The sequence below is a fragment of the Rhamphochromis sp. 'chilingali' genome, assembly GCF_963969265.1.
Source record: "Rhamphochromis sp. 'chilingali' genome assembly, chromosome: 5".
Classification (NCBI taxonomy): Eukaryota; Metazoa; Chordata; class Actinopteri; order Cichliformes; family Cichlidae; genus Rhamphochromis; species Rhamphochromis sp. 'chilingali'.
In genome coordinates, this window is record NC_137932.1 from 18,388,439 (window position 1) to 18,510,334 (window position 121,896).

General features: G+C 40.0%; 1 protein-coding gene across 1 annotated transcript; it reads left to right on the top strand.

Moving 5' to 3' along the window:
* The first annotated feature begins 34,470 nt into the window (after window positions 1–34,470).
* On the top strand, window positions 34,471–120,964 carry map3k5 (mitogen-activated protein kinase kinase kinase 5). Its single transcript, XM_080883737.1, has 30 exons — window positions 34,471–35,437; window positions 55,662–55,801; window positions 59,499–59,522; window positions 65,396–65,589; window positions 69,397–69,565; window positions 71,661–71,767; window positions 81,161–81,331; window positions 83,750–83,862; window positions 85,273–85,432; window positions 86,634–86,787; window positions 86,920–87,027; window positions 87,629–87,681; window positions 90,842–90,937; window positions 94,375–94,456; window positions 95,812–95,945; window positions 98,114–98,241; window positions 98,537–98,673; window positions 101,255–101,360; window positions 104,465–104,622; window positions 107,399–107,576; window positions 108,755–108,772; window positions 109,148–109,325; window positions 110,156–110,324; window positions 110,667–110,852; window positions 111,791–111,896; window positions 116,684–116,927; window positions 117,025–117,137; window positions 118,284–118,405; window positions 118,511–118,587; window positions 119,775–120,964. The coding sequence occupies exons 1-30, from the start codon at window positions 35,011–35,013 to the stop codon at window positions 119,833–119,835; spliced, it is 4,113 nt and encodes a 1,370-aa protein (XP_080739863.1). The 5' UTR covers window positions 34,471–35,010; the 3' UTR covers window positions 119,836–120,964.
* Window positions 120,965–121,896: the final 932 nt, after the last annotated feature.

Here is a 121,896-nt window from a genome sequence, read left to right on the forward strand (position 1 = left end):
CCATAAACACATGTCACATGAAGACACAATTCACAAAACACAACCCTCTGTACTCATAAATCTAAACACATTTTTCCTTGCTAAAACACATGTTGCAAAACAACTCTGCTCATATCCTCAAATGAAAGCCCATGTGATGCAAAATGCTTGCCACAGTCACCAATCTTTGAACACAGGGAACACACCTGGCGTCATTCACTACACACAATGACTCAAAATTGAAGACACTTGTTGCTAATGCTGTACCCACATGTAAAAGCAAGTTCAGAGTGCACAGTATGCTGAAGGTTCCAAACAAACACAATGGATGAAGGCAGAGTCAGGGGAAGAGGAATTTGATGCAGAGGAGGGAGAAGAGCTGGCCCTGGAAGAAGAGGAGAAGGCCAATGAGGAAGAGGAGTTCAAATGAGAGGAGGAAGAGGAGCGACCAACGAGGAAGAGGAGAAGGCCAACATGGGAGAGGAGAAGGTCCAGGAGGGAGAGCAAGACAACCTCGCACCATCATTACGGACGAGATGCGAGCAACAGCTCAGCGACATGATGCCGCACAGTGATTGTGGTGTGTGTGTGGTGTGAATAACGTAAATAAAAAAACTTCACACCCTGTTCATGTTTTCAAGATTACTGTTGTGTGCAATAGATTCTGTTTTTGCATTGAGTTGTGTTACAGTAGTGTACGTACATGCAGGATTTTCTATAGATTTATACTACTCATATGAAACTCACAAATCTAAATGCCTAATCCTCTGCAGGGATCTACGACGATCCGTTACTGAAGATGCCATTGCTACAACGCTCCACACCACCATCTCTCACCTGGAAGTGCAGGGCCGTTACGCCAGGCTGCTCTTTGTTGACTTTAGCTCTGCTTTCAATACGATACTCCCGGACAGACTAATAGATAAACTGCTGGAAATTGGACTTCCTTCCACCACCTGCCGCTGGATCAGAGACTTCCTCTCAGACCGTGTACAGAGAGTTAGAGTGGGGCCTCATCTTTCCTCAGCCCTCAGCCTCAACACCGGCTCTCCACAAGGCTGTGTACTGAGTCCCCTACTGTACACTCTGTACACACATGACTGTGTTAGTTCCCACCCAGACAACACAGTCATCAAGTTTGCAGATGATACCACTGTGGTGGGGCTCATCTCAGGGGGAGATGAGACTGCATACAGAGCTGAAGTTCAGAGGCTGTCAGATTGGTGTGCAGACAACAACCTGGACCTCAATACCACCAAAACAAAAGAACTGGTAGTTGACTTCAGAAGGAGGAAGTCCGAGCTGCAGCCTGTCAGCATCAACGGGGAGTGCGTGGAAAGGGTCTCCAGTTTCAAGTTTCTGGGTGTGCACATAGACACAGACCTCCAATGGAGCTCTAACACCTCTGCGGTCTTAAAGAAGGCCCAACAGCGTCTCCACTTTCTGAGAATCCTCAGAAAAATGGACCTGAAGAAGGAGCTGCTGACCGTCTTCTACCGCTGCTCCATTGAAAGTGTGCTGACATATTGCATCGGTGTGTGGTTCTCCAGCTGCACCACAGCACACAGAAAGGCACTCCAGAGGGTCACCAACATGGCCCAAAAAATCATTGGACATCCTCTTCCCTCCCTGAAGGACCTGAACAGCACTCGCTGTCTCAAGAGGGCACGCAGCATCCTACGGGACTGCACACACCCAGGACACCGGGTGTTTAAGCTGCTGCCGTCTGGCAGGAGGTTCAGGCTGCTGAGGTCCCGAACAAATAGACTCAAGGACAGCTTTTACAACAGGGCAATAGCCCTGATCAATGTAAATAGCTGACCTGACTGGATACCTCCCTGGACTTTTTAGGGGGAGGTAACAATGTTTAAAACGATAACAATAATATTTATATTTATAACAAGGTGCAATAATAATTACAGTTTTTCTCAAATGCTAAAACACATTTCACAAACGTTACCACCAGGTCCCCCAATGTCCAAACACAACACCCTTCTCTAAAGCTACATAAACACAACCACACCTTCCCACTGCAAAACTCAAACTCCCACACCAAGAGAGCAGCTCGAAGCTGTCAAAACTGTAAACACTATACACAGCATTACACACTACAGCAAAACAATTGAAAACACAATGCTCAATTTGTGAGAAGGTTCTTTGTTTCATAACTGCCAATGCATATTTTAGAAACTATACAGTAACGGATCGTCGTAGATCCCTGCAGAGGATTAGGCATTTAGATTTGTGAGTTTCATATGAGTAGTATAAATCTATAGAAAATCCTGCATGTACGTACACTACTGTAACACAACTCAATGCAAAAACAGAATCTATTGCACACAACAGTAATCTTGAAAACATGAACAGGGTGTGAAGTTTTTTTATTTACGTTATTCACACCACACACACACCACAATCACTGTGCGGCATCATGTCGCTGAGCTGTTGCTCGCATCTCGTCCGTAATGATGGTGCGAGGTTGTCTTGCTCTCCCTCCTGGACCTTCTCCTCTCCCATGTTGGCCTTCTCCTCTTCCTCGTTGGTCGCTCCTCTTCCTCCTCTCATTTGAACTCCTCTTCCTCATTGGCCTGCTCCTCTTCTTCCAGGGCCAGCTCTTCTCCCTCCTCTGCATCAAATTCCTCTTCCCCTGACTCTGCCTTCATCCATTGTGTTTGTTTGGAACCTTCAGCATACTGTGCACTCTGAACTTGCTTTTACATGTGGGTACAGCATTAGCAACAAGTGTCTTCAATTTTGAGTCATTGTGTGTAGTGAATGACGCCAGGTGTGTTCCCTGTGTTCAAAGATTGGTGACTGTGGCAAGCATTTTGCATCACATGGGCTTTCATTTGAGGATATGAGCAGAGTTGTTTTGCAACATGTGTTTTAGCAAGGAAAAATGTGTTTAGATTTATGAGTACAGAGGGTTGTGTTTTGTGAATTGTGTCTTCATGTGACATGTGTTTATGGTACTGGAATATGGTGGCTACATTTAGTAAATGTGTTTAGACTACTGGTCATTTGGGTTACAGGATTGGCTTTTGTGTTTTAACATTTGAGAAAAACTGTAATGTGCAATAATAACAGTGTGCAATACACATACACTTATTCTTCTTTTTTATACTAAGTTAATATACTGTGTTGTGTTGTTTGTTACGTTGTGATGTGTCATATCGTGTCGTGTTGTGTTATATGTAGTGCCGACGTAGGACAGTTTTTCCAATTTCATTGTACTACTGTACTATGTATGACTGTGCAATGACAATAAAGAGTTATCTTATCTTATCTTATCTTATCTTATCTTACTGTATAGTTTCTAAAATATGCATTGGCAGTTATGAAACAAAGAACCTTCTCACAAATTGAGCATTGTGTTTTCAATTGTTTTGCTGTAGTGTGTAATGCTGTGTATAGTGTTTATAGTTTTGACAGCTTCGAGCTGCTCTCTTGGTGTGGGAGTTTGAGTTTTGCAGTGGGAAGGTGTGGTTGTGTTTATGTAGCTTTAGAGAAGGGTGTTGTGTTTGGACATTGGGGGACCTGGTGGTAACGTTTGTGACATGTGTTTTAGCATTTGAGAAAGACTGTAATTGCAACTTTTACAACACTTTGGAGCATCTGCAGATGATCAGCTGTGTTCCAACGGCTGCCAGCATGGAAACAAATTAGTGTTTGTCGGTGAGGGATGTTTGTGCATGCATGTGAAGGATTGTTGTTATGCTGGGGAGACGAGTCCTTGATTAGCCCACCATATCATTCCCAGACGTGCAGTGCATTGTGGGTGATAGAGAAACTACTGCCGGGGTCCACAGTGACACTTGCATACACATACAAACAAACATTTGCACACAAACTGTCTCACACACAGATTTATCTGCCCTGTGATATTGATGGTATTGAATAATTCAGTGATTTTATCAACTTCAACCACAACAAATGACTTAATTATGTTAATCTGAGCCACCACAAACTCACAGAGATGTGTGTGTGTGTGTGTGTGTGTGTGTGTGTGTGTGTGTGTGTGTGTGTGTGTGTGTGTGTGTGTGTGTGTGTGTGTGTGTGCATGTGTGTGTGTCAGCAGGAGTGACAGGAGCCTACAGGCCTTCAGCGCTGAAACGCTGATCTGGAATTTCACATCCTTATCCTGAAAGCCTTAGGACACACACGCATGCGCACGATTTCTTCACACACACACACACACACACACACAACACACAAAATCACAGCTCAAAGAGCCACCAGGCAATTAGCACTACCCTACCTCAAGTCTTTTGATTTGCATACCAAGTCAGACAGAATTCATGTCAGTGTGCAGAAAGTGTGACACACAGTAAACACAAGCAAATAAATAAAACACACACTTTACACACAGGAAGTGTGTAAAGTGAACACAGTTGTGAGTGGCTTCTCAGCGAGGTTATAATTGAGCGTGATGGACTGTCTGTGTCTGCAGTGTATCACCGTGGGGCAGCACACACACCTGTGGTCTCAGCACACTGACAACATGAGACAAACACCTGTCTGCTCCATGCTGACAAAAAGAAAACAAACTGTACATTTCTGGGTCTCAGCAGCACGACTTTATTCTTGGATAGTATGCAGAGGCAACATAAATTTAAACTTGTGGGCTTTCAAGGAACTGATAGAGAAGCAAATCAGATTCTTAAGAAAAAAAACTGTACATCTGCAATATCAAGATATTCTATAAAAAAATCAAAATCAATGTTAGTAACCAATGTATGCAAAAAATAAGGTCTTAACCAAGCAGCAACCTGAGAGGATTCCAAGTACACCACAAGCTCTCTATTAGGCTTCAGGTTTGGGCAACAAGTGCCAGGATGTAATGCAGTTTGAATCAAAGATCTTGCAGCACTGCAAAAGAATGCAAAGAAGTCTAATTTGTCATCCCCAATATTTCTCCCTCTACCTCTACTCTGTCCCCTTCGGTCTCCAGAGCTCAGAACTCAGTGGGATTACATTATTACTGATGACAGCATGTACTTTTAATTACTTATTATTCTTATTAATTCCAGCAAATGCAAATAATCAACAATACAATAAAGTATACACACACACACACACACACACACACACACACACACACACACACACACACACATATATATATAGTATGTAATATATATAATAGGAATAATATATTATATACTATATATTTTTTAATATTACATATTTCTGTCTTTCTTACAGACACATTTAGTTATGATATTTTTTTAATCTCAAAAAAATAAAACTCAAAATTAGTTATGAAATAAATTGTGTCCTATGTTCCTGTTTATATTGTTCTCGTGTTGAAAAATCCAGCATGCCTTCAGCTCAGCACATTGTATAAACCAATAGTCCAGCAGCACAGAAACGCTATATTTGATGGAGGCCATGAACGGTTTTATGGAAAACAGCTGTATTGAATCTGTTCCAGAGCTTTTTTTTTCCAGCTCATGAATGAAATTTCCCATGCTGCACTGCTCCAGGCTCTGGCACATCTAGGATGTAGAGCGCTCCCTCTTTCTCTCTTTGTCTCTTTTTCTTTAATGCCTTCATACACCTTGTAGCCGTTCGTCAATTACTGACACACATTTTGGCAACAAACACACCATTAATTGAAACATTTGATTAGCATTAAAATTAGCAGTAATTAACATCTTTTCTCCAGCGCTTTCTGAGCTGGGCTCAAATTCTATTAAGGCTTTAAGCAGCTTCAGCGTCTCCCTGCTTTGCACTGACTTTTTGTACCATCTACAGATGTGTGAGTGGGTGTGTGTTTATGTGTGTGTGCACTCAGGGCCCCAGGTAAGGAGCCTCCGTGAGGAGTCAAGCACCAAGGCCAGGCCTGCTGGGTGCCCAGGGGAGAAGAAGAAGAAAGGCGTTTGAGCGGGGAGGCGAAGACGAGGAGAAGAAAATAAGGGAGGAGGTCAAGAGGGAAGAGGAGGGAGTGCTTGAAAGCAAGAGGGAGGGAGAAATATGGTGGGAGGCAAAGGATAGATGTGAATGAGTGAGAGAGGAGAGAAGTAATGACAGAAGGATTAAAGGAGGAGGAGTGTGACTGAGGGGAGAAGATGTGGTGGGGGCGAAAAGACAGAATAAAGGAATAAGAGCGAGGCAGAGCAAGTGAAAATACAGGATTAATCATGTGTTTGTGGCAGTATGGTATACATACATGTTTGCACATACTTCTGTGTGTGTGTGTTCATGTGTGTGTGTGAGGCCTACTTGGAGCCAAAGCAGGGGCCTGGATTAGTTGCGTTTGCCAGGGCTGGGGGGCAGGATTAGCAGGCCGGGCTGCTGTCTGACGCCGCTCTGCCACCACTAATGGCATTATTAATAGGCAGCTAAAAAATTCATTAAAAAATCCATTAAAAATAAATGTGTTTTACATAAGACTTTGCCCCAGGTAGGAGGGATAGGGGGAGGCAGGGGTGAGAGATGGGTGCAGAAGGGAGAGACGAAATAGGCAACTGTTAGCTTTGAGGTCAGCTGAACATCACAGTTCAGAAAGAGGAGAGAAAATATACAAACACTCGCCTGACTGGAAATAATGTTGGATTTGGGATAATAAGGCTAAACCAAGAAATACTGACATTTCTGCTGCTCTGAGAAATTTGTGCAGAGCTGATGTCAAATATATGAGCATCGAGGTGCACGTTAAATACAGAGCTTTCAACTGCTTCTGTGTTCCTGTCAAACACAAACAAGAGGTTAAGCACAAAATACATATTGATTTCACATTTGTATACATGCATACTAACATAACACTTCTTCAAATTTTACAGAACTGAAAAAAGTATAAAATACTATGAAGATGCATTCAGTTCCTGATTGCTGCTGTTGTTCCAGTTTGGAGATTATTCCTCTCTTTTTTTTCATCTACATAAAAGCAGGATAAACCTAAGTACATAGAAACAAGAAAACTCTTGAGGAATTGTTAAAAAAACACCCCTGTAATTGGTGTTTTTTCAATTGCCCTGTAATTGTAGAACTAGATGTTCACATTTAGTTTTTTCTGAGAGTGTCTTTTCTAAATATACCAGAAAATTTTTAAAGTCCAACATTTAAATCGCAATCACCACTAAGGAAACTCCCTTAACAGATACCCCCTAACAGATATTAAATTGTGCTTAGAATGTCAAGTAGAAAAATCAACATTTGGGGTGTGCAGTGTACATAAATATGTTTCAGTCATGCACATACTTGCATGTTATGATTAAGCTTCATTTTGGCACATGTTGAACACAACTTCCTGAATTAATTTTAATGGGAATTTTTTTAACTACAGTGTTTAAAGAGAAAATAATCTTTCTGACATAAGAAGAAAAACACCCACTCCAAAATATTATCTACATCAAGGATTTTAAACTGATTAGCCTCTTCAAATTAATGAAACGGTTGGAGTTTATTAACTCTGTGAGAGAGAGCAAAGAAGGATGGGGAGAAGGAGGTTAAAGGTGAGGAGGTTCTGCTTTGTGTGTGCCTTGGGGACATTTAACTTAATCAGATTAACAACAATAGATGCATCTATCCACGCACACACACACTCACATACACATATATGGCAGTGGGCAGAGGGGCCTTACAACGTGCCCGGGGGGACCCTTGCTATAGCCTGAGGGAGTCATATATGCAGAAAGGGTCAAGAGGCGATTCAATTGTTTGAATTCTAACTCGCTTACATTTCTTAACACCTACACACACAGACACATGCAAACGCACACAGACATATGCATCGTGTGCAATAGAAGAATTTGAATGAACAGGCAAAAAGATGCTGTTTTCACAGCAATCACACAGATCCACTACCATCAGGTTGATCCGGCCCTCAGCCTGCAGCACAACAGACTCACAAAGGATAACACTCATCACCCCGCTGCTCTATCGCACTGTCAACACATGACAGCTGCCAGATGAGAAGTTATCGCTGCATTGTAAATTTTTCAGGAAATGTATAAAATTTTTATTTTGCTTAAATTTTACATGCATTGGTTAGCTACCATAAGAACAACAACAACAATAAAATTGATATGAAACTGCTGCGAGAAACTGGTGATGCAACAAAACTTGTGCCTTATAAGCTTTCTCCTCCCAACTGTACAACTTTCTGTAACCTGTAAATATTTAAACATTACTATGAGGCTGGTGTAATAGTTTACACCAACATAAACAGCCCAAAAATATGGATGTGTTGCATATTCTTTTCAGGGTAAAACATATATTCAATTTGATGTTTAAAAAATTCTGAAGTTCACAAATAACAAAATGCAACTCAAACTAATCAGTAAAATATGTTCTGCAGTAGAAGAAAAAGAAGAAGAAAAAGATTGGACATCTGATTGAATCACATTGAGACTCTAGATGGTCTATCCAGATATACTTATCATATATTTGGATATATGTTAACACATTTCATATAGGGGTATGCAGCATAACATGATAATGCTATATAAAACATGCAACAGATACCAACAACCACCATGACAAAGCTAAAATGTAAACTTTTAAGTTGCCTTATAATCCAAGAAACATTTAGTTTACTTTGTAGAGACTCTAAATGTCTTTTATGTTAGCCACTGAAGTGCATTCTGGCCTTCATTAATCTGCAGTAACTGTACGCTGCCAGTTTACTTTAGCTGGCATCCTCAGCCTCTGTTAGCCTCTGTTAGGTGCTGTTAGCCTCTGTTGGGTGCTGTTAGCTTCTGTTACCCACAGTTTGCTAGTGAATTAAACATTACCTTACATAGTAAATAAACTCTCGTACAACATGAGAATGTAATCAAGCTTTTTATAGGAGGGAAAGTGTGATTTTTAGGATATTAACTTTGGCAGCTTATAGCCAACTGTTGTTGTTGTTTAGCTAGCTCATTGTCATCTGTTCGAAGACAAGAAGGTTGCATATCTACACTGTAAAAAAGAATTGTAATATAAAAGTATTTTACTGTGTATTTTACAGTTTTGTACTGTTCTTCTAGAATATCATTAAATTCACATAAATAGACTTTGATTTTACATTTCAAATTTCCCATGTGTGGGACTAATAAAGGTTATCTTATCTTATCTTAAATTAACGTAAAATCACTGTAAATGTAATAAAACATAATTTTCTTGTTTTTTAAATGTATCTGTCTGTACATATGCATATTTAGATTGTTAAATACATTCACTAATGCATCATAATTTCACAAATATTTGTCCATTATTTGAAAGATTGAACTGTTAAATTCAAATGTAATGCTATGAAAAAATATATAAAATGATTTGTATAAACTTTTTTACATCAAATAATTATTATTATTGTTGTTATTTAGGGCGATCGTGGCTCAAGAGTTGGCAGTTCACCTTGTAATCAGAAGGTTGTTGATTCGAGCCCTGGCTCGGACACTCTCGGTCGTTGTGTCCTTGGGCAAGACACTTCACCTACCACCTACTGGTGATGGCAGAGGGGAATTGTAAAGTGGAATTGTAAAGCGCTTTGACGGTCTCATAAAGCACTATCCATTATTATTTAAACCAACTGTTAACTGTATATTTCTGTACATTTAAGTATTATTATTCATATTGCTGCATTCATTGACCTTGTTTATAGGTAATTTCATTGTTTCATCACATTAAATTGTTCCTAATTTAATGTTTAAAAGCACTTGAAAAGGCAAAATCCCATGTAAAATTAGGGCAACAAACTGTATTGTCATTACTGAAAATAACCGTATTTTCATGGGAAAGTTATTTTCTGTTATTTTATGGTATTATTTTGGCGCCCCAGCTGCCGGAATATTACTGTTTTTTAGGATATATTTTTTTACGGTGTAATCTGCTGACAATAAGTAACTGCAACAATTAGAGCCCTGACATCTGTTCAGGAGATATGGCTTGAGGTGAAGAGAAAGAAGATGTTTTATTCAGATACTGGTCATTTTGTCTCAATCCTGTGAGTTTTCTCTTTGGTGAAGGGGACCCCTTGTCAGATGATAAAACATAGGTATGATCCTTCTCGCCTTCAGTATGAAGGTGCAGACGTGAATAAAAATTTGACTCCACGGTACTCTTAATCAAAATTAATCTTATTACTTATTACTAGTTAGCTTATATGTATCTGTGTTCCACGTGTGCATTTTCTTGATCGAATTAGACATTGTTTTGCTCCAAAAAACATGACGGTCTCAAAACACCAGCTCTGAAATCATGGCAGCTTCATCCATCTTTTGTACTGTTTATGGGAAGGATTTGTTTTTTGGAGCCAGCCTATCAAGGCCTCTTCTGGAAGAACTGCATTATTTGACTCTTTGGTGTTTGCTTCATGTAGTTTCACATTATGTATCAACAACATGACTACTCATTTGCTTGGTGGATGTAGACAGTAGAAAGAAAATAGTTCCTACCATGAAAGCGCTTGCCACAAGGTCACGGCTAGTGGAAGAGGAATTGCTGCTAAGTTGATGTTTTAATGTTTTATGTTGTAAATATGTTTATTTATTGATTCATTTGCTCATGTTTTTATTTTTGGTACATACCGTGAGAAAGCAGACATTTCTACAGCCGAGAAATAATCCAACCTAAAAATCTTAACTGACTAATGGTAGGGGAAAATGACTGGCCCAAACACATCTGTGATGTTATTTTCTGAAGTTTCTGAAGCAGGATTTTACAGATCCACAATAGTAAGTTTCAAAGATTTTGAGCTACTTGGGGCTAGAATTGAACTTGGACTCCTCCTCCTGCATCATCAGCCTTCCTCCAGTGCTTGTTGGGTAGATATGAGGTGATTAAGAGTATGTCAGCAGAGGGAATCTGAATCTGAGCCGGAAAAAAGCAAAACGCAACTTACCAAATTTGGCCAAGGAAGAGCAGAAAGTAAAAGGCAGGAAAGAGCACCTCCCGCTGTGCAGAGAAAAAGACAGCAAAAAGTCAGCAACATTCACACTCAAAGCAAACATCAAACATCATCAAACACACAGAATGAGACACTTTGATCTCCCTGGCTCCACAGGAAGCCAGCATCTTTAGAAAATCCTCCAAATGTAAATTAATTTACTACAGAAAGAGATCCCGAGGCGCTGGTGTGCAACTGAACATCAGACATCAGAGGGTTAAACCCAAACTCTGCAGCTCAGCCCACAGAGACACTTCAGCACTGGTAAGTAAATTTTAACCCTGAGCGATGCACGAAGGTCCCCACCAACAGCCAAACTGACATGCATGACCGAGTTTTACATTACTCCTGAGTCGATTGCAGAGCATATTGGGAATCTGTTTGTGTTAGGATCTCAGCTCATCATTACTTGTATCATAAAAAAACAGTTTTCCTCAGCAGATCTTGTTTCCAACAGAGGCCTTTCGTTTGATTGCCGAATGCTGGGTGAGAATTTAGGATGTGTAAGCAAACAGAAGATTTTTCTGCAGGCACTTAGCAAACATTTCAGTCACACCCTGAGATCAAGTCCTCTTGAGTTGGATGATGCTGTATTTCACGCCAAGAGTGCATTAATGGTTTTGCTTGTGCAACATTTGTCAGTCTGCAGTTTTCAGCTGCAAATACTCCTACACGATACATGAAACAAGCAAACATTCGTGCCAGTATCACATATTGCCAGGCAATTACTCAACATCTCTTTCTGTTCTAATCTTAGACTGTATATAAAAGATGGACAAACAACATCTGTCTGAAAAGTGATTTCACTGACATGCCTGCATTCTTTTTCATGACCAGCAGAGAGCAGCTTCTATGATCGCAAAAAGAAATTTGACTGTGAAGTCTTTAATAACACCTCACCTCAGCACTATTGATCTATGACCTTAGCAAAAGCTTCCCTGGTGAGTTTCTGGTCCCATTTTCCTAGTTTTACCCTGTAGGAACATGCAGTGTCTCTAGGTTTCTCAGTCAGTCAGTCAGTCTCGTTGCTTGTCACATCCAGTCTCAAAATTCTACAATGGTCACAACAAAGCGGGGTCAGTTTGAAAGAGAAATTGATGTTTTCTGACAAATGGTCACGGCAGAGAGGCTATAACCTTGAAGGAGAAATGTAGATCAGTCTTTGATTGCTTTGGGCTGATTCCCAGAACATTTTGATTTGATTTCATATCACACATGTTGTGAAACCAGGGTATGCTGACTCTGAAAACACCAAGTGGCATGTTTCTTCAAAACGGTGTTAAATTTACAGCACACAATGGGTCAGGTATCATCGGTCTAACATATATAACCCACCAGAGTTTGTTCCACCGCTGTTTCTGCAGTTATTGCAACCCCCACGCTCCTTCCACAAATAATAGACAATATGAAACAACATCTCATTACAAAGCCTCCCCAAAGAGGCACCTTGTCATTCTCCTCAACTTGTCAAACTCTCAAAGCTTGAAGTCAGTTTAGGAAATTTAAGATAAGCAAAAGGAAGTAAATAAGAAAATTAAATCTGGTGAGGAAAACAAAGACTGGAGTAAATAATGACAATTCGACAGTAAATAACTGAATGCGTCTTCTAACTCCCATACTGTGTGTGTGTGGTGATATTGTTTGAGATATATGCATGCACAGACAAAATTTGCTGTCGTAAAAGTTTTAATATATGTGGAAGAACTTATGCAATTTAGTTCCATGGGTTTTGAGTAGAACAGATATTGGTAATACAGGCAGACCCTTGTTTGCGTGGGCTGATTGTGCCACAATCTGCTGCTACTGCTCGAGGCACTCGGTCCTGCATATAAAAGATCAATGTTGTTTCCAGGTCTGAAAAGTGCTTAATGCCTGCATTCCTTTTAACAACCAGCAGGAGGCGACTTATGTGGTTGCAAAATGAGCTTTTTTTGAAGAGTGTCTCGCTAACCGCTGATATGTAAGCAGACGCCGATTAATTGGCATCTTATTCTTTCTACATATTAATGCTGGCATTAAGTTACATAAAGTTTGTGTCTTTATGTTATCACTGTTAGAATCTAGTTTCAGAGGCACGAATGAGATGGTTTGTACATGTGCAGAGGAGGGATAATGGATCTACTGGGCAAGGCATGCTGAAAAGATATGGATGTCAGGCAAGAGGGAAAGAGGAAGACCACAGACAAGCTGAAAGAAGAGGAAGACTCTCAGAATCTAGTTAACAATCCAGCTAAAATTATTTTGCTGAAGTCAAAATACAGCTCACATTTTATACCTTCTAAATTCATAATTACACACCTGAAGCAGACTGTGTTCTGTTTTTAGAGTCATTACTGCTGTTTGCACAAATCAGTAAGATCATGACTCTAAAACAGCTGAAAAGGGTCACAGACAACAGCATCACCCTATATCACATCGCATCCAGCATGATTTCATTCTTGACGTGCTGTCTAAACATCTGTCCTTCAGGTGAGAGTCAGACATGAGCTTATCCTCTGCTGACTGGCATGCTTGTCTTTGCCCTGTCAGGGTAGAATAGCTGGTAAATGCGAGAGCAGGACTCTGTTTCTCTCTCCTATACCTCTCCTTCACACCGAAAGACACGCCGCGGCCCCTCTGCCCCTCCAACCTGCCTCGAGGTCCTATAATCTTTTTACAATGTGTTGAAACAGAGCAATAAATCTGTTAGCTTACAATCTAATTTCCCTGGCCTTTTCCAGAAATCCTCATAAACTTTTGGCGCCCCCATTAACGGCCCTATTGAATCAGAGCGCTTAATCTGCTTCCAGGTGAGGGGTCAGAAAATGAATGCTTTGAGATCCATCACGCTGACGGGAGCAGAGAAAACTGGGCGAGGGAGCACGCTGGGGAAAAGGGCAGCGTCTCTTCCTCATAGGTCAATAGCAGCCAAGAGAGTCAGTCATTCACTTTTTCCTTCAGCACCGCTCTCATTTTCCATTTAATATGGACATCCAATTAATGTGAGCATGTCTGAGGCTGCCTGGATCCCTATGAATTATGGCCCATCATCCCCCCAGTTATGGCTCGACAACCGAGAAGAGAGGAGACAAGAGCAGAGAAGAGGAAAGGAAAGGAAAGAAAAGGAAAATTAAAGGAGAAGAGAATTGTGAGAGGAATCAGGTGATCTTACACCCTGGCTCCAAAACAGCAACATATAGGAGACAATCAAGTATGCTTAAAAAGAAAAAGGTTATTTGATCTAAAATAAGAAATGAAGCAAACAAAGACGTAAAGTGTGATTATAGGCATCAATGCTGTTGTCCAGGCTTCCAAGTAGGAAGGAAATGTGGGAGGGGCTTGTTAGTTCTTCTTATCAGGTGCCTGGGGGTCACATGATCATGTTGAGGGAGGGGGTATTCCAGAGTACCTGTAGAAGTCAACAATAAGCAAAAATACGAGGTGGAAACATGAAAAGGAAAGGAAATAAAAGTAAAGGAAATGAATGTTTAAAGAGTGGAAAGGGGAAAGAAAATGAGGAGAAGGGAAGAGAAGAAGCAAGAAGCAAGGGAAACAAATTTTGAGAGAGAAAAGACGGAGGGCATTTAAAGGAATGATCCAAAGGGAAAGTAAACAAGGAGAGAGGAGAGGAGAGGAGAGCCTTACAAGAATTAGAGATAATTGATTGGTGGGACAGAAACAGCTGCTTCTGATTGGCTGCCAAGAGGAAGAACCAGATTAGTTTTAATAGTGGTGTAACAGACACCTGAGCTGTGTGTGTGTGTGTGTGTGTGTGTGTGTGTGTGTGTGTGTGTGTGTGTGTGTGTGTGTGTGTGTGTCCATCCAAACAGCATTACACCAGGGCCTGTGATATTAAACCCGGACAGCAGCACCTTATTGTCGCAGCAACAGGGATTTGTCATTGTACCTCATTATCCAATTAACACCATATGGGCCTGAGGCCAAACATACACACATACACAAGCATGCACACACACACACACACGCAATAGACTTTCACTGTATGTCTGTGTGTGTTAATGTGTGTGGGTTTCAACAAAGTTAAAATAGGAAATGTTGGAGGAAACTTTGAGCTCAGCTACTCGCTCCCAATACTTTGAGCATTCTTTCTCTTAGATTCATTACAGTGAAAGCAGACTGCTGATCATTAAGGCTGTTAGTTGTTTTAAAGATGGTTTGTTGAGGTCAAGTGTAATATAGAGTCTCTTAAAGAAAAACAAACTTGAGAGAGAAGTGGGGGAAATACCGAAACTTTATACCTCCAGTGCTCTGATGATGGCTCTGTGCTAAAAACATGTTACTTTTAAAGCTTTTTCTTCAGTTTACTTGAAAATTGGATCATATTCAAATACATCTACAGTACATATACTTCATACCTGGCATGCAGAGGGTGTAACCACAAATACAAGGTTGTTAGAAATAAAATAAAAAATACAAATTATACATTCAGACTTAACTTCAGATGTGAAAATACAGTAAACCCCTATGAGAAAATAAACCTGTCTGTCATGTTTGTGGCATTAATAGTGATAAACCTGTACTGGATTCCAGTAAATTACTGTTTGTAAAAAGATGGCATGCGTTAATGTGAGGATGACAATATTAGCGAGAAAACAAAAACATTTAGAGAAAATCACCTGATCTGGCCTTAACGGTAAGCTTTATCAAAACGGAAAGTTTTAAGTATAACAAATCTTAAAAGTAGAGAGGTTATCTGTCTCCCAACAGCCAATACAAAAGAGAAGGTACACAAATTAACAAAGCCCTGTGTATAGGCTCTGATAAAAAAAAACTGCAGGGATTTAGAGCATCACATGTCATAGACATTTATATTTAGTATGCATCTTTAGATGTTTCAGCATTATAAAATAGTAAATAGTTTTATAACAGCATTTGGGGGAAAAAAGTGTTTTCATTGGCCATGTTTGGCAAAACAGAGTATCTATGAGGTCATTATTATCATACGGAGTGTGTTTTTGCCCCATTTTGGTGATTTTAGTAACACTGAGCATTTACTCGTGTGCCACTTTAATCGATATGCCTATTCAAGTGTTCTTTAATGTGATCATCTAATCTCCATCTAATCACGAATATATGCCAATTATATTAGAGCAATGCACTGCATTTAGACATGTTAACATGGTCAAGATGACCTGCTAGAGTTGAATAGTGCATTGGAATGGGAGAAGAAAAGTTATTTAGATGACTTGAACGTGGTTGGTGCCAGATGGGCTTGGGTAATCTCCAGTGTACCTGTGTTCTTACACCTGCTCCTAGCAGGAAAATGCACCGTGGCAAAAAGCTCAGATCATCTCACACTGGTTTCTTAAGCATGACAGTGAGATAACTTTACTCATATGGTCTCTACAATCCCTTTATCTCAATCCAGTACAGCACCTTTGGGATATAGTGAAACAGGTGATTCACATCATGGATGTGCAGCTGGCAAATCTGCAGAAACTCAAGATGCAATGAAACAGTCCTGATCTATATGGATCTAAGCTAATTATGTACATTTAGGATGAAGGGAGAGCTTATGAAATGTGAAGGAAATTATTCACAGTGTAACTTTAACCTAAACGTTTCCACCGTGTTTATATGCATATTTGTCTCGCTTTTATAGATGCCTACATTGTGTAAAAGCAAATGTGAAGGATTATCGAAATGCCTACAGTTGGATCCAGCACTGATTGTAATAAAGCTTTAATAGTAAGCAGTGCACAGCGTATAAATACAGCTTCTCCTCACAGCAGCTTGGCACAAAGGACTCAAAGTGAACGAATTGAACCCTTGAATAGAGAAGAGAGAGAATGCATGAAAAGAAAACAAACTAATAACGAGCATATCAAAACATGGGTCATCCCAGTATTTCCCTAGATTTGGAAGCATTTCAAACTAAATGACAAAAATATGCATTTCATTAAATTCTAATATATGAGAGGAGCTCCAGACTCTCCCTGTCTCATTGTGTCTCTGCTCACAAAGAAATCTCTCTGTGATTTTGGAGCAAAATATGAGAGTTATTGCAAGGATATAGGAAGTATTCCAGTGCAGAACCCTCTAAATCCTTATGTCAGATGTTTTATTATTAAAACTCAGCCCACTCTTTGCGGTTCTCAGAGGCTCAAAGATCGAGCGGAAGAGAGAGACGGGACAGGCTGGAGTCGTTCATAATGCCAAATACAACAAACAGTCATCTTAACTGATTATCTAGAGGACAGAGTTATATGAAAATACAATCACTAAAAAATTTACATCAATGAAATACCTCGTTCTTCTTGAAGTATATTACATTTCAGAACAGTTTGGCCCTTTTTCTTCTTATTCCATCGAGCTCAGAAAGAGGCAGACAGGAAATGTGGGAAGAGCGCAGGGATGAGTTTCCTGACTTTATGGACATTCCTGAAACATTTCACCGCAAGACTACAAAATATCAAGCAGTAAAATTCCAGCAGGTTGGGTTTTATTATCTCAGTCGTAGCAAGAAGTCCCAGCTATACAAGTTAGCCCTGTAACAGAAATTTCAGATGCAATGCTACAGCTGGAAGTGTAGTCTATATATTCTTTATTATTATACAAATATCTTGTTTCCACCAGCACTGCTGTCCCCAAAGTTGGAAACAATAAAATGATTACAGGAGGGCCAACCACAAAACATTCACACATGAGTTTCAGATGGAGCCTGAAGATTGTGTTCGCCGTGATTTTCTGTTTTCTTGCAGTGGAAATAACTCCAGCTCTCATTATGTAACAGCTGGTTCTGAACCTGTCAAAATTGAGGCTGCTTCCCAGGAGAAATCAGCTGTGTCAATCGGGCACTGTGTCAGTGGAAATCAGGTCAAAGAGGTAAAGGAGGAGTTCATTCCATAGCATGAATTTTGATTTTGAGTCGATCCCACATACATTAAATGTATAGTAATCTGATCTAGTAATTGGCTGCCTCATGGTGTTAGGAAATTGCTCTTTTTATGTACTATAATTTCAACAACAATTAAAAAAATAAATCTTTCTTTACTTTATTCATGTATCATTCTTCATTATCTTTGAATGCATTATTAAATACATTTTGATATTCTGTGCAGAGTAATAAGTAATATAATAACAAAATAATTTTTATCACACATCTACTATGACAGTCTGCTGTCTCTGAGGGTCCACAGGTTTATTATTGCGTGAAGAAAAAGATGTAATGGCCAGAAACAGGAACCAAACACAGACCCTCTGATTAAGATGTTGAACAACTTTTTTATTTGTGTAGGTTTTTTTGTCCCGTCCATTTATCTTGGACATCTTCTCACTCAATGTTTTGTTGTTGATGTTGTTGTTGAAACTGAAAAAAAAAAAAAAAAACTAGATAAAAAAGCAAAAACTCTGTCGCTTCATTTACTTTGTGGTATTTTCCATCATGCTCGACAAAAACTCCAAAACTTGTGACTTTTTGGCATCAGATAGGTTTTAATAAAAAGACTTCCCTTTTCATACACTGGATAAACTCCAGACTTTAGAAAAGAGCATGTCATGCAGAACTAGTCAAAATGTAAGACGTTGTCTCAAGATGTGAGACTCGGGGACAAGGAACAAAGATGTAGTGCAGTCCCACATAAAGAGGGACATCTGGTCACCCTATGCGAGGGTGATGGTCTAAACCACTAGACTGTCAACTGAGAGACTGCAGTTTGGCTCCTGCGTGACAGTTTTGTGTTTTGCACTTTGTTTTAAATCACTGAAACCATTAACAAACATCCTCAACTCTGCACACTGAAAAATGGCACTAAAGGGTGCCAAGTACATTTAAATATGATATGAAGCATCCATATATGAATATACCACAACCAGTACCGTACATCAGGACACAAATGCCAAAGAGCACCTTTGGAGTAACCATGAGACACCAGAAGCTTTAACAAAGCAGCAGTATTTTACACCCTGTGAATGAAAACAGCCCCTAACTCCCTACAGACTTTGTGGCTCTATATTCACCTGGGACATTTGCTGAAAGTGCTACAGCTGTCATTCCTCTTAGGAGGACAGTCTCATCAAAGTTATTTCTCTTTACATCTGTTTGTGGTTTAGTTTTGGTGGTTGCAGCAGCCACAGCTAAGACGAAATGCCCACCTGCAGGTAGAGAAAATCTTAATGTGGTTTTAAAGCAATCAATTCTAAAGAAAAAAAAACCTCTTCTGATTCAAGTCTTACAATGAAGTTGTGTCACGTAGAGTGCATCCGAAGGTTGTAGTAAAAAGAAAAAACGGTCAGCAATGACCTGCAAGCAGTTAGGATGGTGTAACATCATTATTTTTATGCATTTTAAGTTCTGATTGTTTGTTTGGAAAAGGTGATTAAAACAAAAAAAACACACAAGGACTAAATTATTTATCTCAAAATCTGCACAGGAAGATTGCAGAAAGTGTTCTGACCTTGGAGGAATGGATAGGACTACAGTTGAGTATGTGTGTGTATGTCTGCGTGTGTTGTCAGTGTCTGCACTGCAACGTAGCTGTGTTTTTAAAGGCCTAATGTTTCCTGACATCCCACAGTTAAAGTATCATAGAGGCAGAATGATCGCCCCTGGCTAACGGGAAAAAGACTGCCTGGGGCCTTTCGCTCTGGGCAAGAGTGTGTGCATGTGTGAGTGTAAGTCAGTGTGTGTGTGTGTGTGTGTGTGTGTGTGTGTGTGTGTGTGTGTGTGTGTGTGTGTGTGTGTGTGTGTGTGTGGTGAAAAGGCCTTTCAACATGCAATATTCTCTGTGTCATCAGCTTAAACAGCTAAACAGGGTGTTCAAGGGAGAGAAGAGGAGGAAGACTGGAGGAGGGAGAGCAGAACAGGAAGGAAAGCTCTCACAGCCGACGCACAGCATTACAGTCCGGCTCTGCGTCGGACTCCTCATTTAATGAAGGAGGAAATGAAGACAAGGGATGAAGGGAGAAGAAGAAAGAGGTGGTAAAATCCTTGAGTTAAGTCGACTCTTATGATCTCATGATGCTTTCTTCTATATTTCCTCTCCACACTGCCTGCAAAGTACGCTGCAATCTCCATTAGCAGCGATGCCGAGAGAAAGAAAGAGAAACAGCTGTGTTCAACCCGTTTGTTGTCGCCATAATCAAGCAGATTTATAACTTTCAGTGGTAAATTATTCAAGTGTTTAAGGCTCAGAAGTTTGAGCAAATTGCTGCCCCCCTTCCTCCTTTCTTAAGTGCAGGAGGCAGAGTGTTAATGATGTGCACTGCCAGGCCTGAAACTACTGTGGGCCTGGACTTGAGGTTTGATCTTCTCTTTTTATCATTCTTATATTTTCCCCTTTAGTGTTTTTAAGTGCTGGGATCTTCTGCTAATGTAAAAAAAAAAAAAAAGCAATTAACATTGAATCCAGCTGGTGTTATGTAAGAGATTCTTACAATGCAATTAGTGCTAAAGAATCTGCCTTTTTAATGTTTTGTCAATGTAGGTAAAAGCTGCCAGCGTGTCTAATAGATACACAAAGCAATACCTAACAGATATGTTATTAGGACAATGCTGCGGCGGTTTTTGGCCTGTAGCTGCCAGCAGTGAGAGAGGAAGGGAGGGTCAGGATACAGTAGTGTATAATGGTGTCTAGTGTGAGTCCACACAACAGATGAAGTCATTTCACACTCGTCTGTGAATGAAATGAGAGCCCGGCGATACCATCTCCCCTCGCACTCGCTCTCTGCCAGCTAAGCTTTTGATCTTCCCAAGCGGCGCTGAAATGATCTTCTGTCCGAGTTTTTTACAGCGAATCAGTGCCGGACAATTCTCTCCCTCTGTCCCCATTTTCTGTCTCGTTCTGAAAAGCCGCCGAGCCACAAGTTCAAAGCTGGAGCCCAGATGAGATGAGCACCACTCGCAAGGAATTACATTAGTGCCTGCCTGTCCCATGTGCTGGCACGCAATACATCAGAAAGAGAAGAGAATATTTCATGACTTGAAGATGGCCTCATGGTTTTGTAAAGGGCTGACAGAGTGTTATTGCAAGACCTAAATTCCTGTGGCATTAACCTGCATCTGTGTCGATTGGAGTCTGAGTGCGAGAGAGAGCAAATAACGATTTGTGCAGATGATCGGAGGGAAACATATAGATGTGATCCAAATAACTCAAGCACTAAAGGTGCAAATGACACATTTTAATTGCCTATATTTTATTCATAAACTGTATATTAAAGATGGACGCAGCCACCATGCCATTACACATTAGTTAGTTCTGTCTTGACGCCTTGAGCTCAGCAGTTTGGCTGTCGTGTAACTGATGCTTTGAACCTGCAGATATCAGGGGAAGGGTGGTCTGCACTAAGAAATCAAGGGCCATCGTATCCTCATACATAAACACTTCCCAATCACAAGGTAGACTGGCTTGCCCTAAAGCAAATCCTCCTTTCTGCCTCTCAGGTGGACCATCATTTAAAAAATGAGCATAATGTTATATTAAAGAGGATCTCTTGTGCTCATTTACACGAGTTTCTTGTTAGACTCTACTGGAGTAGTTTTGCATTATTCACATTTTAAGTTCCTTGCTTTGATGAAGCCCCTCAATTCATCTTTTGTGTAAAACAAGCTGCCTGCTCCTCACCCTTAAAGCCAGCGTGACTCTGATTGGCTGCCCCTTCTAAACAAAAGGTTGGAACAGAAAGTGGGCGGGATATTTGTGCTCACATCCAGAGCTGTGTGACCATATTAAAAATGTGCTCTCTTTGAAATTATGCAAAACCAAGAAGTCTAACTTTGGCCATCATTAATATGAGGACCCACTATTTTAACACAGACAAAAATAGGGAATATATAACAGGATATATTAAATTAGTTTTCCCATATACTTCCAAGCAGTCGGACTTCTATATTTGAAACCAGAGAAGTCATCCCCTGCCGGGTATATAAAGGAATACAGTTTTAATACAGCACCAGAGTCCAGTGGAGTTTCATGATGTAAACTGCCTCAAAATTCAAACCTCTTCCTGCATGTGTCTTTGGTGAGAGCCAGCCAGACTGACTGTCTATTACACTAGCTTGAGATTTACTTACAGAGAAATGTAACGTTCAGTCTTATTCTCTGTATGAAAGTTTATAAACAGATTTTAGAACTGTCAAATTGTTTGGATAGTCTGAATCTTTTAAATCATCTTCATATACAATTGTGGTTCCACAAATGTGGCTTACGACAGAGTAAAGTGCTTTGACAGAAAAGAGCCAAACAGGAAGTCACAACAGACATGAGACCTCAATTGTGATGCGACAGAATTTAAAGTAGCCATTATATTCAAAATACTCTATTTAGGGTAAAAGCAAACCAAAGATGTTGATAATAGCACCTCTCTGCATTACAAAACCCTGTGTCAAACTGATGGATGTTTACAGTGGGCAGTTTGAGGTATAATTTTCTAAATTATAGTTTGGCCTTTATGGTTGCTTTTCACCGCTGTCGGATTCGTTATAAGCACTCCTGCCACCTCCTCAGATCGACGTCATAATGATGGACAAAAATGACTATGCACTGGATTGTGCCATTAAATGTAGAGGTTAGTGAATCCCTGTAAAAAAGTCCAAAAATACATACAAGCTGGTATGTGTCAACATGTCAAAGCAGACAAACACATTTACACCCTCATCTTTTCCTCTCACCCACACACGCATACACACACTTCCTGTATTCACATGGAGTGAAAGCAACATGCAGGGAGGGAGAGTTGAGCCATGAATCATGACTATTATCATTAGGTTAAGCACCAACCAACCCCAAAGGCAGTGAAAGCCTCTGTGGAGAAACGGCACTCTAAATGAGCCTGATTATTATTATTGTCCTCCAAATGAGAGTGATTAGTATTGATGTCTAAATGAGCACTGAGGTTATTATTGCCATGATTATTATTATCATTATTATTATTTTTATTATTATTATGGTGGTGCTGTTATGAGGAGCAGGCAGCCTCGCTCATCCTCACTTCATTCACTTTTAATTCCACAGGCTGCCTCTTTTACCGACAGCAGCAGCACCACATGGCGGCTGTGACACGCGCGCGCGTGCACACACGAAAAGAAGAAAAATCTCCTAAAAGCACGCTGAACAGTAATGCATATTTGTTTACATTCAATGCATATATGCAAACAAACTGCAGTCATAGGTAGACATGTAATATTGAGTCATGCTGACAGTCTGACATGCATATCTAAATGCAAATGCAGACCCTCAAAAGGCACACATGTGCACAAATACAGACTAAAATGAATCTGCACTAACCTGAAGGAAGGCCACGTGCGGCGATGCTTCAGTGTCTGATGGAACAGATGGTTGCAATTGCTTTTGTTCCCTGTAACAAAATAAATAAATTATCATTGCATGTGGACAGATTACAGATCGAAGGAGCCAGCTGAAAGGAGAGTCCCGTATGTTAATTCAGTTAACGTGATCGACGTGAGGGGCCCATCATCCCTACCATGTTGTTTTTGGAGCTAATCGTTGCTGCTATTCTGTAAGTAAATATGGCTGCTGTGGTCGGTTTCAGTACTTTCAATACACTGTTGTGCTGTACTGTTACTAAAACATTACAATGATCGGCACAGTCGTTCAGATTTAGATTTTTTCTTTCTCTTAAAGATCCAGAGGATGTTTGGTGTTGATAGCAGGCTTCAGGTTTAAAATTTGTCAATGTGTGTGTGTGTGTGTGTGTGTGTGTGTGTGTGTGTGTGTGTGTGTGTGTGTGTGTGTGTGTGTGTGTGTCAGGAAGGCTGTCAGATCACTTTGCTGATTGGCCAATGTGACAGGCATTAAAAAGAGCCGTGGGAAGGTAAAAGGAGGAGGCGGGCTGCTCAGCTGTCAATCACTGCCAGTCACCAGTACAGCTCAGCTTGCAAAGTGTCACCTGGGCCTACACACACAAATGCGTGCACAGACACACAACCTTTTAAAGCCCACATGTACTGACATAATCCATAAATCTCTGTGCATATATTCCCAAACACACAAAAGCACATTCACATGAGAAAAAAAACAACAACTTTGCACTGCTTTGCACACGTTTTGATTGGCTCTATCATGTACACACACACACGTGCACGTATAGTCGTCATTCTTAACACAGGCAGGCATTCAGTTTGACAGAGTAATTATGACGTCCCACTCTGGTGCAGCCCTGGGCTGAAAGGTGAGAGTTATCGATCCCACACAGGAGGAAATTTATCAATGTCCAACCGCTCAGGTCTGACAGGAACCCAATCCACTTAGAGCGCAACGTTCAAACTGTTCAGGTCTGCTCAAAAAACACACCTCTGCCCACCTCAGTGGAGGGGCAGCCAGCCAGGATGAAGGTCCCCTTATGGGTTAGAGGGTGACATCTGATCACTAAAGTGGGTTTTTTTTTCTCCCGCTGCTTAATCTTTTTCTTCTGGCAGTTAACAAATTGAAAATAATCCTGAATGACTTAGAAAATATTCCAAGTCAAACGTGATATTTTCCATTGAGATCTGGGAAATTTAAATAAAATTTGAGAAGAAATAGCATACAATCCTGTTTACTTTGGGTGGATTGAGTGCATGCTTCTGTTAGAAACTGCAGTGGAAAGTGTCAGAAATACTCCAAATATTTTGTTAAAGTGGCTTACAAAGACCTTATGGATATGCATTTAGCAGTTGTGTACTGTGTCTTCAAAATAAAAGTCTTTCTAGACCTTCTAACTTTCTTACACTGTTTGAAGGGTAGTCAGGTAGTCAGCTACGTGAAATTAAACAAGTAGTTTAACTACATTTAGCATTATCATGCAAGAGCTTCAGTTCCATTGGTATTTGTGTAGGAATTTAATTAGTTTAGTTACTCTTTTGTAGTTAATTGCTGAAACTACAAACAGCTTTCCACTATGAAAGGAAAAGGATGATTCCTACTTCTTCCTACTTCTACTTGTAGGGTAGTGAGATATATAGGCTATGGTATTTTGGGAGAGTTTTATAAAGTACTTCTAAAAGAGCTCTTTTCACAGTAACCTCAAATAAACCTTTTTTAAGTTGTGTGAGTCTACATTTTATTATTTCCATATCACATGTACATTTTCAGGTTTATCTTTCTTCCCAGGCTATTTTTCTTAAGTAATATTTGTTTGTCATCTAGGTCTTTTCCTGCGATTAGCATGTTGTAAGTGTCCCACCATACTGCAGCTTTTTGGCATTTTTTAGTATTTGCTAGGAGGCAAAATTCATGAAGACTCACCTTCCTGCAATACCAAGCCAATGAAGAGCCATGAATTGCTTTCCCCTCCAGTTGTGCACTGTCTTGAGAGTTAATTTTATTGCTTTAGATTTTGGGGGGCTATTCCTGCTGTATTATTTACCCATGTATCATCATCTTATTTTTTAGCTTAGTTTTCAGTGAGCACCTTACATTTAACTTGTAACATTCGTATCACAAGAAATGAATTGTTTTGAAATAAAGGTTAAGTGAAAGCTGCCTCGATCACATTGAGCGCCACTGTTTTAATTGAATGAATATGAGATCATTTGTTTCCTCTTACTATGCTGCCCGCAGTCTGAGCTCTGGGTCTGTTGTGTCTTGTGTTGCAATAAAAGCTTGTCTCAAAATATTTAGACTGCTTTCAGAAACTCCCTGAACTCTCATGTCGGTTGGAGTCAAGAACGTTTATCTTTGACTGACAGATGAAGGCATTAGACCCTGACTTGCAGCAGCTTGAGAAGATTTTTATCAAGATTGTAACTACATACTGGATTCCTCGCCACAGGAAGTCTCACTAATATTTTATTACTAAGACTGTAAAACATGGAACCACAGAACAAATGTAAGATGCAAGATCCAGGTTATTTAATGATGATGCCCCCAAAGGTTTTAAGACAACAACCCAATGCAAAAAAATAATTCAGCTTACTTTGTCCAAAACTAACAAATGACAAATGAACACATAAAAGAAAATATAATTACAAATCAAATAAAAGCATTATTAGGATTTTTTATTTTGCATTATTAAAACCACAATGGACAAGACCAGGGCACAGAAAAGAGAAACAGAAACAAAGGGAAGTTGGGGAGAAAGTTAACAGAAAGAGAGTTATGAGAGTAATGTTATGTTATGTTTCGAAAACATTTACACACCTGGTTTATCATATTCTTTCAGGCAGATTTCCCAGTTTGTGAAATGTCTTCAGGTATCTTCATATTGGTGTTTAAGTCTGGTCTTTGGCTCAGGAACAAACAGAAATGTAGCTGTTTGTGTTAGCGTCATGCCCATACATGCTAAAAAGCATCCCGTAACATGATGCTACCATCCTCATGCTTCACTATAGCAACCTTACAGTTTGGAGCAGATTGGTAACCTATCCAAAAAGTGCACTATATCTCTCACCATTTAACAGCCCTGTAATGCTCTATGGAAAATTGGGACTTTAACACATAATCCACTAGAAAACCTTGAAAATAATCACAGTTAATGTCTGTTTTTAGTAGTAATTACAAATCTATGATACACAGATACATCTGGCTTGGTTATTTTTGTTTTATGTGCAGTATACATGCAGATAAGACAAACTATATTTTCAAACCACATCAGAAAGGAATCAAGATGGGCTATTTATTTCCTTGAAACCATTTTAGCAATTTTCTGGATAATAAAGAAGCAGATTGTTCCCTCCATTTATAGTCGTTCGGTCAATATTTCTGTCAGAAGACTGCTTTCAAAATGAGATTGTCACGAGAAAGGCCCATTGACTAAAAAAATCGTAGTGAAAAGTATATCCATTAGAGAAATATGTGTGTGTAATTGTGTGTTTTAAAGTTTTGATCTTGCACACTACGATGAAAACTTGTGTGTGTATGTGTGTGTCCATGTGTGTTATTTGTCTTTTCACTCATTGACTCAACCGTCATAGCTGCAGAGAACCTGTGGACATCTGCCCGAAGCCTAAGGTGATGTCCAGGCCTTCATTTTTCTCAGACAATGAGTGGAATCATTTCCCCTCGCCCAGACCTCTCCATCATTATTGACATAGAATTATTGATCAAGACCTCAGCCGGTAAATTACAACCTATTAGTCAAACCCTTTTGCCCAGATCTGAAAAAAACAAAGAGCAAGCGGGTTGATTGAGTGAGATTATGGTTTGATGGTCTGCAAGCCAGTTTATACTGCTGACTGGTGTAATATATTCTGGATATTCCTGTTTAGGAGATTTATTTGTTGAATGCAGATTAACCAGCAGACAAATACAAACTGGCCGGGCCATTCCTCAAGGTGCTGCTGCCACTGAATCAAAATTAGTTCAAGGAAGCCGAGGTTCCAGGTGAAATCTACAACACTAAAGTTAGAGAGCACACCAGCCTCACTTAATTTTTTTCTTCTTCTTCTTCTTTTTTTTTTTTTGATGTTTTGCCTCAGGCCAATTCTACTAAAGAGAAGTAATTTGGCTTATCTTATCCCAGAGACCTAGCAGCTGCTTTTTATTCTTTTTTGTGAGGTCTTTTTTCTCATTTAGTCCAACAAAGATTGTCCTCATAGATTGACCTTCTCTGTGCCTGCAGGCCGTTGCCCTCATGCCAGTAACTAGATAACACACTCTATCAGAGATTTGAGAAAATCATTGGGAAAGCAGTGGGGCTGATAGTGGCATCAATCCTAACCTGACACCAGGCTGGGTCAACCATTTATCTCTCCACACCGCCTCTGGTCACAACAGCGGCCATCTTGCTCTGCTACATCCTTCTTTAATAACCTTGGCCATGTCTCTTTACAGACTGAGAGGATAAGGCGTAGCGGCACTCCTAGTGCCTTGTCTGATCGCCGCCGCTTTGTTTGCATTTAAAACCGCCGAAAATCACATTCAAACGAATTCACCGTGTACATTTCAGATCGACAAGATTCTCCAGTACAAGCGCTCCAACGAGTAGACAAGCAAACACGCGCGCGCACGCACAAGAAAGACGCATCTAACAAGAGGGCCAAAGCTCACAAACTCGTTAGCATAGCAGTTAATGGTGACTCCGCTGTCATTAATTCCCCACGGTGTTTGACTTAAATGCTTCTATATTGGTGAAGTGAGCGCTTCCCAGAGGCCTCCTAGAGCTGAGATCATTGTTTTTCACTTATTAACAATGAACTTATGATCAGAGCGCCACAAGGCTCCTAAAAATGCCCCATAGGATCATTACAGTCCCTGTGTGTGTACCTATGTGTGTGTGTGTTTGATACCAATGAGGCCGGCAGAGCAGCAGTGTGTCCGAGGCTCATCTCGGTGCTCTGTGGCGCAGCCAGGATGAGTGGGGAGGTTAAATGGGGCGTCATCAATCTCAATGAAGTGCAATTATTTTCTCACTTATTAATCATTGCCGGCTAATAGCTAGTGGCAAAGCGGAGCCAACCATTTGTCAAACTTAGCAGATTTCTGTAATTTTGTTTCCCCGTTTCCCTCTAATGTTTGTGTAGACTTTGGCAGATATCTATGGAGGGCTGCAATAAGTCTGTGCCTCCAAGTATCTATCTCCTACCTGCACTGCAGAACTAACCAAACTTCTCGCTGTTTCTCCATGTGAGTGATTCTCTCTATTTCAGAGCTGAGTGACTATTTCATGGTCTGTGGCAGAGCAGAATGAAAAGCTTTATTTGCAGGGCGCAGCGTGGACACCCTATTGATGGTTAACTACACTCTCATCCTTACAAACTTCACTCATTACGCCACACTGTATGTTGTTTGATTCTTGTTCCACTATAATATATGAACGTATTTACACTTAATTAGATGTTGCATGCATTCTGAAACATTTTCCATGCTGAGAAATAGCACAGCCCTATGGCAATCACAAATGTAACTTGACATTTATAAGAAAGGTCATTATGTGCATTTTTATCTGGCAACTCCTAATTTAAGAGTGACTTAATACTAGGTTGAAAACATTGTTTTACTGCACTCTCTGGTTGCACCTCTGACTATATCTACTGATGTCACAGCATACTGACACACCCCTAAAGTGCTTTTGCATCCCTGCACAGAATCAAGAAGCTGCTTTAATCATTGCATTATGATTGGTTATATAACCAGGACTTGCCCAACAAGTACTCCAACTCAAGTTTTTGAAACAACATTGAGTGCCACACGTTACCAAAGGTGCAGGCTCAAAACTGATTAGGTTTTTGACAAGATTTTGGTTTTATTGAATATATTTACAACCTTTTACATCCCTGTATCCTGAAACATGTTAAAGAGCCCCGAATACCTCATTTCCATCAACAGGAGCTGGTCCTTATGCTGATACTGGTGCTGGCCAGCTCTGTCTTTTAAGAATCAGCCAAAATTTTGAGAAGACGGATAGAAAATAATGAAAGCAAACAGAATCGAATGGGTTCCATTTGATTGATAGATAGATAGATAGATAGATAGATAGATAGATAGATAGATAGATAGATAGATAGATAGATAGATAGATAGATAGATAGATAGATAGATAGATAGATAGATAGATAGATAGATAGATAGATAGATAGATAGATAGATAGATAGATAGATAGATAGATAGATAGATAGATAGATAGATAGATAGATCTGCATCCACCCATAACTGAATTATTGCAATGTTTTTCCCATAACTACTGGATGGACACCAACACTGACGAAAAAAAAAGCACAAGTTTCCCAGGTTCCAGCTTTCACCCTTAATAATCACTGTATATTGTACATGTTATTATTTATATATTAGGAGCTTCCCATTTTCTGTGCGAAGGTGGTGTTGGACTGGCTCTCACCAAACAGCAGAAAGACGATGTCATCTTAGTGTAACATGTAAGAGCTTAAGAGAAACATATTTCACTCCAGAGCTCATAGAAGGCAAAATAAAGCCAAAAGCAAGAACATCTTCACAAGACAGCGTTATTCTGTTTGCTGATAAAGCCAAATGCTGTAAAGTGATAAGATGTTTGTGGGTCTTCAAGTAGCCATAAAATCCTTTTTAAAAGCTCTTAAAGGGAAACTTTCTCTTCAGCTTGACTCAAGTCAAATATATTATATAAAATATAGGCTATAAGTCAACTACTTCACTTCTCAGTAGTTAAAGGCCTTTAAAATCTAATCAATCAACTTCACTTTGCCTTAGATGAAAATACACTTTTGTAGGATTATTTCTGGTGAGAGCTTCGTGTATTTATATTTTTGGTCTGTCACTTCTCACAGATCTAAGGTGGGAATGGTTGTGTTGGAAACACGTGATGTCACATGTTTTCTTAAGCCAATCAGAATTTAACCGTATAGCAAAAAATGAAATTGGTATATGATGACAGCTGCAGGGCTTGTTGTATTGTGTTGCCAGGGAAACCCTACTGTCTGTCACAGCTGAGTGGATAACACAAATGTTTCTTTGAAGGACATATTGCAACTCTTAACTATTAACATTTACTAAGTTGTGTTTATTGATTCAAGAAATTACATTTTAAACAGATAACAAGACTTCAAACCAAATTTTATCAGATAAATTAAGCTAATTCAGAGGTACCTAGAATATCCATGTGATAAAAGGCATAATGTCAATTTACTCCCAGCAAATTCTAATTTTGGATAACTAAATAACTTGAGTACTTTGACTTTGATCTCTCTACATTTCAATGAATCTTCCTGGTTAAATAAAGGTAATAAAGGTGAGACAGGGTATAAAATCAGCTGTCTCAAATGTTGTTTAATGGTAAGTTACTCATCATCCTTTTTACAAACTATATAATACATGATTGAAGACTACAGGCAATATGGAAAAAGCAATTACCTTCACCAGTGTGAGCTAAAAATTCTTTATGAATGTGTAATAATTAGTTTTAATTCTTTCATATGATAGGAGACATTTAGCATAGTGGCACATTACATTAGCTCTATGTTGAAGATAGGTCCTACAGAAATTATTGCATTGTATGACTGCTGGGTATCAAGTCCTTTTCCAGAATGGACTTGCTAATTTCAGCTTAGTTGTCATTGTTTAGAAAAAAGCATACGTAGTTTTTCTTTTGCAGTGTTTTTTTGCTATTTTAGTCTATTTTTTTATTAATGAGATAAAGGCTGACATCTATCTGCAAGCGTTTGTTTTATGTTTTATTAGACAACATGTACTTAAAGTTATCAGTGAAGTATGTAGCTTTATGTGAATTCATCGGTAGGAGGGGGAAGAGGTATACAAACAAGAACTAATTCAATAAAAAATACATTTTCACTGCATTCAATTGTGTGTAATTTGCCTCAGTGATGTAACCTCGACATTCATTCCATTTGATTCCAGTGTGACTGAGAGACGCGGTGATGGATAAATGGCTGGTGTGATCTGTAATTCGCCCCCAGCTAAACGATGAAGAGCAGACAGATGTGTTTAAAGAAATCACACAGCCCCGTGGATGTGTTTGGTTTGGCAGCATTGTCACTAAAACCCTGCTGAGTGAAACTTCAACCACGGTCAATGTGAGACATCTAGTGGCAGAAAAGGAAAAGTACACTTTTTTGGTTTGTTTTTGTTTGTTTTTTTGTTTACCGTCATTTAAACAGACTCTTCCCTGAAGACTAACAATGTAATGTAACCTGTTTGCCCTGAGCAGCAGAGAGCTCGGTGCCTTTTCTGGCGGTATTTAATTAGTCACAGCAGCTCTAAAAGTTATAATAGCAGAATTTGTATTGTTTTAAATGCAGAAATGTTGCCGTCAATTGACAGTCAAAGTGTGTAATTGTAAAACTACAATTACTGTTCCTTTCTGGACTTTTTTTCCTGTCATTTATGGTGTGCTAAAGCTACAACAGCCTATAGGCAAAACAAGAGCACAATGGCAAAAAAAAAAAAAAAAAAAGGATTCACTGCGGCTCTTTCCCCTTATCTTCTTTTACTTTTCGTAACAGCACTGAATATTTCCACTGGGAGCCTTTTTCATGTCTGCCTTCACTCCTCTAATAATATCATTGTTATGGTGCTACATTTGCCCCTTCTTCAGTGATAAAATGTTAAAATAAAAATCATTAAAGCTCAGTGATTTAGGACTCGTCTCACCTTGAAATAGCCCTGCAGGAAATTCATGTGTTCAAATAAAGTGTAGACGAATTTCACCCAAGATAAGTATGCTCTTTCCTTTTTTAAAAGCAATGGCTATGTTTTGTGTATTTGTTAACCCTTTGTCACATACGTATAAATACTGTATGTTCATATTTATACCTCGTGTTCTGACAAACAAATTTTGTTTGGGGTCATCATTGATTTCAGCATCTTATTCAACTTCTTTCAGCTGCTGCCTTCAGGAGTTACCACAGTTATCATCTCCCTCCATTTCACTCTATCACTACCAACCCTTTCGTGTCACACCAACCCTCCATCCAAGGTATTTAAAATCATCCTCCTTCACCTTACCTTACATCTTGACTGCTACACTTGTCTCCCTCTCATTCACACACATGTAATCTGTCTTGCTTCTCCTGATTTTCATTCCTCTTCTCTTCAAAACATACCTCCAACTCTCTAGGATCTCTTCCACCTACTTCTTACAGGTTATAAGACATAATAGTCCACAGAGACTCCTGCTTACTTCATCTGTCAACATAACATAAGTCTTTCTTGACTAATTTAGTACTGAAAAAATAATGCACTTTCTCTTTCTAGAGGTCATAAATATCTGCTATATATTTGTTAATAAAGAATAAAAAATATTTTATGGCACAAGTATAAAATGCAGACTATTCATATGTATTCACATGTACTGTAATATCAAGTGCTTACCACAAGAGGGCCTCCTTGAAACATAAATGGATGACACTTCCACGTCTGAACAGCAGACCACCCACCCGGATAGTTTCATTGTAGACTAATTCAATCACTACTAATAATAGTCACTTCTAGCGTTTGTCCAGAGGAATTACAAAGTCACGTGGTCATGTGCTCAGACTTTTACCTGTTTCACAGCCACTTTCCTCTACTCCCTCTTCACCCACGACTGCAGACCTGCTGATGGTTCCAACACCATCATTAAGTTTGCAGATGACACCACGGTGATTGGCCTCATCAGTGACAACGATGAGGCCGCCTACAGGGAGGAGGTGGATCGTCTGGCTGAGTGGTGCGACAGAAACAACCTGCTGCTTAACACCGAGAAGACCAAGGAGCTCATCGTGGACTACAGGAGGAATGCTGACCCACATCCACCCATCCACATTAAGGGGACGGCTGTGGAGCGTGTGAGCAGCTTCAAGTTCCTGGGAGTCCACATCTCCGAGGATCTCACCTCTGCTCCAACTGCTCCAAGCTGGTCAAGAAGGCTCACCAGCGCCTCTTCTTCTTGAGGACTCTGAGGAAGAACCACCTGTCCTCAGACATCCTGGTGAACTTCTATCGCTGCACCATCGAGAGCATCCTGACCAACTGTATAACAGTCTGGTACGGGAACTGCTCTGCCTCGGACCGGAAGGCGTTGCAGAGGGTCGTGAAAACTGCCCAGCGCATCGCCGGAGCACCACTTCCTGCCATAAAAGACATCTACAGGAAGCGGTGTCTGAAAAGGGCTGGGAAAATCATCAAAGACCCCAGTCACCCATCACATGGACTCTTCACCCTCCTGCCCTCTGGGAGGCGCCACAGGAGCCTCCGGACTAAGACCACCAGGTACCAGAACAGCTTCTTCCCCACAGCTGTCAGACTCCTGAACTCTGCCTCCTGACATCTGACCCACGTTAAACTCATGGACTGAACATACACACACCCACAATGGACAACTGTACCCTCAAACACAATAATAACATGGACTGAACCACCACTCACAACCACTAGCACTTTATATAGCCTCTGTAGAAACTATCTACACCCTCACTTATCTTAACTGCACTACTGTATAGCTCTGTGTAAATAATCATTCTGTACATACGATCATTTTTAACCCTACAACTGTTTACAACTTGCATAGTTCCCATTTCTGTATAGCTGTATATCCCAGATTCTGTAAAGTTATTTATTTCATATTCTGCATAGTTTTTCATATTTATATCCTGTTCATATCCTGTACATAGCTTGTACTCACTACAGCCTGTACATACTTATAGTTATAGAATATTCACAACATACTTCATACCGTGTACATTATAACATTCCATAATAGACCCATTTCTGTAATATACTCACATATCTATATTATTGCTAATATATATTGTAATATATCTATATCACTAAAGCACTTCTGGATGGATGCAAACTGCATTTCGTTGCCCTGTACCTGTGCATGTGCAATGACAATAAAGTTGAATTCTATTCTATTCTATTCTAGTCTATTTTTCACCGTGGGGCCTAATCCATGTGGGTCAGAAGATTAATGTGCAAAACCGACGCAATTAGTTTGCAGGATTATGAAATACTTCCAACTCACAGCTCCGACAAAAACAATGTAGTCATTACGGAGATTGGTGTCCTAAATGGGTGTTTTTGTTCTAGATTGCGATCTCTAATTCCCCATGTTCATCATTTTCGGGAAAAGCTGATAAATTAATCACCTATTCATTTTTACCTTCGCTCCAGATGACTCACAGAGACGTTTGGGCGGTTTTGTTTGTTTTTTGTTTTTTGTTTTTCGAAGGGACTCCTCCCTTTCTGAAGTACACAACTCCACATATGGTCATCGTGTCCCCGCCCCACTAACCCAGGCTCCGAGTATCGTCTCTCCGCCCAGAGCGTGAGTCTGGCCTCGAAGATAACAGTGGAAACTTGACTGCGTGCGCGGTGTGCTTTCTCTTTTCAGCGCTGAGAAGACGTTGCGCTGATCGGAGGATTTAAAGTGAGCTTAAGTTGGACTCGGTGTGACATTTGTGGATCCCGTGGGCGTTGCTGCACTAACAGTGGCTGTGTTGCTCAACTTTGAGAAGTATGTGAATTTGTTGCGACGGCTGAGACGGAATGCGCGGATTTGGTGGCTTTTCCTCCTGTGTTTTCTCTTCGGATATCGTCGTGACTTCGGTCCACCTGCAGCCCCTATTCGCGTGTTTTGCAAGCGTGCAATCAATGGCAGTCATGCAGCATGATGTGAAGCTGCACCTCTGCTCCTAACAGACTGTTTACCTGTGTGGAAGGAGCAGAGTTGCACGTCGTGCCTTTGCAGAGGCTCCATGGGTAACCGCCGTGCGTAACGCTGGCTCTCCATGGAGGACTGGTGGAGAAGCCACTCATCGAAATCCCCACTTTAAAAAGACACTTGAAGAAAGATGAATCAAGACCAGGACGGGATCTCTTTAGCGGTACCTTCCTTTGGTGCTGGCCCCGGCAGAGAGAACCTCAGCGGGGAAAATACAAGCGTCAACAGCAGTGGTGGTGGTGGTGCCTGTGGAATCCCCGCAGCCGGGACTTTTTGGCATGATTCCGGGGCTGGAGGTGGGGGACTTAGCCCGATCTCCGGGAGCTGCCCTTTGGACACCGGAGGGTTGCTGTCCACCGGAAAGTCTTGCAAAAGCAGGCCGGTGACAGTGGCCTATGTGGTGAACGGAGAGGCCAGCCAACAGAATAATCATGAGAGCATGGCCCTGCAGTGTCTGAAGGACGCTTGCGAGTCTGTGGGCAGCAAGCTAGAGACAGTGAACTTTGGTAAACTGGATTTCGGGGAGACCGCCGTGCTGGACAGGTTCTACAACGCAGGTGAGTCAAGTGAAGAAAGGCTTATAAATCTTTCCACATCCACCCACAACAAGCTTCCCAAACCGCCCTCAGCAAGTGAGAAGACAAACATTTTATAAAAGTGATTATTACGTGATTATTAGATGAGGTCATTTTTAGCCTTAACGGCAGCCTGTTAGGATTTTAGATCAATCCTCTAAATTGATTTTTTCGGCTTAATCTTTGCTCTCCATTATAATGATTAAGCCACAGTGGACCTCACTAAAGCTCAGTGACCCAGGAATGGCATTTAATTCATGAAAGAGTAGCACAAGAACCTCTCCCCTAAATTCCTTTCAGGGGCTCTAAAATCACGTTTACTGCATCACCTCTGTTGTTGGAAACTGTGCCTGCAGGACAGGTTGCTCTGGACTCCCTAAATACATCCCATTGCTCTGCATGTCATGGCTTGATGTTGCTTCCTTTAGATCACAGTGGTATGTATACTTAAATGAACAAAGCTGGAACTCATTGAACAATAGTTGCTGAGAAGTTGTATCATTTGCTCCACTAATGTGGGGATTATTGCTAGAGTTCCCCCTCCTATGGCTAGTTTCCCCTCTTCCATTGTGGGGTTCGGCATTGTGCTTCAGTGTCACAGTTTGAGCCACAAGCCTGGTCTTTCCACTGGAATCTGCTAACTTGAATCCCTTGATAGAAAGCACTTTCCATCTCTAATTCATGTTGTATATGTAGCAGTTGGCTCTAAATACTACTGAAAAGGTTTGGTTAAGTCATGAAAAACAAAACTATAATGCACATGGCTGATCTCTCTGTTTGAGAGCCAGAAACAGCAGCCAGTGTTTGCATTTCATTAAGATTGTATCAGTACGTGTTCAGCAGATATTGTAAATATAAAACAGTGTGACACATCAAAGCCTTTCAAACAGTGGCATCTCTGCAAATGATGCTAATTTTGTTTTGGGTTTTTCTTTTTTTTTTCTTTTTGAGGGGGGTTACTGTCAAACTCTGGTAGCCTAAAGACACAATCATTGCTTGACTCGTTATTAATATAGTAAAAAGAGTTTACCTGACAGGAGCTATAAAAAGATCAACATATATAAAAGTCAATATGCAGTATGCAGGTTTTTTTCCTTATTATAAAAGACCTAGAAAATTCCTAAAAGAAAATATCTGTTTTATTAATGGTAATTGCATCAGTGTTAACAGTAACAAAACTAAGATTAAGTCACTGGGTAAAAAAACTATATTTTTTTAAAACAAAAGCATCAATTCTAAGGTCACAGTGGTTAGAAGTCACTAATTAAAGGTCCATCTATTTTCTTAACCACTCATCCAGCTAAGCTCACAGGGAGCTGGAGCCAATCCTGGCTGACATTTGGTGAGAGGCGGGTAACTGGCCAGGTCACAATTCCACTCCCATTTGTACTTAAATCCACACCTATGACCAGTTTAGACCCAACAAGTTCCCAACCAGTTCAACCCAACAATAATATGTTTGCACTGTAGAAGGACACGCCAAGCTAAGGGAGAGTGTGTTAAACGATGCACTACCCAGCCGCCTCACAAATCTTAGCAACAACTGTCAAAAAGTAATGAAAATCAGGACACAAGGTCAGCAACCCCACCAAGGTGCTTATGAACATATTATAATTGTGCAAAATTTAGAGTTAAAATGTAACAAATTCTTAATATTATGCAAAAAGTAGCATAGAAAAAGTATATTTAATAACATTTTTATCCAACTATAGCAATGTAGTGATTATAAACTGATATAGATAGAGCTGAATTAACCATATTTAGTTGCAGTAACAGCACTTATATTGCCAACATCAGAGCCTACTAGTGAAGGCAGACAGGTGTATTGTTTGTTCCATGCTCGACATGCTTCTTGCTTCTCATATTTTTGGCTGTACAAACACATCATGTTCCCAGTGTTTTGTTTGGTCTTTTTCCTCTGAGCTACCGTGGAATTTTCTCATAATACACAGGGGAGGGCTGTGGCATTTTCCCAGACACACATTGCTATATCTGTTCACTCACACACCACTTCTTCATTATCCTCCTGCAGATGAAAGACCGGAAACAAAAAACTTGAGTGAGCTTGTTGGTTTCTGTCATTTGTCTGCTTCTGATACAATGAAAAGCTGTTCCTGACTGTCCTTACATGTCCTCCCCGCATGATGCTGTGGACAAAGAGGGTATTTGGTTGAAAGATGGCAGAGTCTGATTGTGAAACCCTCAGGACATGAAACACAGGAAGTGTAGATGCAAAAGTTTGGCAACAGTGATAGCTAACCGTATCTTATCACTGGGAATTTTGGTCACTACAGCCCAGTTATTCATGGAGTCAGAATTCAGATTTGAAGTCAGATTTGTGTAGCTGTGCCTATCTTACTCACACCACTGATCACATGATATTAACCAACATAAGTGGGGGGAGGAAAAAAAAACATGAGTAAGATGTGAATAGATTACATATGTACCTATCAGTGTTTTCAAAATTCAGATACTTACTGTATGTGTGGAATTTGTCACGGAACTATACGAGATTATAGTGGTCCTTGTTCTGCTCTGCATCCGCAGTAAATTTCACAGCAGATCTCCAAAGCAGAGCAAGGCCATTTGCAGTGCAAGAGAGTGGAGTTGGAGTGCATCCAACTGTGTGACAGAAGCCTCTCTGGAGAAGCAACTAATTAATATTGAGTTCAACCTGGCCAGTGAGCCAGTCTGTAGGTAAAACACAGGAGGGAAGGGCCAAGGTTGGTTTGCCAGCAGTGATCGGACTTTTAAAATAATAGAGAGCACGTTGTCTGCTAGTAAACTGATCACAGATTACGTTGTTTTCTCAGTTGGTTACAAAAATAAACATAAAAAAAAATTCCAAATACACATGAAATCTTACAAACTAACATCTGTGTAGAAAACGCTGAATTACATTTTCAGTAAATCATTTGTATTATGTGTCATATTCCTTTATAAGATGTCAATTTTGAGCCAAGTGTGAAATTAAGCAGCAAATGTCATTTAATCTAAAATAAAAAAAATAAAAAAAAATACAGCATGTTAGCAGATAATTGGGCACAAGTAACTAATAATTACAGAAAGGACAAAATCAGAGAAGTAAAATGTGAAGCAAAAATTCATACTTCATCATCCTGCTGATTTTGATATACACACAACTTTTATTATTATTATAACTATCGCAAAAAAGAAGCAGGTATGCCCTCACTGCCATGTTTCTCATCCCACTGCCTCTCCTGAGTAGCTATGCTGTAGATGGGTGGATATGAGTTTTCACTTGAATGGTTTTAGAATTTAGACCATTAATTCTATCCAAACAAATGTGTACATTTCTGTCAGCTAATTGAGGCTGTTGAAAATTGAATAACTTATTTAAAACATCTTAAATTAAAAAAAAAACAAAAAAAAAACAGTCTTTATCTGTATCTTTTTTATGTTTTCTCAGTTCCCGGTTGTTGTTTTTAAATATATGCTTTCCCTTAGCCCATGAGATAATCTTCATCTGTCCTTTTGACAGGATGCGTATATCAGACTTCAGGGAATGTGTTTCCTTTATTTATTTATTTTTTGTGATTAGCCTGATTCTCAGCCCCCAGTCTGGAGTACCAGCCTCAGTGATGGCCCATCTTATACTTGAGACACAAAGTCATCAGGATTCAGTGCTTGAGTTGTTTCTCTCTTGATATCTTTGGCAGAGGCTGAAGTGAAAGAAGCTTTAGCTAAGGACTCTGAGGCTGCTCACCCTGAGACAAGAGTTTTCTGTTTCAGAAGGTAGTTCAACTTAAACTCTGAGTCAGTCAACTGGGTGACAAACTCTAAGAATGCCACTTGCTCGCTGGCAGGTTTTCTTCTGTTTCTCTCTGACTCTTCCTCCCCTCCCGTACCTGAACCATCTGCTGATACTCCGATTCATTTCTTCATACATAAAGTCGCTATCAAAGCTCAGAGTGAAGCAAATTATTTGACAGGAGTTTCCATTTTTACAAACACTGAAACGTCGGTTAGATGTTTCTTCACCATTCTATGTAAATTACACGACTGCTTTTATAATCAATAAGTACAGAGACAGCGATCATATTGCAGATTAATTATGAGAATCCTGTAGCACTTATAGTCTCCATGTTTCTGACTCATTTCTGTGTTGTAATCAGTCACACTGATGGAAAAATGACTGTCACAGTTGGACCTTGGCGGTGATGTGAATATCTGCGTAAAGTTGAGGCTGAAATGACTAAAGCAAAACTAAATGTATTTTAAAGTTACTTTTTAAATGCTGGCTTCAGACATTCTGACTGTGAGTAAAATAGTTTCAGATTCAGTCATTAAATTATGTCAAACAACAAATTCAAAATCTGAACTTGGACATGTTTTCTACTGAAAATTGCCTAAATCAGTCTCACAAACACATCAAACCAAAAATATATGTAAAAGATCAGCAAACATTCTTGATTTAAAATCTTTCAACCTTCTAAAACAATACTAAAATATCTTAAATTTATGAGACCAGAGTCTACAAAAGCTGAGACATTTCTTATAACATGTTTGTAAAGATTTATCGGTAAGTCATTCATTAAAAAAATGTGAATTTGTAATATTAGGCTGCCAGGAACTGAGTAAAACACCTCTGCTACATCTATAAGAGAGGCATTATCTATGAGTGATGGCTCATATTAGATCAAATTAGAAATGGTTAAATTGGGGAGCATTAAAGCAGAGGTTTTCTGTAAATCTCATTAAGCATTTTTATCCGGTAATGGCAGAAATAATGAAATTCTTTATGAGAAATCAGGTTTAAACTTCCCTGAATTACTGAGAAAATGCAGTGGCCGTAGACTGCTGCAAAAACAGTTTTTATTTAATAAAGACTGACTTGCGGGTGGATTGTCTATAGCAATCTGGGTAACAAATATCACATGTCCATCACTAAACTGTGTCTCTGTTTCTCCATATCTCCAGTCACATACCTTTTCTTTGTGTCAAATTACACCTGAATTATTAGATTTAATAATTAAATGACAAAATGAGGATTTCAGTTTCATCCAATAAAAAAAAAAAATCAAATTGAGTAAAGGACTATCACAGACAGTATAAATAAATTATATATTTTATATCAAATTCTTACTCATGTATAACGTTGGCAGAGTGGCCCAAGCTGATTAAAAGTCCCGTTTTTCAAATAAAAATCGCAGCCCATGCTGACACGTGTTCATATTCCTCGGTCCACTGGAATAAAATGAAGTCTCTGCTCTTTATTTATCTGTTGCCATGGTGATTCATAGTATCTGAGCTTCATGGATGATGGCTTTCTTTCTCTACTCACGCACATGCTAAACTCTGATCATCTGTTTTGGAATCAGAAACTCGTTTTATGTTTTTAACTCAGTTTGTTGAGCAGCGACTGCTTGGCAGCAGTGCGACAACTTGATGCGTCCTGTTTCGAAACACTTTTTACAGTGTTGAAAGTGCAGCAGTTAATACTGTAGTATTTGCCAGGGATCAAATGGCGCACCTGTTCGTGTGTTTGTGTGCTGGGTCATAGCTGTGGTATGTAGAGCTTTATCCCTCTTGTTGATCATTACACTAAACCACTGTGTCATTTATAGGGTGCACATTGAATTTGTGAACAATTCCTGAGCACTTTAAAAGCTGCTCTACCTGAACCTGAGTGTTTGCTTACCACTCCATTACACACACACACACACAGCACCACTCAGCCAACGCAGATCTAGCTCACAAATTGTTTTCATGCTGCCCAGTTTACAATGTAGTAGTATTGAGAAGAGGAGTATATAATGGAGCACCAAGGTGAATGAGGTTGAAAAAAAAAACAGAAAGTACCTTAGCATCTACAAATTATAGACTTTCTGTAAAAGGTAGAGATAACCACATTTGGATGAGAAGGTGGAATACTAAGTTATACAGTTAACATGAGGTAGTATTGTTAGCATTCATAAACTGTAAAACTGCTTCTTCCTTTTCTGTTGGCTGCTCCATTTAGGGGTCACCACAACAAATCGTCGGCCTCCATTTCACCCTGTCTGTCACACCAACTCTCTGCATGTCCTCCTTCAGTCCATCCATGAATATTCTCTGTGGTCTTCTTCTTTTCCTCTTGCCTGGCAGCTCCATTTCCAACATCCTTTGTCCAGTATATCCACTATCCCTCCTCTGCACATGTCCAACCGCTCTCTAACTTTGTCCCTCTGATGGACTCATTTCTAATCTTGTCCATCCTGGCCACTCCCAATGAAAATCCTAACATCTACTTGCAAATTAGTCCAAGTTAAAAAAAAAAAAAACATTCTGCCATAACATAAAGAAGACATCATTTGTCAGACATATCCATTACAACGCTCCAAAATGCATCAATGCCACAAACATGGCCAAATCAGACTTGCCCCTAATAATGCAAACTTTAAGTAAAATTCAGACAGTTGCATGCCAGCCAAGCAGCTACAGTGATGGCTGACAAGAAGCAGAAAACTGCAGTTGTGATAGATGTGGCAATCCCAGCAGAAGGAAACATCAGAAAGAAGGAGCATGATAAAACAGAGTGGAGGTAGCAGGAGCTGAAGGATCAGCTGGAGCAGATGTGGAAGGTGGTCCCGGTGGTAGTAGCAGCAGTAGGAGTAGGAGCTGTAACTCTGGAACAGTGGCTCCAGCAGATTCCAGGCACTAAAAACAGCGAAGTTACTGCACAGAACCCTCAAACCCCCGGGCCTCTGGTACACAAACACAAACCATTTCTTTCTTACAGTTATGTTATTGTAAGAACTGCAAACAGTTTTGTTGCTGATATTGTTTGTATTATTGTAAATGTCTCGTGGTGTCGAAACCAATCCTCCTCCTAGTCTCAAACCAGGAAGCTTTAACATAGCAGGCAAATGTAAACACCACTGCATAGCAAATCCTCAATCTTGATTTGTTCTGTTAAAAGTTAATGTTTATTAGAGTTATTGATTAATCGTTTAAATGTCAGTAATAAACATTAGCAGAAGTGAACAACAAGCAGCGAACAATGAGGTGACCTGGTCTTATGATAGTGTTGTTCAGCAGTGTAAAGTCACAAAATAGGAAATGCTTCTCACATGGCTATTTGGTGAACTACTGTAACTAGCAAAGCAAACTGTAAGCAAACTGTAGTCTGAAAAAGTGGACGGAAATGGAGCACAGATGCAATCCTTGCACAATGGGTGACGTCCAGCTTTGTCCAGTGTCAACACTGCCGGGCGCCAGCAGACACTGTCTCTTATCCAGCACAAGAATGTACACTCAAGATTCCTGACTGTGAATCCGCACTGCCCTGAAATCCCATCAGCTGGCCCTTTGCTAAGTTGTTTATCTTCCCTTCTGTTTACGCTAGTGGTTGGCTGCTTTTCAGAGGTTAGGCGGCACAAGGTTAGGAGGAATTAGCCTAGGGGCCATTTGCTGGCCTCTGGGGAGGACTGCCTTCACCTCTGTGGGAGATTCCAGGCAGAAGTGCAAATGCTTTTTAACAAGTTTTTTTCTTTTCTTTTCAAGGAAGGAAGGAAAGGCTAGTTCAGAATCAAAAGCAGCTTCTTCTTTACATGCATGACAATGACTATACCCCACATCCTTCTATGCAGTATTATCAGCTGGAATAAGTGTAAGTGCTGTATAAAATCCTGCTTATATCTCAGAAGTGATCACCAGAAATAGGACAGGAGGTGGAGTAGCCGAATATCAAAGCTCCCATTTGGATTCATCAGGGTTCATTTGAGGTGAAATGCAGCAGGAGTGGGTAGGGTTGTCTTTAGAAACCAATGGTGCGTGACAGGGAACTCTGTCTTATCAGTTTGAGTATCATGATAAGGCAGTGAACAGCCTAAGAGCTTGCAGTTGCTTTTCTCACATGCAGTATGCAGCTTTTGTCTGGTTTGTTTTGATTCTGCATACCCACCGCAAAGGTCACAGCATGTATGCAAAACTGCATGGGTGTTTTTGCGTAAAAGAAAATAGTTTTTGTTGGCAGTTTAAAAAAAAAACAAAAAAAATTGTGCGCATATATTAGAGTCAAGAGGTGTTTCTGTAAAGACAACGGTAAAGTTTTTTTTTAATTTCCATATTTAGTTTGAATTTCATATCTAGTCTAGCTCGAGGATGCCACCTACATCTTACAAGAAAAATTACTTGAAGTCTTTATATTTTAATATCATTTTCTTATTATTTTATATTATGCAGTGTAGGGCTGGGCCATATCATACCGTTCACGGTAATACCGGTATAATGTTGGGCAACGATAAGAAAATGAAATATGGCGATAGAATATGGGTAAAACACGCATGCGCAGTGCCTTTGTTTTCATTAGCACATGACGGCGATAGAGAATAAGAAGGGCAAAAGCGGATTGTTGAATGAAACAGATAAACCAGAACTGGTTTGTAAAAATACTGCAACTTCAGTGGTGTGGAACTTAGCTTTGGTCCGTCAGATACACAACAAAGCATTATTTCTGGTAGAGCATGCTAGCGGGCCGTCGTTATTACCGTGTTTTTTGGAAAATACCGCACACTTAAAATCAATCCTTTGATTTTTCTGAAAATCAACAGTGCCCCTTATAAATCCCGTGTGCCTTATGTATGAATTCTGGTTGTGTTTACTGACCTCGAAACGATTTTATGTCGTACACGGCGCTCGAAAATCTGTCAAATGTTTCAGTACGACTTTGCTAAGCTACGAACCCGCACCGCTTGATGGATTGTTGGAGCATTACGGCTATCGTAGGCAGGCGCCTCGCGGAGTGATACGTACTGTGCTTCAACATAATATTACCGTGTTGTGTGTGTATAACCTCTTTTTAAGTTTTGTGGATATTATACATGGTTATGCTGAGGATATGTCGGCCAATTTCCACTGGAAATGCCTTTTGGTTAAACTGTCAGCAAGGAATTTGCATTTGCACTGTTAAATTTTTATATAACTTTAATGCACATAAAAACAGCTGCTTGTTTAAGTGAAAATACATTGATGTTTTGGTTTTTTTACACTAATAAAGTCGTGGAGTCGTAAAGTACTTTGTCTAGTGTCAATTAAATCGTCAGTTATATCGTTATCGCAAATTTTCAACTGTATATCGTGATAAATATTTTTGGTCCTATCGCCCTGCTCTAATCAACCAACTGTTGATACAAAACAAGATGGATCTGTGCTTTTTTTGTTATTTACACCTGATTCTGACCCTAACATCTGAATGGTGTAGCAGAAATACTGACTCCTCAGATCAGATAATTTTTTTTCAATATTCTGTGCTCCAATTTTGTTGAATTCATGCAAATTGTAGCCTCGGTTTTCTGTGCTGTGCATTCAAAGATGCTCTTCTGCAGACTTTTGTCGTAACAAGTCGTTATATGAGTTCCTGTTGCCTTCCTATCAGCTTATAGAAGTCTGGCTGTTCTCCTCTGACCTCTGGCATCAACAAGGCATTTTTACTTTGAGAACTGACGCTCAGCCCGTTACCATTCAGCAGTCACTGCAAAGCCACAGCTGAACATGATTAATCACTACTGAAGGCTTAGTTGTGATGACCTGTAGCTGGCTAAACCTTAACACTGGTCTTGGGTAAACAAACACTGGAAACCACATTGCACATCCACGATTAATATCTAAACACAACTGAAACCAACACTAATGAATGTTACTACTTCCAATGAGTCTTAAGGGGTTTCCACACAGGCATCGATTAGCAGTGAAGTGACTACCAGACACCGTAGAAAGTAAATAACATTCAGCAACTTCATGTAACAACAGGCGAAGTGGGCAGCTGCTGGGTTAAATTTGTCTTTTTTCTTTTTTTTAATTGTATAAAGGCATTGTGCATGAATATTTGCATAAAATAATAGTGGCCCATGTGAAATTAGACAAAGTATCTCAGTATGCACCCAAAAGGTTTTAAAGTTTCCTTCCAGTCCTTCAAAACCAGTACATGTGATGTCATACCCCTGATATCTCCAGTTTAAAAAAGGAAAAAATGCAGGAACCCTTAACATTTTCAAGAATAGGTCTAAAAATACCAAGAAATCATGTCAGGAAATGTTTATCAGTCGTGCTGGTGTCTGATGTTTCTGCTGTTTCAGATGGAAAATTTCTTATCTAGTTCACTTTTCCAGGTCTTCAGGTGTATTTATACACTAATTTCTCCCTGGTGCCGTTTTATTTCCATGCAACACTCTGCAAACAACCACAACAGTTCCTCAGTCCTGTCACGCGAAGCAAGTGAGATAAAGTGGAATTGCTTACCAGACAATAACATGATTCTGTTTCACTGAACAACAGCAAGGAAGTACATCAGGTAGGCATGTCGGGACAGCTTGCACTGCAGCACAGGTCTCTCCCAGCGTGCTTGTCAGCGGTAGATGAATTCACATTCTGTTCTCAGCTGTTTTCCCTTCGGGGGCCATTGCACTGTGGTTTGTAAAATATCTCAGTGAGTGAAAAGGCAACAAAGTGGAGCAAAGGTAAAGAGGAGCTGACTGCCAGGAGAGTCGTGCGACTGGCAGGCGGGTCTCATTTCCTGCATCATGATCTTTTTTTCTGGGTTGTTTCTTTCAAGCACATGGGTCTAAAAATAAAGGGAACATTAATCTCTCGCTGCTAGGTGAGGTGTCAGATGACTGAATATCCATTCATATGTCCCATATTCTCCTGTGGGAGAAGAAATGTATTTGTAAACAGAAAAGCTTAGCAGAAAGACTTGAATGGTCTTTTTTCACCAGTATTAGGGGTTTATTTTGAGGAAAAAAGGCAGTTTTTCTGTATTCTCCTGCAAGAATAAACAAAAAAATAAAAATAAACTTGTAAAAATTTTATTCCATGTGAGTAATGGAGACACCCTAAGGAACTAACTTGCACTGCCTTGTTACTACCTGGAATTGTGCATCACTTTTAAAGCTGATTTTTTACACCTGCACTTCAACTCTGAAATCTCTCGATTACTCAGCAAAGATGCATGTAAGACCACTAACCAGCACAGTCAGATAGGAGCTGGTCGATAGCTTAGTTTTCTTCAGACTCTGTGTAATGTCTAATTACACCCATATGAGTGTAGTGCAAGTAATCACATGAATTCAGTGGGTGTGCTGAACCCTCCACCACACCCAACAGACTACTTACAATAGTGAGAATGATGGCTATCTGTTGTATATGAGAAACAAATTACTACAGGATTCAACAACTTGTGGAGTTCATTTGTGAAAACTTCATTTTCACATATAAACGCAGCTAATTTTTTAAAATTTTTATTTTAGTGCTTCATACAGGAAAACTAAAAAGCAATTAGTGTGGAGTTGTTTGTAAGTTCCTATAATGGATCCATTTCACTTATTTGAAGCTATGCTCTTATATGGAAATAGATCAGCTTTGCATCATTAACAATCCATTCATTTGTCATTCCTTGTGTCCACTGTCTCCCGTAAGTCCAGCCTCCTTTTAGGCCAACTGTCATCTGATTGGCTGCCTTAGTATGGTTATGTATGAGATAACCATACTAAGGTATCCAAACGAAAAAGGAGATCCTGGGTGTGTAATACGTAAAATAAGAAAATCATGAAAGGTTTCTTTTAATGTCAATATAAATTTTGATTATGAGATTCGTAAGCAACAAGGGTGGCCACAGTGCTTTACAAAACCATAGATCAGTAAAATAAATACAATAAAAAAAAAAACGGGAAAAACAAACAAATACGATAAATTGGACTTAAAACAAAAAGACACCAAAACAAGAAAACCTAATCAAACTTAAACTAAATTCAATAACTCATTATTTTTATCTGTTTCATCAACTCAAGCCAAGTTTTCAGTTTATAACACGCCATTGTGATCCCCTGTTTATTTGATCTGTAGCACAGAACACCCCTCTGGAGCTTTTTGTCTCTGTCAGCGTCAGTTATGTTTATATAGCGCATTTCATTGCATGTAAACTCAATGTGCTTAGCATAAAAGATAAAAATCTAAAACACACTGTGTAGCTCAATGGTGCCTTTAGGCAATAGACAGATCAAAATAAAAGTTTACAGAGAAACGCAGTACAAAAGTTCCTTTTTTTTATACTGCGTTTAGGTGTGGCAGCTCAGAACGGCTACAGTATAAACACTTGTGGTCTGAGAACACGGTTAACTGCAGTAATTCGTTGAGCAATACCTTTTGTATGACACCAAATAAACAAGTCTGAAGCTTTTAATCCTGTTTGTCTCTGCATCCTGACAGCTAAACAGCTAAACATCGTTTGAAACACCAGAGGTAAACATCACACTGGCCCAGCATGCAAGAGCACCACAAGCATCCTCTGCTGTTCCTGGAAAGTTGGCAGACTGTTTGGACTTTATGCTCTCGAAGGTTCCTTTTCAAGGGAGGGGGATATTTCCAGAGCAGCATGGAGATGGTATTTCTAAGCATCTGCCTGTCCTCTGTGTAGGATGGGCTTCAGGGTAAAACTCCAGCTGCACTTTGCTCCACTAATACGAGTCTGTTTACCTTGTTTTCCATTAGACATACAGGGGAAAAAACCTCAACTACTATGCACACTGATGGCTTCGGTTCACTAACATCACTCAAAGCAGTTTTCCTCACAGTCGCTATGGTTACAACTTCTTATATGTAGCTGTTATGTAATAGATGGTAACGAAGCGTTATTCACTGTGCCAGCGCTGTTACTATCTCTCTTGGTAGAGTCAAACTTGCCGTTGGTCCGTGAGTGACCGAGGCATAAACCGCTACAGTAATCGCATTTCTTCAATCATGACAAGTCAACGGCATTTTCATAAATATGGAATATTATCAGGTCAAAGTAAGGTCACATACCAACACATGCAAACACTGTATCCTCCTCTTTCCCGGCTAGATGACGTAGGACGCATGAAATGTAATGGAACAATTGTGGTGAACTGAAATCACTCTTGCATTGCAACTTACTAAAGTTTCCAATGTGCCAGTACAAGCTTATACAGCATCTTTGGGATTAGATAGATACCAATATTCACATTTATTCACCTTTAATTTGATTTATAGATCAATATCTTTAATGATTATTAACGATATCCTTCATTTTTGGGCAGATTTCTGGGCAGCAATTTTTTTTCTAATGATGTACACATTTTATGAAGTGGCTACAGAGGTTCAGTAGTTATCAGCAGTAAATATTTAAAGCTCTGAAACACAGTGGGAGGTTCAGATAATGATTCGGAAAGATTATTCAAGAAGAATGGGTCAGACTTTGCACACAGCTGTCCTGGGATCTGATGTAGTTCACCCTTCACCTTCTGACAACTGATGTGAACTGAAGCGTGATGCTGACTGCGTTAAGAAGTTCATTTTCAAATCTTCACTTCTAAGTTCAAATAAAGAGTCAAGTTTTGCAATTCAGCTTTAATATAAATTTAAAAAGTGTTGTAGTCCTTGTAAATCAGCACTTGAAATGTACATTTTTTCCTTCTAGAAAGCCACCAGTACTTGTTTGATGTATGTAGATTTAATGTTTTAGTTTTACATGTTGTATCTGTAGCTGCCTTGATAAATCATTAATTATTTAATCTATATATCTATACACAGAGCTCACTTTATTGAGTTTTGGCTTTGAGCACAGCAGCCCTATCCATCTGATGTTCACACCTTAAGTTTGTAAGGGGCAAATCTATCAGAAGAAAGTTAGCTTAGAGGGAGGGCTTGTTGTAGGGAATCATGCAAATCTGTTCCTGTAAGAGTCCAAAATAAAATTATGTAGCTGGGAGTGAGCAAAACAGGTCACCTTAATCTACAGCTGTAGGGATGTATAGCATAGCTGAAACACAATCTCTCAGTATTGTTTATAGCTTATGATTTTAGGCTGCTGGTAGCAATTGTTTATTTTTTTCCACAACCTGCTCTCATTAAAATAGATTTCTCTGTGTCCAATCATGTGCTCTCTAGTAGAGACAAGAGACTCTGCTTTGCTGAAATGATCCAGATCCATGTGAAAATGCTCCAGAGCTTTTTAGATCATAATATTTTAGATGGAGCTGATCCCCCAGCTCCTCTTCAGAAAGAGCATGTGGAGCTGATGGAGGATCTCTGGAGAGTGCTGGGAAGGATCCATAAAGAGAAGCCAACAGACACCAGAACAGTCTCCAGTAAATTCGAAGCCCTCCACTCCGAGCTGCTCACCTGAGGCCCGATGAACCTACAGCACCAGGCCGAGTGCTGCTGAGAGTCAAACACTGTGAGAGAGTATGTTCAGAGTATTGAATTATTTTCCCTCCTCTGCTTTGAGCAGTAGGCGAGGGAATCAATTTACTTTTGGTCCACACTGGCAGGTCCAACTGTAGGAGGTGTAGCAGGATTATCAGGGCATCAGTATGAATGTTTTACTCTTCATTTCTTTTTTACATTTTTTTCTGCATGTCTTATCTCTCACTGATGTAGACAGATTTCAGTTTACTGGTGATACCAGGTGATTGTAAAACACCAGATGCGGTGAAAAGATGCCACTGTATGCGAAAAGGGTGACGAGGAGTCTCAAGTAACTCCTCTGCAGGCTTCACGAAGCCTTCTGTCAACACTATGTTGGCAGGTCTGCTGCTGTATTGGCATGCATTTCACTCTGCTGTTGCATTGGTAAGCAATCATGGCATCTGAACACGCTTCACAAACATTCATAGCCTGTGCTATTGAAATGCAGTCGCTGTGTTTATCAGCCTTTTGAAATTTGGAATCATTGTCCTTAATGTGGTTTAAAAAGCCTACTATGAACCTGCGAGCTGAAACACTTCCAATGAATTGGAATCTGGAACTTCTTTTGTTTTTAATATTTTTAATATTTATAAGGATTATAAGTCCCTGCGCTGTTGTTGCAATGGGTCTGTGACTCTGAGCTATGGATTCTGTATAGTAGGCAGGGGCAACACTTTCCAGTACTGACTTTCCAACTTTCCTGTGAGGGCAGATTACCATTGTTCTCTGTTTCCTTGTGTAATGTCATCCACAATATCCACAATTACAAAATGTACCACACTAGCCAAAATGCTTTTAACATTGCAATTTAAAAGCTACTTGAAAGTATTTGTGCTGTCATTGCTTTTTAGTAATTGCATCATTAACTGTACTGGGAAACCAAGCCTTCCTTGGAACCAGCAAGAATTAAAAGAGGAAGTAAGCTAGCTGTTCATGAAAGGGAAGAGTTGCTCATTTCTATCATCCTTCCGCCAATCTTCTTCCGCTTCAGTTTCGCCGAAGGGGCGGGAACTGTGCTAGCTGTTAGGATGAGAGGCGGGATACATCCTAGACAGGTTGCCAGTCTGCCACAAGGCTGATAAAGACAACCATCACTCTTACTTTCACACCTATGGGCAATTTAGAATTGCTAATTAAGCCGACCCCAATGTATGTCTTGGGCTGGGAGACAGTCAGAGTATCCAGAGAGAACCCATGCAAACACAGGGAGAGTATGCAAACTTCAAAGGCTTTAGCTGGTGGATTTGAATCCTCTTGCTGTGATGTAACAATGCTAACCACTGCACCACCCTGCTGCCCTAACTTCTATTAAAAATATACATTCTGTCTTCCACCATAGCAAGAAGATTCTACCACAGTGAACAGACTGAAGGTTTATTTATTATTTATCGCTTTTCAAGAACAAAATTCACAAAGTGCTTTACAATACAGAATAAGATGCAATCAGATAGTTTTTTTCACTCAAGCTTTGTTTATGTAAGCCGTGCCATGCCTTTAAGACTAATGGGCTTTTTCTATACAAACTTTGCTTATATTAAGCTTTTTTAATTGTTGTCAAAGTTCAGAAGATTATTAGGATTTAAAGAGGTGACTGTGCTGTTAAAATGCATTCCTGTAAGACCAACAAATGTAGAGAGATATTGTGATAAAAAAGGAAAGTTAACGCTTACAGGCAGTTTAAACATGGGATATTGCAGCTGTTGCATGCTTTACTTTGCTGTTCTAGCTTGTTGTGCACTTCCCAGGTTTTATGACCTGTCACATGCAGCATGACCTGCAGGGCTGGAGATCTCAAGAAGTACCTCTGTGAAGCATCAAAGCTGCAGAGCAAGAATTACCAGATGGTACTGAGGGAGATTGCTTTAACAGTTTTTTAATTTTTTTTAAAGAAGCGAGTTCCCCAAGAAAACCTCTGCGATCCCTTTGTTTTATCTTTTACCTTCTTCTACTCTTCTTCAATCCAGTGAAGTGTTTTGTTTTTGGGGTCTGAGAAATGACATTTACTGTGTTGAAGAAGACGGCAGAGAGTGAGGTAGACCTCAAGTTCCAATATAAATGGTTATGGTGCTGCGTTGACATGACAGTGAGCAAGCAGTAATCAATGCCCCAACCATTTACAGGATAGTCAGCGATTGTGTGGTGTGCCTGTGGTGACTGTTACCACCCACTGTGTTCACCCCAGATCAAAATTTAGCCCAAGAATACTCCTGAACACATCCCTGCTGCGATGTTGCACGTTATCAGTATTGAATCGGTTACCAACTGAACACAAAAAATAATGTTTGCATGAGTAGACAGATTTAACCGCTCAAGCAGGACACAAACAAACAGTTGCTTTCATTTTTGGAATTTAAAATCAGAGGGTAGTTTGTAACCGCCATTATAAGCAGCTTCTAAGTAAAACCTAGAGTGCGTTCTCTATTATTAGACTAGACTGAACAACATCATATGCTGCTAGTCAAGTGTTATAAATACAAAACATTTACGAGAATTGATTGCTCTTCCTCACTCTGTGGGCACAACAAGACTCACTTTGGCCTGTTTTTTTTTTCCCATCATATGCGAACGCCATATGCTGTTATTCATCACTTTTTAGCCCTTCTGTGTAGCAAACAGCAAACATGTTTTTTGTTCAGACCCATTTCTGTGAAACAGGTGAAATTTCCAAGCAGCGCAAAGCAAAATTATCCCACCCAAGTCACTGCTGATTCATATTTCTGTGAGTTATATTATACTAATGCATTTTTATGGCCTGTTTGCATTAAGATCTCATTCAGATGTAATATTGATGGGAGCCTGCTGCAGGTGGAAAAACAAGACAAGCTTATGTTTTATTCAGCAGACAACCTGTGCCGTCTGGATGTTGACACTCAGCAGCACCTTGTATGCATAGTCGAGAGAAGAAGAATCTAAACAGCCGTTTATCATGTATATGCCCAGGATTGTTTGGGATTGTGTAAAAATCAGCCGTGGTGAGCAACCTATTTGTCTTGCTAACAATGAGTAAATCCAATAGACCAATATTTAATTATGTCTGAATGTTCTAAATGCTATGTGTGATAGTCGCATGAGTGCATCAGGGATGCAGAACTGACAACTGGCTGTTAATCTTAGCTAGGATTAAAGTGTACCTTCCCCGTCTGCCTCGCAAGTTAGAGAGCGAAACATGAGTTTCATTTAATCAGCGAGCAGCATCCCGATGTGAAGACGCTGCTCATCCAGAGAAGAAATCCCTCTTGAAATTCCACATCGTTGCACAGAAGCCATAGAGCTTAAAATGCTGTCCTACGGCTACGGTACTCTGATGGGATGAAAATATGAGGCTTTTTTTTCCCTGGTGTGAACGAAGGGTTTAATGATGAGAACCTTTGAGGCCAACAAGTACCTGCTTCCTGGTTGAATTTGCATGTTCTGATGATGAGTGCGAGGAGCTGCATGGCCCTGATGAAACCCCTTCAGTGCTGCAATTGGCCAATCTCTGATAGGCTTCTCTCCCAAGTGTCATGTTGGCTGCTTGATGTTTAACTGCACATTCAAATTATGAGCCTTCACTTGCTTGCTTTGAGTAATTTGCTTTGATAGATTGGGTTGTGTCAGTGGCTTTGATTGCACGCAATGCATTTGTAGAGCTGCTTCAGCTTAACAAGCTCCATTTTCTTGTGCCATTCAGAAAACATGATGGATTTGTGCTGCCCTTCTTGGCCCAGGACGCTATCACTGTATCTCAGGAGTTTTACTTCCTGGTGAAAATAACGCTTAAAGAGAAATCATGTTGCATTTAAAAATGTTAATGCAAGAAGCTGCGATAAGAGCTTAGTTAGCTGCCAGTTATAGGTGTTACATCTTAAAAGTTGCCACTTCGCTGCACATTAGCAACACTAGCTTTCATTCGGAGCCTTGTTTCTGATCACCTGCTGTGAATCACCGTTAGTTTGTAGATTGTACTCAGATTTCTGCACATCAACACATATCAACAGATTCTGGTGGAAAGACTTTTGGTATTTGAAACTTTCTGGTTTCTACTTGTAGACCACTCATAGTGTGAGCTGTATTAACCAATCCTTTTTTAATTGCATGTCTAAAATAAGGACTGGATTTGGTGAAAATCAATCAGGCGATGATTTGTAAACAATCACTGTCAGACAGAACAGGAAGTCTCAGTACGGGTGTCGGCTGGCTATACCAGCACCAAAATTGGCTGTTGCCTTTGTAATCGTTTAATTGTTCTCAGCTTTTTAACATAGTGGAGACAAAATCTTTCAAAGCATATGTATGATTTATTCTTTTTTAATTTATAGTAATGTCACCACGCTGAAAATATTTGCTTTTAATACTTAAAGAAAAGGTCAAGGCCGACTCATCATTTCTGTGATATCATTTCAGATTGTAGTCTATTCCTAAACTGTAGACTTAAAAGGAGAGCAGTCGTCTCTACAGTTGCATGGTACCTTGACTAACTGGTATCTTTCAAAAACCAGTGGAAGCATTAATAATAGCACTAATCTTTGATGTGTCATCCACTTGTCATGCTTCCTCTTCCACAACTGAGCCGCCCATAATCTGACAGCATCTTGAGCTGAATGACTGAATGTGTTTGTGATTTCCTCTAGTAGTGGTCCATTAGCTTGAGCACCAGTTTGAAAATCGAATTCAAGGTCGTGATGGTGGAGGGGGGGACTATCCAAGCTTTTGAACAGACCCATTAGAGGTAAAAGATTTGACCATCAGAGTCGCACAATATCTGCTCTTCAGCTCCGTGTAATGTTTTCATTGACACAAAAGAGTTGGAGAGTTGGAGTTGATGAAAAACCAGGGTGCAGCTTTATCTCCGTAGCTCTGAGCTCTTTTGTCATAACTGGAGCATAGCCATCGGGCTGATTTGCTTTTGTTGTTATCCGTTGCTCAGGGCGACCTTGGAAGCAACGTGTAGTACCACCCTACCTCGTGTGTGGGTCTGCAAAACACCATCATGTTTATTCCAAATCCTGATGAGCATGTTTAATGTTGCATGCCCACCATAACTGACAGCGTCATACAAAGATTTGTTCACTGCAGGGGCCGACCAGTGAGTGAGAGCTTTGGTGAAAGTCCAGTGCTTACAGTTGCATAACAGCACAGCCTGTTGCACAGGACATTAACCTTAGGAACTCTTTACTAGATGACCTGCTTGCTTGAGTGGAAATATTTGCTTGACCTGTTGACCCAGATAGTATTGCTGAGTCCTACTGCAGATGGTGCATTATTGATTATTGAGTGTACTGGACAAAAAAGGAGTAAAGCTACCTTCATCTCATGATATCTGTTTTTCAGCTTGCAGATAACTTCACACTGATATGCAAATCGGTAGCTGATAACAGCATGAATAACAGCCGTGCCGATCACTAATAACCACTGAGCTGTATCCATGTCTCTCCCAGAGCAACAGCAGACAAAGTTGGTGTTAAAGATCCCCAATGGGCAGTTTAGTTGTAGCCAAATAACATCTTAATGAGATTTATTCAGATAAGGGTCAATATTGGGGGTGGCGGGTGGATTTAGAACTGGTGGCTTGAATGGCTTTGATCAATTATCAGACAATGAGTTTTCAATCAGTTGATTTTTGAGTTGAAATTGTGACATTGGGCTACCAAACTGGTCGTGAGATTCTAATAAACATTGTTAAAATCTGTTACACAAAGAAAATTTAAAAAAGGTTGGGGTTAAGGCATTTCTAAAAAGGTAAAGGAATGGATGGATGGCACCACATATTTGTAGCCAGATTCCAAAATGTGGTCAAAAACAGAAGAGGGAGGCTGTTACAGCAGTGAATTAACATCCTTGGTTGGGTAATGGATGTAAAAGATATTTCTGCCTGTACTATGCAACTGCATTATTAGAGCTTATGATATTCTAAGAATGGTGTGTATTTACTTGTACTTGCAGAACCCAAAGAAAGCTAGTCGTGACTGTTGTGCTCCACTCCTGAACCACTATAACACGTACACCTCTCTTTTATCATCAGACATAGCTGTGGTGGAGATGACAGATGCCTTCCGCCAGCCTTCGCTCTTCTACCACCTGGGAGTGAGAGAAAGCTTCAGCATGGCCAACAACATCATCTTGTACTGCGACACTAACTCTGATGCTCTCCAGTCTCTGCAGGTAAGCCGCCATCATGAACAGAAGCCAATATATGCTGATATATTTGTGCCTCAGAGCAGCTCAGGCTTCTTTGTTAAAAATACTCTCAGCACAGGCAGCATCACAGCTGAAAATCTAAAAATTTTATACCCTAAAAGTCAATTTCGACAATCCTTCCAAAAACCCAGTTAGCGGCCTTCTTGTTCGGTTGTTTTGAGAAATGAGATTGTGCCCTCAAACACCGTGTTGGTCTGAGTGTAGGATTTTATTCAAGGGTAGAAAATTTTGGGTAACTTTTCCAATTTTATAATAAAAACCTTGCATTTTTTATTTATTTTTAAATAGATTACTTATTTAACATTGACATTGTTAATGCAGAAAGACAGTGAGAAAGACAGGGGCAACACAAGGTGCCCAACTATCCTGCAGAATGAAGCACAGGTCCAACCAAGACATGGCGCTCATGCCAGTGACCGTTAATAGGGTATAAACACTAATGTTGTTCCTACAGTTAGCTCTGCTGCTAATTACCTCCAACAAGGAGGTTATGTTTTCGGTAGCATTTGTGTGAGTGCATGCTTGTGAGCGTGCTCAAGAAGTTTGGAATTAATTCTATTAGAACTTTGTAGGGGTGTAGAGAGGGGTCACGTTAACAATCCATTAAAATTTGGCTTACATCCACCAAGGTCTTCGAGGTCAACCTAATGATTTATTGCTCTAAAATTAAAAAGACCTTATAACTTTGGAAACTATGATACTTACAAGTGTGGTGGGTATTGCGGACACAATGCACACTTTTACACACATCACAAATTGCTGAAGATGTAGATGTGTATTACTCTGGTCATCGTGCAAAAAAGTTCATACTGCTTAAAGTCCATTTACAAAGAAAAAAAAATGACTGTATACAATATACTGTACAATTTCCATACAAAATGCCCAAAGGACGAGCTGGCCTGGAGGAGGTTGAACTGCTTCTTGTTATAAACTTGAAGTAATGGAACCAAGTGTTGATTAAAATTGCTCAAAAAATGTTGTTTGTTTGTTTTTGTGGTCTTGTTTATGATTTTTAGAAAGCCACATTGCTGCTGAGGTTTAGAGATTTATTTTTTAATATTTTTATGAGCGCCACAAAGCAACAGCAAATTCCTCAGCAACAATTTAGATAATTAAATACACTGGAAGTTTTACACTGGAAAGTGCTTGCAGGTAACAATAAAGTGCATACTACTCAATCCCTACTAGCAATATGTATTGACCAAAGCTGTGTTTATTTACCATAAATGTCAGACTACTTCAGCATGTAACAATGGTGTGAGTCTTGTAGTTTCTGTACTGCAGACAAAGGCATGGTTCAAACCGTCTGAGGCCCACGCAGAACACATTTTAAAATCGCCTGCTGTAGGCAACTTGCAGCAGAAGAACACTGACGCTTTTCTTTTAGTTAGTCTAGTGGGAGGAGTATTGTGGTGACAAGGGTCATGAGCCAGAAAACAAACTGTAGAGTCGACCCATAATGCACAGCCTGCACAGTCAGGGGAGGCGTGTCTTAAAATAAACACAACATAAAAAGCTGACATTCACAGCTGTATTATGTCTGCTTTTTATGGCAAGAAAATTGTTTCAAATGACGTTCTTTCCTGCTCCTGGTGGTATCTGGGAGGGGTTTTTTGTTCTGTGGTCTGCCATGGTGCCCACCCGTCTAGCTGGCTGTGGGTTAACTTGTTCTCACCATGCTTTGAAAGAATTCACTTAGGCAGTTTCCTCAGATCTCTATCAGGCCACCAAATTGTTTTAAAGGCAGCTTTTTTTATACTCAGTTTTTTTCTTTAAACAATGGCGATCATGAAAAAAAAATCCTAAAAAAAATCTACAGGGAGTGCAGAATTATTAGGCAAGTTGTATCTTTGAGGAATAATTTTATTATTGAACAACAACCATGTTCTCAATGAACCCAAAAAACTCATTAAAATCAAAGCTGAATGTTTTTGGAAGTAGTTTTTAGTTTGTTTTTAGTTTGAGCTATTTTAGGGGGATATCTGTGTGTGCAGGTGACTATTACTGTGCATAATTATTAGGCAACTTAACAAAAAACAAATATATACCCATTTCAATTATTTATTTTTACCAGTGAAACCAATATAACATCTCCACATTCACAAATATACATTTCTGACATTCAAAAACAAAACAAAAACAAATCAGCGACCAATATAGCCACCTTTCTTTGCAAGGACACTCAAAAGCCTGCCATCCATGGATTCTGTCAGTGTTTTGATCTGTTCACCATCAACATTGCGTGCAGCAGCAACCACAGCCTCCAAGACACTGTTCAGAGAGGTGTACTGTTTTCCCTCCTTGTAAATCTCACATTTGATGATGGACCACAGGTTCTCAATGGGGTTCAGATCAGGTGAACAAGGAGGCCATGTCATTAGTTTTTCTTCTTTTATACCCTTTCTTGCCAGCCACGCTGTGGAGTACTTGGACGCGTGTGATGGAGCATTGTCCTGCATGAAAATCATGTTTTTCTTGAAGGATGCAGACTTCTTCCTGTGCCACTGCTTGAAGAAGGTGTCTTCCAGAAACTGGCAGTAGGACTGGGAGTTGAGCTTGACTCCATCCTCAACCCGAAAAGGCCCCACAAGCTCATCTTTGATGATACCAGCCCAAACCAGTACTCCACCTCCACCTTGCTGGCGTCTGAGTCGGACTGGAGCTCTCTGCCCTTTACCAATCCAGCCACGGGCCCATCCATCTGGCCCATCAAGACTCACTCTCATTTCATCAGTCCATAAAACCTTAGAAAAATCAGTCTTGAGATATTTCTTGGCCCAGTCTTGACGTTTCAGCTTGTGTGTCTTGTTCAGTGGTGGTCGTCTTTCAGCCTTTCTTACCTTGGCCATGTCTCTGAGTATTGCACACCTTGTGCTTTTGGGCACTCCAGTGATGTTGCAGCTCTGAAATATGGCCAAACTGGTGGCAAGTGGCATCTTGGCAGCTGCACGCTTGACTTTTCTCAGTTCATGGGCAGTTATTTTGCGCCTTGGTTTTTCCACACGCTTCTTGCGACCCTGTTGACTATTTTGAATGAAACGCTTGATTGTTCGATGATCACGCTTCAGAAGCTTTGCAATTTTGAGACTGCTGCATCCCTCTGCAAGATATCTCACTATTTTTGACTTTTCTGAGCCTGTCAAGTCCTTCTTTTGACCCATTTTGCCAAAGGAAAGGAAGTTGCCTAATAATTATGCACACCTGATATAGGGTGTTGATGTCATTAGACCACACCCCTTCTCATTACAGAGATGCACATCACCTAATATGCTTAATTGGTAGTAGGCTTTTGAGCCTATACAGCTTGGAGTAGGACAACATTTGCCTAATAATTCTGCACTCCCTGTATATATACTAAGTCTCAGTGTACACTTGTTGATTATGCTTCCTTTCACTGCCATATACTTCTCCATGTACAAACAAGTAATTGTTTCATCTAAAGTCATCCTATAGGTCATCACGGTTTACTAGAAATATTAATCAGCTGTTGGGAAATCAACAAATATCCACAAATACAAGTCGTCCTCACAAAGTGTTTGTAGCTCAGGTATGGTGTACTGAATTGAAGTGTCATTCAGTAACATCGTATCTAACTTAAATTGCCTCGGAGAAAATGCTAATGATGAATTTCTAAATGGATTTCTCTCTTTTCTTCTTTCAGGAGATAATTTGCCAGAAGAACACTGTAAGTACACGAGGCATTTCTTTCTTTTCCCGTTGCCTTTCACACATTACTCACTCATTGCTCACACATTACACACATTGTGTAGTGCAAAGAATATGCTTTTTACAGCGCGCAGGGAGCACAGTGTCCTGTTGCCTTATGTCTCTCTTTTCGCTATTGTAAAGGCTTTCTTTTGCACAGCCCACTTTTGTTTCGAAGCTGTGATAAATATTTGATTTCATGTAAAATGAAAACATCTTCCCTTCCACTTTCAAGATGTACGTCTCAGACAACAGCTGCTTTGAGAGTTACAGTGACTGCAGTGCCACAATCTGCATAAAAAGGCACAAGCATTTTGAGAATTTGACTTGCAAAAAGTGCAGTATTCAAATAAGGTGCTGCCTTAAAGCTAAGGAAATCCTGTCCTTTGCATATCATACTGTAGTTCCTAAAATTAGTAGATCAATATAGAGTCACCCACTGTACCATATGTTTTAAGTAAAGCCTTTTTAGCAGACATGCAAAGATTGTTGTTTTTGTTTTTGAAGTTTCTCTGCAGACCCATGAGCCTTGTTACAATGTATTAATATGTACAACTTTTCTTGTCTTATCAACCACTGAATGTGCTTTCGCAGCACAGATAAGCTGCAAAATCTCTTATTTCAGAGACCAAAGGTAAAGAATGTTTGTCATCTTAAAAATGATGAACTGATTCGGATTGACTTACATTTCTAAATTGCGCGCTAATTGTGTCAATAACACAGATGCGGTCGGTAGTCCATGTTCAGCAGTCAGATAAAAGGCTCTCCTAAGTGGCTTTCACAGTGAAAGGAGAGCTACATGAAATGTACTGTTCTCTGACACTGACTCGTACCAAGAGGAGAGCTGATTATCACTCACAGTATGAGAGTGTGAGCTTACTGATCTCCCTTATGTGTACTTACTGTCTTTGTTCTTTCTCTTTCCTGCTTGTATTAATGCACTTAAATGCAGTCTGCACCAGTGCACAGGCTCTTAACTAGCCATCTGTGCAGGTAAAAGTGCATTTAAATTGCAATACTGGACTTTTTGATCATTCTTTCCCTTCAATTTAATGTTATTACAGATGTTTTTTCCCCCTGCAAACACCATAATTAATCGCAATTTTATGTCTTCCTTATTCTCTTTCATTCCCAAAAAGTTCCAGACTTTCAGCCAAGACTTTGTTAACATATCCACATGGCATTTCTTTCTATGATATAAGGAATATAATGATCTAAGCAAACACTCAGCATTGCCACCTTGGAACTGCAGTGAACTAATGATTCAAACGCAAGTATTTAAATAACCAGGGCTGCATGTGAAACATAACAAACCATTCCTTTCAACTTGTTTATCCATTCTTTGTTTATCTGATGAACCGGGTTTATTCAACATGTTGCTAATAATAAGCTGTTTGTTAATCTAGTGAAACCGAAGGCTCACAAACGAACCGAGTGAGGTTCCATGTGCTGTACCTTCCTGATTCTTCTGTATGACAATCATGAACTTGTTAGCTACGGCTATCACAGCATCAGATTTTTGCTTCATTTTTTTATTTTTGAAAGAATTCAAAGAAAAAGAATAATTACACATCCATTCATCCATCTATTTTCCTCCACCAAACCAGTTTAGGGTCACATGGCCTGGAGCCTAATCTGGCTGTCAGGGGTGGACAGCTCACCAGTGTATTGCAGGGCTGATACTGAGAGACAGACAGCCATTCACACTCTGATTCACACATACAAGCAGTTTAGGATTAAGTCCAAAGCATGTCTTTGGACGGCGATAGAAAGCCAGAGTACCTAGAGAGAACCCCACAGACACAGAGAGAACATGCGTCACCGAGCTGCCCAGTGACCTCATTATAGAGCGCCGTTATCATTTACTTAAAGTCTTAGAAGCTATCTGATGAAACGCCAGTAGCCCCTCTGTTTTTAGTCTTCTCAATTGCCCGAGGGAAGTATCACGGTTTTTACCTGCTGTATTCGCCCCTTTGTTTATCTGCTACTCTTTAACCCAGTAGTTATCTGGTGTTGTGTACAGTGTAAAAAGAACTTTGACTGGAAACAGCTGCTTGTTAAGCCGAAAAACAATACAGTGGTGAGAGCGAATGGAAGCATTGTAACAGTAACACTCACCTGGAGTTAGCAGAAGCAGTTCAAACTTCCCTAAACCCAAGAAGATCTTTGGTTTAAGGTCCTGATTGCATATATTGTTATTGTTTAGGAAGCAGAAGGTTGATCTTCCCTCTGTAGTGCTGCAAATACATTTCTTTTTTTTTGTGACTGCTTTAAAATACACTCTGCAGCTGCAGATATGTCTGATTATTCTCATCAGAGAAAAGCATGTGCTCCTACTTGTCTGTAACTGTGTGTGTAGCTCACTACCATTATAACTGAAATCCAGGTAATTAGCTTCATTGTGTATGTTCAATTAAAATGGTAAATGGCCTGTATTTATATAGCGCTTTACTAGTCCCTAAGGACCCCAAAGCGCTTTACATATCCAGTCATCCACCCATTCACACACTGGTGATGGCAAGCTACATTGTAGCCACAGCCACCCTGGGGCGCACTGACAGAGGCGAGGCTGCCGGACACTGGCGCCACCGGCCACCACCAGTAGGCAATGGGTGAAGTGTCTTGCCCAAGGATACAATGACCGAGATTGTCGGAGCCGGGGCTCGAACCGGCAACCTTCCGATTACAAGACGAATGCCCAACTCTTGAGCCACGATCGCCCCATGACTGTAATTACATACACAAATGTCCCTCTGTGTCACTACACTTTCATTTACTTTCCCCACTTATTTCTATCTGCATTTGCTGCCCATAGGAGCATAGGCGTGTGTGTCGATTACCCTGTTTCGACTCAGTTTTTAACTGTATCTCTGGCTATTGGATCAGAGTGGGACAGCCCATTTACAACTTCGCCAGATATCTTAGCATCATCAAGATTTGGTTGAAAAGTGAAACGTGAAAAGATGTTCTGTCAGGTCACTGAAAGCTTACAAACGACCTGCAAACAGAAACTTCTTCTTATGAGGCAGCAGTGCTAACCACAGCACCACGGTGACCTGCCAGAATCTGGGAACAGTGGTTTCAACTTTCTGGAAGCTCACACAAACAAATGTTTGCATCATTGCAACCATTTCCCATCTAAATTAAATATCAATATAATTTTTAAAGACATTGATTTGAATTTTTGAAACAATTCTTACTTTTAATGTCTGCTTAACATTAAGACATTATTCAGACTGAAAGTGCATTGATTGTTGGTTAAATTAGGTAGTACTTGGTTCACATTGCAATGGGATTTGACTAGACTGACCAGATGGCTGGTTTTAACCCACAAAACAACATCCATGGAGACTGTTGACTGGAGTGAATGGTTGTTTACACATGTGTCTCCAAGATATTCTCCTATATTCATGTTCAGTTATTGATTATCATTTACAACAAAGGTTAAAAGCTAGGTCTGTTGCCAGCAAGGCTCCATATTTTTTAGCAAAATGCTTCATGAGCTGCAGGCAAGAATGGACACCGTGACATGTTATCTTTTGTCCTGCTTAGGAATAGTTCAGGACAAATTATGATTTACATTTAAAAGCATACAGAGACCAAATGTGCCCCGCAACACCTCAGGAGCAATGCAGGTTGTGTTTAGTGCTTTAGTCCACTTGTCCAAAACACATTTTAAAGGAGTGTAAACAGGCTCTGTGAAGGTGAGTGAGTAGGCTGCTCGAGAACATTGATGCTGAAAGTGAAGATGAGCAGATGGATCTTTGGCAAGACTGACTAAACAGATGACTCACTCTGTAAATACCTGGCTTATTCTTTGGATTCATCAGCCAGAGTTGTCACATGTGTATCAGCTCGGAAACCTGCTACCTGTAAAGAACTACTGGAGGTTAGCTTCAAATAACCCGCAGCTGCTGCCGCACTGAAATATGCATCAGCGTGTGAAAACAAATCTGTCATGTGAGCCCCATGACAGCATGAATCGCACAAAGAAGCTAAATATAGCATCAGCATTTTGCAACCTGTCTGGTTACACGTAAAAGAAATAGGGGTCACAGTCTTTTTTTTGTTTTGAAAGGCGCACACTGCCGCTGCAGTTACTGGTGATGTCATGAACCACAGTTGTACAGGAGGAAGTAGTTATCTTCGGTTGGCTTTCATTGCTTCAATGCCACATGTTCCTCTTACTTCCTTTTTTTTGGCACTGAAAGCAGCAGCAGCAGTGTATTTTCGAGGTTGCTGAAAAACCGAAAGCATGATAGATTATTAAAGTCATCAGGATGCAGCTGGGTTGCAGCCCAACCGCCTTCAGATGCTCGTGTTGTTTCACCACATATCTCACACTCTGAGAATAGCTCTTCTTGACAGGACTTGTGCTGTTTCTTGAGGATATTAATTGTGGATTTCCTGCCTCTTTCTCGCTCTTTCTCTCTCCTCTGTCTGTAGACACCGCACGCATGTGTTTCGTCTTTGTTTATTCAGCAGTGGTGGGCCGCCGCGACAGAAACATCAAGAATGCGGTGTAAATAATGTCAAGTTAAAAAAGCAAATACAGATACACAATAACGGCTGTCGAGTATTAAAGCTAAGTGAATAAAGAAAAAGGCCTTAAATGCTACTAGTGCAGCCAAACCTGAAACAGACTTGAAACACAATTACTCCATAATGGCACAGCTGGAGCAAAGAACAGTGTAGAGCTTTGCAGCAGGTGAGCAGGGAGACTTCAGCTGCTGCTGCTCGATTTTTCTTGTGCACTAGGCTGCTTGAGCGAGTGACATTTGAAAATGAGGTGCTGTAAGTGTTTGTGGTTATAAGACAGCACCTCCTAATGAAGCTGTTGCATATCTCACCTTCCTCTGCTGACTGTTTAGACTAGTTCACTGAAGACAGTGCTACATAAACACTATTGTGTGAATAGGGAGATCGGAGATTAAGGTTCATGTAATTACCCGAAACCATTTCAAATAGGGGAAATTACTGCAGACTTCCCCCCCAGGCAATCTGCTTCCTCCCTATACAATGTAATGTTTCATTGCACAGGTCACTGAAATCATCCGGAAGTTGAGTTTATTGAACAATTTCGATACGTTAGTTTTTAAATGAAGCTATATATTCAGATAGATAGTAAACCTCATTTACTATCTTTTTTGTACACTTTAGTAAAGCTAAGGTTTGAGACTTTAGCGCCCAGCTCCTATTTTGCATAAATGCGACAAAACGGATAGAAAGAACAAAGTTGAAGATGGTTTTATTGTTTATTATTTATTATTACAGTTTATGCAAAGATGTTATAATAAACATTAAAAATCTGATGCTGTATCTACACATAGTTTAGTATAAATTTAACATTATAGTCTGTAAATGTTACAAATATAGTTGCATACATATAGTTTCATATAATGGCAGCACAGTGGTTAGCATTGTTGCCTCACAGCAAGAAGGTTTTGGGTTGAATCCAGGGTCTACCCCTACCTCCTTCTCCATGGCATCTGGGATAAGCTCAAGCATCCCCCGTTCCCATGACCCTGAATTGGATAAGGAGAAGAAAATGGATTGATTTATAGTTTCATATATTGTCATAAAGCTACTAAGCCTAACTTATCGAAATAGATGTTTGTTTGCAGAAACTTTACCTTGAGTGCTCACATCAGTCTTTTAAATTGGTGAAAAGTAAATTAAAAGTAAATTATAGATATAATTTAAAAGACTACTGAGTATGGTTTATGATTAAAAAAAAAAAAAAACAATACACATATTTTGGGCAAATATTACAATTTCATACAAAAAGAAATTTCACAGATGTTTAAATGTGCTGATATCTGATATCCAGAACTTTGTTTCCTCTCTTAACAGACATGCTCAGCTAACTACACCTTCATCCCGTACATGGTGACACCTCAGAATAAGGTGTACTGCTGTGAGGGCAGCCTGATGAAGGGCCTGACCGAGCTGATGCAGCCCAGCTTCGAGATGCTGCTGGGTCCCATCTGCATGCCTCTGCTGGACCGCTTCATCCAGCTCCTCAAAGTGTCGCAAGCCAACTCCCAGTAAGTATATTTTGCTTATTTATATCCGCTTTATATCTGACAGCTGTAATAGAAATATAAACTGTATTAAGTGAAATTAAACTTCCTATTGAGGCAATCCAGATATTTCAGCAATAATAGCGTACAAGCGGGGATGCTAAACAATAGAAACACCCGGGTTATGACGTCAGTAATGCTCTACAAAGGACTAATGATAAAAGCTAGATTTTCCTGCACAGCAAACACAGAAATACTGTGATAGCTGTGTTAGGCCTAGTTAAGACATTGCTTATGACCTAAAAATGCAGCTTCTGAAAGTACTGCACTGGTGCCGACTGGGACAAGTTTGCTACTCCTTTGGTGCAAACTCAGGTGCAAACAAGCGTGCAATAGCCGATTTGTTTGCACCTGAGTTTGCAAAATCGACTGCCTGTCATTTTGAAATATTGTTGGGGGGTTTTTGTGTGTCAGTGCATGACTGTGGTGCAGCAGTGGTGTGGTAGGGGGCAATAACCTGTTTTGTTTTTTGTTTTTTCATTATTTATGAGCCGTAAAAACGAGCAACACAAAGATAAAACTCTTGTTCCAGAAAGGTTGCACCAGCCATGGTGGATTCTCATAAAATATATGTCCAAAAATATAACATGACATAAAATAGTATCAGTACTTTTACAAAGATTTGACACGCGTTTTGACTTTTGAACAGACTCTTTGGTCCATAGTTTTCTATGCATGCTTGCTTTAACCCTTAACGAATGAGTCTGTTTTCCATGGAATATAAATCTTCTGCTACATGTCCAGCCGCTGAGCTGTCCTTGGAGGATTACGTTTTAGCCAGTTTCTTGTTATGACCTTTTTACATGTACTGGTCAAAACTTTGAACACATATGTTCCCTCGCTTCGTATCATGCCACTGGGCATTTATACAGATTTTATTATGCTGAAATGGGTAACATATACTATATTAATTTACATATTTGGCACCGTCGGTTCTTCATGAAAAGATTCTCGATGTCTCTTCCAGGTCTCTCAACTACACCACATTTATGCAGTATAAACAATAATTACATCATTAAAACAACTTTTAGAGGAAAATGCAGGTGAAATTGCAGTGTCAGTACTAACAGCCTGCTTATTTGCACAATATGGCAGATATTGTGGCAGATTTTACACAGAATTGTTACAGAGTAATTTGTCTGTTGTTACAGTATACAGAAATTAATCTATAATTTGCAAATTGGACAGTAGTTTAATCTAAGATTAACAACAAGAGCTTTGCTAGAAGTGACATTAACAGCATGCTGTGTGGAATAACAATCTGAAGTTAGCTGTTAGGACATGTTTCATCAGAGTGTGCACAGTTTTTCAGCTAGGCTAAATGCAATACAGCAAATATAGTTTCTGCTTTAGCTTTAGCTATTTCTGTATTTACTTTGCTTCCTGTAACAATTTTCCTTTTTGTTTTTGTAAAAATTCAAAGTTTCTGTTTTGTAAACTCTACACATTGAAACAGAAGAGATTTGAACCTTAATGCATTTTGGCTTTGCTGAGACAAATAGTCTTAGTGAACGTATTGAGAGCTTTATATTTAGGTTGTCTAGTGTTACTAAATGAAGGACATACTGACAGTACAGCAATGGGTTTGAGAAAAAGGAAGCAAAAGAGAAAGAAAATCTATTTAAAGCTCCTGACAAGATGATCCTCTGAAAGCACTGTAAGATCACTATTGTTTATCACAGAGTCATAATATGCATGGGAAATGCCCACAATATGACTCTGTGATATGTTTTCATAATGGTAAGCAGTGCCCAAATGATTGCTTCATTACATAAATTACATTATACTGCATGCAACTTAAGGTGAACATTCACAAATAGGAAGGAGCTGTTGTAGCATTACCATTTTTAGCATTTTAACATTATGTTTATATTTGAGCAGCTCTGTTAGAAGTTTTTCAACACACCAGGCATTTATTTTATTATCCCACTCATCCTATTTTTACTTGTTCTAATTGTTTTTGTGCGTGGATCCTTCAGCCTTACTTACGTGGTAATTTACATTTTGAAACCAGAGAAGAAGAAAAAAACACATTTGTTTGGCTCAGTTGCTGGGGTAATATTTTAGGCCTTCTTGCCAATAGGCGATACAGCAGCCAGTCATTTCTAGTCCATCTCCAGGAATAGTGACTCAGGTTTTACAGGCAGAAAAGAAAATCATGTAGATTGATGAAGGCTGTGTCTCCTGGAGATAGGCATAAAGGAAAGTATGAAGATCCTACAGTTGTAATTCAGTGTTTGCACTATATTGTTTTTGGTGTATATTGAAGTCGAGACCATGTTTTGAAGTCTCAAGAAGACAGATAAGCTTACTGAATTACAAGAGCCGTCTCACATGAAGCAAATATATGTATTTATGTCTTTAAAATTGCTCCTTCCAGCAAGGACACACCCAACTGATCATCTGCAGCAGATCATAATATGCGAATACATGATTTGTTATTCATATTTTATGAAAAACAACCTAAACAGGAAAATATTAGCCGGCCTGTTCATATTAAACACATTTACTATTTAATAACAGAGCTTGTATTGGGTTATTATTTATGCTTTAATCACTCCCTGCAAGCAGGGTTGACCCCCAGGATTGGCTCGGGGTTATGGCAGCAAATCCTTGTCACTGCATGGGTCTTTTCAAAATTGTGTATAAGGCTTAATTATGTGAATAGAGAGTGTAGACTGTGTCATTATTTGGCATTTAGGTCTTAATATTATCATTTTAAGCTAGAGTACACTACGTTCAGCATACAAGAGGCTGGGGAGTGACAATAATCTGCATCAGTCTTTTGAGTTTTAATGCCAGTACACATGGTTTTTCCACAATCAAAATGAGACGATTATGAGAAGGTTATCCTTTGCAAACTGCTGATTAAACAGCCAAAGAAATTCAGCATTAAAAAAGACACAATTTGCAACTGGAAATACTAATTAACTGAATTTAGATGGTCCAAATTCACAGGATTTCTGAAGGTTTTCAGTTTTGCGGTTTTAAAGGTGAAAATCTAAAAGATCCCACAGACAGGCTTTTGCTAACCCATATGGAAAAGGTAAATATAAATCTTATAAAGTTTGTATCTGTCTTGTGTGAAACTTGTATGAAAAGCATACAAGAGTGAAAACATATATAAGATCCTTTGAAAAATTCTATAAATGAAACTTGTATGTTTTGGATACTTATTAAAACAATATATGAAAGTAATGAGAAAGTGGCCACTTTCATGAGTAAATCATTTAAGCCTTATATGATTCACTATATGAAGTAGGCCACATCTTATGCAAGTCTTTTATACGTTTTTACTATTTCGTTTCCATATGGGAAGCACCTGAACCGCCTCACGTATTTTAATATTCTTTTGCTCATCCCTTAGTGTTTTTTCAAGAACAACTAAGAGCTTAAGAATATGGTTGCTGGTAGTAATTCTGCTTTAAGCTAATTAACTGTCTTAATTGTCTGCTCTGCTTTTAAATCCATCAAACTAATATCTGAAGTTATCAGGTTTATTGGTCCCTTCATCTGTCAGTGAATAATTTATGACTTATATGAGATGAAAATAGCTCGTGTCTCACTGGGGAATGATCTGAAATTATGCAAAACAGTGTGAGAATGCAGGGAAAGAAGTAAGTCCAATTGTGTTAGAGTTGAAGGAGCAGATCCTAAAGTATGCAAAACATTTTTTTGCTAAATTTTTGTATTGCTATTTGTCGATCATATACATGCAAGCCAATCTTCTCCTTCTATAAATGCATGTTTGTTTGTATTCGTGTCTTCCAGCCAGTATTTCCGTGAGACGATTCTGAATGAGATCCGTAGAGCCCGGGAGCTTTACACTGGCTTGGAACTGGCTGCAGAGCTGAGCCGAATCCAGCAGCGGCTGGACAACGTGGAGTGCCTTTCAGTTGATGTCGTCATCAATTTGCTGCTTACGTACAGGGACATCCAGGTACATCTGTCGGGTGTGGACTTCCTGAACACCGACATATTGCTGTCATTTGTCAAATTATGTGTATTGCCTTTGGGTATTTCAACCAGAGGGGCTGTGGTTCAGTGGTCCTTGTTTATCATGTACTGGGTCTTGGTGCACCCCCCCTCCCTTTTTGTTCCATGTCTGAAATGAGTTATTTCAGCTTCTCCTCCTTTAGGCCACTTTTATTCTCATTGGCTGCCCCTCATAAACACACAGTGCAAGCCAAAGCTGTGTGCCTGAGATAAGGACTTCAGTTATCTTTAATCTGAACATCCATCTGTGCTACAACATCAAAAATCATAAAAAAAAAATATTCATGATAGGCCGATTTTGATAAGGCAGCAGTCTTAAAAATAAACTTTGGCTATGTATTTGTTTAGTTTCAGTTAAATGATTTATTATTCTATGTAACAATCTCAAAAATACTGAAAAATACCCGTCACATTTCCTGGACAGGTTCCTAGGAAAGTTGATGTCTTGTTTTCTTTGGAACAAACATTCAAAAGTACAAAATGTTCAGTTCAGCCAGAACCAGTATAGTCACGAGAAGGTTGTTATTTTCAATTTGCCGTAATCTTTGCTGGCATGGCTCTGTTTTGGGACTTCCCTTCATCGTGCATACTTGGAATGCAAAGGGCAAGGAGAGCAACAGCAAGACTTCAGAGCAGAGCAGGTGTCAGTGACAACAATCCCTAACACTGATTAGGCAGGAAACAGCATGAAATGAGAGGCTGTGGTGGAGATGGCTCACACTGCTGCTTGTCGAAACTGTAACTGTGGGCGGGCTAAACAGCTTAAATGGCACGCCCTATATGAGATTAGAGAATTGCATATTGCAAAATGTACAGCTGAACCATCAGCTGATTTTCCTTGGCAGCGTCTAAGCATGACCTCATGGCAGTGAATACTAAGCTAGATTTTTCAACTACAATAAACTGGAAAAAATGAGCAAATGCCTACAGATAACAATTAACTTCAATTTACTTTTTAATGTATTGATTTATTAATTGCTACTACATTTTCTGATAACCAATTTCCTAAAATTTGTGATTGTAATTATGTTATAAAATTACCAAAAATGGGAACAAATAGTTACTATTTAATACTAACAAAACAAAAACTCAACGTGGTAATTTCACCACGCCTTTACTTTGAAAAGGGCATGCCAAAAAGTTTCTCCATAAACGTTCGGGCATTTAGCTAATCACCCACAACCTTATCAAGTTTAAACCAGCTGTCAACTCCGATGCACTGAATGTGCGTGCTGATGTCCCTGACCTTGAAAAAGAAACTACTGTACACATCTGCTGTACAAATTTAAGCAAGGTTACTGAATCAGCTTCAATCTATCTCCACCATCCCTTTACCAGTGCCACTTTCTCAAAGCGGGGCCATTTGCAGACTGCCTGTAGAGTGCTCTAGGCGAAGCGTTTGGTCTGTTCGTCTTAAACGCTCTGCTCTTTCTCCTCTTTAGTCTCCGCATTGCCATGGCTTTCTCTGTCCAGATCGTCCCACTCACCATAGGCAGTGCACAGTCTAATGAATCATTAATTAGAACAATAAGCATTGAGGATGTGCTGAATTATTCAAAGTGCTTTGGCTTTGGTGACTACAAGAAACAAAAATCTGATGAAGAGGCAGCTCAATTATTGAAGTGCTTTTTGTGATACACAGACAGTTGAGTCTCAGAAATAATAAATAAAAGGACATCAGAAACTCTCCCTTGAGGATCAAAGCAGCAAGTAAATACACTGATGAGTCAGAGTGTGTGTTTGGAGGGCACTGGAACCGAGGTACATGGGCACTAGTCCCACAGTGCTCAGCAGTGACCGGTGGTGTTCCTACAAGATCGTATTTAACTTGCTCCTTACACTGACTTTGGTGCACTTAATGTTATCTTCTGTGACTTCTGAAAGCCTTTCTGCCAGGTAGCGCTGAAGGCAAATGTCTTCCTCCTTTCTTTTTCTTTTCCTTAACTTGCAAAGCTGTGACATCACAAGAGTGTCATTGATGTCAGATACACCAGTGACAGGAGGAACAGCTCAATAGCCGATCTTTTCTTACCTTCTAGGATTATGAGTCCATCGTGAAGCTGGTAGAGACTCTGGAGAAGCTTCCGACCTTTGACCCCATGGCTCATCCACATGTGAAGTTCCACTACGCGTTTGCTCTGAATCGGTAAGGCAACAAGCATACGTGTCATAGAGATCCACAGTGTAAACCTGTACCACCAACCTGCATAGAATAGAATAGAATAAAATTCAATTTTATTGTCATTGCACATGTCACAGGTACAAGGCAACGAAATGCAGATGCATCCATCCAGAAGTGCTTTAGCCATGATATAGATATATTACAAATATATATTAGCAATAATATAGATATGTGAGTATATTACAGAAATGGGTCTATTATGGTATGTTATAATGTACACGGTATGAAGGTACGTTATGAATATGCTATAACTATAAGTATGTACAGACTATGAACAGGATATAAATATGAAATAAAAAACTATACAGAAATATGAGATATGCAGGTTATAAACAGTTGTAGAATTAAAATTTATTGCATTGTACAGAATGATTATTTACACAGAACTATACAGTAGTGCAGTTAAGATAAGCGAGATATGTGGATAATTTCTACAGAGGCTATATAAAGTGTTAGTGGTTGTGGGTGGTTGTTCAGTCCATGTTATTATTGTGTGTATGAGGGTACAGTTGTCCAGTGTGTGTTTGTGTGTAGGTGGTTGTGGGTGTTTGTATCTCCAGTCCATGTGTCTAATGTGAGTCAGATGTCAGGAGGCAGAGTTCAGGAGTCTGACAGCTGTGGGGAAGAAGCTGTTCCAGTACCTGGTGGTCTTAGTCCGGAGGCTCCTGTAGCGCCTCCCAGAGGGCAGGAGGGTGAAGAGTCCATGTGATGGGTGACTGGGGTCTTTGGTGATTTTCCCAGCCCTTTTCAGACACCACTTCCTGTAGATGTCCTTTATGGCAGGAAGTGGTGCTCCGGCGATGTGTTGGGCAGTTTTCACAACCCTCTGCAACGCCTTCCGGTCCGAGGCAGAGCAGTTCCCGTACCAGACTGTTATACAGTTGGTCAGGATGCTCTCGATGGTGCAGCGATAGAAGTTCACCAGGATGTCTGAGGACAGGTGGTTCTTCCTCAGAGTCCTCAAGAAGAAGAGGCTCTGGTGAGCCTTCTTGACCAGCTTGGAGCAGTTGGTCGTCCAGATGAGATCCTCGGAGATGTGGACTCCCAGGAACTTGAAGCTGCTCACACGCTCCACAGCCGTCCCCTTAATGTGGATGGGTGGATGTGGGTCAGCATTCCTCCTGTAGTCCACGATGAGCTCCTTGGTCTTCTCGGTGTTAAGCAGCAGGTTGTTTGTGTCGCACCACTCAGCCAGACGATCCACCTCCTCCCTGTAGGCGGCCTCATCGTTGTCACTGATGAGGCCAATCACCGTGGTGTTGTTGTTGTTGTCCAGGTGTGAGAGGACAGAGTGCAGTGCGATGGAGACTGCATCCTCTGTGCTCCTGTTCTGACGGTATGCAAATTGGTGGGGGTCCAGGGTGGGGGGGAGACAGGATTTGAAGTGTGCTAGGACCAGTCGCTCTAAGCACTTTGTGACGATGGGGGTGAGGGCTACTGGGCGGTAGTCATTGAGGCAAGATGGGTTGGAGTTTTTGGGTATCGGAACGATGGAGGTGGATTTGAAGCAGGCCGGTACCACAGCGTGGGCCAAGGACAGGTTGAATATGTCTGTCAGCACTCCTGCAAGCTCCCCAGAACACGCTCTGAGAACACGCCCGGGGATGCCATCAGGACCTGCAGCCTTGTGGACATTGATCCTGCTCAGCACCGCTCCTACATCGGTGGGGGAGAGAGTCAGAGGTTGGTGGTCTGGCGTCATGTCTGCTTTGGTTGTAGTTGTTGGGTTCCCTCGCTCAAAATGAGCATAAAAGTTGTTGAGCTGGTTGAGGAAGGAGACATCAGAGGATACAGGGGAGGGTTTGGTGGTCCTGTAGTCTGTAATGGTCTGGAGTCCTTGCCACATGCGTCGGGGGTTGGAGTTGGAGAAGTGTTCTTTAGCCATAGTCGCAAGGCTAAAACAGGTTTTCTGAAAGTCCACTGAGCCAAAGCTGACCCCACAGAAACCTTTCCTGCAGAAACCCTGCAGCATGCACACATTTTCAGTTTGACAGATAAAAACTTTAATGAAAAATGTTACAGTAGGAGCTTTTTAGTGTGTGTTTTTGTTTTTTGCGACCCTTGACATTTGAGTAATGTGTCTTCTCCACAGTGTCGCTGGTATTGTGTTCACCTTTTAAATCTGTCACTGTGGGGAAAAGTAGTCCTGGGGACACTTACCGTAGCAGGAGCTAACACTGTATATTCAGCATATCCCTGTTTTCTGTACTCGTGTTGCTATGTTTGCCTGTTCTGTTGGATATAAACCTTAAAAGCTTTTCTGCCTGTCATCCCTCTCGCTCACTGCATCACATAATTTGGCAGTTTGATAGGGTCACAACTGTGTAAGATATGGACATGAAACTTTCGTTACGCAGTTCACATGAGAATGATGGTCAGGCTCCAACAGACTGTGGTGTGACCCACGAGTACTGAATAAGGGACATCAAATAGAGGGAAGGCGCTGGCCTTTATATATTTCAAGTTATTTATTTATCAGTCTTTGACTTTCTCCCACCTCATGAAATCTTTGGTGAGATGCTTCACACAGATGTTGTCATAGAGATGGGCAATTTTGCCATGCTGAAAGGCTTTCATTTAAATTACATAAAACTAGATGCTTTATTGATGCATGAAGAGTAAACTAAGATATCACTAAGTTATCAGAATGTGAAACTAAAGAATATTTAACCGTATCAAAAAGATTTTGTTAAATTTTGAAGAGAAGCAATGACATACACTTAAACACACCTGCTTTTTCTTTAAGTACCTTTCACAAAACACACCCAGGTTTCCTGGAATAAAAACTTTTAAACACAGTGAAGCAAATGCACTCTTTTCCTTTGTCCTAGTCTTTTCTCTAAGTATCATAAGGGCTGCCACAGAGTATTTTTCATGGTGTTCAGGGTTTTCTTTAAATATATTCTAGCGGTTTCATTTATCTTGCGTTAGCAGAGCAGTATTGAAATCCTAAATGTATGTCTCTAAGCAGCTGTGACATTATCGGTGCGCGTCTAGCTACAGTACTCGTCTCAGGAAGAGACAGATGTACAAAACAGGAGGTTTTGGCTGCTTGTTTCTCACCAGCTGCTTTTCTTGTAAACTTCCTGCGGTTTTCATGGTGTGACTGCCTCAAACAGCAATAAAGCATGCTGTTCTTTAATTTGGCAGCAAATGGAAAATGTTTCTGTAGGGTGCCAAGATGCCCGTGTGTTCGCTGTTAGTAGCTGCTCCATTCCCACTATATGATATTGCATTTGCGAGCTCGAGGCGGCATACCGAGACATTTTGTCAGACCAATTCACTGAATGAGCGGTAATGATGGAAAACTCTGTGTCTTTGGTGAGGTTGAGTTGTATCCTCCAGTGTTAGAGCAGGTCGACATGAGCAGAGGGTAGGAGGGCATTTATGTCAGTTCACCTATTCAGCAAGTAAACCATTGCATAAATACAATAGCTGTTCCAGGAGATTGTTATGCCACAGGTGGTGTAACTGTGTTGTTGTCTGATTTGTTCTTGTTGGTGGGAGGGAGAAATAGATTTTGAGTGCACTAAAGGTGGTAAATAGGTCATATCTTCTTTTTGAGACTTTTGGAGCCAGTAATTATATTTTTAACTTTACTGTACTTTATTTTACTGTATGCATTTAGTAGCAACTTTAAAGACAAATAAATAGAAAAAAACGAATAAATTACCATGTATTATTATAAAACTGACCTGCCAAACAGTATAAAAAGCACCACATATCCCCACATACAAGCTGCAACATGCAGCTTGTATGTTTATGCAATTGGAATCCAATGATATGATACGCATTATTTTAAAATGCACCAAGTTGCATAATGAGTATTTTTAATTTGGATACTTTAATATTCAAATTACTTTTTTTTTTTTGGGAGGGGGGGGGACCACTGAATAACTGCTAATAAAGTAATATCAAATGTGGTAATGACATAGGGATTCTGCTACACAGCTCACAGGTAAAATATAGGTAAGATACACTGTAAAAGAAAATACAAATATACCCAAAAAAGCAAAAAACAACAGGGACTCTAAATTCAAACAGGGAGGCAGGGAAAATGAGGGAAAGATTCACAAATACCATGACTAAAAAAAAAGGACGGGACTATTTATACACATCAGAGAAACAGAAACAGCAGAGTGGACAAGACACAGGTGTAGACAGTCATGACGACGAGATGGGGGAGGAAATGAAATTCACCTAACTATCAAAGTAAAACCAGGAATGACAAGAGAACCCAAGTGAACACAGAGATGCAAAAACCTGCACAAAAACATAGTAGAGAAGGGACTCAACGGTGGCGAGAACACTAAGCCCGAAACAAAAACACAAATATTAAACTGTTGATTACAGTAAGGGAAAACATGGAGGAAATTGCACACAAATACAAACTCCATAAAAACAAAACTAGAACTTTAATACAAGAACTAAAGCATCTGGAAACTAGAAAGCAGGAATCAGAATCATCCTAACTGTTGTGTAATTATTGTTCTCACGATACCAAAAGCTAAAACTAACACTAAAAATTCATAAAAACAAAACTAAAACTAAACATAAAAACACAAACACAGCATATCACATATCTGGAAGCACACACCTGCATTATTCTGTTTCATTGGTATCCCCTGTAAGATTTCTGGGAATAATTTTACACACCATAAAGGCTAGGCGTGATTTTTGCACCGTTGTGCTGAAGTGCCAAATATTTGATTTGCATGATCAGACAAAAGCAGATCTCTCCGTTTTAGAATTTATGTTTTCCACACAATCGTTAGCACTCATCCCTGAAGCCTCTGTGCATTTGAGCATGCCCATAGATGTTCTAGCTATTGCCTCTATTGCTAAAAAGAACACTAGCAGCTCTATGTTATGTATTTATAATCACGCAGAAGTAGAATTATATCCTTGGAAATGCAATCTCTTCTTTTAAGCCTGTTTCAAAGCTTTTATTCAAATTACTCATAAACTGCCTTCGGATAATAGTTTGTAGAAGGTGGCACCATAGAATAGTAAAGTCAAATAATCTACTCTGTTCTGAGTGTGAAACTGAATGAATTCCTTCACTGAGATGCAGTCGTATAAATCATTACCTTCAATGAGCTCTGAGTAAGCAGCATGCAGCCCACACCATGCCTTGAGATTATCAATATTTAGCCTTAATAGGCACTTAATCATTGATCTAAAGTAGGTGCTCTGCTTCTAAATGAATCTGGTGGGTTGAAGGGGCTTCCGCCTCAGGCTTCAGCTCGGCTTGGAGGCCTGCTGTGCAGGTCTTACTGCTAAGAGCCTGATGAGATCGAGGAAAAAAAATCCCCATTTCCAAATATCCATCAGCACTCTGAAGAAAAGAAAGAGGGAAGCGGAGAGATGCATTCGAAGAGCAGATCTTGTTTCCCTCGTTGCTCTTCCCCCTGGGCAGTCTCCATGGTAATAGCTGTCAGCTCATATGTTTTATTTAACCTTCACGCCCTGGAGAGAAGCCACGTTATGTTAATAAGGAGGGTTTTTTTCATGACTGTCACACATTTTGTCTGTGTGAAACTCTGCAGGATATCACCTCTCATTTCTTCTCGCAAGTCTGTGTTTTGGACACAATCTGTTATCTTTTCCGATTAATAAATACTGTTTGTCCTATCCATACTTTAGCTGTTATTTACATAAAATAAAATGTGTGCAACACCAATTGTAATCTCAAAATGTTGTTTTTTATAGACGCTCCAAACAATTTACTGACCTGAGGACAGCAGCATTTATCTCCTTCGTTCAAAACTGCTGAAAAGCTTTGCTAAAAAAGAAATCCCTTTTTTGATTTCACAATACTAAAGCAAAGGTTGGTCTAGGTGCAAGGGGGGTGCCTTGGGAAATCAGAAAAATTCAATCAGAAATAAATAAACCAACTGGGGATAGACCTCTGGGGATAGGCCACAATATGGTTTCACACTGACACACTGAAATCAGTAAATTACTTTACATGTGTGAAACGGTGTATCACTTTGTCTTTTGTTTGAATATCACATTAAAAAGTAAAGTAAAAACACTGCGAGGAAAGCTATACATTTTTAAACTTATTGTATTGTTTAGCATTCATAATTAGAACATTTTACATTTTCTGTGATGCATTCAGGAGGACAGGCCACCGCTCCTCCCACCTTCAGTCAAGCACCTAACCACAAGCTTCCTGGTCTCTATTTGTGATCCAACTTCTGTTGACCAATCGTGTTTGAACAGGCTTTATTTCCCTGCAGGTAAACAGTCTGTGTGGAAGGGGGGGAAAAAACATAATAAGGAATGCATTTGCAGAGAGAAGTCGTATGGAAACCATTATGTGATCACAGTTCAGTATTTTATTTTATTTATGTTTGCTTTTTTAAAATGTATTTAATTGCTTCTTTTAAAGTGGCTTCACAGTGTAATGGTGTAAACGTTCAACTAATATGCAAAAACTCCCTGGTTTCAGACCAGGAGTGGACACAAATCCTGAGAGGCACGTCTCAGAAAATCATCCATCAAGCCAGAGTCGTAGAATTAATGGAATGACTTACTCCAGGGCTGTAGTTTAAGCTAGCTTTGCTTTAACGACGAAAAATTTCGCACGACAGTATTATTTACCCATCTAGATTGAAATTACATGTAGCTGTACATACTTTGATGGCTTTCATCCTGGCAGCAGTTTAGGATGAGTCACTCTCTACAAGACTGATGTAGATGTCACTGAACTGGAGCTCTGTCGCCACTTTCAGGGATTTAAATAAAGGCAGAATATGAACCACAAGTCCCCAAAATTCAGATTTATCTTTGAATCTTCGTTTTTCCCTCCACGGATAGATGATCCAAATAGTCTTGGCCTGAGACAAGTGAAAAAAACAACACTTTTGTCCTGCAATACTCTCATTCTTTCCGGTCATAGTGGATTAATGTTTGCCTGCCAGGGAAGTGATTCAGTCACGTGACTGAAAACTATGGTTTGCAGTTCTTTACATTAAAAGAAACGACACTGTACAAGGTGTTCCTCTAGTAAATGACGAAGATGAATCTGGCGACCTTCTTCCATTGCTCTGTAGTCTAGGTCTGATGCTCACGTTGCCATTTTTGGTGCTTTCGGTGGTGGACGGCAGTCAACGCGGGTCCCGTGACTGATCTGCCGCTTTGCAGCCCTATACACAGCAAACTGCAATGCCCTGTGTATTCGGACAACTTTCTGTCAGAATCAGCTTTAAATTCGCTCAAATGCTTACGCTTACCCATTTTTTTCTGCTTCTAACACATCAGTTCTGCGGACAAAATGTTCACTTCCTTCCTAATGTATCCCACCCACTAACATGTGCATTGATGAAGAGATAATCAGTGTTATTAACGTACCTGTCAGTGGTCATAATATTATGTCTGGTAACTAAAGTAAGTTTGACATTTGTGGTTTAAATGTCGGTTTAGAAAAAGATAATGGATTTGAAAACTCAACATGTACCTGTAGCAACTGTTTCTATAGGAAACAGTTGGTATATTAAACATAATTCATGTAGCTAATAAATCAAGACAACTGAGATGACAGTCAGATTTATAATTCAGTCTATCTTCCTATTTGCATTCCTGTTACTATGAAGCAGCAGCGTTAAACATGTCTTCTGTTGACACCCGGTGAAAAAGTTAACATCCATGTAATGTAAGCAATTACCAACTGAAGAGGTTATCACTCGTTCTTTAATACTATAATAGATTCCTTTTTCTCTCTTTGTTATTTTCCAGTTCGACTGCTCGTTAGAGAGTCTCAAATTATTTCCTCGCAGGTCAGTTATAACTGATCATTTAGTCCCTCATTGAACACCTGTGGTGCAATTGGAACTTCACAGTGCTAAATAAAATTGGGCATTCTCTTAATGAACCCAGTCACCTCTGTAATTTAAGGTCCTGGTGGCGTCCTCTGTGCCTGGTATTAGTGTCCAATAACAATACCTTTGCAGCTGTTCCCTTGCTACTCACATGCAAAACACACATATTTATCTGCTCCACACACCTACACCGCATGCACATGCATGCTGCTGGTGATGCTCATTTTAATGCAATCTGTTCAAACCAGTTATTTATTTATACACTTGAGAATATACATGGTCATTTGGCCATTTCTTTGAGTCTCATTAGCTTTTAAGTATGCAGTAAAACTATAAGTCATTATTCATGTTCTAGAAATTGTATTTTAAATGCCATCATGTACCATTTTAATGTTTACCCTTTAGGCTTTGAAAATACATTAACTCTTGGTGTGATTATGTAAGACAGTTGTTCAACAATAGTGATTCAAAGGGGAGCGTACAGTACAAGTTAAATGCAGGTTTGTAATGGATTTAATGCATATATGAGATGTGATATGCATAGAAATAATCTCATCTTTGTAGCTCACGTCTGCTTGAAGCAAGGAAAAAGTAGCACAGCCTGCCGGTCTAAAGAGTTAAGCATGGGCAAAATTGCATTCTTTGTAATGCCCAGTAGGGGGTAACACCATCTGGTTGTAAATTGAAAACAGATTTAATAGAAGTCTGTAAGAAAATGATCCTGTTTCTCACTTGTTTTGTGACCTCAATGACCACAGTTTATGATCTCATCTGCTGGTTTTAAGTTTGCTCCAACACAGCACAACATTTATTTTGTTCGTTATTTTTTCCATTTGGAGTAAAATAAATATTAAATCAGGGTGTCTACCACATGCCTGATAAGTCAAATCTCCCTGGAACTGTAGCACGGCTGACCTGGATTGTGTGTAAAGCATGATACAAAAAATATTAACATTTATAAATGCAAAAATATGAAATATATTTTAACTAGCTGCATCAGTTCTGATTGTCTGGTTGCAGAAAGTCTGGTTGCAGTGGAGAATGTAATTTTCTATTACTGTCTGTGAGATGCAAAGGTGCTTTCAGGCTAAATGAGCAAATATAATCTCTCCAGAAACTTCTGGGTGTGATTGCAAATGGGTGTGCCCATAAAACCTTCAAGTGGAGGTGTACAGGAGCCACCCTTACCAGATACCATTGAGCCTAGACACCTTGCTGACGAAAAGAAGTACTTTCCCTTTCGGGCTTTGACCACAAGCAGAATTTAAACAAAAAGGAAGATACATTTTCACTCAGAACAAGTAATTAACTTCTGAGTGTTTTGAAAGTTTGGTAAGGGACTGGGATAAGGAGCTTACTGATATAGTGAATTTATGGACACTGGTATAAAAGTCCCCTTTAAGATTAATAAGTGTTAATAATAACAAACCTAAATCCACTGATATCTCTAGATATGCTCAAAGCTGTTTTGGGGGGTTAGTTATTAACTTGTTACATGCCTTTTTGTGTTTTTTCCTGTGTGTGGTTATAGAAGGAACCTTCCGGGCGACAGGCAGAAAGCCCTGGACATCATGCTGCCCCTGGTGGAAGGCGAGGAGCAGGTAGCGAGTGACATGTACTGCCTGGTGGGACGTATCTATAAGGACACGTTCCTGGAGTCAGACTTTACCAACACACAGAGCAGAGACAACGGCGCACTCTGGTAAGAGAGCAGGCAGGATGTCAGTGTGCATGTGACATTTCTGCTAAGCCAAACACATTCTGAGTCACCAAAAATTACCATTTCTAAGGGCAGGGTGCATGGGAAGTACAGTGACTCACTAGATCACACCATTAAGAGTTTATCATGAATGGTGTCAGTCAATGCAGGATTTCATAATGGCTCTCATCATGAAGGTAAAACCCTTTGCTGGTAATGAGTCTGTGAATAAACCACAGCCACGTAGTGTGCAAAATTCTTTGAGATTGCACAACAACACCTCATAGCAACATAAGAACAATACCATTAAAATCCAGACTACAGGGATCATGGATAACATACCAAGATGGCTGAAATGTAAAATTAGCAAACATTAGCAGTGACAATAGTTTGAGCTGCTAAATGTTTTGTGCATGTTAAGCTGAGCTGCCTTTTCTGCTGCTGGTAGCAACAGGAAGTGGTGAGCTAGCATTTATTTAAGAAAAAAAAACCCCATTGTGAATATAAATATTGGTACAGGTTAAGATTAATGGCATCATGATTCAGGAAAGTGTCCTAGTTGTCTAATATCTCTGTAGAACCACAAACCCTTGCTATTTGAAGACTCTGCATCACTTCCACACTGCCTAGTGTGACCAAAAATAGCTGAAACTTTTCAGTTCAATAAAGTTAAACTGGTTTGGGTAACATCAGACTGTTGTAGCTTCATATTAGAACAATAAAATCAGAAATAAAAGACATTAAGTTCAGCGGCATTGGCACAAAAACTGCTGCCACGCTGAATCTTTCTTGTGTCTCGTCTTTTATCCTTGGGAAACCACTTTAGGGATGATTTGCCATCTCTCAAGAAGTCTCATATTTTTAAACTGTGTTTCAATAAGTCAAGTATAATATAGTCTTGTATGTCCTATATTAATCCTAACTAGAAGCAGTATTTGTTTGAGTGAATTTTAGTGACAATTTATACTTGGCTAGTTTCCCCTTCATGGCTGTCTTCATTTTTACATCTGGACAACTTTGATTGCAGCTGCTGTTCAAAAGTTTCTCCGTACAATTTTTATCCTGGATTTCAAATATCAGGCTGACCTGATTTTAATAGCGAGGATCTATTATGGTCCAGTTAGCAGCTGTCATCAGTGTAAGGCAAGTGTATGGGCAGTGCATCAGGTCAGAGGATGTATGCGTACGTCTTATGAGATGTATGCACATCGTTTCTTCAAAATTCATGGCAGTCGTAAGTTTATCCTCCAGTGTCCAGCTGTCAGAGTAACTATGGAGGCATCCAACAGTGACCTTTCAGCACTCTTCATGTTGTTGTGTGCCATTCACTCCACACTGAGGAGGAGGTTTTGCCTCCCACCCAGCTCATCAAATTTACCCCTTGTAAAGTCGTCTTTCTCCCCAAAATGGAAACCGAGTTTCAGTATTAACACAGTGGAGGAGACCCAACGTGCATCAAAGATGGATCACAGCAAGTGGTAAGAACAGGGCTTCACTAAATGATCTGTCATCAACCTTCATCAGGACTTCCAGGGAGAAAAGAGGAGTTAAAATCAGCTTTTTGTGGGTGGAGTCAGAAATCCTTTTGGTTGCACTTTTACATTAAAGGTTTCTGTGTCTTCTTACAGTTTGGCATCTAATAAAGAGATTAGTGTGAGTAAATTAACATTCTGGTGTTTACGTTTTCTAATTAACATTTTTTGGAGCCTGACAACTTGCAGGGACCTTTTGGATATGATCGAGTTGGATATTTGCTACCCAAAAACTAGCTAAGTCAGCTTGACACTAATGAGTAAGCACAAAGAAAGATGCATTTGCAGGGTTTCCAGCAGCTTGTTGAAACTGAACTCTCAAATTTGCCATCTCCTATGAAAGTGCTGTGTGAGCTCTTTGATTCTCTGTAAGCCCTCGAATCACCACACTGCAGCTGCTTACCTGCAGGGGCTGAGAGGAATTACTTGTTCACTTTTTGCTGTGATGCGAGTGCACCAAGGCTAACATTAGCTGACGGAAGTCGGCTTATTGAGAACACAAGGCGGCTGATTGTCTTTATCTGGAAATTGCTTTTTAAGATTTCATATCTTTGTTGACTGCTTAGATAATCAAGCTCCCATCTGGCTGTTATTTCCAATTCCGTGTCACAACTTGGCACAGGCCTCTAATAACGCTCGCACCCCTCCCCTCCGCAGAACAGATTGCTCATTAAATAAATGAAATTTCTTGTTTTGTGGGGGTTCTCACAGTTGCTGTTTGATGTTCTGTGGCCCCCAACTCAATATGGCTGTAATTATTTTTTTCTATCTTGAAAAAGCCGGGGGAGTCCTGGGAAGCCATCCATTATCTCAGGGATGCTTGGGATTTGGAATGACGCATTTCTTGGAAGAAAACTGTTTATGTGAATCATTCTTCTTCTCTTTTCAGGTTTAAAAAGGGGTTTGAGTCAGAGCCAACACTACACTCTGGTATCAACTATGCTGTTCTTCTGCTGGCAGCTGGACACCAGTTTGACACGTCGTTCGAGCTCCGCAAAGTGGGTGAGTGGACCCTGGTTACTTTGGTCTGTGTCCTAAATATGCAGCTTTTCATTTTATTACACTAAGCCTGCTGACTAACCACTGAGTAATCAAACTCTAATCAGTCTAATCAGTCCTTTGTCTGTAATTTACACGATAATTGTTATCCTAACGTGGAAATAGGGGTCAGTTAAAGCTGCACAAATAAATAACTTATATGAATGGAAATGAAAATTGCGTCACCCACAGAGAAACAATTCCCCTCACAGCTAAAGTGCAGTTTAGCATCTTTCAGCTCATTGCGTTTGTTCTAACTTGGTGTCAAATGAACTACCTTTGCTATGGCAGCAGCTGTTTTTAATGGAAAACCTCTAATAAACTCACATATGCTTCTAACTCAACGCCAAACAACAACTGTACAAAGTCTAGAGGAACCGAGGGCAGCAAATCTTTGGAGTTAGCTGGAACCAGAACAAATGCAGAGGAAGTGAAAATTGGATTCATTTAATTCACCCAAGTGGCAAGAGACACGGCTCCAAATGAGAGATAATTTTGTTATGTGTTTGCTGAGTGTGTTAATAGTGTTTGCTAACACATTCAGCGTGTCAGCTGTTGACACAGTGGATGGTGATAATCTTTAACAGATTTTTTGACCACAAAAGTGGATGTAACTCCAAAATTCACTTTCCTGTTAGCTTCATTTTAGTTCAACAAGGCAAGAGGGAGATATATGCTGCTAATTGTTCCTTACACAGCCACTAACTGTGTATGCCTGTCATTTGGTGCAGAGTAGAGTGTGCCGAGTCATTTATTAGAGGGGTTTTTTGACAGAAAGTGACTTCCTGCAGGTGAATGCTATTAGGATAAGGTTGGAATGCCAAATATGAACCAGGGGAGTAAAGTTATGGGTTGGAAAACTTTGTTAAATAAAGTTATTTTTAAACCTTGTTATTATTATGCATATTTCAATAAAGCAAAATCAAATAATGTATAGTTGTTTCCTTTTTTAGTCAGGCAGGTGTGTAGCTGAGCTTTTGCCCACACTTTTTTTCCCTCTGAAGTCTGAGGCTCAGAGGAACTCCGGAATCTGGGAATTAGAGTTGGCTTTTCTGGGAATTGGCCCGCAGCTCTCTAAATTAACCCAACCCTCCATCCCTTTATGCATCCCTGGGGTTATCTCATAAGATCCCCACTGTCTCTCCAAATGGCAGATTTCTGCAGCAGGCTGTGCAAAACATGTAGCTGCTGCTTATCTTAGCAGTTCTAATAAAAATAATAATATAGCTAGGCTGCTGTAGTGCGAGTTGTGGCACACCCAAGTACAGCATGGTCTTTCTTTGGCTTTCTTGTTAACTGGCATGTCTGCCTATGGTCCACATGGAAATGGAACAAAATATTTCACCAGCATTAAATTGTTTGTCTTGTTTGCAGGAGTTAAGCTGAGTAGCCTGCTGGGTAAAAAAGGCAGCCTGGACAAGTTGCAGAGTTACTGGGATGTGGGCTTCTTCCTGGGTGCCAGCATCCTGGCCAGTGACAGCACCCTGGTCATCCAGGCTTCTGAGAAACTCTTCAAGCTTAAAGCCCCTATATGGTGAGAACACAATCCGTTCAAATTAGCATGCTAAAAAATGCATTTTAGACCACTTCCATCACCAACTGTGACTCTCTGTTTGTCATATGAAGTCTGCTCTGCTTCCCTTTGAAACTAAAGCAGCCATCTGTGGCCACTGGCAAACATTTGGTGTATTTGAAGAACAAAGAAAAAAGTCACCAAAAAAAGCCACTTTGCTCATTTGAACAGTATCTCTGTCTTTACATTTTAGATTTGAAGGATATAAAAGCCTGGTGTCGTAATTTTTTGTGAATTGTCAAAAGTGTGGTACAACGTTTCTCCAAAGATAAAACTGAGAACTGATATTTTTTTACACTTTTAATAGCGCATATTCGTCTTTAGGTCCCCAAGCTAGCCTGCAAGTCTAGATGTGTTTTAAAGAAAGATGCCACATGACAATATCCCGTTCACGCCATCGTAACATAATGCCTTCACGGTGGTGGAACATAGTTGTAATTGCCCGCAAGGCATGTGGTAATTTCAGACTTCACACAGATTTTATGATACTTTATGTACAACATGTGGAGGAAAATAATAAAAACGTTTCTTTTTTTTCTACAGTGCATGAAACCCAGCTGTTTTGTGTTTGTTTTAGTGCTCTGAAAACCATCACACCAAAATCAGGCTCCAGCATAGAAACGCAGTCATATCTTAAAGTGTTTATTTGTTAGCAATTTTCCTTAAACAACGCTAAAGTTATCTACCAGTAAGGTATTCTCTTTTCTCCGTCTTCATATCACATGTTTTTGTAATTCTACAGTCACACTGTGGAAAACATTGGTTGGAAACTGCGGCGTGAAATTAATGCAACCCTGTCCAATGAACTTGTAATCTTGTTACCTTTAAAAATGTTGCTTTGAAGACCAGGGGACTGCTGTCCGAGTCAGAATGGAACTTTAAAAATGTTGATAAAGCATTAATAAGATGAAGTCAGTCTACAGGAAATTACATTGCAACCATTTGGTAACCAACTTGAATCAAGTCCCCTATTACAAAGAGATGTTTCACAGACAAGTTGTGGCCGTCGGCACAGATTGACTCAGACTGAGTGCAATAAGCTGACAGTTTGTCAGCATTTATATATTAGATGGCAACTATTTGCAAAGCAGCCATAAAGACATATACCACAGCAGTAAAGTTGTTTATTCCTGTTATCTGGTAATACTTCTGTTGCTTCCAGGTATTTGCGGTCATTGGTGGAGACCATCTTGATCTTTCAGCACTTCAACAAGCCCAGCGTAGAGCAGCCCTCCTACAAACAGGAGCTGGTGGACTTTTGGATGGACTTCCTGGTGGAGGCGACCAAAAAAGATGTCTCCTCTGTTCGATTTCCTGTAAGAAACACAGATTAACATGAAATAATACATCTGAGTTTTTGTTAAAATGTGGAAACAAAAAAAAAAAATGCAATGCAAGCTCAGAAAATTAAAGGTTTAAAATGTGCAATGCATATATGTCTTGTCCAGGTGTTGATTTTGGAGCCAACTAAAGTGTACCAGCCTTCATATTTGTCCATAAACAAAGACGTGGATGACAACACAGTGTCAATCTGGCACGTTGCTCCTGATGACAAGGTGCGTGTCCCACTGCAGTAAAATTATTTAAAGAATATATTTGCTGCATAATACTGAGTATAGGTTTATGTACTGTATATATGTATTTTGCTTGCTTTTAATAGGAATATGGGTAACAGAAAGAAAAAACTCTCATTGCAACCATAGAAAAATAAAACAAAATCCTACGCTGGTGCACCTCAACAGTCTGTGCTGGTTTCATCACTCTGTTTTATGTTAGCAAACATACTGATGCTTCCACTGGTTACAGTAAATGATGAACTACAGATAATGTCAGATAAGGCGACAGATGTTAACGAAACAGGAAAGCTGAGATCGTGATCATGTCTCTTCTAGATCTGGGGAGATGCTGTGTTGTGATAATGGACTGTCGCTTCCTGTAATGAAGCTTTATGCCTCTGTCTTCTCGATTGTTTTCATATGTTATTGCTCATTATTCCCAGCTTACACGTCAATGTAAATGGTTGCTCGCCAGGGAAGTCGTGCTAGTAAACGAACTAAATAAGCGCCAATGATATAATCCAGTGGACTGATTCTTATGATAATGCTCGCAATAATGTTTAGTTAACGATTTATCCTGTTGATTTGACTTGTCCTGCAGAACAAGGGGATCCATGAGTGGAACTTCAGCGCCACATCTGTACGAGGTGTCAGGTCAGTGCCTGCAGTCTCTGCAAAGCCTTGTTAAAAGTGATCGCTTAGTGGACTTTAAGCTGACTGCAAGCAGAAACTACTATGAAAAGGCTAAAAGGATCATTAGAGAAAGTAACATTTGTTTCTAGTTCAAGTTTCAAGTTTTATTTGTCATATAGAGGTAACAATGTTACATCATTACAGGCTACGAAATTCTTAGGTTCAGAGCCCGCTCAATATTGCACGTAGGAAAAAAGCAAAATTACACATAAGGTGACACTAATTAAAAATAAACTATATAAATAAAGAAAATATATGTAATTTTTTTTTTAAAAGAGTAGGATAAATAAATACAGATTACTACAAATACTGCAGTGCCTGTAGTGCAGAGGTAATGGTATATACATGTACAGTGTATACAGTGATTACAAAGACTGGAGGTGGAAAAGGCTTCCAGCCCTCGTGTTGTTACCATGAATTTACCTGGCACTCAGCAGACTCTGGGGACTCACGACAATGTAATGAGCTCTAGGCAAGGAAGGACATTTCCTGAAATATCAAACTGCTCCTTTTAAACAAATGAACACTGAGTTCCTGCTTCCTGTGTGGCTAGAGAAAATTGCTTCATGCCATACCTCTATCTGTCTCCTGTCTCATTTCTGCTCTCAGCTGCTACATAAATAAAAGCATTAAATGTCCAAAAGTTGTAATTATGCAAAGTGAAAAGCTTTTGAAATCAAATAGAAATGCATAAACATGTATAATAACATTGAGTTGTGTACTAAACAAGATGATATTTCAGTGTTCAGAAATATATTTAAAATGCCCAAAAAGACACCTGAATAAACCAAAAATACTCCAATGTTAATTCGAATAAAAATGGTGTTTAAAGCCCAGTGCAACATAATAGAAGTCATAAAATTAAGAGTAAAACAAAATCATGCATTTCCTGTTTAACAAGTAGGTGTATCGAAACATACTCAAAAGCAAAAATAAGTAATATTGTAATAACTGCATGCAATCTGCAATTGTAAACACCAAAGCAGAGGTTTTAGGTATGCCCAGTCGCTGTGCTGTCTCTTCACCTCTTGCAGCTTCAGATGGTATCCGAGTGCGCCAGCATTACACAGACAGTTTTTATGATGTCCTTCTCTTTGCCAATTTTTTTTTCCACAGTCCTCAAAGGAATTCAGTGTCAGATCGGAGAGAAGCTGAGGGCTGTGCTCACATGTTGCTAGGGAACGACTCTTTCTCTATGCCCACTCAGCCTGCAGACAGTCAGCAGGACACAATGGCAGCCCTGCAGGCTACAATACAACCACACATGCAGGGACTCTGCTGTCTGGTTCAGCAGCTCTGGCCTTGGCATTCTTACTAAGGAATGGGCAATTGCCAATTCCACTGGATAAAAGTTTCCATTTAGTTGGTACAATTCTAGCTGTCCATCTTTTGTGCAGAAATTGAGCGTCATCTAACAGCTTATATGGCTGTTTCTGATGGTGACTTTTATAGGAAACAAACTACAACTGCTGTAGTCCATGCTCATAACATTAGATATTTATTGTATATATTAGCATGAAATACTTTTAGAGTGCAGTATCTGTGTGCACAGGCTGCATTTATGAATTTAATTTTTACATGTGGTTTTACATTTTTAAGTCATTCAGTCAGTGATTCACAATCAGGGTACAAGTACCCTAGGGGGCTACTTCTGCGGTAGAGTGGGGGTGGTGGAGAAGATTAGCTCTACTGGTACAATTAACAGAGACATTATTGTTTTTCTTGATTAACTATTATCTATAATGTGAAATAGAATGGCATTTATCCAGTTCTGCTGGAATAAGCTAGAAACAACTATGTGGGCAGCTGTTGTGTTGTTGGTGACGTTATAGTGTTAGTGTTATGTAACTCTGGGGGATAAATATTTTTAAACTTTTTATGAGGGAAAATAGAGAACTTTTGACCACTGACATTTGTCACATTTACAGTTTTATATGCTCTAATGATGATTTATATTTAAATCTTTAATAATTTAATAATTTAGTATACCACGGTATACATATCATGACGTGACCCTCTATGAGCAAGGACTTAGCAACAGTGCCAAGGAAAAATTCCTTTTACACCAGAAGAAACCTTTGGCAGAACCTTTTGGCTGACTTGTTTAAGCTGTAGCTCTCAGTTATTACTGACTGAGAGTATGCATTACATTACAACTTGAACATGTTAGCTAAAAGCGAAAATGTTTGCTAAATATAATAGTGAAAGAGCTTAGAAATAGTAATTGGCTAATAAATAAAGACAAAGTTATAAGTTGGATTACTAAAGCTTTAGCTAGCTTTTATTACTGCTGACTAATAGTGTGCATTAATAATAGCTAAAATGGAAATTTCTGAAAAAACAGTAACTAGCTGAATCAATTTACTTAGCTAGCTAGCTTTGAAACCATTGACTAATATGCATTAACAGTTCAAATTGCTAGTGTATACAGTGAAAACCATAAGCTAGCCATTTTTGCTAAATTAGAGCTAGCAAAAAAAATCTGTTGGGTAAAAATCTAAGGAGCTTGGAAAGGAAAAGCGTCTGGACTTCTTTACGTTGCTTGAAGACGTTTCACCTCTCATCCGAGAAGCTTCTTCAGTTCTAGGGTCAAATGGTGGAGTGTCCCAAATTTAAGCCCTATGGGAATGCCCCCCCAAGAGGGACAAAGGACATCCTATTGATCCTCTACCTAATCACACGAGCCAATATGTCTGTGAAAGAGGTCTTTCCAAGCTCCTTAGACTACGACGACCTGGATGACTGAGAACCTTCACAGACATATTGGGTAAAAGTATTAACAGCTGAAACTGCTAAAAAAGCAAAAACAAAAGCATTAGCCAAATAGAAACCAAACAGCATTTAAATAAGGAATGTTGTCCAACAGTATAGATTAACAAATGGCTTAAAGAAACAAAAAAAAATGTTAAATGTTGTTGAAAAATGGGTAAAAATAGCAACATGACGTGGATAAATAGTTGAAAGAGTTACTTAATAGTTGGTGTCATTTGAGAATTTTGTGGAATATTCCAAAAGAAACAGTTTGTAGCTATAGCTTCATTCAATGTAAAGCTCACATCTGTTCTAATGTTATTGTGGGTTGTTTCTAACTGAGGACAAACTGTGGACCGTTTCTCCTCAGCATCTCCAAGTTTGATGAACGCAGTGCCTTTCTCTACGTCCTTCATAATGCAGAAGACTTCCAGATCTACTTCTGCACAGAGATGCATTGTAAAAGGTTGGTCTGTGTGTTCTCTCTTACAGATGCAATTCCAGATCTTTAGCAATTTACCATAATAAATCATGTCATAATGTGACTGCATTAATTTAATTTTCAGCTCAATTCAATTCAGTTTTATTTATATAGCGCCAAATCACAACAACACTTGGCTCAAGGCACTTTAATGTTAATTTAAACTTAATATAAATGGCCTATCCTATTTCTCTTTCTTTTTTCGTACGGAATTACATTATTGAAATATTCATGTTTAATGAGCCATCCATTGAAATATCAGATAGTGAACAGCCTGAAATGTCTTAACCATAAGTGTAATTTAGCATCTCTCTGTTCTCCACATTCAGTCTGCTATCATTACAAAGAAACGCTGCTGTCATGAATCAAAGTAAAGGGTCGGCACAGCTTCACACCTTTCTTCATTGTAATGACTTCATAAGTAGCGGTTGTAAAAGTGATAATGCACGTGTGGCTCAGATGAATTGATCAATTAAGACCACCACTCTCATAATTGGACCCATGCTTAATAACTTAATAACTTAACACTAATGCCCTCCTTCTTTTATTGAGCCAGTTGTAAACCCTTTAAAAAATGATGTTTTATTAATTAGCGGGACCCACATTACATTACCTTACATACAAAACGATTGTGGAGAGGAGCAGTCGGGGTTGAATCCTTATACCTATTACAATTTTCACACGTGCATTCCAAACCTAAACCTATCTAGACTTGCCCAACTGCCCCATATTACCTGTCTTTGTTCAACTTGTGAGAAAGAGCAAGTGAAATAATGTGCTCCAACTGTTGAGTTGATATGTAAAGACAGCTTATGGTTAATGGGCAATCTGCTTCACCTTTACTGACACAAAGCCTTATGATTCCCCTTAAAACACAGGTGTTATTGAACTGATTAATTCTGAAAGATTTCACAGCAAATTGTAAACTTAAGTAATTTTCTTACTTGAATTTAGGACAAAAAGGATCAGGTTATGCTCATTTACACAGCTGAGCCTTCTCATATATGGAATAGAGCAGGAAATGTTCTGCATCAGAAACGTTTGCACATCTGGAATTACGTCACATCCTTACTTACTGACAGAGCATACAGAAGCATACAGTAGCAGTGAATGCACTAAAATATTAGCTGAACTTTTCACACACTGGACCAATCAGACATCAATTTTGTACTCTGTAATTAGCAGGTGAAAGAAAGAAGTTAAGCTCCATGTTGGTTGTGCCTTTCCCATCAGTAGTTTGAGTGTTTCCCATCAGTCCTGCACTCAGGTGCAAAGTTTGTGCCTTCCCGATCACCACAAACACACCTTATTTCATTTGGACACCATCTTCTTCTTCACTAGCTGCTATGCGAAGCACTGAGTGTTCAGACTTGTGACTTTCACATATGAGCCTTCCTCGCTCTTCCAGTTCCATTATCTGGAGTGTGAGAGTCAGTGAGTCATGCCTGATTCACGCCTGCTGTTGTTATGATGCTGCTCTCATTTTAACAGCATTGACAGTAGGATAGGAGTGGTGAGAAGAGGGACGAAGGAAGGGAGGGAGAAATAGATGAAAGACGGTGGGAAGAGGAAGAGACCCAGACTGAATGCGCTTGTGCATGTGTGCACGCACAAGCGCACGTGTCACTGAACACCTGCAGGCATGCAGTGTGTGACTGCATGACGAGGCAGCGTGTTAATTCACAGCTTGTGCGCTCCGAGAGTGGAAAAGGTCATTGTATGTATGCATGCATGTGGGAGGTGTGCATGCAAACACACTGTAACCCCTTCTGGATAAAAGCACAATCAAAACAACACCACTCAATAACAATATGCACAAAATGGATTTCTGACAAATAATTCCATATGTTTGTGATTCTGAATTATGTTAGCTATTTAAGTACTATATATATAAGCTCCATAATGTATTTTTTGTTAGGGGTTCACCTAAGACAGGTATTGTTGCTAATACAGAGGCAAACTGTGCTTGATTGCACTTAATGGCCTTATTTTTATTTGCATTTATTCTGTTTTGGCCATCTTTGACAAGCAAAATACTTCTTGCAGCACAAATAAGTCTGATTTTAGCTACCAATGCCAACAGGGAGATGTTTACAGCATATTGTTGGCCTTAAAAGGCTTTTTTGGCCTTATTGTAGAAAGGTTCCCAAAGTCGGAGGGCCAAGGCACTGTTAGCCTTCGTACTTTACATTTCTATCCCACATTGTTTGGAAGTCAGTGGCACTGTATCCCTCGCAATCTGACATCACACAGACTTTGTATGAGGGAGCTGGCAGAAAGATTGGATAATATCCAATCTGACTACATTGGACATTTCTGCTCTCATATGCATCTCTGTTGTGTTCGGGGGATGGGGGATTGGGGGGGGGGGGTCCTAAAAAAAGTTTAATTATTAAAGTAGTCAAAGGAGCTTGCAAAGAAAAGCGTCTGGACTTCTTTAAGTTACTTGAAGACGTTTCACCTCTCATCCGAGAAGCTTCTTCAGTTCTAAGGTCAAATGGTGGAGAGTCCCAGATATAAACCTAGTGGGAGTATCCCCCCACAGAGGGACAAAAGGACCCCCTGATGATCCTCTAATCGCCTGAGCTAAGGTGTGAAACTGGGTGTGGGTCCCAATCAGCCAGAGTTTGGGTGTGGGACCCACACCCAGTTTCACACCTTGGCTCAGGCGATTAGAGGATCATCAGGGGGTCCTTTTGTCCCTCTGTGGGGGGATACTCCCACTAGGTTTATATCTGGGACTCTCCACCATTTGACCTTAGAACTGAAGAAGCTTCTCGGATGAGAGGTGAAACGTCTTCAAGCAACGTAAAGAAGTCCAGACGCTTTTCTTTGCAAGCTCCTTTGACTACGATGACCTGGATGACTGAGAACCTTCACAGACAATTATTAAAGTAAACTTTTTTTTTTTATTTATTAAACAAAATCTTTTTCTTGTTTAACTTTGTTTTGTTTTTTTATATGAGTGGAAAGTTGATTTTCAGTGCAGGGACTCCAATATTAAAAATCTTTTTGATGTCCTGCACGTGTTTTTCTTGTTCCTATCACTCTAGTCAAGCCCGTAACTCATATTCTATTTACCCAACATGGACTCATTCTAGTATACTGAAAAACTGAAAGTCAAGGTCTTTGTTTCCTTTTCCGACTCTCTTGAAATGCCAAAACGTACCAACTTTTTCATATATTGAATGAAAGGCATTCCTATTTGCCATTACTCTGTGCAAGTGTTCATTTAATATATGTCATGTCTGCAAAATAATGTCAAATAATTCAGTCTTTGTAAATGTATAAATCTTTAAATGTAAAAGTGTTGAAAGTTGTAGCAATGTAAAATGCCACTGTTACGAGATGCCGAAGTTGTGTTAAATATGATATACATGTTATCAGCATCGTTAAACAGACTCTGGTCTTTTCTTTGGCAGATTTTGTGATCTGGTCAACAGCATAACAGAGGAAGCCTGGAAGTGTCCAGAGGAAGGAGAATGTGACACTGATACCTTAGAGGTGATTATTTTCGTGATACCAAAACACTTCCTCTGAACATAATGTTCATAATTTTTCCTAAATTAATAATTCTGCAGCTCTACCTCCAAGCACTGTTAATTAGAATGAAAAATCCACAAGTTCATTATTCTGCATTGTTTAGTCGCATCCTGTTGTGTTTCTGCGGTGTACTTTGCCTGCTTTTAAAATGCCACAGGAAATATGATACGATGTTGTCATGAAAAGAGACGAAGTGCTGACAGTAAAAACAAAAAGAAAAAAAGAAAAACCAGAAACCCATCTTTCAAAAGATAATTAGGGCTCTTCTTCTTTACTGACAGCCTACCGACTCCTTTCATGCAGCATTTATTACTCAGTTATTAAACGGTGAACGACGTGTTTTTGCTCTTGTTTGATCAAATTCCCCATCCAGCTTTTCTAATCCAGTTCGGCACAATTTGCATGATAATAACTGGATTGAAACTCAGCTTTGAACGCTCAAACAGGAACACTAGCCCGCTGGGATAAGGCCTGGATTTTGTTCATGTGCTTTGTGTGACAGCGCAGAACAGGCACCTGCTGTTGCGTTCGCCTGCCTTCTACCAGCAGAGCCTAGGGAAAAGAATAAGCTAATTACGAAAAATGCTGCCGCACCCATCTTTGACTCAGCATGGCACAGATCAAATGACTAACAGGTTTTTCTCAGGGGGATTTTTATGCGTGTGATGCAACTCTAATCAGCCTGCACTGAGGGACGGTTAGTCTTCAGCTTACACCGTCCCTTAAGAATATAACACAAAATTGGGCTCTTGAGGAGTCATCGTAAGCATTACTCACATTTTTTAGAAAACTTTGATTTTGAGGTGTTTTTACGGGGGAAGGAATCAGTGGAACAAAGCTAAGGAAATCGCGTTAAGAAGAAAAGAGCCTTTATTAGTTATAAAAACTCAATCAGACGTATTTTAAGGGAGTGAAAAGACTTGCTGATTTCTTTCATTCATGCAACAGGTGCCAACCCGCTTCAGCAACAAGAGAATATTCATTTATGAAACAGTTATAACATAATTATAACAGTACAGTGGGAATGCAGAAAAACTGGTTTACTATGTTCAGATTTAACTCGTGCTTTACTCATTAAATCACTCTATTTTAACTATTAACTATTCTAATTTATTTCTCTTTGTCATTGTAAAAATGCATGGTGGGTGCATTTCTTCTGGTCAATGGACAGTGACATTTAGTAACCTCATGTTTTGGGTAATGGGATTTTGCTTTGATTCTTTATGGCAAATACCGTATATATTACTATTTATTTATTGATTGATTTATATATATTTTTTTAAATGACAGTTTGCATGTTTCTCTTGTCTCCACAGTACGACTATGAGTATGATGAGCACGGAGAGAGAGTGGTTCTGGGTAAAGGTACATTCGGAGTGGTGTACGCCGGTCGAGACCTCAGTAACCAGGTCCGACTGGCCATCAAAGAAATACCAGAGAGAGACAGCAGGTCAGAAAAACAGCTATTGTGGGGGGTTTTTGTTCTTTGTTTTTTAGTAATCACAGGGGAACAATGTTGCAATACGCATGGATGAATGAATCATTTCTATTGTTGTTTGCCACAGTAGCAGGAAAGTCTGCCAGTGGTGATATTCCTGTTACTCAGAGGATGAATCCTGTTTTTCATGACCTTTGCTGTAGTGCCAAGTCTAAGACTGGCTCATAATGTAGCTGGTAGACTGATGAAGAAACGGCTGTGTTCAGTGTTTCCCACATAAACTTTATTTGGGCAGGCTGGTCAAGCATATTAATGGTCAACCAAGCATATTTGGTAGTGAAAGTTTTAGCTTTCTTTAATTTTATTAATAGAATATCCCGCTCTTATTTTGAAAAATCAGCAAGTCAGCTAGCTCGGTCGTTTCTGTCTAGTATGTCCTGACTGGCTCACAGGCCAGGCAATTGTTGTAGGGACATTTCATGTCCCGTTACTGTGAGCTTACCTAAGCTGCAGAATAAGCACCACTGTTGGCAAACTCACAGGAGAGATTGTGACAAATAGTGGATTACAATAATCATCAAAGCGCTTGGTTATTAAGAAATTTCAATAGGGGCACTGTATTAAGATAATATGTATCATCTGTTTATTGTACTGCACAAAGATTGAATTTCAGCCCAAATGTTAACAAGTGTCTGTGCCGTTAATGTCTCATTTCATTCAGCGCAGCTCTGGAGTGTCATTAAAAATTAGTCCTTTTCTCTGGCTGAGAGTGCCAAGCTCAGTTCAGCTGTGTCCCTGGTGGTTTCTGGCTCTCAGAGCACTGGTATCCAGTTGAGTGACTGGTTAGTGGAGAGCTGTGAATGCAAACTCCCACCCTCTGCCTTTTTATTCCCATCACTGTCTCTGCTCGAAATGCTTGTCTCCACATAGTTCCACCTACTCATCTCATACTGCAAGACTCTTTTGCAGACTAGATGATTTCACACTTTGTTCCTCTAATCACATCAGCAAGCCAGCAGGGCGCTCAACTGCAAAGAATATGGAGAATTTGGGTAAATAATTCACAAGTGGAATGAAATCTCAAGATAGGAAGAGAAGGAGAGAGAGAGCGAGAGGCTGGGTGTGATTCATGTAGAGAGCTGAATGTGAAAAGAAATTGCTCACGGGCATTTCTTCCTAGTACAGAGGTACCTGTTGTTCTGGTCAGATATCAGGACTTAGCGTCGGTTTGATTTTCTGGTTTAATCTTTTATTTCTCAGTTTGTCTTGTTTTTACCAGGTTTATTTTACCTGAAGGAAAAAACACATTAGCAGGACACCGCCACAAGCGAAGATAGTTACTTATTTTAACAAATCGTTGTTTTGTGCAGAACAAATTGTCTAATATATGTTAAAAAAATATATATTTTTTTACATAGATTTTAGCTCTTACATTTACTTCCATTGTTTGTGGTTTACACCAGCGGTCCCCAACCCCTGGGCCTCGGACCGGTACCGGTCCGTGAGTCGTTTGGTACCGGGCCGTGAGAGTAGAGGCTCAGGTGTGAAATGTATAGTTTTCAGGGTTTTTATCGGTTTTCAGCGTTATTTTGTTATCGTTTTTATCGTTAACTCAGTTTTCCTGGGTCTTTTCACGTGTTATGAATAAATTTTCTTTTTTCCGTACCGGTACTAGTTTTATTTTGTTGTATTTATCCGCGACACCTTAAAGGCCGGTCCGTGAAAATATTGTCGGGCATAAACCGGTCCGTGGCGCAAAAAAGGTTGGAGACCGCTGGTTTACACTATTTGGCTAACAAGTAAAACGTTCCCAGTTTGATCGGATCCCTTTGGGGTTACATCTGGAAGGGCATAAAGCATTAAAAAGTCTGCCAAATTAAACATGTGGCGCTACCTGCTGTAGCTCAACTTATAACACAATCACCTGTTTGAATAAAGAGAGTATTTGTAGACTCACGAGACACCAACACATTTGGCTATTTAAGTGTGCTACTAATATACTTACCTTCAACTTTATTATGATAATAACTAGATGTGCCTGCTGCTATACAGTTCAAATCAGCTTATATGATTCCCAATTTGGCTGTTGATTGACTCCTCCACGTTTGCTGTTAGTAACTGACCCACAGATTTCTGTTCAGGATATAAAGAAACATGTACTGTTACTTGTTTTTACACAGGTACTCTCAACCACTTCATGAGGAGATCGCCCTCCACAAGCACTTAAAGCACAAGAACATTGTCCAGTACCTGGGCTCTATCAGCGAGAACGGCTTCATCAAGATCTTCATGGAGCAGGTGCCTGGAGGTGAGACGATTCCCGATGCTGTGGAACTGTTAGAACTTAATTGTCCTGAAATAATTTTTATTGTCCAAATGGAGGGAAACCGGTATGAAACAAAATCAATTTTTTGATGTCAGAATGTGTTGTTTCCAGTCATACTTACACTAACAGTAAAAACACTGTTTGCATTTATAGATAAGATGGGTGATTTGCAGAGAAGTAGTATAAACCTGTACATAATGGCCTTAGTCCTCTGCTGCTAATCTCTGCTGAGAGTGAATATATTGATGATTGTTGTACTTTGTCCCCTGGTGTTCAGGGAGTCTGTCTGCACTGCTGAGGTCCAAGTGGGGCCCACTGAAAAACAATGAGCCCACCATCGGCTTCTACACACGGCAGATCCTGGAGGGGCTCAAATACCTGCACGACAACCAGATTGCACACAGAGACATCAAGGTAACAAAAGAAGGGTTTTTGCAGAGTTAACAATCTGTTGGCTCATCTTTGTGACATCTGCAGACTCATTTTCAGAAAGACTTTCTATAGATAATTGGGGTCGTAAGCATAGACTGCATATGAAAGATGGATTGAACGATTGGACTCTGGAGTATTAGTTTTTTGGAGCCAGCCAACAGTGACCATGTTTAGGTGAAGGGTTGATGCAGAAAGTAATCAGCTAATGTTATCAAGCTGCACTCATACAAATTATGAGTGCGACAAAGAAAAGTACAGACAACAGATTCATAAAATACCAGAATTTCATTCACCAAACTTGAAGTGTAAACTTCCTGGACTGCCTGTACCTGACAACGGGCCTTGTTCATATAACTTCAGAACTAATACACTCAAAGGGACCAGTACTACAAACAGTTGGTAGAGGTCCAGTTCATTGGACTTCTTAGTTGAGACAGCATATTGCTACAGTTTCTTTTGTGTGTGGGTTTGTGCCAATCAAAGCAGTCACTGCTTAACGTTAATATCCAGAACGGTGAGACCGAAAAATATCCACCTTCAAAGGGAAACTTGCTATAGAGACCAAAATGTCTTGTACCAGATAGTAAAGATGCTGTTTAACGCTATAAAATTGGGCCATGCTTTAACATGGTGGTCAGTGGAGATTCATTTGTTTTTGCAGCCAACCTCATATAGCCATTTGTGAAACTGCAGCTTTTTACACTCATGTTAAAGCCCAGGAGGTTTCAGACAAAATAAACTCAAAACATCTTAAATTTGCTCTCATTGTTTGCACTTTACAAAGTGCACTACATTGCCACAGCACAACTTTGCACAAAAAAAGTGTGTAGGACATGGTGCATTTTTAACCTTTACATTAGGTTTAGTAAACAGAAGACCTAGTAAGTGTGAGAGCTACAGTAAGTCGACAAACATGCACCAACTACAGCAACTCGAGTTCTGTCAGCAGGAAAAGAAGAAAGAAGTAAGTGCCGTGTGACAGACAGATGATCTCTGCGCGGTCTGCTGCAAAAACACTAGCTGAGAAATTAAAGAAACACTTTTAGTTCTGATCAGCTTCATACTCCTTACATGTTTAATTTAGCACCTCCAACTTTATGAAACATTATCACTGTCATACTTTGAAGCACATTCTCATTGCTAACAAGTCAACTGATGGTCAGAAACCTCTTCTCTCCTCTTGTGTATTTGCAAATAGTGCTTCAGTATTGTCTTTTTTGAGGCACATCAAGCCCCTTTACTTTCTGTGTCCAAAATGAGGAACAAGAGGTGACACAATCACACAGACCTCTAACCACTAAAGTTTTAGGAATTTCTGGAATCAGATGTGTTTATATAGTCAATTTTTTTTGCATTTTATTTCACGTTTATATTTGTTTCCTGTCACTGTTTATGCACATGTTCAGATGTAGGGGGGGAAATCATCCATGTCTGCACCAAGCTTCTCTGATATTTCCTTGATTACCACAGTTATACACAGCAGTCAGGGCATGAGCAGAGCAGTTTTCTGTCACTAGTCCTGACCAAACGTCTTCATAAGATGAGTTGGAACCTTTTAAAGTCAAAGTTTTAAAACGCTCACAAACTCAGGTTAACACTCAGGTTTTGCTTGCTATGAACTCATTAAAAAGGTGCCTTTGCTTCCACTTCAAGTGGTGGTGAATTTGACAATCTTTGCTATAAAAAACCTCCAAGAGATAAATGATTCCCCAGCAGTCTGACTTAATCAGATCAAACAGAAACCTTCTAAATCTGGAATTCAGAAAAGTCTTTTTAGCGCAGAATTCCCTCCTGGTGTTACTCTGGACAGATCTTTTTTCGCTTAGCAGCAGAGGATGCACAGTATCTCAAAGAGGAGGACGTAGAAGTAAAATGATATTTAATGCACAGAAGGATCTCTGAATGTTTTCAAACTGCAAACTTTATCAGAAGAATACAACACATTTGAGGAATGTAAACATAAAAATGGGGGGAAAAAAACACAGTACTTAGAACTGATAAATCTTTCATCCGCACAAAAAGTAATCGGATGTTGTTTTTTGGAAAAAGAGGAGCTTTCAGAGTGACGTGATTCAGCTCCTGCAGAATTTCAGTTTTTAGGGTGTGTTAAAACCTTGTTTGCTTGTTTGTAGTCTGAACATGTCTTCCATGTGACTGTTTGCACAGCGACTTTGATTTGCTGCAAATGCATTCAAAGAGCATCCCAGCTGCTCACACCATTTTCTTTGCTAGCCCATTGGCTACAACAGGAATCATTTTTTTTAAAGCAAGTGCCGCTCCCTTTTTTATCTCACTAAAAGCAAACCAACACTCATAACATTCCCATCGTAGGTAGTCATTAGAGTTAGAAGCCACATCCTTCTCATTTAACAACTCAGTCATATAAACTTCATTAGCACCACATAAATGTTAATCACCTTGTTTTGGCTTAGAGCTCCTCCTCCTCCCACACATGGTGTTGTAACCTACTGTTTCAAGATTTGCAAGCACCTCACGTTATCAATGCTATCACGGCTTTGGAATTTGGTGCATCTGTTCTGATGAATGTCTTTTCAATCCACAGGGTGATAATGTACTCATCAACACCTACAGTGGCGTCCTGAAAATATCAGATTTTGGCACATCCAAAAGGTTGGCTGGGATCAACCCCTGCACTGAGACTTTCACAGGTACAGTCCAACCCACTATCTAGATTCTCTTCCCCATAAGCAAGCCAGTATGAAATACTTAAGCCAAGTAGAGTTGTCTCCCCTGTTGTGGGGAGACTACTAGAAAACTTTATGAAACATCCTTTGTTAAAATTTGCTCAGTAGTGTCTGAGTATCGAGCCTACTGCTGTTCTTTGATTGTGACTATTTCAGAGCAGTAATCCCATTTAAGTCCTTGGACAGTATGTGATATTCCTAAAAATAGCAGGCTGTTCCTATTTAGAAACTCTGGCTTTGGCTTGAGTCTGCAGTTAGATCAGCCTGATATGTAGACCTGTAATGTCAGTTGCCAGTTGTAGCATAGTTTGACCTCTGGAATTAGAGCATCTGACTGCTGCTCGAGGCAGACGGGGACTTACCCTGGAAGGCGGAGCTCTTTCAGGAAACTGGGCTACTCCTTGTTCTTAACCCACGCCTGCTATAAATGTGTGCTCGCCTGTTTTTAGCTCAGTACACGAGCTTTAAAAAGCAGCGGATAAGCAGCCTGCAGGCTATTATTAGAACAAAAGACTCCCTTCAGTGTGGACCTGAAAATGTTGCTTTGGACTGAGCTGTGATTAACTGACAACACTGAAACTCGTTGCTGTTTCTCACATAAGGCCATAAGCCTCGTTTAATCTTTTCTAACCTGATTGGCAATTTGCAGGAATTGTGTCATCACTTTTTGTTAGCTCAAATTGAAGCTATTTTTGGCATTTACATCAGTTCTTTCACAACCCTGCTGACGCTACTTTTACCTCACACAGACATTATCGGTTTATGAATATGATCAAAAAAACAAAAGCCAGATGAAAGTTATTTTTAGTAGTTTTTGTTGGAGCTCTGCAGTGCAAACCGGAAGAGTTACCAACAGCAACAGGGATTTCATCATTAGTGTTATACAAGCTCCAAATTCCCAAAAAGTTGGGACCCTTTTTAAAATGTAAATTAAAAAAGAACACATTGATTTGCAATTCTCAAAAATCCATATTTTATTCGTAATAAAACACAGAAAACATGTCAAATGTTTAAACTGAGAAACACGGGAATAAGTTGGGATATGGCTATGTTTACCAGTGTACCTCTCTTCTTATAAAAACCATCTGTAAACATCTGGGAACTGAGGAGAACAGCTGCCAGACCTTTGGGAGAGGAATTTGGCCTCATTCTTATCTGATATAGCACTCAAACTGCTTAATAGTCTTAGGTCTTTCTTGTCATATTTTTCATTTCATGATGTTGTAATAGATGCAGTTTGAGGTTTAGCATTGTCTTGCTGAGATATGTAAAGTTTTCCCTGAAAAAGACGTCTGGGATTGGAGCATATGTTGCTCTAAAATCTGTATATACCTTTCAGCACTGATGGTGCCTTTGCAGGTGTGCACACTGACGTTTCCATAGGCACTAATGAACCTCTATCATACTGTAAGTGCAGACTGTTAAAATGTGTTCTAAAAAAGCTGGATAGTCTTTTCGTCTGTACAGAGGACGCTGCGTCCATGTATTCCAAAAAGATTTTAAAATTTCAATTCATCTGAGCACACAGCAGTTTTCCTCTTTGCCTCAGTCAGTTTTAAATCATTTTGAGCCCAAAGAAGGCAGCAGTGTTTCTGGATCATAGTCACCATGTCAGAGTCATGCCTGTTTTTAATGCTGCGCTGTTTGAGGGCTCAAAGATCACAGGCGTCTAATATTGATTTTCAGCATTGTGCCAAGCACACAGAGATTTATCAGTGAATTTTCTGATAATATTTAGTACTTTACATGATGAGATATTTGAAGTCTTTGTTATAATTTTGAAATTGTTCCACAAAACATCTGCCCCTCTTTGCTTCTGAGAAACTCCAGTCATGTTATTGAGCTGTTACCAATTAACCCAATTAGCTGGAGAATGTTCAGCTGTTTCTTTGTAGTACTGGTTAGTTTTTAGTACTAGTTTCTATTGTCCTTTTTGAGACACTTTGCATTTGATATGCTTCATGTTCTTTTGTAAAAAAAAAAAAAAATATATATATATATATATATATATATATATATATATATATATACATATATATATATATATATATATATAGATTTATTAGATTTGCAAATCAATGCATTCTGTTTTTATTTACATTTTACAGTGTCCCAATTCTTTGCTATTGGGGATGTACATGGAACAATAGTGGAGGGAACAAAATAAGCAACAAAAGCACATTTTTCTGCAAGAGATGGTTAGTCTAAGAAATAGTTTTAAACTGGGTGTAATCAAGGTTATTGTTTGCCTTTCCCTCACATTTAGGAAACTTATAGTCAATACTTGAATTATTTAATTGTTCCATGACTGAGTTGCTCAATTATTTGGTTCATTAACTCTTATTTGATTGGGAGTAAAGTAAGAGTGTTGTGATATTAAAAGACAGAGGTTGTGGTGGAAAATGATCCCAGGCAGTTGCGCTGGATGCAGGTTTAAGAGATTGATTAGGACATGAACAACAATAAAATAAACTGGTATTGCTGACCCTTTGAACTATCTTTAAACATTGTTTTTATCTGACAGCATGCTTTAACCAAGGCTAACTGACATAAGCAAAATGAGGCTGACTAATTAGCATATCATTATATAATGATATAAACTGAGCAGCTATCATTGATGCTATATTTACACACATGTTGTTTACATAAGCAAGAAATAAATCATTTAAAATCTGGTATACCTCTCAGCTGAAGTGTACGTTTCACCATGAGAATACCAGCAGTGTCCCTTTTAGTTAGCATAATAATGAAGCGTTCCCTCCTCGTTCCCTTTATAGCTGTTGCATAACTCTGTGGTTTGTCCAAGTTTGTTGACATTCATACGCTGAGTTGCTGCACTTTTACAACATTCTAGCAATGCTCTATTAGTAACAGGAGCGAATTAGATATTTGCGTCACAAATTCAGTCTGGGTTTCAAAACCTTTATACCCATAATCCACCCACCACCTCCTCTAATGCTCACTAATTGAAATGTTTTTGTTTCATTTGTTTGACACTTAAAAAATGAGTGGTTGAATTTGAGTTTTCATTATGTGTTTATTATTGTTTTTTGTGCGTCATTTTTCAGGCACATTGCAATACATGGCTCCTGAAATTATAGACAAGGGCCCACGGGGATACGGCAAACCAGCAGACATCTGGTCCCTTGGCTGCACCATCATAGAGATGGCCACTGGGAAGCCACCTTTCTATGAACTGGGAGAACCACAGGCCGCCATGTTCAAGGTGAGAGATTTGAACAGCGACATATCCCAATATCCTGCTGGGTAAGATGTCTAATTTTAGAAAACTGAAAGTAGAAGTCTGGCGAGCAGCTGTTTTCATAACGGCATCTTTCAAAAACAGTGGCAATGAACAGCTGCAGCTCTGCCAGGTCAATAAATATGAGGATGTTTGAGAGCTGATAATTGCACCCTTGAGACATCCAGTATGACAGGGCAAATAGTTTGCCATCACGTGTTATTAGCATATCAGCTTTACTCATTTGCTCCAAATGCATGATATCCTATCTATGTCTTTTTCAAACCATGACTAAAAACGACTGAAAGAGGGTTTGTTTCTACAAGAGAAAGACTGAAAACTCTTCTTCTTACATTTCTGAGTAATGTCTTCATTAGCATTATGCAACTGCTGATCAAGAAATCTCCTAATACCAGTAGCTGTCAATTATGCACCAGCCAAACAAATTTCCCACGTGTGGGACTAATAAAGGTTATCTTATCTTATCTTAAACCTGTAGTACTGTTAGGATAAAAGTCTTGTATGAGCTAATAAAAAAAATAAATCCACCCACAAAAAAACTGCAAAGTCATACAAGTAAATATTATGTTTAAACTCGAAGTCAGGATACAAGAGGAAACTAATTGAAAACACCGAAACTGACCAGTACTTTTTTCTTTTCTCAGTGCAAGTTTATTTAGTTTTTCGTTTACCCTTTGCTCAAATAATTTCAAGTATTTGTTCTCTGACCTTATGTAATGGTACCATTTTAGGCTTTTTTAAATACTTATGATGTCAGTAAGAACAAATGTGGTCATCTCATTCCCACAGCTGCTTTTTATTCCTTCTGTTTAAGAGGGGAAGACAGCTGGCGTAAAGGGAGATTGAAGGTATCTATAACAGTTTGTTTCACACACTCGATGACGTGATTGGTTAGATCAAAGTTCACGTTAAGATAAATTTGATTTCTTGAACTGTGAACTATATAAAACGACTGTAACAGAGTTCAAGAACTGAACTAAAACCCCTTTATTCAGAGCACAAACAGTAGATAATTGCAGCTTTTATCATATTGCAATGTCATTGTTTAATAAAGAAGGTGACTCAGCTGTTATCACATGACTTAAACATGACACCATCAAGTGTCTGCTTGTAGGGAGAGATCACAAGAGAAACTGTTTGTTCAGCTGAAGTAAGGAGAGGTGGAAAACTATATATAACTGTGTCTGTTCTCTTTGGAAAAACCCTACCTTATGACTTCATGCCTCCAGCATGACACCATGTACCATGCTTTAACCTTTGCCAACCATCCAGCACACCCAGGGCTGTTTATGGAAACCTATTGTACATATAAACAGCTAATATACAGAGTACATTGTGTCCATTACATCTGTTTTTATTACAGAATTATGTTCCATGTCTTAAAAGAAAGGTGCTCAACGTAAAGAAGTCAACTAACAAACAAAATAACCACCAGTCTTTCATGCATGCTTATCAGTTCCCTCTTTTTATGAAAACAAAACCAGAGTCATTCTGCACCTGCATTGGTTTCAACCTGCAGGCTATAATCTGACCAAGCCCAGTAGAAACTACAAATACTGTCTGTGCACGAACATTTGTTTGAATGCAAACAAAAGCATAGGCCCACCGTAAGAGGAACTTCTACAGTGGGCCTTTAGTTTCTGTGCGGGTGTGTCTTTGCTGGATCTTGTTAACCACTCAGTTTACACGTGCATTTGCTTTGGATGGAAATTTAAAGCACTCTGTACAGTGAATTATTGTTATAAGCTATGTGTGGCCCATTAGGGGCAGTAGAGATGTTTAAGAGGTGTCTGGAAAACATTACAGCACTCCTGTCAAAGCTCTGAATCATGGAATTTTCCATATGATGTGATTTAATTAAATATGCTGCTCTGCTTCGGATGCTTTGAAGTTTAAAGAACATGAAAGGGGAAACTTGGATCTCATCACATTTTATCAATAAAGATCACCACAGAAGTGCAAGTAGAGTCACAAATCTCTTAGGAGATCTTGTGTTTTGTCTGCACTGCATTGTAGCATTTCTTAAACATTCGTGATATACTTTCAGTCATCTTTCTGGAATTTCTCAAGGGGTGGGATATCTCCCTGCTAATCTTAAATTCCTGCACATCAACAACAGGAATTTATCATGTTTTTAATGAGAGTCTTGTGCTCGAAGTATTGTTACTTTCAGCTGCTGCCCCAAGTCACAGCCAGGCCTCGTGGATAGTCTCATATTCAAACATCACTGTGTAAACACTGCTCTGCTCTTTGCTCTTGCTTCTTAAACTTAATCAGATAATTTGCCCATTGCAGCAACCTCACACTGTCTCGGTTATTTTAAACTTGTTTCACTGTAGCCAAAAGAAGTTACTGTTAGTTGTTTAAATTTTCCACCCCCTGTCTTTCCATGCACGTGCGTGAAAAGCATGTTATGAGAGCAGCAGAAGCAAGGCTAGCTGTACAAAACCGGGAACTGGGACTAAGTAGGGAAGAAGGAGTTGTGGTGGAAGTGGGCTGCAAAGTGGCTTGCAGGTGAATAGGCAATGGCCAGGCTAAAAAAGATTTAACAGTACACCATATATGAGATTTGCCAAAAGGTTGACGCATCATCTAATGTAGGCAGGCGTTGAGATCAGCTGATCTGCCAGGATTGCAGCTTAGCTTGACTTTTTCTCCTGCTTGAACTGACACTATGCTCATTTCTTTAAACTTGTTATATAGATTCTGAGTGCCTTTCATGCATGTCATTCTTGTGCAGGTGGGTATGTTTAAAATCCATCCAGAGATCCCAGAGTCCATGTCACCAGAGGCTAAAGCCTTTATCCTTCGCTGCTTTGAGCCCGACCCGGACCGACGTGCCACCGCGCTCGACCTGCTCACCGATGAGTTCCTCACCGTCACCAGCCGAAAAAAGAAGAGCAAGGGCAGCTTCACAGGTGGATCAGAGCATAGCTACATGACAATAACATTATTACCAAGACTATCCCCTCTATAACTTAAATAACTCGTTTTATTTCAGGAAAGTTTGAGACTCTTTGCTTTGCAGTCGTGCTAGTTTCTCTTATCTCCTTCACTCTCAGTTTCACTACAAGCGCCGAGCCAAGCAGACAAGAGACCAGCGAAGCAATTATAGCATTACGAGTAATGAAGAGAAATGATTATATACTGTATGCACAATAAAAGCTCCACAACAAGGACTTATCTGTTTAAAACAACAAGAGTGTGAGAATCCAGGAGGGGGAGTTACCTTAATCCCTATGTTGGATAATAGCAGAGGCTCACATACAAACTAGAACACATTATTATAAAACTGTGACATTGTTAATCCGTAAGACCGATAAAAAGTGACTTCAACTTTTCAGTCAGACTGGTAAACAAAGTTTCTGAAAGAGACCTGCTTTGTTTGACATCATTTTCTCTAAGTGTAACAAATTTCCTAATTCCTTCAGCCACTTATCGAAGGCTGCAGGTATCTCCGACTTCCAGGAATGTAGCAGAATTCTACTTACTTACAGCCTTGATAAGGGAATGGCGTGAACCTCATAATGATCTTCCCCACTGCTAAAATCAACCACCTCAAGTAGTGCTCTAAGAGGGGGAAAAAGAAACTCCCCATTCAAAGCCTATCGAGCAACAGCCATTTTTAGGAGTTTTCAGTGTAGAATAAATGAATAGTGGATATCCTATTGACGATTCTGTTGCTATTCTATTATTATTGTTATAAAGTTGTCTAAATTTTAATAAGGTAACAAACAGTATCTCTTTAGATTAAGCTTTAAAGCAAATAGTCTTCAGTAGTAATACTAGTGGCTACAACCAGAAACCAGAAAGCTTCCAGTATCAAAAATCTTTGTTTGTAGTGATTACTAGATTCATCTAGTGCCAAAACCGTTTTTTAAGTGTTAAGAATTTCAGGCGCATCCTTCATTATTTGGATTGTAAAATAGTCATTTCCTGTTGGGTTTTCACCCCACGGCATCAGTCATGTGCCTTCACAGCAGTGCAGAAGATTAGAAAGAAGCTTTGTGCCTCTCTGCATGCTTTGAATGTTACCCTGCTTTCTGTTTTGTTCTTTTTTTAACTGCTGACACATATTTTCTGTTTTTCCCTGCAGCTCTGACACCAGGATCAGGTGAGTAATTTTGCTCTCTGCACTTTTTCAGACACATTTACCACTAGTGGGAGTACTTTATAAACTAGATGTCATTTCCATGAAACATCACCCTGCTTTACTGAATAGGATCTTGGCTGCGGTTTACATTTTTCTCTTGGTGGCAGCTACCTGCCTTGTACGACTCTGCCCTTTTGCCAGGATTCAAGATAGAGAGTAAACAACAAGATGGTTTCCCAAATGCTTGAATATGTTTTGTAATCTATTTGATCAGTTGCACACAAACACCATAACAGACAGAAAGCATGCTGCTATACAGCAAAATCTTTAGTTAGATGATGATCAAACAAACACCTTTACGATTTTGTTCCATCTTCTGTTCCCTGTGTCTTCTAGAGTATCTCCGCAGTATCTCGTTGCCAGTGCCCGTTGTAGTGGAAGACACCAGCAGCAGCAGCGAGTATGGCTCCGTCTCCCCTGACAACGACCTCAACACCAACCCCTTCATCTTCAAGCCAAGCATCAAGTGCTACAGTGAAAAGGATGTCAAGGGCCAGAGGTCCCTCTTTCTCAGGTAGAACAACTTGGACACCTCAGACGAGTCATTTTGCCTTAAATTATTCATTTGTTGTTACAGCCTTATGACTATAGTATTGATTTAGACTAAACCAGTATAAAAAATGTAGTCACCGTGACTTCACCCATTAGCTTATGTACATACGTGTTGAAGCCTTGAGTTGAGATGTCTTGAATCTCTTTGGGGGGTTTTTTCTCAAGCAGAGCCTGGCAAGCCCGATTATCAAGCTCTATTCATAGACTGTATGGATGCATCACATAGATACCTGCTAATTAGTGCTAAATGAAATGTAAATAAAGTGCTAGAATTACACTCACCAAAATTGGATCACAGACTCCCCGGATGGGCTTTTAGTACAATTAACCACACAGCAAGACGTCAGATAATTTAATTAAAATGCTTCTGTCTGTCAGAGTGGCTGCGCCCCTAAAAATCCAAAATAATATGAGATTTCACCACCTGTACACTTGTTTTAAAGGTTAAAATCAGCAACAGAAAACAAAACCATTTCAGTATCAGGTCGTGAATGTCTTTATTTATGCTGTAATCTTGCACATTGTAAAAAGGGAGTTTATGGGGATTCACTCGCTTTTGAAGCTCGCCTCCGCCTCCTTTCATTCCTGGGTTTTTGTGTCCTACAGTGATTTAAATTTAAACATGTTCATGTTTTATAAAGCAATGCAAAAACTTATTTATCTTATATTTAATGTCACCAGTAAAACATACTTAATTAACCTTGCTGATTAGTACCAATAGGGAGGGTACAGCAACCTGTACATATAGAAGGAACAAAAAATTCAAATGGGGTTTCTACTTTTTCTACTCAGCATTCCAGTGGAGAACTTCGAGGACCACAGTGCCCCTCCATCACCTGATGAGAAGGACTCGGGCTTCTTTATGCTTCGGAAAGACAGCGAGAGGCGAGCTACCTTGCACCGTATCCTTACTGAAGATCAGGCCAAGGTGGTGGCCAACCTGATGGAAGCCCTGGCACAGGTTGGAAACCGTTGAGAATGAATAGATGGATATAGAAGTACATTACAAGTTCAACAACACACACTTGTTCACAGGCATTCCAGTGCAGTAGCCAGGCTGTGCATGGAAAGATTAGCTCAGCTGTTACAGTTAATTAAATGAAGGGACCAAATAGCCAAAGGGATACTCAAATGAATTACTAACAATTAAACAAATTTTAAACTGTACTAAAATAATTTAAACATGGAAAAAATTTCTTAAGTCTATCTGATAGGGATGTTAGTAAGTTGGAGTTGGAAGCTCCTGTTGTAAACCTAAACCACCATTTTCATCTCTTCTTTCCCCGCTTGCCTCCTACCTCAGGGCTCAGAGGAAATGAAGCTAAAACATCAGCACATCTCCACCCTTGTGGTGAGTCTTGCTGACTTTGTTCGGATGGCAGACAGGAAAATCATCGCCAACACCCTGTCTCAGCTCAAGCTGGAGCTAGACTTTGACAGCACTGCCATCAGTCAACTGCAGATTATGCTGTTCGGCTTCCAGGATGCTGTAAGTGCTAATAGAAATACCGTGAAAAAGATACTGGGTCAATCCAATGAATTTCAGCTACATTTCATCTGTGATATCCCACTGGGCTCATGAATAATTGATCATAATTGGAATATGAAATATAACCCAAATCAATAAAACATGTCTTGTGTTTGCTGCAGCTTTTTAGTTTATAACCAAGTGTCTTTAGCTTACCCACAGTAAGGATCAAATTTTAGTCTACAGCGGTCACAAACCTGAACTGCTACATTGATGATTTGCTGCTGTAATTCTCCTCACAGGCTCATTATTTTCTGATTTCCTGTTATTAAGTACCCATTTGAAGGCAAAGGTGCTTCTCGCCGCTGCATAAAACAAAGGCTCTGAACAGTGTAATTGTTGTCATTTGAAATGGGCTGCAGACAGCTGCGGGCTGCCTTGTTGCTTTTCTTCCTGCTCAGAGATTAGACAGATGACTGTGGAAATACTTGTAACCTTTAAGTGAGGCGATAAAAGGGAGAGATCTGTCAGGAGTAATTGCACATAATGTTAAAAGGCTCATCTGCTCTCCCCCTCAGAAATGCAGTTATGCAGATGAAATGGCACAGAGCGAGTGGTTGTTTTCATATTTGTAAGTGGGATTGTGTAATCGTGCTGGTAGATGAAGCTCTGGTGCCTCCTGTTGGTCATTGCTGCAAAAAAATTAGAGCTTCACAGTGCGTGACTGCAAATATTAATAATGCCATGAAGAGTAGGCTGCTTTAAAAATCCCTTTGGGGATATTTAGTTATTGCGGCAGAAGTTAAAATGAAGTATAAACAATTCTCTTAAGAACAATTCTTGGAATGAAATCTGTGAGGCAAATACGAATGAACTCATTTTTATTTTAGGTGTAGAATCACTAATAGGTAAAACATTGTAAAACGTGCTCTCATGAGTGTGAACCTCTCCATTTCCAGGTGAACAAAGTGCTGCGAAACCACAACATCAAGCCTCACTGGATGTTCGCTTTGGACAACATCATCCGCAAGGCTGTGCAGACTGCCATCACGATCCTGGTGCCAGGTAGGATCATCAGTGTCTCGAGCAGAGCACCAGTAAATAAGTTATGACTCTTCCCTCGGGGCACGACTACTGATACAGGAGGAGGGCATTTGCTGCGCAGGCCTGTGTGTGTTCACAGCCTATTTAAAGACAGGAAGTAAAAGGGCAATAACTTGAATGGATTACACACCTGAGTTTCATGCAGGGCAGATATTATGTTTAGCTGATTATAGGCCCAGATTGAAATGAGGAGAAGTTCTAGTTGAACTGTGTAAAGTGGTTCAAGAGAGTTTCAGATCTACAATGTGAAATTATTTCCTGTTTTCACCAAAGAATTAAACTCATAAAACATCAATAGTCAGTGGGATGAGTGCTAAATTTAGCTATAGTTATGTCACAGACACCCAGCGCTATTTTTGTTTTCTTCCACCTTTGTAATGGTGTTTTGTAACAAAGAACCAACAATGTTCAGGTGTTTGCTTCATTATCAAGTTTGAATCTTTAAAAACACACTCGAGTGGAGATCTTATCATACGTTACAACAAAGTTCACTACTCATAACCCATAGGAAGTATTCTGTATCAGTATCAGTACCAGATATTAGTTATATATATATATAAGGAGAGCTTAACTTCTGTCTCGCTAGCTTGCCCTGCGCTCTTCCTTCTGACTATGCTGTCTGTGTTGAACGCTCAGTGGATCTGCGCTGGACAGTGCAGCCTAGGCGGAGTAGTCGAACACAGATTCACTGAGCGCATCGTCAGAAGGAAAGTTGATAAAATAAATTACAAATGTTGTATTGTTCGATACATATGCGTACCGAACCGAAAGCACTGTATCGAACGGTTCAATATCGATACGAATATCGTTGCACCCCTAATATATATATATATATATATATATATATATATATCCATCCATCCATCTTCATCCGCTTTATCCGGGGCCGGGGGCAGCAGCCTAAGCAAAGAGGCCCAGACCTCCCTCTCCCCAGCCACCTCCTCCAGCTTATCCGGGGGAATACCAAGGCGTTCCCAGGCCAGCCGAGAGATATAATCTCTCCAGCGTGTCCTGGGTCTGCCCCGGGGCCTCCTCCCGGTGGGACATGCCTGGAACACCTCACCCAGGAGGCGCCCAGGGTGCATCCTTGTCAGATGCCCGAACCACCTCAGCTGGCTCCTTTCGATGTGGAGCAGCAGCTGCTCTACTCTGAGCCCCTCCCGGATGGCCGAACTTCTCACCCTATCTCTAAGGGAGAGGCCAGCCACCCTTCGGAGGAAGCTCATTTCTGCCGCTTGTATCCGCGATCTCGTTCTTTCGGTCACTACCCACAGCTCGTGGCCATATGTGAGGGTAGGGACGTAGATCGACCGGTAAATTGAGAGCTTCGCTTTTACACTCAGCTCCCTCTTCACCACGACGGACCGGTGCAGCGTCCACATTACTGCAGCTGCAGCCCCAATCCGTCTGTCGATCTCCGGCTCCCTTCTCCCATCACTCGCGAACAAGACCCCGAGATACTTGAACTCCTCCACTTGGGGCAGGAACTCATCCCCGACCCGGAGTGGGCACTCCACCCTTTTCCGGCTGAGAACCATGGCCTCAGATTTGGAGGTGCTGATCCTCATTCCCGCTGCTTCACACTCGGCTGCGAACCGTTCCAGTGCGAGCTGGAGGCCCTCACCCGATGAAGCCAACAGAACCACATCATCTGCAAAAATCAGAGATGAGATTCTGAGGCCACCAAAGCGAAAGCCCTCCGCCACTTGGCTGCGCCTAGAAATTCTGTCCATAAAAATTATGAACAGAACCGGGGACAAAGGGCAGCCCTGGCGGAGCCCATCACCCACCGGGAACGAGTCCGACTTATTGCCGGCAATGCGAACCAAGCTCTTGCAACGGTTGTATAGGGATCGAATGGCCCGTAGCAATGGGCCAGACACCCCATATTCCCGCAACACCTCCCACAGGACACCCCGAGGGACACGGTCGAATGCCTTCTCCAAGTCCACAAAACACATGTAGACTGGTTGGGCAAACTCCCATGCACCCTCAAGTATCCTGGAGAGGATAAAGAGCTGGTCCAGTGTTCCGCGACCAGGACGAAAACCGCATTGTTCCTCCTGTATCCGAGGTTCGACTAACGGACGAACTCTCCTTTCCAGCACCCTGGCATAGACTTTCCCAGGGAGGCTGAGGAGTGTGATCCCCCTGTAGTTGGAACACACCCTCTGGTCCCCCTTCTTAAAGATGGCATATATATATATATATATATATATATATATATATATATATATATATATATATATATATATATATATATATATATATATAGCACAAGTTACCATCAAGTGCGGGATCTACCAAGGAGATGCTCTGTCCCCACTGCTGTTCTGCATAGGCCTGAACCCCCTCAGTGAGATCATTAACAAGACTGGCTACGGATACCGACTACGGAACGGAGCAGTTGTCAGCCACCTCCTGTACATGGATGACATCAAGCTGTATGCCAAGAGTGAACGAGACATCGATTCACTGATCCACACTACCAGGCTATACAGCAATGACATTGGAATGTCGTTCGGACTGGAGAAGTGTAGTCGGATGGTAACAAAGAGAGGGAAGGTAGTCAGAACTGAGGGGATTGAACTACCAGAAGGCAACATTGCAGACATAGAGGACAGTTACAAGTACCTGGGGATCCCGCAGGCAAATGGGAACCATGAAGAGGCCGCTAGAAAGGCTGCAACCACCAAGTACCTGCAGAGGGTCAGGCAAGTCCTGAGGAGTCAGCTGAATGGTAAGAACAAGATCCGGGCCATCAACACATACGCCCTGCCCGTGATCAGGTACCCTGCTGGGGTAATAGGCTGGCCAAAGGAGGAGATAGAAGCCACTGACATAAAGACAAGAAAGCTCCTGACCATGCATGGAGGGTTTCACCCCAAGTCCAGCACCCTGAGGCTGTACGCTAAGCGGAAGGAAGGGGGCCGGGGACTGGTGAGTGTCAGCACCACAGTCCAGGATGAGACAAGGAACATCCAAGAATACATTGGGAAGATGGCCCCAACTGACCGAGTGCTCAGTGAATACCTCAGGCAGCAGAAACCCAAGAAAGAGGAGGGAGACGAGGAACCATCATGGAAGGACAGGCCCCTGCACGGTATGTACCACCGGCAGATAGAGGAGGTGGCTGATATCCAGAAATCCTACCAGTGGCTGGACAAAGCTGGACTGAAAGACAGCACAGAGGCACTAATCATGGCAGCACAAGAACAAGCTCTGAGTACAAGATCCATAGAGGCTGGGGTCTATCACACCAGGCAAGACCCCAGGTGCAGGCTGTGTAAAGATGCCCCAGAGACAATCCAGCACATAACAGCAGGGTGCAAGATGCTAGCAGGCAAGGCATACATGGAACGCCATAACCAAGTGGCCGGCATAGTGTACAGGAACATCTGTGCCGAGTATAACCTAGAAGTCCCGAGGTCAAAATGGGAGATGCCCCCAAGGGTGGTGGAGAATGACCGAGCTAAGATCCTGTGGGACTTCCAGATACAGACGGACAAAATGGTGGTGGCTAACCAACCGGACATAGTGGTGGTAGACAAACAGAAGAAGACGGCCTAGGTGATCGATGTAGCGGTTCCGAATGACAGCAATATCAGGAAGAAGGAACACGAGAAGCTGGAGAAATACCAAGGGCTCAGAGAAGAGCTCGAGAGGATGTGGAGGGTGAAGGTAACGGTGGTCCCCGTGGTAATCGGAGCACTAGGTGCGGTGACTCCCAAGCTAGGCGAGTGGCTCCAGCAGATCCCGGGAATAACATCGGAGATCTCTGTCCAGAAGAGCGCAGTCCTGGGAACAGCTAAGATACTGCGCAGGACCCTCAAGCTCCCAGGCCTCTGGTAGAGGACCCGAGCTTGAAGGATAAACCGCCCGCAGGGGCGTGCTGGGTGTTTTTTTTTTTTTTTTTTTTTTTGTGTATATATGTATATATATGTGTATATATATATATATATATATATATATATATATATATATACATATGTGTGTATATATATACATATATATGTGTGTATGTATGTATATGTGTGTGTGTGTGTGTGTGTGTGTGTGTGTGTGTGTGTGTGTGTGTGTGTGTGTGTGTGTGTGTGTGTGTACAGCAATATGGTGTACAAATCCCTTTTCAATGCATTATTAATACTGATGCAAAATATCAGTATTGGTATTAAATGATATCTGACACAAACAGCTTTACTCATCAGAGTCAGCACTTTGCGTCTCCTTGTGGTGGAAATTATCAATTAAATGAGGTTAAAGTTAACAGCTGTTACCTAAGTTGAGGTGAAAAAGAAGGAACCAACAGATAACAGTGGAAAGCAAATCTGAGTGACTACTTGAAACAGAAAATCTTGACATTTTCATTTTAGTAAACAAATTATTGGTAAATAAACAGTCTGAAACAATCCAGGGGTGTTTCGCTCATTTTAGTTCTTTGGCTACACAGAGCCCACTTTGTTCTTAAGGGGCTGAAACAGTAAAAATATTGTTGTTAAAAAAAGTGTTAAAAAGTAGAATGCTTTCTTGATATGTTTTCTTTTAATATCTTGAGAAAAAAAATAGAAAGTGCAATTTCAACAATAAGCCTCAGTTTTTCACATTTGGGCACTTTAATGAAACGGCATTGTGTTAATCAAATAAACACAACTGATTCCAGTCTCTGGAATTAACAATTCAGACAACCTCTCATGATCACTTTTATTACAGGGCTTCCTCTAAAAGTGATTCTTTCTCTCTGCATGCAGAACTCAGGCCTCACTTCAGTCTGGCCTCAGAAAGTGATGCAGCCGATCAGGAGGACATCGATGATGACGGCGAGCCGGACAGAACCTCCGCGCACCAGAGCCGGGCGCCTCCTGGCACCGCTCACGATGACACGGTGGCTACCTCGGGAGTCAGCACACTCAGCTCCACCGTCTCCCACGAATCCCACAATGCACAGCGCTCCGTGAGCATGGAGCTAGGGAGGATGAAGCTGGAGACCAGCAGGTAGGCATCTGGTTGAAGGCCGTTAACAACAGCATAGGACTTCTTCATTTAACCATAGTTTATCCGTTTTAACCTGCATCTCTCTGTTTTATTCCAGGTTGCTGGAACAGCTGCTGGAGAAGGAGAGGGAGTATCAGTCCATCCTGCAACAAGTGCTGGATGAGAGAGAGCAAGAGATCAGACTACTGAAGCTGCGAACTGAGCCTGAAGGTCTCTACTTTAGTCTGAATTACTTTCTCACACTCCTTTTGCTGCTTCTGGTATTTTTAGTCTGTCTTTACTTTTTAAAGCCAGCTATTTCTCACTGAACAGACTCGACTTTCACTTCTGACTTTTAAATCAAAATGTACTTTATACTTCCTAGAGCCAATGTTAATTAAAAGTTTTTCCCTCTAGTTCAGTAAACAAATTAAACAAGCCATGACAGGAACAATGCACATGAACAAAGCTTTCTTATCACATACCGGAGGTGTAAATTAAGTGACTTCTAATTTGCTGGTCTGATCAGCTATTCCAATATCCAACTCCGAGCTGGTGATGGGGGGTTGATATCCACTGATGATGGTTGCTTTTCTGTAAGGGTAAAACTCATTATAAGAAATTAGTAGAGCAGCTTTAAACAATCTCAATTATTAGGCAAAGTACACTAAAATTAAGATATTGTCATCCACTGTGGCCATTTCTCTTATACAGAGGCTTTTATCTGACCAAATAAGAGTACGCGTCACCTTGAAAGCAACATTTAAGGAGGTTTAAGAATATTAAATGTTCAGTTTACACAATTGCACAAAGCTGTAGCGATAGTGACTGTGACTTGTGACAACAAGGTTGCTTTTTTGTAGAGAAAAAGCAGCATATCCTGTTACTGCAACAGTTACACCTTTACAAGCTGCTTTACAAGCAAACAATCATGGCAAAAAGTTCCACATGAGTGCTGCTGTGAAATATGGACCTAACCACCGGGACATCATTTATTTGTTCACCTTCTATTTCACAGCCTCAGTTTTATCTGTTTTAATGTCTTATCTGGTTTCTTTTCTCGTACGATACATTAGCAGAGTGTCAATCAAAAGGTAGCTATGTCCAAAAACACTTAAACTCTTTAGGAAACTACTTGTTGAAGTGAAAACCAAAACAGAAGCACAATACTTTCTCATAGATTTCTGTGCATTCTTACTTTATCCCCCCAGCTGGCCACTTGAAAGAACGATGATTAAAGCCCAGACCCAGCAGCTATGTCCATCTGATACATGCGCTTCCTGTGTGTACGGCATGTTTGATCTGTCATTAAACTGGTTGTTTTGTTAATGTTTAAATGTTTGTTTTATGGAGTGTTCTCAAAATCTACTCTGTTAGACACCCCCACATCTTCGCATGACCTGGAGGGACAGAGGAGCCAACCTGCAGAGAGACGTGACGACCCAGAGCTGACCAGCTGGCTGACACGTTACGGTGCTGACCAGGATGCCATAGACAGGGTGGGTCTCTGATTTTTTTGTTGTTTTAACAAAGCCCTTTTTAGGATGATGCAAGTAAAGAAAAACATTTCTGTAAATGTAATTTTCTCCACTTTGTTTCTTTAGATACTCAATGAGGAGTATACATTGTACGACATCCTTCATGATGTCACAAGAGATGATCTGAAGAGTTTAAGACTGAGGTAGAAAATGATTTTTTTTTTCTTTTACTTTTAAATATTTCTATATTTGCTTCATATTTTGTGTTCAGTATTTAGTCCCCAAAATACGTGCTGAAACTTGTACCTGACAGGAAGAGAAACAAGGGGGTTAAGATGGGAGCGTTGCATAATGGGAGTGTGTTGTTGCATTTCCTGTTCTTACACAAAAGTTTCAGAAGGCAGCTTTGTACTTCAGCAGTTCTTTGAGGCTAATCTATGAAGGACTTAATTTATCACAAATTCTGTAAATCTGTTTATAAACCAAAATTTAATTGAATTTGCAGGGACCTCACAGGTCAGTAAGATACTGTTCTAACGTGGGCAGTTTGGTTTGGACGTAGCTATGTTGCCATGCTCAGGTTGTGACGCTTAACCCGATGTCTTCTAAAATGTTATTAGGATGAAAATAGCTCTGAATAATTACTCAAACAGGTCACACCAACATGAATATTGATGTCTGCTACTGCAACAGTTTTCACCTCCTCTTTAAAGTTTCTTTGCAGCACTGCAGGTCCAAGCATACTAATTATACTGCGTTCAATTTAGAGTGAAGCATGAATAAAACAAACTACTATGAAGTTCTTATTGGTTGTGTTTGATATCTGGCGCCACACTGTGGTCATATCAAACATTCAGCTATACACACCATATCTACTAAATTGCTTCAGGGTATCTCTAGGTCTTTTTTGTGTGATTGTATGTTTTGGGGTGGGGGTGGTGTTCCCCTCTGATGTTGCTGCATTAGAGGGGAACTTACTGTCTGCACATCTGACCCACAGGTTGATTGAAATTGTGTCATGCAACAGGACAATGATCCCAATCACAAAACTTAATCCCAAATAGAATGGCTAAAAAAGCAGGAAAGGAATCAATAGCCCAGTCAAATTCCAAACCTCAACCAGATTGATGAACTGAAGTAATGTTGTACCGATAAAGTCATACAGAAACATTAGTTATTACACAGAGACCAGGGAAAACTGTCCTTTTCATGACCGTACAGTCTTAACTCTGTGTGATCTGTGCTCATGAGTCCCTCTGACTCTCAGTACAAAGTAAACCATTTAAAATATGATATTTTCAAGTAGGTTGACAGCTGATGGTTTCTTACAAATGGTATAATATTCATTGGTGTGTGCTTTAAGCTAACAGTATTTTGTTTGTCTTGACAGAGGTGGGGTCTTGTGTAAGCTATGGAAGGCCATCACAGACTACAGGCAGAAGCTATTCTAAGGCCTTAAGTGGTGACAGCCACTCAGAGAAGCCAGGACTTTTTTTTGTCCCCAACAACTCCTCTTTACCTCAGCGTTTATAAAAGCAAGATCCTGGAGAAGAAGCTGTGTTGACCATGTTCCACCCACACAACAATCTTCTGGAGTATTTTATAATTTTGAAAACAAAGAGTTTGGATATTAGGTCATTTTGAAAGTAAAAATTAATGAGAAGTGCCACTAGTTTTGTTATACCTGATGGACAGGGCACAGCTTTTGTTACAGGTGTGTTTAAAATGACAGCTGGTAGGAAAATCTATTATTGAAATCTTGAAAACTGTCAAGAAAAACATTTTCTCCTGTCTTTACAAGATGTGACGTTTACAACTGATCGTTTTCTAATACAGGCCTGAGATACAAAATACTACATTCATCTGTACTGATATTTTTATCATTGCTTATCTTATCACTACTTTATTTAAATGTGTTTTAATTTAATTGTTATAGCAATCTGAAGGATGTCATTCCATGTACTGCTTTTGTTTTTTCTTTTATTTTGTTTTTTGTTTTGTTTTTTCAAACTGAGACTTATTTAAATTGTCCATGCTTTTTTTTTTCCACTTTTCCTTTTATAATATGAATCTACAATTTTATTTTTAAGAAATATATTATGTAAATATAGTGTTATATAATTCTATGTGGATGACATTTATGTACTTTGAAAAAGACATCTCTAAACACAGTCAAATCTCCATGTAGATTGGACCAAGTTTGCAATGAGCACATGTGAAAAATTAATTCTGTATTATTGTATTTTCTAGTATCACAAATCATAGATCATACTCACTTAATTGACAAAATTGTGTTTATCTTGCTTGTGTTGTGTCAGCTTCATTCAGTCAAATATATAAGTTGTAATGAAAAATCTGACATGCAAACAAACTTCATATGGAAGAACCTTGATGTACTTTTTTATTAATATTTTAAACCATAACATCAGAAATTGGGGGGGAATCGGTGAGCCTTGTGTCTGTTTTGTTTCAGATCTGATTCAAGATTGTTGTGATATATTGTTAAAATAAAACTTTTCATCTTGAAGCTGTGAAGGAACTGTGTTAGAAGTGTTCTTCAACAATTCACTCTAAATGTGGGAGCAGGGGGCTGATAATGAAAGTTGTTCTCCATAGTAAATTAAACACAAATAACTGTTTTGTTTTTTTCAAAATGAATAAAAAAGGCACTGCCTCTGTTCCAAAAGAGTAATTTCTGCACTTATCATCTAGAGGAAAGGTCGTTCATTTAGAAAAACAAAATGTTAACAATAAAAAGTTAGGACTTACTATATGAATCATATACAGGGAGTGCAGAATTATTAGGCAAATGAGTATTTTGTCCACATCATCCTCTTCATGCATGTTGTCTTACTCCAAGCTGTATAGGTTTGAAAGCCTACTACCAATTAAGCATATTAGGTGATGTGCATCTCTGTAATGAGAAGGGGTGTGGTCTAATGACATCAACACCCTATATCAGGTGTGCATAATTATTAGGCAACGTCCTTTCCTTTGGCAAAATGGGTCAAAAGAAGGACTTGACAGGCTCAGAAAAGTCAAAAATAGTGAGATATCTTGCAGAGGGATGCAGCAGTCTCAAAATTGCAAAACTTCTGAAGCGTGATCATCGAACAATCAAGCGTTTCATTCAAAATAGTCAACAGGGTCGCAAGAAGCGTGTGGAAAAACCAAGGTGCAAAATAACTGCCCATGAACTGAGAAAAGTCAAGCGTGCAGCTGCCAAGATGCCACTTGCCACCAGTTTGGCCATATTTCAGAGCTGCAACATCACTGGAGTGCCCAAGAGCACAAGGTGTGCAATACTCAGAGACATGGCCAAGGTAAGAAAGGCTGAAAGACGACCACCACTGAACAAGACACACAAGCTGAAACGTCAAGACTGGGCCAAGAAATATCTCAAGACTGGTTTTTCTAAGGTTTTATGGACTGATGAAATGAGAGTGAGTCTTGATGGGCCAGATGGATGGGCCCGTGGCTGGATTGGTAAAGGGCAGAGAGCTCCAGTCCGA

Coding starts and splice junctions, on each gene's coding strand:
- map3k5 (XM_080883737.1), top strand. CDS start 35,011: ATGAATCAAGACCAGGACGGGATCTCTTTAGCGGTACCTTCCTTTGGT. Junction 104,623..107,398: donor CACAGGCCGCCATGTTCAAG/GTGAGAGATTTG, acceptor ATTCTTGTGCAG/GTGGGTATGTTTAAAATCCA. Junction 118,588..119,774: donor CTGAAGAGTTTAAGACTGAG/GTAGAAAATGAT, acceptor TTGTCTTGACAG/AGGTGGGGTCTTGTGTAAGC.